This window comes from Schistocerca nitens, chromosome 10 (assembly GCF_023898315.1).
Source record: "Schistocerca nitens isolate TAMUIC-IGC-003100 chromosome 10, iqSchNite1.1, whole genome shotgun sequence".
NCBI lineage: Eukaryota > Metazoa > Arthropoda > Insecta > Orthoptera > Acrididae > Schistocerca > Schistocerca nitens.
This window is the reverse complement of record NC_064623.1, coordinates 25,640,346-25,784,524: the sequence shown is the minus strand read 5'-3', so window position 1 is coordinate 25,784,524 and position 144,179 is coordinate 25,640,346. Positions and strand designations below refer to the sequence as shown.

The following is a 144,179-nucleotide window of genomic DNA, read 5'->3' as shown; positions in this document are numbered from 1 at the left end:
TCACATAATTTGCTATCAAACTTAGAGTTCGGTTTCAGAAGTGATTTAAAATTGAAAATGCTATATTCTGTTTCCTCTGTGAGGTTCTGAATGTACTAAAGAAAAGGTTTCGGACGATAGGCATCTTTTGTAATTTAACTAAAGCGTTCGATTGTGCTGATCACAAAATATTGCTCCAGAAGTTGGATCATTACGGAATTTGTAGAGTAGCTGACAATCGGTTCACTTCTTACTCTAATAACAGACAGCAAAAGGTCATTATGCACAGTGTTGTGAATAGCTACGATGTCGGGTCTAAGTGGGGCACAGATATGTGGGGGAGGGGGGCCTGGGATGTCCTAGGGATCACTTCTGGGGCCATTCCTGTTCCTTATGTATATAAATGATATGCCCTCTAGTGTTACACGTGATTCCAAAATATTTCTGTTCGCTGATGGTAGTAGCTTGGTAGTAAAAGATGTTATGTGAAACTTCAGCATCGTTTCAAATACCGCTGTTCAAGACAAACTTTCATGGCTTGCAGAAAATAAAATAGCTAAAACACAGTAAGACTCAGTTTCTACAGTTTGTAAAACACAATTCAACAAAAGCCATTTCACAGAATGGGCATATGATATGTGAAACTGAACGGTTCAAACTTACAGGTGTTCAGATAGATATAAGAGTAAACTGTCGGGGAAAACCCACGTTCAGGATCTTATTCAAAGACTTAATGCTACCATTCAAACGGTATCTGAAGTAAGAGATATATCGACACGAAAAGTAATCTCCTTTGCTTACTTTCATTCACTTGTAATGTATTATATTTTGGGGTAACTCTTCCCATTCTCAAAGGATATTTTTGGGTCAGAAGCGGGCGTTTCGGGCAGTAAGTGGTGCAAGTTGGTAATCCTGTTGTCGATCCCTGCTCATTAATCTGAGTATTCTGACACTGGCCTCTCGATATGTATATTCTTTACTGTCGCTTCGTGTTAACAATATCAGCTTACTCCCAAGAATTAGCTGTTGTGTCCAGTTCATACCGTCCAGACACAACGAGGTAGCAGATAGGCACGCAAGGCTAACGCAGACGGGCGTGAATTCTGAAACAGGATACTGGATGAAAACTGTAAAGAAAAGAATGGAGCTTCTCATATACTTAACTTAAATGAATCCTTGGAATACATCTCTCTTGAATATTCGTTAGCTATAAGCACTGATACAAATGGCGCCTTGCTAGGTAGTAGCTATGGACTAAGCTGAAGGCTATTCAATCTGTCTCTCGGCAAATGAGAGGAAAGCTTCGTACGTCTGGTCGCAAGCTATGTCGTCCGTACAACTGGGGCGGGGTCGAGTCCGTGTCTTGTGACCTGCCATTTGGTGGCGCTAGGTTTGCGATCACACAGTGGCGACACGCGGGTCCGACATGTACTAAGGACCGCGGCCGATTTAAGTTACCACCTAGCAAGTGTGGTGTCTAGCGGTGACACCACATTAGCAACTGTCATTCAGTTGATACTAGGCAGAAATCCAGTCTGCATTTGGATCGCACTTCCTTGACTCTTGTGCAGAAATGTCTACTGCTGCATCCATTTTCAGTAAAGCTACCACGAGAATTCAAACATCTGACAAGGGAACCTTCCCATCGCACCCCCCTCAGATTTAGTTATAAGTTGGCACAGTGGATAGGCCTTGAAAAACTGAACACAGATCAATCGAGAAAACATGAAGAAGTTGTGTGGAACTATGACAAAAACAAGCGAAATATACAAACCGAGTAGTCGATGCGCATCATAGGCAACATCAAGGAGAGTGTGAGCTCAGGAGCGCCATGGTTCCGTGGTTAGCGTGAGCAGCTGCGGAGCGAGAGGTCCTTGGTTCAAGTATTATCTAGAGTGAAAAGTTTAATTTTTTATTTTCAGACAATTATTATCTGTCCGTCTCCAAAATTCCAGGACATGTTCAGGTTTGCTTTTTGACGGTCTACACACGGAAAAATTTTAAAACGTCAAAAACATATGTTTTGACAGAGCACAGGGAAAACTGTGCGACTGTGAAACTGTTGCATTCATTTGTTGCAGTTTATGTGACAAACTCTTATGTTTTCATCACTTTTTTTGGGAGTGATTATCACATCCACAAGAAAATCTAAATCGGGCAAGGTAGAAGAATCTTTTTACCCATTCGCCAAGTGTACAAATTAGGTGGGTCGACAACATATTCCTGTCATGTGACGCACACGCCGTCACCAGTGTCGTATAGAATATATCAGACGTGTTTTCCTGTGGAGGAATCGGTTGACCTATGACCCTGCGATCAAATGTTTTCGGTTCCCATTGGAGAGGCACGTCCTTTGGTCTGCTAACCGCACGGTTTTGCGGTGCGGTCGCAAAACACGGACACTAAACATATTACAGTGAACAGAGACGTCAATGAACGGACAGATCATAACTTTGCGAAAATAAAGAAAGTAAACTTTTCACCCGAAGGAAGACTTGAACCAAGAACCCCTCGTTCCGCAGCTGCTCACGCTAACCACGGGACCACGGCGCTCTTGTGCTCATGTTATCCTTGATGTTGCCTTTCTTGCGCATGGACTACTCAGTTTGTATATTTTGCTTATTTTTTTCATTGTTCCACACAACTTCTTCCTGTTTTCTCGATTGGTCTGTGTTCAGTGTTTCAAGGCCTATCCACTGTGCCAACTTATAAGTAAAGCTGAGGGGGGTGCGATGGGGAGGTTCCCTTGTGAGCAGCAATCCAAGCGCGTTCAAATCGAAACTGTAGAGCTACCTCATGGGTCACTCTTTCTATTCTATCGAGGAGTTCCTTTAAGGGGCTCCGGAACGCCCTATACTTGCAATGTTAAAATAACGCTTATAAATTACATCTTTCCTCACGAAGTATTTGAGGTAGGAAGTTGAACTTTTTACAGATTATTTATTGGAATATGGGCTACAACTTAACCCAGGGATTTTACAAAATTTTAGTTCAGTTATTAAAGATGATTGTTTTTTCAATTGTAATGAAAATTCACAACATTTTTTTTGCAATTTTTTATTTATATATTCAAAAATATACAGTGCTTTGGAAAAAGGCTGTGTTAAATTATGCAGAAGGTACTGTGTAACATTTACTGAAAGTTTGAATCAAATATGTTTGGAAGATCCTTAGAAAACATGTAATTAGTATGAGAAAATAAAAGTTTTGGGAATCGAGCGACAAAGATTGGATTAACTTTTTAGTGCATTCCAGGTCCATAGGATGGATTATCTTCATCCTCTGCAAACTCCTCCTCCAGCTTCCTCTTGTTTCTCCTCCTGTTTACTCTTGCTTGTATTTCTAGACTCTTTACAGCCCTGTCTGCAGCCCGAAGGCGTTCCTTGTCTAAATCAAGCATCGCTCGTTGTTGTGTTCGTAGATTTTGCTACCATTTTCTTCAGTTGCAGTTACTGCAACACTGTTCCACAAGGTGGTCATGTATGAACACTTATCACATTTCAGTTGTATTTCACTAGCAAGTCCTACGTGCTTTATTATGGAGAGTTCCAGACCAACTTCACTACAATGAATACATCTTACACAGTTTGAAAAAATTCCTTTGAGAACCGACATATCAAATATTTCATTCACATCCGATTCGCCCATAAAACATTCATAGTTTTCACTCATTGAACCAAGCTTCTTCTGTGAAGTATTTTCTTTCCCACTTTGACAGCTATGGGCAGGTGTACTTGAGATGTTAGGTTCACTCACTTGGTTATCGTCTTTATTGTTTACAGTAATAACACATACCTTTGGCTTTCCAACATTTCTCCTTTTCTTAAAAGCCTGCAGAGGATTTCTAATAACTTTACTTTTACTCATTATTATACTTCAACAAAACAGAGACTCAAGAAACAGAATTAATTACGAATATTTTCGAGATAACGACAGAGTAAATAAACATGAAACAATCGACAATCACACCAGCGATATATATTGAACCATCACAGGTTAGCGACAACACATACTTTATCTCACATCACTAAAATGTACCTGATGAACACGGACGTTAATAATAACACCATTTGACAGCAGTTTAACAGCGCCACAGTGGGTCACGCCCATGTAGAACACATTTCAAAAAAAAATTAAAAATAGTTGTAGTCTTCGGAATTGAATAAATTATATATCTATTAAAAGGTAACAGTCTGCAGATTCAGAAAACGCAACAAAGTAAAAATTGAACTTTTCATGATTTTGAGCCTTTCCGGAGCCCCTTAAAATTTAAGTTAATTCCGGTGTTATATTGTTGACCGCGTTAACATAAACTTTGTCCGCAGCTCGTGGTCGTGCGGTAGCGTTCTCGCTTCCCGCGCCCGGGTTCCCGGGGTCGATTTCCGGCGGGGTCAGGGATTTTCTCTGTCTCGTGATGACTGGGTGTTGTGTGCTGTCCTTAGGTTAGTTAGGTTTAAGTAGTTCTAAGTTCTAGGGGACTGATGACCATAGATGTTAAGTCCCATAGTGCTCAGAGCCATTTGAACCATTTGAACATAAACTTACGGCTTGTCTTTTTTTGAGTTCACAGGCGCTTTTATTTTATCTGGTATTACATTTATGTTGTAATTTCATGTACTGACACGTTCCATGACGTTGCAGAATTGCTCCTGAGTTTATTCCTACAGAACTAGACGTGTAAAGAAAAGAAAAGAAAAGAAAAAAAAGGTGCGAGATGCGGGCAGTAGGGCAGGCGAGTAAGAACGGTCCGCTGGAGTTTCGTGAGCTCCTCTCGGATGCGCAATCTTGTGTGAGGCCTTGCGCTGTTGTGGAGATGCAGAAAATTCGTCTGCATTTTTATGGCGACGAACATGCTGAAGCCGTGTCTTCGATTTGTACGAGTCGACAGATTCCAACCGTCACCCGTTAATACCGTAGCCATAGGCGTAGTTGTTTTGGGAAATGCAAAATTTGACATTTATTAACATTTAAAGCAAGTTACCAATCTTCGTACCACTTTGAAATCTTATCAAGATCTGAATGAATGTGCGTGCAACCTTTTTTTATCAGACAGTACTCCATCATAGATAACTGCTGCATCTCTGCTAAGTCTGAGGTTAATATTAGTATTGTCTGCAAGGCGTTAGTGTACAACGTAAACAGCATGGATCTCAACACACTACCCTGCGCACGCCCAAAGTCACTTGTATTCTTGCCGATGACACTCCATGCAAGATAAAATGCTGCGGTCTCTGCAGTCCAGTGGCAAATTTTGTTCGATATTCCACGTAACTATCTTTTTTTTTTTTCATAATAGCTGATGTCGCACGTTGTCAAATGAAACCCTGCAGTCAAGAAATATTGCATACACGTGGTTTCTTTGATCAGTGGCTTTAAATGTGTTGTGTGATGAAGGCGAGTGTTTGGTTTCGTAAGATCGATGTTCTACATCTACATGGTTACTCTGCAATTAACACTTAAGTGCCTGGCACAGGGTTCATCGAACCATTTTCATACTACTTCTCTACCATTCCACTCTCGAATGGCGCGTAGGAAAAAGGAACACCTAAATCTTTCCGTTCGAGCTCTGATTTATTTTGTTATGATGATCATTTCTCCCTTCGTAGGTGGGTGTCAACGAAATATTTTCCGATTAGGAAGAGAAAGTTGGTGATAGGAATTTCGTAAATAGATCTCGCCGCAAAGAAAACCGCCTTCGTTTCAGTGACTGCCACCCCAACTCGCGTATCATATCAGTGACGCTCTCACCCCTATTGCGCGGTAACACGAAACGAGCTGCCCTTCTTTGCACTTTTTCGATGTCCTCTGTCAATCCTACCTGGTAAGGACCCCACACCGCGCAGCAATATTGCAGCAGAGGACGGACAAGTGTAATGTAGGCACCCTCTTTACTGAGTTTGTCGCATCTTCTAAGTGTTCTGCCAACAAAGCGCAGTCTCTCTCACAATATCATCTACGTGGTCTTTCCAATTTAAGCTGCTCGTAATTGTAATTCCTAGGAATTTAGTCGAATTGACAGCCCTCAGATTTGTGTGATTTATCGTATACCCAAAATTTATCGGATTTCTTTTAGTACCCGAGTGGATGACCTCGCACTTTTCTTTGTTTAGTGCCAATTGCCACTTTTCGCACTATATAGAAATTCTCTCTAGATCATTTTGTAATTGGAATAGATCGTTTGATGATTTTACTAGACGGTAAATTACAGCATCATCTGCAAAGAATCTAAGGGGGCTACTCAGATTGTCACGTAGATCATTTATGTAAATCAGGAACAGCAGAGGGCGTATGACATTACCTTGCGGAACGCCAGATATCACTTCTGTTCTAGTCGATGATTTACCGTCTGTCACTACGAACTGTGACCTCTCTGAGAGGATATCACGAATCCAGTCAACGTTTCTATGAGTTTCTTTGCCTGAAGATAATGGGTACGAAACCCATCGAAACACTGCGACAAGACGACACCACCACTCAGCTGATCACTCGAGAAGAACTGCGTTTTCGTTCTGCTAATGTTTATAATTCGGAACTGATTTTACGTTTAGTTGGCCATCGTCAAGAAACAACAGAGGAGTGCCGACAAGAGACAGTAGTGTGTTGAAAAGCAAACTTTACAAATGAAGATGCCTTCAACGCGCACAGAATCTTTGGTCGTGACGTTGGTCAGGTGAGAAACGTCAAGCCCTCGACACTAGTAGCCGCCCCCTCCCCACACAGCGCTTTGTATGCAGTGCGCCACATGTGATGTTGAGACACACGTTGCCTGGCCAAGAAACTGTCACTAAAACACCAGTAGGGTTGGAAACCTGACAGCGCCGCGCTTTAATAGGCGATCTCAACCCGCGCTTTAATAGGCGATCTCAGCGTCTCCCACCTGACTCATTACCGGCGTCCATGAGGAACACGGGCCCCACAACGAACCTGTGACGTCACTCTAGTCACCTTGTCCGCCACACTCCGCAACGCTCAGCTCCGTGCAGAGGCCGTGGGAAATCGGCATTGCGATGAAGCGGTACCCACTAAAGGTATTAGCTCTGATTGGTGCTGTGTAGAAACCAAATGCATTTAAATGCACATTTAAGCATTATTAAACTCGTCTGAAATAGCTGCTCGCTCCCTAGTGGAGACTGCTGCCGGCACTCATAAGACGTGGAGTGTCAAAATGGCTCTGAGCACTATGGGACTCAACTGCTGTGGTCATAAGTCCCCTAGAACTTAGAACTACTTAAACCTAACTAACCTAAGGACATCACACACATCCATGCCCGAGGCAGGATTCGAACCCGCGACCGTAGCGGTCGTGCGGTTCCAGACTGTAGCGCCTTTAACCGCTCGGCCACTCCGGCCGGCCGTGGAGTGTCGAATGCTGAGACGAACATGCTGCGGCTTGTCTTTCTCGTGGGCCTCGCTCGTTACTGCGTGACGTCAGCACGAGAAGTGCCCGCCTCACACAATGGCTGGCGGCCACGCCCCCATCTGCAATGCTGATGCGCTGGGCAATGCTTTACACACAGCCGCTACACATTCCTCTGCCGCTGCGTTCCTGAGCGTGCGCGGACATAAGCTTTAGAAACGTTACCGTTGTTACACGGTAGTGTCGACGTAAGCTCAATTCACTCTGTTGAATTATGAACCGAACACGTACAAGGTTCTGGATTTTTATTTTCACTTTCATAGAGCGCTCCTGCTACAAGCTGTCTGTGGCAGGCTGCATAATTCACCCGAATCATCGTCCTCCTTTCGGGTTCGAAAATGACTGTCAGTGATATTACAATGAAATGAACACCCTTAGCTGCTTAGAGGCGTTGACATACATCAACGGGGTCAGATGAAAATGTGTGCCCCGACCGGGACTCGAACCCGGGATCCCCTGCGTACATGGCAGACACTCTATCCATCTGAGCCACCGAGGACACAGAGGATAGCGCGACTGCAGGGATTTATCTCTGGCACGCCTCCCGCGAAACCCACATTCTCAGCGTATTATCCCGCACTACAGTCGTAGTGCCCCCGCCCATTATGCTCATTACTCGCGGCGCGTTGCCGCTTCCCGTAAGAGTTCGGGCACTGTTTGTCCATTCGCACAGAAGAAGAAGATGGTCAAGTGGCCGGTGAGCCTTAACTATATATATATACTAGGATGGTATCTGTTCTTTCGGACATGTCAGAAAAAACAGATACCATCTTAGTACATATACTGTCAATGTTGTTGTGGTCTTCAGTCTGAAGATTGGTTGATACATCTCTCCAGGCTGCTCTGTCCTGTGCAAGCCTCTTCATATCTCAGTAACTACTGAACGTACATTCCTCTGAATCTGCTTAGTGTATTCATCTCTTGGTCTCCCTGTACCATTTTTACCCTCCACGCTTCCCTCCAGTACTAAATTGGTGATCCCTAGATGCCTCAGAATGTGTCCAATCAACCGATCGCTTCTTTTAAGGTTGTACCATAAAGTTCTCTTCTCCCCAATTCTATTCACTACCACCTCATTAGTTACGTAGTCTACCCATCTAATCTTCAGCATTCTTCTATAGCACCACATTTCGAAAGCTTCTATTCTCTTCCTGTGTAAATTGTTTATCGTCCATGTTTCACTTCCATACCTCGCTACACTTGACACAAATACTTCCAGAAAGGACTTCCTGACACATCTTTTTGAATAACGCGGTGTAATAAACGGCTAACTCTAGAATGTTACCCCTCGTGCATAAGTTTCTGCGGACGGTGAGCGGTATGTGACGCTGGACAGTGGGCAGCGCTAGTATAGAGCTCGCGGCGGGCACAAAGGCGCAACAGGTCCAGGTCCGCTCCGGTTCGCGGTGCGCCGCCGTGGTTCACCATCGGAATAATGCAGGAGGCGCGGTCGGTTTGCGGGCCGAAGGCCTGGGTCTGGTTCGAGCTGTGTAGCGGCGTTCCGCAGCCACGGACCTCATCTGGCTGCAGTACAGCTACACCGCCTGCCACTGAAATCGCAACACTACGGACGCGGTATGAAGCGGGAAGACTTGTCTGGTGACGCGATAGAAGAAGAAACAGGAGTCGGCAGTGAAGAAACAGGGGATCCAGAATTGGAACAGAATTTAAAAGAGCTCTAGAACACTTAAGAACACATAAACTGAAGCACCAAGGAAACTGGTATAGGTATGTGTATTCAAATACAGAGATATGTGAGCAGGCAGAATACGGGGCTGCGGTCGGCAAAGCCTATACAGGGTGTTTCAAAAAGGTACGGCCAAACTTTCAGGAAACATTCCTCACACACAAAGAAAGAAAAGATGTTATGTGGACATGTGTCCGGAAACGCTTAATTTCCACGTTAGAGCTCATTCTAGTTTCGTCAGTATGTACTCTACTTCCTCGATTCACCGCCAGTTGGCACAATTGAAGGAAGGTAATGTTGACTTCGGTGCTTGTGTTGACATGCGACTTATTGCTCTACAGTACTAGCATCAAACACATCAGTACGTAGCATCAACAGGTTAGTATTCATCACGAACGTGGTTTTGCAGTCAGTGCAATGTTTACAAATGCGGAGTTGGCAGATGCCCATTTGATGTATGGATTAGCACGGGGCAATAGCGGTGGCGCGGTACGTTTGTATCGAGGCAGATTTCCAGAACGAAGGTGTCCCGACAGGAGGACGTTCGAAGCAATTGATCGGCGTCTTAGGGAGCACGGAACATTCCAGCCTATGACTCGCGACTAGGAACACCTAGAACGACGAAGACACCTGCAATGGACGAGCCAATTCTTCGTGCAGTTGACGATAACCCTAATGTCAGCGTCAGAGAAGTTGCTGCTGTACAAGGTAACGTTGACCACGTCACTATATGGAGAGTTCTACGGGAGAACCAGTTGTTTCCGTACCGTGTACAGCGTGTGCAGGCACTATCAGCAGCTCATTGGCCTCCACAGGTACTCTTCTGCGAATGGTTCATCCAACAATGCGTCAATCCTCATTTCAGTGCAAATGTTCTCTTTGCGGATGAGGCTTCATTCCAACGTGATCAAATTGTAAATTTTCAGAATCGACATGTGTGGGCAGACGAGAATCCGCACGCAATTGTGCAATCACGTCATCAACACAGATTTTCTGCGAACGTTTGGGCAGGCATTGTTCGTGATGTCTTGATTGGGCCCCATGTTCTTCCACCTACGCTCAATGTAGCACATTATCATGATTTCATACGGGATACTCTACCCGTGCTGCTAGAACATGTGCCTTTACAAGTACAACATGTGGTTCATGCGCGGTGGAGCTCCTGCACATTTCAATCGAAGTGTTGGTACGCTTCTCAACAACAGATTCGGTGACCGATGGATTGGTAGAGGCGGACCAATTCCATGGCCTCCACGCTCTCCTGACCTCAATCCTCTTGACTTTCATTTATGGGGGCATTTGAAAGCTCTTGTCTACGCAACCCCGGTACCAAATGTAGAGACTCTTCGTGCTCGTATTGTGGACGGCCGTGATACAATACGCCATTCTCCAGGGCAGCATCAGCGCATCAGGGATTCCATGCGACGGAGGGTGGATGCATGTATCCTCACTAATGGAGGACATTTTGAACATTTCCTGTAACAAAGTGTTTGAAGTCACGCTGGTACGTTCTGTTGCTGTGTGTTTCCATTCCATGATTAATGTGATTTGAAGAGAAGTAATAAAATGAGCTCTCAACATGGAAAATAAGCGTTTCCGGACTCATGTCCACATAACATATTTTCTTTCCTTGTGTGTGAGGAATGTTTCCTGAAAGTTTGGCCGTACCTTTTTGTAACACCCTGTATAAGAAAACTGTCAGACGCACATGTTAGATCGGTTACTGCTGCTACAATGGCAGGTCATCAAGACTGAAGTGAGTTTGAACGTGGTGTTATAGTCGGTTGACGAGCGATGGAAGACAGCATCTTCGATGATGATTTTACCGTATGACCATTGCACGAGTGTACCGTGAATATCAGGAATCCGGAAAACATCAAACCTCCCACACAACTGAGGCCGGAAAAAGTTCCTCCAAGAACGGGACCAACGACGCCTGAATTGTCCAACGTGTCAGAAATGAAACCCTTCCGCCAATTACTCCAGATTTCAATGCTTAGCCATCAACAAGCGTTTGCGCGGCAACCATTCAACGAAACATCATCGACATGGGCTATCGCAGGTGAGGGCCCACTCGTGTACCCTTGATGACTGCACGACACAAAGCTTTATGCCTCGCCTGGGCCCGTCAACACCAAGCATTGGATTGTATTGAGGTATACAGGTATGGAGACAGCCTCATGAATCTGTTGACTGTGCATGTCAGCCTGCCGCGGTGGCCGTGCGGTTCTAGGCGCTCAGTCCGGAACCACGCGATTGCTACGGTCGCAGGTTCGAATCCTGCCTCGGGCACGGATGTGTGTGATGTCCTTAGGTTAGTTAGGTTCAACTAGTTCTAGGGGACTGATGACCACAGATGTTAAGTCCCATAGTGCTCAGAGCCATTTGAACCATTTTTTGTGCATGTCAGCAGTGGACTGTTCAAGCTGGTAGAGGCTCTGTAATGGGCGGGTGCAGTTGGAGTGATGTTGGTCCATGCATCTAGATACGACTCTGTCAGGTGGCACCTACGTAAGCACCTTTTCTAATCACCATTCTGATTCTCCATTCATGTCCAGTGTGCATTCCGACTTGGGCAATTCCAGCAGGAAAATGCGACACCCCACACCTCCAGAATTGCCACAGAGTGGCTACAGCAACACTGACTTTAAACACTTCTGCTACGCACCAAACTCCCCAGACATGGATATTATTGAGCATATCTATGATGCCTCGCACAGTGATATTCAGATTTATGAACAGACCTGCAGGATTCATGGTGTCAGTTTCCTCCAGCACTATTTCAGACATCAGTCCAGTCAATGCAACGCCGTGTTGCGGCAGTTCCGCGTGCTCAGTGGGGCCCTGGACGATGTTACGCACGTGGACCAATTGCTTTCACTCTTCAGTGTAGAGCCGCAGGCGTTAATAACACTCCATCGGAATTTTTAAAACCATTCAGGGAAATGGCAACAAAACGACTTTTCACATTGGTGTGTGGTATGTATGAGACTGGCGACATGCCATCACGCACACAATTCCGAAGACTGCAAGAGCTGAGAAATGTGTGAGTACTTGCACGATCAGCGTAAGAGCTCATGTATCCTAGTTTCGGCGAGAATAACACGTACAAGGTGGAAAAGGAAAATTGAGGGTCTGTTAGATGACGATCAGTGTGACTTTAGGAAAGGTAGAGGCCCCAGAGAGGCAGCTCTGACGTGGCGGTTGATAATGGAAGCAAGACTAAAAGAAACTCAACACACGTCCATAGGATTTGTCAATCTGGAAAAAGGGCTCAACAATTTCAAAAGGTGCAAGACGTTCGAAATTCTGAATAAAGTAGAAGTTAGCTATAGGGGAGGACGGGTAATTTACACTACTAGCCATTAAAATTGCTACACCGCCAAGATGACGTGCTACAAACGCGAAATTTAACCGACAGGAAGAAGATGCCGTGATATGTAAATGATTACTTGATTACCTTTTCAGAGCATTCACACAAGGTTGGCGCCGGTGGCGACACCTACAACGTGCTGACATAACGAAAGTTTCCGACCGATTTCTCATACAGAAACAGCAGTTGACCGGCGTTGCCTGGTGAAACGTTATTGTGATGCCTCGTGTAAGGAGGAGAAATGCGTACCATCACGTTTCCGACTTTGATGAAGGTCGGATTGTAGCCTATAGCGAATGTGGTTTATCGTATCGCGACATTGCTGCTCGCGTTGGTCGAGATCCAATGACTATTAGCAGAATATGGAATTGGTGGGTTCACGAGGGTAATACGGAACGCCGTGCTGGATCCCAACGGCATCGTATCACTAGCAGACGAGATGACAGGTATCTTATCCGCACGGCTGTAACGGATCGATCCCTGAGTCAACAGATGGGGACGTTTGCAAGACAACAACCATCTGCACGAACAGTTCGACGACGTTTGCAGCAGCATGGACTATCAGCTCGGAGACCATGGCTGCGGTTACCCTTGACGCTGCATCACAGACAGGAGCGCGTGCGATGGTGTACTCGACGACGAAACTGGGTGCACGAATGGCAAAACGTCATTTTTTCGGATGAATCCAGGTTTACAGCATCATGATGGTCGCATCCGTGTTCGGCGACATCGTGGTGAACGCACATTGGAAGCGTGTATTCGTCATCGTCATACTAGCGTATCACCCGACGTAATGGTATGGGGTATCCAATGAATACCCGTTTATCATCTGCATTTCTTCTTGGTGTAGCAATTTTAATGGCCAGCAGTGTACAATTTGTACAAGAACCAACAGGGAACAATAAGACTGGAGGACCAAGAACGGATGCACGGGTTAAAAAGTATGGAAGGCAGGAATGTAGTCTTTCGCCCCTATTGTTCAATAAACAGACAAAAAGTTCAAGAGTGGGAGTAAAATTCAACATGAGAGGATATCAATGATAAGATTCGCTGATGGCACTGCTATCTTCAGTGAAAGGGAAGAAGAGTTACAGGATCCGTTGAATGGAATAATGAGTTGAGACTGATTGAGAGTAAATCGAAGAAAGCGAAAGTATTGAGAATAAGAAAAAATGAGAACAATGGGAACTTAACATGAAAATAGCAGATCACGAAGGAGACGGAGCTAAGTAACTGTGCTACCTAGGCAACCAAATAATGTTGGAAAGTGCAAGGAGGACATAAAAAGCAGACTAGCACTGGCAAAAAGGGCATTTCTGGCCAAGAGAAGTCTACCAGTATCAAATATAGTTTCTTATTTGAGGAAAAAATTCTGGGAATGTGCGTCTGGAGCAAAGCATTGTATGGCATTGAAAACCGGAATAGAAGAGAATCGAAACATTGGAGATGTGGTGCTACAGACGGGTGCTGAAATTCGGGTGGAGTGATAAGACGAGGAATGAACCAACAGACGTCAGCTTGGCAAGAACTGCGCTGCCGGGCGGTTAAAATAAACTGCAAGTGATCACAGACGTCCAGTGTGGACTGTAATTACCATCTGGCAGCGAAAGGTGATAGATATGCTAATCCATTAATGTGATAACCTTTGGAAAAAACTTTACTTCCAATTTCGGCCACCAGGTAAAAATCGGGCGCTATGTGTGCAAGAAAGACGTGTAGATATGTTTCCATCTGTAATGGTTTAGAAACGCGACGTGGGCAGACAAAAATAAATTAAGGATAATTGCAGAATGTGGTGCCACACAACGTGGCACTACACAGAACTGGCGCTAATAGCATAGGCACATAGGGAACACACACGACACAGATCTGTAAGTCCACGGTATTGGTGATAAGTTGAGAAAACCGTCCAGAAACACATGTGCTACTAAACGCCACTGTTTCCTGCGCACGTACCCGGATATCAATACGGGATATGATCACCATGCACACGTACACAGGCCGCACAACGGGTTGGCATACTCTGGATCAGGTGGTCGAGCAGCTGCTGGGGTACAGCCTCCCATTCCTGCACCAGTGCCTGTCGGAGCTCCTGAAGTGCCGTAGGGGTTTGAAGACGTGCAGCGATACGTCGACCGAGAGCATCCCAGGCGGGCTAGATGGGGTTTAGGTCTGGAAAACAGGCAGGCTACTCTATTCGCCTGATATCTTCTGTTTCAAGGTACTCTTCCATGATGGCAGCTCGGTGGGGCCGTGCGTTATCATCCATCAGGAGGAAGGTGGGACCCACTGCACCCTGAAAATGCGGACATGTGCAAAATGGCGTCCCGATGCACCTGACCGGTTACAGTTCCTCTGTCAAAGACATGCAGGGGTGTACGTGCACCAATCATAATCCCACCCCACACCATCAAACCACGACCTCCATACAGGTCCCTTTCAAGGACATTAAGGGGTTGGTATCTGGTTCCTGGTTCACGCCAGATGAAAACACGGCGAGAATCTCTGTTCAGACTATACCTGCACTCGCCCATGAACATAAACTGGGACCACTGCTCCAATGACCATGTGCTGTGTTCTTGACACCAGGCTTTTCGGGCTCTCCTGTCACCAGGGGTCAGTGGAATGCACCTTGCAGGTCTCCGGGCGAATAAGCATGTCTGTTCAGTTGTCTGTACTCTGTGTGTCTGGTGACAACTGTTCCAGTGGCTGCAGTAAGGTCCCGAGCAAGGCTATCTGTAGTGGCCGTCTGCGGGCACTGATGGTAAGATATCGGTCTTCTTGTGGTGTTGTACACTGTGGACGTCCCGTACTGTAGCGCCTGGACACGTTTCCTGTCTCCTGGAATCGTTGCATAATCTTGAGATCACACTTTGTGGCACGTGGAGGGCCCTTGCTACGACTGCTGTGTTTGACCAGCCTCCAGTCGCCCTAGTATTCTACCCCTCACAACGTCATCAATATGTGCTGTTTATGGCATTTTCAACACACAGTCACAATTAGCACTTCTGAAAACGTCTGCACACTTACTCGCTGCACCGTACTCTGACATGCACAAAAACACCTCTGCGTATGTGGACAGCTGCCAGCGCCACCGTGCGAGGACCACAGGTCAAATGCACTGCATGGTCATACCTCGAGGTGATTTAAACCCGCAAACCGCCCACCAGAGCGTTGTTTCACCATGCATCATCATTATCCTTAATTTATGAACATGAGTGTACTATTAACCGCCGCCTACAAAATTTGTTACATATGAGCACCGAAGACGTCGACGAGATATTGCATCCGTAATATGACGTGATCAACAGTTGTTCGCATCAGTTGTGGTGGAGTCTGAACAATGTGTTCCCAGTACACTGGCCTTCAGATAACATAGAGACCGAATGTGTCCCTGGTAAACGCGTTCTTTCACATACCCACAAAGCCAAAGGCACATGGATTCAGATCAGGTGATCTTGCAGGCCAAGCATCTAGAAAAGCTCTGCACGTAACACGTTCGTGGAAGGTTGCATTATCCAGATCTTTCACTTGGCGAACGACGCGAGGTGTTGCCCCATCTCGCACGGAAACAGTGTTTCCACACAGCTGCGTTCTTCCAAAGGAGGAGATCTCATGCTGCACAGGGAGGTGTCGACGTCATGCCACAGCTGACAAGCCCTCTGGATTTATTCTCTTCAAGCAAGAATGGAGGGAGATCAAAGGGGCTTGAGAATGCTCGCGCAATGGCTGTTCGTCCACAACACGCTCTATAAGAGTATCCCAAATTCGGCATTTCTGTGAATCCACTGCAACTCGTGACTCCACAGAATATCATTACCTGGCCAAATGTCATCTAGGGGAACGGCCTTGCCGCAGTGGATACACCGGTTCCCGTGAGATCGCCGAAGTTAAGCGCTGTCGGACGTGGCCGGCACTTGGATGGGTGACCGTCCAGGCCGCCATGCGCTGTTGCCATTTTTCGGGGTGTACTGAGCCTCGTGATGCCAATTGAGGAGCTACTCGACCGAATAGTAGCGGCTCCGGTCCAAGAAAACCACCATAACGACCGGGAGAGCGGTGTGCTGACCACACGCCTCTCCTATCCGCATCGTCGCCTGAGGATGACACGGCGGTCGGATTGTCCCCATGGGCCACTTGTGGCCTGAAGACGGAGTGCTAAATGTCACCAACTACGATCCTAGGCAGAAGCTGAAGATCAAATTCAGAACGTTGTAGCGGAACACGAGCTTTGAGTTGCTGCACCATCTGGATCTTTTACGGATAGCGGTATATAAAATAGACTGTACAACTTTTCCATATTGTTGGCCATGGTATGGACAATACTCGTGCCGCTGCACAAGCGCTAGCACCACCCGGGCCACGTGCTGCAAGGTCAGTTACTGCAACAGCAGGAACAACCTCGTCAAAATATTCTATCGGGATAGGGCACCTTCGTTTTCCAAGTGTCACACAAAGCTCGCCCGTGATTTCGAATTTCATTATCAATCTTCTTTAAACCATTTCGTGACATCGGGCCTCTCCTCAGACATTTCAGTCCGCGATACTCTCCAAATGCACCGGTGTAACTGCTGCCGTTCACATGAAACAGTTACACTAACAGCAGATGGCCTCCCTTGTTGACAGCCATATTGTTCGCTCATGTAAAAGTTTGTCAAATGACAGTGTGGATGTCATACCGCCACACAAACAGTGTACAGAGCCGGAATTGCATGTGGTGATCAGTTGTATCTAATTGTTTTGTCATTGTAAATCTGCTCCGCATTAACTCATCAGCGTATCTACCAAGTTTCGCTGCCATACGATAATGACTGTCCACATTGGACTACCGATCGTAGCTGCCCAAAAATGGCTCTGAACACTATGGGACTTAACATCTGACGTCATCAGTCCCGTAGAACTTAGAACTACTTAAACCTAACTAAGCTAAGGACATCACACACATCCATGCCCGAGGCAGGATTCGAACCTGCGACCGTAGCGGTCGCGCGATTCCAGACTGAAGCGCCTAGAACCGCTCGGCCACACCGGCCGGCCGTAGCTGCCCGTTAATTGTAATCATCCGGTATAGACTTTCACCGCGTAGCCTTTTCACACTATTTATGTCGCACTCTACGTTTGATACGTTTCTCGGAAAGACTCAGTGGAAACAACAGCAACTCCGAAGAGGCCAAACGGCGCTGTTGACATTGCCAGGAACAAAAAAGTTTCATGGATAATGATATATGAGCCTAGGTGGTCCACCAGCAACTACGAAATCAGTCGCAAGATTATCCGTGGGAAGGCAAAATTACTCCGTATTGACTCCAAGAAATCACAGATCACTGCAAAGTCGATTCAAATGACACAAAGACTACCGTAGGTTCTTTCGCGAAATGGACGGTCTTGTAAAGTCACTGCCGGCCGGGTGTGGCCGAGCGGTTCTAGGCGCTTCAGTTTGGAACAGTGGGACCGCTACGGTCGCAGGTTCGAATCCTGCCTCGGGCATGGATGTGTGTGATGTCCTTAGGTTAGTTAGGTTTAAGTAGTACTAAGTTCTAGGGGACTGATGACCTCAGCTGTTAAGTCCCATAGTGCTCAGAGCCATTCTTTTGTAAAGTCACTAATCATCATGAATGATGTACACTATGTGATCAAAAGTATCCGGACACTCCCAAAAACAATCGTTTTTCATATTAGGTGCATTCTGCTGCCACCTACTGCCATCAACGACTTCAGGAGTCATTAGACATCGTGGGAGAGCAGAATGGGGGGCTCCGCGGAACTCACGGACTTCGAACGTGGTCAGGTGATTGGGTGTCACTTGTGCCATACGTCTGTACGCGAGATTTCCACACTCCTAAAACTCCCTACGTCTACTGTTCACGATGTGAGAGTGAAGTGGAAACGTGAAGGGACACGTACAGCACGAAAGCGTACAGGCCGTCCTCGTCTGTTGACTGACAAGAGACTGCGCACAGTTGAAGAGGGTCGTAATGAGTAATAGGCAGACATCTATCCAGACCATCACACAGGAATTCCGAACTGCAATAGGATACACTGGAAGTACTATGACAGTTAGGCAGGAGGTGAGAAAACTTGGATTTCATGGTCGAGCGGCTGCTCGTAAGCCACACATCACGCCGGTAATGCCAAACGATGACTCGCTTGGTGTAAGGAGCGTAAACATTGGACGATTGAACAGTGGAAAAACGTTATGTGGAGTGACTAATTGTGGTACACAATGTGGCGATCCGATGGCAGGGTGTGGGTATGGCAAATTCCCGGTGAACGTCATCTGCCAGCTTGTGTACTGCCAATGTGTAGTGTCAACAGTAAAATTCGGAGGCGGTGGTGTTACGGCGTAGTCGTGTTTTTCATGGATGGGGCTTACCCCCTTTACGTGGCACTATCACAGCACAGGCCTACCTCGATGTTTTAAGCACCTTCTTGCTTTCCACTGTTGAAGAGCAATTCGGGGATGGCGACTGCATCTGTTCATAGTGCACGGCCTGTGGCGGTGTGGTTACACGACAATAACATCCCTGTAATGGACTCTCCTGCACAGTCCTGGCCTGAATCCTGTAGAACACCTTTGAGATGTTTTGGAAAGCCGACTTCGTTCCAGGCGTCACCCACCGACATCGGTACCTCTGCTCAGTGCAGCTCTTCGTGAAGAATGGGCTGCCATTCCCCAAGAAACCTTCCAGCACCTGATTGAACGTATGTCTGCGAGAGTGGGAGCTGTCATCAAGGCTCAGGGTGGGCGAACACCATACTCAATTCCAGCACGAACTTGTAAGTCATTTTCAGCTAGGTGTCCACATACTTTTGATCATATAGTGTAGCGCTGAGGTAGGAGGCTACGATCCTCGCATGTGCCTCCAAATGGTATTTATCTGAGTGTTTTGTGGCTATAGTTCAGTGGAGGTGATCTGTCGTCTGGTTTGATCGCAGATCACTTGTGGTATTTAAAGAGTACGGTCGACATTGTAGGTGTCTCGAGAATTCTTATCTCAGTTATACTTTCTCTGCTCACAGCGTCATGGCATCGGTGCTGGCGACTTCTCTGCAATGTCTTCCCAAAAGAAACGTAAGTACGAATGTGATACTCAGTTTTCTGTTGTTATTTGTCGTCGTTGTTGTTGTTGTAAATTGTTGTTGTTGTGGTCTTCAGCCCAAAGGCTCGTTAGATGCGGCTCTCCATGCTACTGTAGCTTTTGAAAGCCTCTTAATCTCCGAGTAACTGCTGCAACTTACATCCTACGTAATCTGCTTACTGTATTCATCTGTTGGTCTCCCTGTACGATCTTTACCCTCCACGCTTCCCTCCAATACTAAATTGGTGATCCCTTGATGCTCAGAATGTGTCCTACCAACCAACCCCTTCTCCTAATCAAGCTGTGCCACAAATTCCTCTTCTCGCCAATTCTATTTCGTACCTCATTAGTTACGTGATATACTCATCTAATCTTCAGCATTTTTCTGTAGCACCACATCTGAAAAGCTTCTATTCTTTTCTTGACTAAACTGTTTATCGTCCATGTTTCACTTCCTTCCATACATGGCTACACTCCACACCAATGTTTTCAGAAACAACTTCCTGACACTTAAATCTATACTCGATGTTAACAGATTTCTCTTCTTCAGAAACGATTTTTCGCCATTTCCAGTCTACATTTCATGCAATCTCTACTTCGACCATACTCAGTTATTTTCTTGCCGAAATAGTAAAACTCATCTATTACTTTAAGTGTCTCATTTCCTAACCCAATTCCCTCAGCATCACCTGACTTAATGCAACTATACTCCATTATCTTCGTTTTGCTTTTGTGGATTATCATTTTTTATCCTGCTTTCAAGATCCTGGCCATACCGTTAAACTGTTCTTCCAAGTCCTTTGCTCTCTCTGACAGAATTACAATGTCATCGGCAAATCTCAAGCTTTTTATTTCTTCTCGCTGGGTTTTAATACCTACTCCAAATTTTTCTTTTGTTTCCTTTACGGCTTGCTCAATATACAGATTGAATAACGTCGGGAATAGGCTACAAGCCTATCTCACTCCTTTCTCAACCACTTCTTCCCTTGTGCCCCCCTTGACTCTCATTAACTGCCATCTGGTTTCTGTGCAAATTGTAAATAGCCTTTCGCTCCCTGTATTTTATCCCTGGAAACTTCAGAGTTTGAAAGAAAGTATTCCAGTCGAGATTGTCAAAAGCTCTACACAAATGCTATAAACATACGTTTGCCTTTCCTTAACCTATCTTCTGTGAGAAGTCGTAGGATCATTATTGCCTCTCATCCAAACTGATCTTCCCCAATGTTGGCGTCGTGTTTCCATTCGTCTGTAAAGAATTCATGTTACTATTTTGCAACTGTGACTTATTAAACTGATAGTTCGGTAATTTTCACACCTGTCAGCACCTGCTTTTTTCGGAATTGGGATTATTATATTCTTTTTGAAGTCTGATGATATTTCGTCTCATACATCTTGCTCACCAGATGGAAGAGTTTTGTCATGGCTGGCTCTCCCAAGGCTATAAGTAGTTCTAACGGAATGATGTCTACTCCCGGGGTCTTGTTACGACTTATTCTTCACGCAGTACCATATCTCCCATCCCACCTTCATCTGCACCCTGTTCTATTTCCATAATAATGCCGTGAAGCACATAACCCTCTATACAGTCCTTCCCCCTCTCCGGCGTCTGTCTTACCCCTAGTGATATGCAGAGCGATTCACGGAGATATGCAAATATTTTCATATGCTATTCTACAAGTAAAACTAAAGAAAAAAGTTCATAATAAAGACATGTCCGCAAATGTTTAGTTACGGAGTTACGGCTAATAAAAGATTTTGCCTGAAATATAGCAACTTCGCTAATATGAAGCCATCGCAAAACTGTACGAGGTTAAAAGTAAAGCACGATTTCCATTTATGTTGTTGTTATTAGTCTGTTGAATCTAATGAAACACATCCCAGACGTGTATCTACAGTAGTTTTCCAGAAAATACAGAGAAGCAAAAACGTAATTTGGTGAAATTTTTATTAACTACTTGGCCCAATTTGGTTTCAAAATTCCAGACAATTGCATAGAGTTTTCTACAGAAGTTGCAGCGACTTTAATTTTGGAAAAATGGTGCTAATAACATTAACTGAAACTTTATGAATGTGTCAGATAGTCTGCTTTTATTAATACCATAGCACACGTGAATTCGTGTTAAACCAAAAGTCAGTGTTAAGGATGTTGTACAACGTACATACAATTTCACAATACATTCACAATAAATGTTCAAAAATGTCTCCACCAAGTTTAATATATTTAGCTGCACGTGTATGAACTGATTTTGTTGCTCGTTTCAGTTTAACAGAGTTGTTCTTAATTTCGTCTCCTGCATTAATAATGCGAACATTTCTTGTGAATGTATTATGAAATTGTATGTACACTGTACAACTTCCTTAAGACTAAGCTTTTTTTCCCGGTTTATCGTGAATTCACCCGTGTGCTATGGTATTAATAAAGGCACATTATCTGACACATTCATACAGTTTCAGTTAACGTTATTAGCACCATTTTCTTCAAAAGTAAGTTCTCTATGGCTTCTGCTGAAAACTTTATACATTGTCTGGAATTTAAAAAACAAATTGGGCTAAGCAGTTAATAAATTAAAAATTTTACGAAATTGCGTCTTTGCTTCTCTGGATGTTCTGCGAACTACTGCAGATACACGTATGGGACATGTTTTATTAGATTCACCAGACCAATAACAACAAAGTATATGGAAATTGTGCTTCACGTTAACCTCGTACAGTTTTGCGGTGGCTTCATATTAGCGAAGTTGCTAAATTTCAGGCAAAATCTTTTATTAGCCATAACTCCGTAACTAAACATTTGCGGACCTGTGTTTATATGGACTTTTTTCTTTAGTTTTACTTCTAGAATAACATATTAAAATATTTGCGTATCTCCGTGAATCACCCTGTGTGCCTCTACATCCTTAAATTTGTGCTTTGGCCGTTCCCGCTTAGCCATTTTGCACTTTGTGTCTATCTCATTTTTGAGACGTTTGTATTCCTTTTCGCCTGCTTCATTTACTGCATTTTTATATTCTCTCCTTTCATCAATTAAACTCAGTATCTCTTCTGTTACCCAAGCGATTTCTACTAGCCCTAGTCTGTTTACCTACTTCATCGTCTGCTGCCTTCACTATTTCATCCCTCAAAGCTACCCACTCTTCTTCTACTATACTCCTTTCCCCTGTTCTTGTCAATCGTCATCATATGTTTCATCTGAAACACTCTACAGTATCTGTTTTTTTTTTTTTTTCATTTTATCCAGGTTTCATCTCCTTAAATTCCTACCTTTTTGCAGTTTCTTCAGTAATAATCAACAGTTCTTAACCAACAGAATGTGGCCAGAGTCCACATCTGCCCTTGGGAATGTCTTAAAATTTAAAACTTGGTTCCGAAATCTGTCTTACCATTAAATAATCAATCCGAAACCTTCCGCTGTCTCCAGGTCTCTTCCATGTGTACAGCCTTCTTTCATGATTCTTAAACCAAGTGGTAGCTATGATTAAGTTATGCTCCGTGCATAATTCTACAGGGCGGCGGCTTCTTTCATTCCTTACCCACAGTCCATATTCAAGTGCTACTTTTCCTTCTCTTTTTTTCCCTCCCTACTATGGAACTCCAGTCCCCCACGACTATTAAATTTTCATCTCCCTTAACTATTTGAATATTTTTTTTATCTCATCGTACATTTCGTCAATTTCTTCATCATCTGCGGGGCTAGTTGGCAAATAAACTTATGCTACGGCAGTAGTAAATAGATCAACAAATTATGTTACAGTAAACTAATACCATTATTTCTCAATTATTTCCAAGCGTAAAGTATGAAGTCGAGCCAGGTGGACATAGGAAAATCTCTAGCTGGAGTAGTACTAATTGAAAAACTACCAGTGCAACGCTCATTTATAACATCCATATCCCACGCCCTTGTCAAAAAATATATGAAGAAACACAAAAATTTAGCTTTGATCTCAAGAGGATATCTTGGTCGTCTTAGGTTCTTCGCCTGACTCAAAACGGAAAGTGAAGTCCAATAACCACACAAAAACACTGTGGGGTAGAACTCTGTTCTAACATTCTGGGTGTTAGAAAAAGGTATGGCCAACTTTCAGGAAACATTCCTCACACACAAATAAAGAAAAGATACGGACGAAACTAAAATGAGCTCTAACATGGAAATTAAGCGTTTCCTGACACATGTCCACATAACATATTCTTTCTTTGTGCGTGAGGGATGTTTCCTGAAAGTTTGGCCGTACCTTTTTGTAACACCCTGTATATGTGAACAGCAGGTCACTGGTTGTCGACCATTTTTTACAACGGCAGCTTCTGAAGAAAACAGTTTCGTGTTTCGTACACCTGGACTGAAATTTAGCGCAGCTAACACCCCATAATTACGGAAATCTACGCCTGGCCATTGAAGCGACGAAGGGGGCAGGAGCTTGAAGTCTAGAAAAATCGTCGTCGTAAAGTTGAAATGCCTTTATTTAACAGTATATTATACATCTGCGTTCCACAATTCGCAAGCAGTCCTTAGCATCAACTTCTGGCATTACCCGTGTCTGCCGGCAGGTCCACCATAGCTCGCTGTGATCCATCGAGAGAGGTGAGTTTCGCTAAACAGGAGACCATACACGTAACTTACCTTAACTTTTTTTTTTTCTTAGTCTAGCCGTGTTTCCGAGTTAACGTGTTTGCAAAAAACACAGTTGTTTCTTCCTGGAGGTGTCGACTCATAATACCATAACACGTGGCAGCGGCCTCGACGACGCGATCGTAGTTGCGTGTTGAACGCTGAAACGTGCTGCAGTGGTGGTGAGCGTCAATGAGTTACGTTCACAACTGTGCCGCAGGAATATCACCCGATATTTGAAAACAGAGCGAAATGTTGTTCATGTCTGAAACACGAGAAAATACTTTTTAAAATTATACGTTACTTCCTGAGCGTACTGCCATCCCACCTTGAACATGCTTTACGGCCTGAATTTTTGTTTTTTGACGTCAGCAGTTCTGACTTTATGTTACTGCAGTTGATTGCATATAGCTTTAGCACGAAGAAAACCAGATCAAATGTTTTTCCAAAGCATTACTTCATTTTTTTCCAATAAAAAGAACTTCGGTGTTCCATTGGGTCACAATGGTGGATATATCGACAAAATATTACCCCATGAGAAGCAGTATTGACATTTCTCATGGACGCATAAAAACTCTTTACATCGGGAACACTTTGAATGAAGTTCTGATTCTGTTCCGTGAATAGCAGTTTTCGTATCTCCCACATTTAGCAACAAAATCGGCCAATGATATCCAAGATTTTGGGTTCGAATTTCATTTGAAAGTGAAATACTCTTCCTTCTTCTTTTTTCTGGAAAGAGCTGGGAGATGTCTCTTGCTTTGGCCTTCCTCTTCTCTTCAGGACTGTCTTCCGTTTTGTTAGAAGTCCAATATTACAATACAGCCCTGCTCACATACACAGACTGCTGCAGACAATAATCAGGTGCGGTGACAATGCCTCAACTGAAATTACTCCACCCTGTATGATCTGGCTAAACTTCAGAGTCTTGGCGACTGTTTTGCCGGTCAACATGATCGAAAATATTATTTTTAAGAGCAGTTTGGGTACAGTGCAAAAATAGTAAAGGATTCACCTCATAACTAAAGAGCTTTACGGATTTCTTGGTCTCGAAGTTATCTGCACTTACCATCTTTACCACCATTTTTCGTCATTACTGGCGTTGTGATAGTGACCTGAACGATCCACTTGTCATTCAAGCAAGGGTAAGAGACAGAGAGAGAGAGAGAGAGAGAGAGAGAGAGAGAGGGGGGGGGTAGAAACAAACTCTGCCCATAATTCATCTGAACGACAATCTTAATATGCCTGTCAGCAGTGCACATGAACTGCATAAAATACAGCCACTAATTACGGCTTTTAAGGAAAACTTCCAGAAATTAGGGCTAGCAGATCTGATACAGACGACTGTCGATGAGAATATTGTTAGACCCAGTGGACGATCTTCTCTCAAGCAGTACAACCCGATGAAGCCAGTGGACCGTGGATGTAGACTTTAGTTCGGCGCAGGTATGTCAGGATACATGTCTACCAAGGTAGTATGGTAACAGCAAAAGAAAGTTCGGACTTGGCGAAAACTGACATCTCCTCTTCACTACAGCAATTGTGTAAATATGATGAACAATTGTTTCTCTTCTGTGGAACTTACGAATCTAAAAGGTCATGGTGTATATGCCTCTGAAACTACATCCGAATCAATCGACTTGGAGTACCAAAACTAAGGAATGTCAGCTGTTGAGAGGTGAATTCGACAGTCAAATTCGGAAGAAAGATTTACCTTTTTCAAGTGCAAAGACAATAAGAGTCTACATTTCCTACCTGATTTTCCCTTAATTGAAATAGTTAACATGAAACACAAACAAAAGAGTGATAAGAAAATTGATGTCACTGCCACAGTAGTGGTTAGACATTGTAACTCACATTCATGAAACCGATATGCCCCGATCCATTTATGAGAGAGATTGTAAAGGGAAAAAAATTGTCATCGACTGTTTTTCGCTACCATCGATATAAACTCAGAGAGAGAGAGAGAGAGAGAGAGAGAGAGAGAGAGAGAGAGAGAGAGAGAAGCCGAAGCACCACGAAGCAATGATGCAAATGGGAATCGGTAGACTGACGATTCATTACAGACAAACAAATGAAAAAACTATCAGAAAAAGTGGATGATTTACTCAAGTGAAATGCTTCACAAACTGAGCAAGCCAATAACATGTTGGCCACCTCCTAGCCGGCCGGAGTGGCCGAGCGGTTCTAGGCGCTACAGTCTGGAACCGCGCGACCGCTACGGTAGCAGGTTCGAATCCTGCCTCGGGCATGGATGTGTGCGATGTCCTTAGATTAGTTAGGTTTAAGTAGTTCTAAGTTCTAGGGGACTGATGACCTCAGAAGTTAAGTCCCTTAGTGCTCAGAGCCATTTGAACCATTTTTGGTCACCTCCTATGCTTTTGCAACTAGTTATTCGGCTTGGCATTGATTTATAGAGTTTTTGGATTTCCTTGCGAGGGACATCGTGGAAAATCTGCCCAATTGGCACGTCATATTGTCAAAATCCTGAAATGGTTGGAGGGCACTGCCCTTAGTGCTCCAAATGTCGTCCACTGGTGAGAGATCCAGCGACCTTTCTGGCCAAGGTACGGTTTGGCATGCACGAAGGCAGGAAGTAGAAACTCTCGCCTTGTGCGTGCGTGCCAGGAATCTCACTGATTGGAGTAGAATTGTCTCCAGTGACGAGTCCCGCTACGAAATGGCCCCGATGTCTGGTGACGCTCTGGCACTGGTGGGATACCAGTTTGTCTGTGGCCCGCCATACAGCCGACAACCAGGAGCGACAGTCTGGGATTCCACTGCACTTAATAGCAGGACCTCTTTGGTTGTCATCCGCGGAATCCTCACAGCACACTGGTGCGTCGACGATATTCTACGCCCTCTTTTGTTGCCGTTCTTGGAAGTCCATCGTGGGCTTGCGTTTCACTAAGATAATGCCATTCCGCACACGGTGAGAGTTCCTACTGTTTCTCTTCATGCTTGCCAAACCCTAGCGTGGCCATCAAGCGCGTTGGATTTCTCCAAAATTGAGAACGTTGTGAGCATTATTGGCAGGGCCGTCGGACCAGCCGGTATTTTGACGTCCTAACGCGTCAGTCGGACAGAATGTATCACGAAGTCCCTCAGGAGGACATCCAATAACTTTATCACTGAATGTCAAGCCGAATAACTGCTTGCATGAAGGGCAGATGAGGACCAACATATTACTGACTCCCTCAAGTTCTGAAGCTCTTTCTCTTGAATAAATCACCCCATTTTTTTCTGAAACTGTAATAATTTGTTTGTCTGTACATGTACATCACATCTACAGATTTCCGGCCCATTAGGATAATCCCTTTGTTGTGCGCCTTTTATTTTTTTTCTTACACTGTAACGTTTGTGAATTCCTGCGTAATATATTCAGATTTCATTGCACAAATATCTTTTCTTGACTTTGAGGCGTAGCGCCGTATACCGATCCTGCCTTGGACGCGGTTAAGTGGATAGTGACAGATGGTGACGCGAGACTGGACGCGCACGTAGTGTATGTATCAGCCGATAGAGGACAATATTGGATAGGAGGACTGTGATTTTAGTTTCGATTGTGCCCACTAGAGTGCACTAAATTAATAGAATGTTTTTCATAAACTGTTCTAGTATTTTCATAAAGTGTTATTATTTCTTTTTTTTTCTTTTTCTTTCGAATAACCCATTTGAAGGGTACGATGAATCAACTTTGGCTACTCTTCATTGTATTAGATTTCTTCTGTTTCCAAATTTCCTTCATCCTTTTAGAGTGTTGTTCCCTTTCTTCTTGAGTCCACTTTCGTCTAGTTATTTTCTTTCTCTCCTGAAATTCCGCCTTTTGAACTGCCTTTCTGAAATGTGTTCTGTTTTCTATTGTGTCTATTGTAACTCCAGCATTTTCAATGTCCTTTTCAGTCTCTATGAACCATGCTGGCTTGGATTTGTAGCTATTGAGTAATGTGAATATCCGCTTGGTTAGTTTGTTGTTATCCATTCCGAATATATGTCCAAAAAACTGTAGTCTCCTCTTCCTCATTACCTCAGTTAGTTTCTCAGTTTTCAGATATAGCTCTTTGTTTGGTCTTAACCTGTATTCAGCATTATCGTTTCTTTAAGCGCCCAGTATTTTCCTTAAAATTCATCTTTCGACCTTCTCTAGTTTCTCAAGATCTCCATTTCTTATTAGTTTAAGTGTTTCTGCCGCATAGAGAGCTTCAGGTCTGGCCACTGTTTGGTAGTGTCTTAATTTCGCGTTCCAGGACAAGGATTTTTTATTATAAACGTTTTTGATCATATGAAACACTCTTTCCATTTTGTGCACTCTAGTTTCTATAGCTATCTTTTCTTTGGCATTGTATGTAATCCACTCTCCTAGGTATTTAAAGGAATCTGTTTTGTGTATTGTGTTGTTGTCAACTGCAATATTTTGAGGAGCATCACAGATGTTTGTCATAAACTTTGTTTTTTCATAGGATATTTGTAGTCCTACTTTGGCTGCTTGTTTTTGTAGTTCCCTTATTTGCTCTTGGGAATTGTCTAGTGAATCTGTAATCAATGCCATGTCATCTGCGAAGGCTAAACAGTCGACAGTGATCTTGTTTGGATTTCTCCCTAGTTGAATCCCTTTAGTATTGATGGCCTTCCTCCACTCTCGAACTACCTTCTCCAAGACACATCTTTTTGCAGTTTCTTCAGTTTTAATCTACAGTTCATAACCATCACTGGTAAGAGGGAGATTCCCCTATAATTGCTAGGATCTGTTTTCTTCCCTTTTTTATGTAGTGGATGTATTAATGCAGATGTCCAGTCTGGTGGTAATCTGTGTGTTGGCCAGATTTCTTTTAGTATTTCTGATAGACACTGTATCATGTTGTCACTAGAGTACTTCCATAGTGCAGCAACTATATTATCCTCTCCAGGGGCTTTATTATTTTTAAGCTCTTTTATGATTTCTTTTATTTCTTTTGTGGTTGGCGGCTTGGAGTCTGGTGGTGTTGGGTTTACAATATTGAAATTAAATTTTTCTTTCGGTGGATAACAGTTATGTAGTTCTTCAAAATATTCAGCAAGTATTCTACAGTTCTCTATGCTATTGTATGCAGTTTACAGCGTTTTTGGGTCCGTGAAAAATAGACTAGGAGGAGAGTATTTCTTTAAGTTACTTTTGAAGGTTTTGTAAAAGTCCCTAGCATTGTTCTGTTTGAAGTTGGAGTCTATTGATTCTAGTTGGTGTTTTATGTATTGAACCTGGATCTTTTTAAGGCCTTTTGAAGCTTGTTTCTGGGCTTCTTTTAGGGAGTTCCTATTTTTATCATTTTTGTTGGCATTCCAAATGTTCCAAGCTCGTTGTCTTGTTAGGATTAGTTTGTCACACTCATCATTCCACCAGGCATGTTTCCATTTTTTGGTAAGGAGAATGGTTTCTTCTGCTGTCTGTACTATATCTTTTTGAAGTAGTTCCCATGTTTTAGGTGTTTTCTTTTCCAAAAGTGTCCTGAAATTGTGTTCCTTGGTTAATTTCTGAGTGTCAAACTTTTTAGGTTGATATTCGCTCTTTCTTTTATATATTGGTCTAATTTTGAATTTAACGACAGATAGATAGTGATCTGAATCTAAACTTGCACTCTTAGCAACTTTTACATTGAGTATCTCTGATGCAGACAGTCTGCTTATAGCAACATGGTCAAGTTGTTTCTCCCCACAGACTGGATTCGGGTATACCCATGTAGTTTGTTTTCTAGGGAGTTTTTTGAAATATGTAGACTTTAGAACTATGTCATGTTCTCTGCATAAACTAATAAGTCTTTCTCCATTTGCATTGGTTCTTTTATGTGCAGGGAATTTGCCTACTATGGATTGGTGATGACGTTCTTTGCCGATTTGAGCATTAAAGTCTCCCAACAATATTATTGTGTTTTTGGATGAAATCTGGTCTAAGGTGTTTGACAGTTCCTGCCAAAAAATTTCTGTTTGTTCTTTTTGTGTTCTGTTTTTCTCATTTGTTGGTGCATGTGAGTTTACAATGGTATACAGTTCGTTTACTGATTTGAAGGTTAATGTTGAAAGCCTTTCATTGACAGATTTAAATCCTACTATCGAGTTTAATATATTTTGGTTTACAATGAATCCTGTTCCAAATTGGGGTACATTCTTCATAACTCTTTTTCCTGGCTTCCCTTTGAAGATTCTGAATCCCTCTGCATCAAATGAATGTTCATCAGTATACCTTGTTTCTTGGAGTGCAGTTATCATTATATTTTTCTGTTTTATAAAATTTATTAACGTTTTAAGTTTTCCTGTTATTAGAAGTGAGTTTACGTTGAACGTTGCAAGTAGTTTATATTTTTGTGTTTAATTTTATTTGTTGCTTGCTTAAGGGGCTCCGGAAAGGCTCAAAATCATGAAAAGTTCAATTTTTACTTTTTTGCGTTTTCTGAATCTGCAGACTATTACCTTTTAATAGATATATAATTTATTCAATTCCGAAGAATACAAATATTTTTAATTTTTTTTTGAAATGTGTTCTACATGGGCGTGACCCACTGTGGCGCTGTTAAACTGCTGTCAAATGGTGTTATTATTAACGTCCGTGTTCATCAGGTACATTTTAGTGATGTGAGATAAAGTATGTGTAGTGGCTAACCTGTGATGGTTCAATATATATCGCTGGTGTGATTGTCGATTGTTTCATGTTTATTTACTCTGTCGTTATCTCGAAAATATTCGTAATTAATTCTGTTTCTTGAGTCTCTGTTTTGTTGAAGTATAATAATGAGTAAAAGTAAAGTTATTAGAAATCCTCTGAAGGCTTTTAAGAAAAGGAGAAATGTTGGAAAGCGAAAGGAATTTAGAAATATGGGAATGAAGATAGGTTCTAACATGGTACGAGCGATGCTTGCTTTAGACAAGGAACGCCTTCGGGCTGCAGACAGGGCTGTAAAGAGTCTAGAAATACAAGCAAGAGTAAACAGGAGGAGGAACAAGAGGAAGCTGGAGGAGGAGTTTGCAGAGGATGAAGATAATCCATCCTATGGACCTGGAATGCAATAAAAAGTTAATCCAATCTTTGTCGCTCGATTCCCAAAACTTTTATTTTCTCATACTAATTACATGTTTTCTAAGGATCTTCCAAACATATTTGTTTCAAACTTTCAGTAAATGTTACACAGTACCTTCTGCATAATTTAACACAGCCTTTTTCCAAAAAAAACTGTATATTTTTGAATATATAAATAAAAAATTGCAAAAAAATGTTGTGAATTTTCATTACAATTGAAAAAAATCATCTTTAATAACTGAACTAAAATTTTGTAAAATCCCTGTGTCAAGTTGTAGCCCATATTCCAATAAATAATCTGTAAAAAGTTCAACTTCCTACCTCAAATACTTTGTGAGGAAAGATGTAATTTATAAGCGTTATTTTAACATTGCAAGTATAGGGCGTTCCGGAGCCCCTTAAGGCAGGTTTCACGATGCTCCGACTCATCCTTCGCACATTGCTGTAGGCCCCCAGAATCCGAATGCCTACTTTTAATTTCCTTAGAATTTATATATATAAAATGTTATAAATGTGTTTTAGCAGTATGACTGATGTGTGAGTGTGGTTTACGGTTAATACGAAGATAATTGTTTAACGTTTCAGTGCAGTAGTCTGTTAAGTGTATGAAATAATGTAATAGTGTACTATTACAGTGCAGATATTGTGAAGTTTCTCCTGTAACTACCTAGCAGGACCATTACCTACATTTTTATTCTCAGAAAAAGAGACTCATGCGAAAGAAGCTGAAGTGGAGATGTTTATTTAAACATCTTCTTTTTCGTCATAGTATCGTCATTTCAATTTGGGCTGATATGTTGTATGCATATCACACAAATACAATCTCAAATTGTTATACCTGCATTCGCAGTAAAAGTGCACCCAGAAATCATTCCTCTAGTGAGACGCACGCCTGTAAATATTTATTAATTTTTGCTTTCCGGAAGCTTTAGCTTTTATAACATCTACTCATTTTCTCTCTGGCTATCGAAGCCATTATAATGAACACCGTACACACATTTAAGATTTGATGCGAAATAATCTGGAACAGTAATTTCTGGAAGTTGTGTGAAATTGAATCGCATAGCTGATGAATAAACCAGAGTAAATTATTTTTCAAGAACTCGATTGTAAAAATAAATAGGGAAGAAAGGTTGCACCAAAATAAACTATACACTTCTTGTGTATAGAATTTGATCAAACTGTTCGTCATACGGTTGGAGTCACCTAACAATATGTACCTCGTTGAATTTTCGTATACGTCCCTCCTCTCCTTAAATATCTTTACACAGTATACGAGTATTTATAGCAAAAATAAAATTGCCCAATAACACACCTTGTTTTATTTAAGCTTTTTTCTGACACATTTAGCTTACTTTGTTTTAGAGGGTTGGGACCACGGGTTTACAGGCAGTTGCTGGATCTCTCGGATCGTGCGTGAATAGACTATTGTTCATAATTCAGAATACAGTGAGTAATAACAGTGAAATGAAGAGACAATATCTAAATTCCTTCCGTGAAAAATAGTTGCAGGCCGAAAATTATAAGGAGCGGTTACAAAAATTTGATGCTAATGACTGGGCATTCTCTCATTGGCTGTTAAACATGACGGCGTGAAGGCCGTGAGTGAATATTTACAATAAGAAAGACACGTATCAAATAATATTATAAGAAAGAGAAGTCAATCTCTTATTAAATTATTGCCAAAATAATTTTCTGCAGAAGACGACAAAACCAATGAAACGCAATTAACTTCGACTTTACACGGCGTGAAACATCACCATTCATACAGTTCTCAAGATTCTGGTAATAAGTTACATATCCACATGTGTTGAGAGAATCCTCTGTATGAACGTTGAAACCAGGGTCAACGTGTAGAAATAAACTTTCGATTTTGCAAAAGATTGACTGTTTATTATTTCTCCATGAAGATATTACTTCTTTAATTCTACGCTTCTGAATATATCAGAGCGTCGCCTATTATAACCCAACTGTTTCATATGTTCTCACCGACTACTGCTACAAAAATTCAAGAATTTGCAGGTGCTGCTTTGACTTTCTGAAAACTACACAATTGTAGCAACAAAAACTACATAATAATGAAGTTCAATACGTGCAAAGTTAAGTGACTGGTTTTATTAACCGTGTACCATACTAGATGTTAACGTCTCACGTTCTAGCCCATTCATCACTAAAAACAAGTCAGTTTTATTATTCTATGAATTTCTTCATGACGTTTATACAGGGTGTTACAAAAAGGTACGGCCAAACTTTCAGGAAACATTCCTCACACACAAAGAAAGAAAATATGTTATGTGGACATGTGTCCCGAAACGCTTACTTTCCACGTAAGAGCTCATTTTATTACTTCTCTTCAAATCACATTAATCATGGAATGGAAACACACAGCAACAGAACATACCAGCGTAACTTTAAACACTTTGTTACAGGAAATGTTCAAAATGTCCTCCGTTAGTGAGGATACATGCATCCACCCTCCTCGCATGGAATCCCTGACGCGCTGATGCAGCCCTGGAGAATGGCGTATTGTATCACAGCCGTCAACAATACGAGCAGGAAAAGTCTCTACATTTGGTACCGGGGTTGCGTAGACGAGAGCTTTGAAATGCCCCCATAAATGAAAATCAAGAGGGTTGAGGTCAGGAGAGCGTGGAGGCCATGGAATTGGTCCGCCTCTACCAATCCATCGGTCACCGAATCTTTTGTTGAGAAGCGTACGAACACTTCGACTGAAATGTGCAGGAGCTCCATCGTGCATGAACCACATGTTGTGTCGTACTTGTAACGGCACATTTTCTAGCAGCACAGGTAGAGTATCCCGTATGAAATCATGATAACGTGCTCCATTGAGCGTAGGTGGAAGAACATGGGGCCCAATCATCACCAACAATGCCTGCCCAAAGGTTCACAGAAAATCTGTGTTGATGACGTGATTGCACAATTGCGTGCGGATTCTCGTCTGCCCACACATGTCGATTGTGAAAATTTACAATTTGATCACGTTGGAATGAAGCCTCATCCGTAAAGAGAACATTTGCACTGAAATGAGGATTGACACATTGTTGGATGAACCATTCGCAGAAGTGTACCAGTGGAGGCCAATCAGCTGCTGATAGTGCCTGCACACGCTATACAAGGTACGGAAACAACTGGTTCTCTCGTAGTACTCTCTATACAGTGACGTGGTCAACGTTACCTTGTACAGCAGCAACTTCTCTGACGCTGACATTAGGGTTATCGTCAACTGCACGAAGAATTGCCTCGTCCATTGCAGGTGTCCTCTTCGTTCTAGGTCTTCCCCAGTCGCGAATCATAGGCTGGAATGTTCCGTGCTCCCTAAGACGCCGATCAATTGCTTCGAACGTCTTCCTGTCGGGACACCTTTGTTGTGGAAATCTGTCTCGATACAAACGACTCGAAGAGGCCACATCATCTAATGATTGAATTGGCTGATGATGATGATGATGATGATGATGATTATGATGACAAACGTACCGCGCCACGGCTATTGCCCCGTGCTAATTCATACATCAAATGGGCATCTGCCAACTCCGCATTTGTAAACATTGCACTGACTGCAAAACTACGTTCTTGATGAACACTAACCTGTTGATGCTACGTACTGATGTGCTTGATGCTAGTACTGTAGAGCAATGAGTCGCATGTCAATACAAGCACCGAAGTCAACAATAACTTCCTTCAATTGGGCCAACTGGCGGTGAATCGAGGAAGTACATACTGACGAAACTAAAATGAGCTCTAACATGGAAATTAAGCGTTTCCGGACACCTGTCCACATAACATATTTTCTTTATTTGTGTGTGAGGAATATTTCCTGAAAGTTTGGCCGTACCTTTTCGTAACACCATATATAGAGTATCTGGTTACGCCCTATTTGGTATTAGCGTAGTTATGATTTTTCAGTGTACAGCTTTTCCTCTAGTGCTTGTAGTAAGAGAAACCGGTTGATAAATAAAGTTGAACACGTAGAGCTCGAAAGGTGTGTGTGTTCATTTTTGTAGCAACCTTCCTTGTCTTGTATGCCTGCAACTGCGTAAGGTTTGATTTGCGTAGACATGGCGCGCGCAGCATCGACATAGATGCTGCACCGCACAGAGATGAATCAGAGGTGATCTTTGCTCTGCGAAGACGAGCGCCAGATTTTATCTGTTGATAGCGAGGAGAGTTCTGGTTTCGTAGCAGCAAAGGACAAACAATGGAGATTTCTGGAATTACATTATGAATTAGTACAAGACTCATTCCGTAGAGAATAATAATTGATTTTTACATTGGTACGATTATATATGTGAGGAACGGATTACAGGTAATGATTGCATTTGTTTTCCTTGCGGTAGCGGTTTGATAACGCAACATTCTTGGTTCGTCAAACATCCAGATCAGGAGTCTCTTTGCTTTTTTTGATTTTTTTTTTAGTATTTATTCATCATTGAGAGGGAAATGGATTTAAGAATTAGGTTTGGAATTTTGTTTAAGGAGAGATTATACATGTGATGTTCAATTTTTGTAATTCTTGGATTATTGGTACTGATTTCATGGAAATTTTATTAATTTTGAAATTTTAATAAATGTTGTTAAATCATAGGAAACGAAATTGGAACTGAGTTTATTTAAACCACAATTATTGTCCACACCCCAATAGCCAATTACTTTTCAATTTGTTTACGAACCATTATCAGAAAATTGTGAACCAAGAATGATAGCAATGTTTTAAGAATACGCATTGCACCTCTGCCTATCTCTGTATTTAGATTTTGCAGCTCTGTTATCGGGCCGCGGTGTAACCACGAGAGCAGTTTGCACCTAGGTATGATAATCTATGTAGAGAACAGACTCTTCCTTTAACTAACTTTCACAGGGACCAACTTCACTTTCAAAGTAATCAGTTTTCCTTAATCAAATTTCGTAGTCATTTTTTATTACAATAAGTTTGAGTCAGGGTGTGTTTTTCTTAACATTCTCGCAGTTAGATTTCTCTACATATTATCGCAGTTGAATTTTTGTCACCAACAGTTACCGTTACGCTACCTACATTCCAGAGTCACTTTCAGATTCACTTTCACTCACCTAAAGCAAATCGAAAAAGCTAACTTCAGAGTTAAAGGCTTTAATTATGTCACAGCTCTAGGCAGTTAGAGTTAAAAGCTTCTTTGTAATAATAACAGTTTTTTCTAGATGTAAAGTGTCTGATAACGACTTCAAATCACTAGTGTGGATAACCTTATAGATGTGTTTCTGTAGTTAATATCGTTCTTAACATAGCGTTAAGTTAGCAACTTACCTTGCATCATTATTGTTTTAATTTCCAATTTTAGTTTAATTCTGTAATCACTGGTATGACATCACGTATCTTCTCAACTTCTTTCTGTGTTCTCTCCTTTTCGGTGATTCAGTTTCTTTGTCGGGCAGTGACTGTACGTGTTCACATTTGTCCAACTGTTGCTTTCCCTGTATTGTCCCGAGTACGTATTGCGTATCTTCTAGAACGACTCAGTGAGTGGGTCTAAGAAAGTCTTGAACGGTAACAGTACTTGTTCTGCGGGGTTTTGAAGTAGTTATGAGGCTGTGAATCATAATTTAGAGTTGGTGCCGCAAAGAGAGAGTCAAGCAACAGTCCTAGTGAAACCTACAATAAGTACTTCAGTCTCGGTGGTGCGCAAGACAGAATGCGAGGAGGAAAAGGAGAGACGATTACAACTGTTAGTTCAAGAGACATAGAAGGCGTGTGTTATTACCTATTAGCAGGACGACTCCATAAAGGCGGCTTAACAACAAATGAAGGGAACACAGCTAAAATGATGGTTTTTTAAACCAAGAACCAACTGCACGAAATGGGAAGAAAAACTATACGTCGGTTATTGATAATTATTGCTAGTGGTTGTGGAAATGGTGCCAAAATGCCTTTGTCAGAAATGGGTTGCAATGCCTTTATTATATTTCTATAGCTTTGTTCAGTATATTAAGATGATTGAAATCGTCAAAAATAATTGATTGTAGTATCAAAGTAGGGCCTGGAATCCAGACGGCAGTTAAGCGATCTAGGACTGAGTGATATCGCGGAGTCCTCTCAAGCATTTCAGCAGATTTAGTGATTCCACAGCTGGTGAACTTTAGGTGGGGGAACTTCTTCTTCTTCTTCTTCTTCTTCTTCTAACTTTTCATACCGCTGGCTGTTGCGAAAGGTGTGCCCATTATAGTCCTCAGTTCTTTTCGGGAAATTCTCAGTGAGTTTGAAGTAGGGCACGAAGATTCACAATCAGCATTATTGGAGGTGGGTTACTAGTTCCCGAATTTGCCCTAAAATCAAAATAAGATTCTTGGACACCTTGGTCGGAACTGGAAGATTAGATATGTTTTTAATTTGCTTCATGGGCAGTCTGTTCCAGACGAGAATACTGAGAGAGTAGTGGGTGCACGATTACCTGTTAATATGTGTAGTGAACTCGACGATCTGATCGTCATGTGGATTGCCACCTTGAGGTATAATTGAAGCAAAGTCGATTGCGACACCCAGATTTTGTGACTCTAATCCAAACGGATATTACTAAATTATATTTTTTATGCTTAAGACATGTTCATAACAACAGCACAACATTGCTGACTGCTTGCTGGTTCCAAATATACCATGCAATCCTCCTCAAATTGTGTTGTAGGATTACTGTAAGAACTCCTTTCTCGAATGTTGGAACCAGTTAAATTCAACATCTCATGTGTTACTACTATGAACTGAAGATCTGTAACAATGTAACAACTAAACTTGATATTACGGTAATAGGTTTCATGTGGGATCTACTTATATGGCTAATTCCATAACTATATCACGTGTGGACTAATGCTAGAGGACAAAGGATCATATTTACAATTTAAAACTATAGGTGTATTAAAATTCATGAAATTTTAATCACAATATTAAATTCTCCATAATTTTAGGCAAGTTACGAACTCGCTAAATCTGCGACCACTTTTAGAATAAGCACAAAAATTCCCTTCAGATGATACATTTTACAAAATATTGCCCAGTATTCGTAATAATTACATTTATTTTATTTTGCTACGATCTCCAAAGGGTTGTAGTGGAATTTTTGACTCAAGAACAGTTTATACCATATCAATATAGATTCTGAGTATATACGATGGAAAAACTCTTTCGAGTTGGAACTAATATAAATTAAAACATCACTGGACGTCAACAGCATAATTGGACTATGAAGTTCATTTATGTATTCTGTTTCTGTCCTCACATCTCCTAAATTCGTGCACAGAGACATGTCTAAAAATAGATTTTTGAGAGAGACCAAAAAGCAGTTCAGGGTGAGGTGACGCTGAGTTAGGTACTTGAGACGGACAGCTATTTTTTGTGAATACCTTCCAAAAGTTCGTTGGTAACAATGCGAAAACGTGGTCGTTGGGCTGTTGTTACAATGATCTTTTATTGTGAACTGTGTTTACAAAATAAACATCGTGGATTAAATAATGGTCCTTTGTGACTTATTTATATCTACATAGCAGAAGTGAACTCTGGGCCCAAACTCCTGGGATGAGCAACAGCTAGTTTAATTCATCATCTGTTATTAATGAAATCCATGGGTTGGATTTGTGTCATCAGTTCCATGGGAGCTCAGAATTACAATTCTAATTGACCTCAAGTTTGGATAACGCCACAACCCACCCCTTCATCATTATTTTTGCAGCAGCCGAGAAATTCAGCATAGTCCAGCCATTTATTTATTCCATCATCTATTAGTCCGTCGCTTCCTCTCCCCTCCCCATGTCTGTCCATCTCCCCTTCCCCCATCTCTACATCTACATCTACATCCATACTCCGCAAGCCACTTGACGGTGTGTGGCGTAGGGTACCTTGAGTACCTCTATCGGTTCTCCTTTCTATTCCAGTCTTGTATTGTTCGTGGGAAGAAGGATTGTCGGTATGCCTCTGTGTGGGCTCTAATCTCTCTGATTTTATCCTCACGGTCTCTTCGCGATATATACGTAGGAGGGAGCAATATACTGCGTGACTCCTCGGTGAAGGTATGTTCTCGAAACTTCAACAAAAGCCCGTACCGAGCTACTAAGCGTCTCTCCTGCAGAGTCTTGCACTGGAGTTTATCTATCATCTCCGTAACGCTTTCGCGATTACTAAATGATCCTGTAACGAAGCGCGCTGCTCTCCGTTGGATCTTCTCTATCTCTTCTATCAACCCTATCTGGTACGCATCCCACACCGGTGAGCAGTATTCAAGCAATGGGCGAACAAGTGTACTGTAATCCTACTTCCTTTGTTTTCGGACTTCATTTCCTTAGGATTCTTCCAATGAATCTCAGTCTGGCGTCTGTTTTACTGACGATCAACTTTATACGATCATTCCATTTTAAATCACTCCTAATGCGTACTCCCAGATAATTTATGGAATTAGCTGCTTCCAGTTGCTGACCTGCTATATTGTAGCTAAATGATATGGGATCTTTCTGTCTGTGTATTCGCATCACATTACACTTGTCTACATTGAGATTCAGTTCCCATTCCCTGCACCATGCGTCAATTCGCTGCAGATCCTCCTGCATTTCAGTACAATTTTCCATTGTTACAACCTCTCGATATCCCTCAACAGCATCCGCAAAAAGTCTCAGTGAACTTCCGAAGTGATCCACAAGGTCATTTATGTATATTGAGAATAGCAACGGTCCTACGACACTCCCCTGCGGCACACGTGAAATCACTCTTACTTCGGAAGACATCTCTCCATTGAGAATGAGATGCTGCGTTCTGTTATCTAGGAACTCTTCAATCCAATCACAGAATTGGTCTGATAGTCCATATGCTCTTACTTTGTTCATTAAACGACTGTGGGGAACTGTATCGAACGCCTTGCGGAAGTCAAGAAACACGGCATCTACCTGGGAACCCGTGTCTATGTCCCTCTGAGTCTCGTGGACGAATAGCGCGAGCTGGGTTTCACACGATCGTCTTTTTCGAAACCCATGCTGATTCCTACAGAGTAGATTTCTAGTCTCCAGGAAAGTCATTATATTCTCTGTCCATCTCCCCTTCCCTCATCTTTCTGCTCATGCTCATCTCCTCTTCGTCCCCTCTCTCTGTCAATATTCTCTTGCTCTCCCTCAGTCCTTCCTCCTCCTCTTATCTCTATCGAACCCATGACTCTGTGCATCTCCTCCTCCCCTTCCTCTCTCTGTCCGTCTCCACCCCTCCTGCCCTCTGTCTGTCCATCTCCTTATCTCTCTCTATCTATCTATCTCTCTCTCTCTCTCTCTGTCTACCTCCTGCTCCCCCCTCTCTCTTCCCTGTCCAACACCTTGTTATTACCCACAACCCCACCCCAATGGGAGATTGGAGGTTTTTAGCCCCACAGACTTCTCTCCAGACGGCAAATAATATGTGTACCAAGTTCGCTCGAAGTCGATCCAGGAGCTTCGGCGAGATGTAGAACATCCGCTTATGTGACATATTGCACATTTATATAACTGATTCTCTGTTATTTTACACCAAACACTATTGCACTATGCCTCTGTCACATGTCATTTGGTATATATTTGTTTATACGGATGCACACTTGATATAGTCTTTTGTTACTTCATACACCTTTCTGCCCCCTCCCCCACTTTCCTCCCCTATACCAGCAATGCCCAGTGCTAATTTTGCATGCTGAGTAGAGTGTTGTGCTTAGCCAATAGTTTCACCTATTGTAATTGCTACTTACCTTTAGGCTTTGGCGCTTTTGCCCCCACCCCTTCATCACCCCTCCCCAACCACCACCACCATCACTACAGATTTATAAACATTCGATCTTTATATGAATTGTGCATTTAATACCTTACATTTTATGCATTATATCTCTTCTTCAACGTATTGGTTACAACATATAATACTTTAACGGCAGACTTTCGTAATTTTCTATACCATATTTATGTATGACACATAGACCTACTTTATAGTAAGATTCGACATTTGGTTCTGTTCTGTCACGGTTATAATTGTTCTACACAGCACTAATGTATGGGTTTTTCTCATTAAACCAGTACATGAAGTACGATATTTCTTTCGGCATGACGGTCATATTTTCGTGCTGTAAGCATATTATTTACATCTTATATTCACACATAGCACTGTTCTTCCAAAGATGTATTTACAGACGTATTCACATGTAGCGCAGTTCTTCCAAAGACGTATGATTTGATGTACCTGTGATCTTTTCGTAGCAACATAGACTTAGAACCTACGTTTTTCATCTTTCACTGCCAGTCGACCAGTAACTTCCATTGTATTTGTTCAGACCACGCTCACTGCACATGTAACTACTGTACTGATGTTCATTCTGCGTGGCTCAATCGGTTTACGGCTGGAAAACATGTTTCCTACCTGTCTGCAACACACTTTAGTGATTTTATACGTTGTCCTTTTCTCCACACTGAAGCAACCAGTGCATTAGATTGTGACTTCACCTAAAGTCTAATTAAGTAGTATTATTTCGATGATTTTTATTTGACATTGGAATGGCATACTGATGTTAAATTGTGGTCCTTCTCACTTTCTATGCATTTTTACAAAACTTTTTTTCATTGTTGTACTTGATAATGCATTAAGATCGAAATACGATAGAAGTACAAAACAAAAAAGTTGAGAGGAAAGTGGTGGACGTATCATTGAAACATTATTACATGACTGTGGCCCAAAAATATGAAAAGATTATCAACAAATAGGAGACACATTACCCATCATACTTTTAAAAGTCAGGTACTCCAAGTGAGCTGAATACAAAAACTAAATACCAACAGAACGTTTTCTAACATTTTTACGTCACCCATACACATTCATATCCCCTACCCTAATAGTAGTGGGGACTCTTACTGCCACACTTGTATTAGTGAGTCATGTACTTAACAGATTCGGCTGAAATTTCTCCAAGTGTTCCTGAGGTATGCCTCAATGTTACATCCCTTTCATTCCCACCCCTAGGAATGCAGACGGTTCTTAGCCCCGCAGCGCTTTTGTCCAGATGGCAGGTTATATGCGAAATCGATGGAATGATTTAGGAAAAGATGACATACATCCATACACACATACATACATAGATACATTTTTGTAATACATGAATGGTATGATTTTATGACATCGTTGGCTGGGAGACACCATCTGAGTTAGTGCGACCACCTAGTGGAACTCTTTTTTTGACGCCATTTCGGCGATTTACATGTCGGTTATGTAATTCGTGATGTGACGGGTACGAGTGCAAATATTTTTATATGTTGGATCTTAATATGTACCGACATGAGTGTGTTGGCTGTATTCTCTCTGCGATGAAGGGCAAACACGACACATAATTTAGTACCTGATGTTTTCTGCACGTTCGTAACTGCATCACTAAGTGGAATATCACTCTCAATACAGACTAATTATTTTGCTTCTACTCGTCCACTCTTCAAAACTTGATCCACTGCCCAGGGGTAAATAAGCATTAATGGCATGGTCTTGCCACATGTGCGTGCTGGTACTGTTGTTGTTGCGGTCTTCAGTCCTGAGACTGGTTTGATGCAGCTCTCCATGCTACTCTATCCCGTGCAACCTTCTTCATCTTCCAGTACCTACTGCAGCCTACATCCTTCTGAATCTGCTTAGTGTATTCATCTCTTGGTCTCCTTCTACGATTTTTACCCTCCACGCTGCCCTCCAGTACTAAATTGGTGATCCCTTGATGCCTCAGAACACGTCCTACCAACCGACCCCTTCTTCTAGTCAAGTTGTGCTACGAACTCCTCTTCTCCCCAATTCTATTCAATACCTCCTCATTAGTTATGTGATCTACCCATCTAATCTTCAGCATTCTTCTGTACCACCACATTTCGAAAGCTTCTATTCTCTTCTTGTCCAAACTATTTATCGTCCACGTTTCACTTCCATACATGGCTACACTCCATACAAATACTTTCAGAAACGACTTCCTGACACTTAAATCAATGCTCGATGTTAACAAAGTTCTCTTCTTCAGAAACGCTTTCCTTGCCATTGCCTGTCTACATTTTATATCCTCTCTACTTCGACCATCATCAGTTATTTTGCTCCCCAAATAGCAAAACCCATTTACCACTTTAAGCGTCTCATTTCCTAATCTAATTCCGTCAGCATCACCCGACTTAATTCGACTACATTCCATTATCCTCGTTTTGTTTTGTTGATGTTCATCTTATAGTCTCGTTTCAAGACACTGTCCATTCCGTTCAACTGCTCTTCCAACTCCTTTGCTGTCTCTGACAGAATTACAATGTCATCGGCGAACCTCAAAGTTTTAATTTCTTCTCCATGGATTTTAATACCTACTCCGAACTTTTCTTTTGTTTCCTTTACTTCTTGTAATTATTTGTCCGCAAATGACCTAAACACTAATGTAATGTTGCTCAGTACAACGTCAGCACTTGCCAGTATAAATATCTGCTACATTCTGTGTATAGAGCGTTTATTTCTTGCTTTAGAAAGGATTGGGTAGCTGTTATTCCACTGCAGAGCGTGATTCCTTCCAGCAGAATTATTGTGAACTGGAAGTGCGTCACGGGTGTTCCCTATACGGAACACCTGAAATGAGATCTCAACCTCTGGCGTTTTCAAAGAAGGAGGTGCGACGCAATATGTGTGGGACAGTCTAGGGAACACCGTCGATGCCGGGGGAGACTGTGAAGCTACCAATGGCAGATGTGGCTGGCGTCAGAACAGAGACACACATGTGCTTCCTCGATGTACCGTCCACAATAGACACACCACGCAGCTGGTACCTTCTTTCAAAGATCTTTATTACAAATATGTGATCTCCAGATTAACAAACACTCTAATTACAAAACAATGTCAAAAAAACTGAATGTCAGAACTTTTACATAGTTTCTTTACGATACGAAGTGTTCTCTGTTGGACGCCCCAGGCGGTAGTAATACTAGTGTGCATGGCTAGGAGCGCCCACCACCACCGGGGAGAGGAGAGCTGCTACTGGTGGCTCACCTGCTGCGACAGCTTCGTCATGTCGATGGGCTTGATCCTCCTGAGCGCCGACAGCCGCTCGAGGCGCTCTCGCGCCTGCTGCTCCACCGCGATGACGAACGCGTCCTGGACATTGCTGTTCTGCGCCAGGTCCAGCGCTGCAACACACAGGTGCGGGGACACCGTCAGTGCACTGCAGCCAGCAGTCGGCAAGAGTCACGGCGACAGTCGTGGTACGCGCATGCGGTTTCTGACACAAAAATATTCTTTGAGAATGGGAAGAGTTACACCAAAATACACTCCTGGAAATGGAAAAAAGAACACATTGACACCGCTGTGTCAGACCCACCATACTTGCTCCGGACACTGCGAGAGGGCTGTACAAGCAATGATCACACGCACGGCACAGCGGACACACCAGGAACCGCGGTGTTGGCCGTCGAATGGCGCTAGCTGCGCAGCATTTGTGCACCGCCGCCGTCAGTGTCAGCCAGTTTGCCGTGGCATACGGAGCTCCATCGCAGTCTTTAACACTGGTAGCATGCCGCGACAGCGTGGACGTGAACCGTATGTGCAGTTGACGGACTTTGAGCGAGGGCGTATAGTGGGCATGCGGGAGGCCGGGTGGACGTACCGCCGAATTGCTCAACACGTGGGGCGTGAGGTCTCCACAGTACATCGATGTTGTCGCCAGTGGTCGGCGGAAGGTGCACGTGCCCGTCGACCTGGGACCGGACCGCAGCGACGCACGGATGCACGCCAAGACCGTAGGATCCTACGCAGTGCCGTAGGGGACCGCACCGCCACTTCCCAGCAAATTAGGGACACTGTTGCTCCTGGGGTATCGGCGAGGACCATTCGCAACCGTCTCCATGAAGCTGGGCTACGGTCCCCCAACATCGTGCAGCCCGCCTCCAGTGGTGTCGCGACAGGCGTGAATGGAGGGACGAATGGAGACGTGTCGTCTTCAGCGATGAGAGTCGCTTCTGCCTTGGTGCCAATGATGGCCGTATGCGTGTTTGGCGCCGTGCAGGTGAGCGCCACAATCAGGACTGCATACGACCGAGGCACACAGGGCCAACACCCGGCATCGTGGTGTGGGGAGCGATCTCCTACACTGGCCGTACACCACTGGTGATCGTCGAGGGGACACTGAGTAGTGCACAGTACATCCAAACCGTCATCGAACCCATCGTTCTACCATTCCTAGACCGGCAAGGGAACTTGCTGTTCCAACAGGACAATGCACGTCCGCATGTATCCCGTGCCACCCAACGTGCTCTAGAAGAAGTAAGTCAACTACCCTGGCCAGCAAGATCTCCGTATCTGTCACCCATTGAGCATGTTTGGGACTGGATGAAGCGTCGTCTCACGCGGTCTGCACGTCCAGCACGAACGCTGGTCCAACTGAGGCGCCAGGTGGAAATGGCATGGCAAGCCGTTCCACAGGACTACATCCAGCATCTCTACGATCGTCTCCATGGGAGAATAGCAGCCTGCATTGCTGCGAAAGGTGGATATACACTGTACTAGTGCCGACATTGTGCACGCTCTGTTGCCTGTGTCTATGTGCCTGTGGTTCTGTCAGTGTGATCATGTGATGTATCTGACCCCAGGAATGTGTCAATAAAGTTTCCCCTTCCTGGGACAATGAATTCACGGTGTTCTTATTTCAATTTCCAGGAGTGTATAATACCATACGACATAAGCGAATGAAAATAAGCAACGTAAACTACTTTTCGTGTCAAACTATCCCTTACTTCAAATTTCGTCCGAATAGCAAAAATGGCAGCATTTAAGTCTTTCAAGAACATCCTGAATGTGGGCTTTTCACGGCAATTTACTATCTATTTGAACACTAAGAAATTTGAACTGTTCAGCTTCTCTAATCATATGACCATCCTGTGAAATTAAAACGTCCGGTTTTGTTGAATTGTGTGTCAGAAACTGTAAAAACTGAGTCTTACTGTGATTTAGCATTAGTTTATTTTCTGCAAGTCATGAACATATGTTTCGAACTGCACTCTTTGAAACAGTGCAAACGTTGAGCACAACATCCTTTACTACCAAACTAGTGTCATCGGCAAACAGAAATATTTTAGAATTACTTGTAATACTAGAGAACGTATCATATATATAAATAAGGAATGAAAGTGGCCCCAACACTGATTCCTGGGGCACCCCTCATTTGAGAGTGAGTCACTCGGACCCCACATCTCAGCCATTCTCATCACCCTTTAGTCTTAGTCCTAGGAAGACTGTTATGGTCTGAAAATATACTTTTCCTTCCATCTCTTTGTTGGACGTCCAAGAGCTCTTCACCAAGTGGGTACGTACTGTAGTTTGGGACTGTTTTTCGGATTGTTGTACTAGGTATCCAAGTGAAATGTTCTAGTCAATTTTCTTTTTACTGTTCGCTCCCTGCTAGCTCGAGCTAGGTATACACGTGCGAGCTCTTCACTTTTGGAGTGATTATGCGAGTATATGTGTCGTGTAAACAGCACCGAGAATAACCTCGCCGGCAGTGTCAGAGAGCGTGGCAAGATGTCAGACGGTCGCGCTCTGCGAGTCCAGACGTGTCTAGTAGATGGCAGCCTACATGTCGCCGTAGCTCTCAGACGAGGAAAACTATGACGGCTGGAGAGAACCCGGCCGTACCTCGGCCCAGATTCGTGCCGTGCTTTCAGAGTTCGTACGGTACCACATCTTGGTAATATAGTTTGCCGCACTCATGTACCCGCAAATCAGACTTACGAAGCCGCGTGTTTCGAGTTATAATTTGTGGCCGTGCCACGTTTCTGACCGCAGAAATCGCCGTTTTTACCTCCTATACGAACAGCACGAGCGATCAGCCTGTTTCGGAAGTTCCAGACTTAAACAATGCAACGCAGTATAGAACACATAAAAGCACACACACACACACACATATTATATATAATTAACAAAAGACAAAAAATGATTGCCAGCAAATACACTCGATCTCTCGTTAATGCGAAAACATAAACGAAACACCAGAGCATGATCCACTGCGCCATACTGACGGTGCAATAAGTTGGTCATTGTGGATGTACTTTGATTGTCGTGAATACGCGCTGCGATGTGAATGTCACTGATGACTCACTGACACTCTCTCTGACGCTTACAGAAAGTTCTCGAAAGTAACTATCAGACGGTGTGCATCAGTCAAAATTCACATCTAGTGCAAACATTTCTGTGAAGGTGCCAAACTGTCTCAGAGCAAAAGATTCGCACGTGTATCGCACCCTTATAATGACTGTAGCTACGCTGTGGACTTTGCTTCTGGCTGGGTATTTGTAGCATGATTTCCAACGTCATGAACCACGAGAGCCCCCTGTTCGTTCCACCAGTCTCTGCATCTCCGCCAAAGCGAGTGCTCATAAACTGTATTTTACGTATGCCAAGGAGGTGGAAAACAGAAAGGGTATACAAGATACGGCACACTTGCCTGGATCAGCATAGTGCACTACAGTTAACCCATAACTATAGTCGAACACACCACTGTACTTCCCTTAGAGTCAACAGTACGTTTCGCTGCCGGCAGCTGGGAACATGCAGCATGCACCGCGGCTAATTTCACAGTGGTAAGACGCGGACAGAGGAGACTTTCGACACCATGCCAGTGGAGGCACTATGCGTGGTAATCGGGAGATACCTGACAGACATCACTATTAAATCTCGCACGGCAACATATTGGCTGAAAACAGATAGACCAGACACAATGAGAGACCTCTTAGGGGTAGGAAAAGCAGACCTCGGGAGACCTCGAAACCTGTAGAGTTAATTCGTGGCAAAGGGAGACAGACAACTGCGTAAAGACCCGTAGTCTGTACGCATTCTTGACCAACATCAGCTAGCGATTGAGAATGAAACATGTCAATCACAGGTTCGCTTCTTAACCGGCCATGGGCCACACCGCATGCAGTTGCTGCGTGTAGACCTGAGAGAGGGACCCCCGAACACGTCTCTGTACCGCGACGGCTGTCACGTTTACAGGACCAGACCTTGTAGAACGACCTCAACGACTACACACACAGAATGTCTACAGGGCGTCCGGAAATTCCCGTCACAAACTTCTAGGAATTGTAGAGTACAGTGACGACATAACATTTTGAATAGGAACTCATGTCCGAAAGTGTCATCCGATGACACTATAGAGTGTCGAAGCTACAGTCGCTGGTTCCTGTAAACGTATGTAGGTACAGCGTGATTCCGTGATTTCTAGGATGGTAGAGAAAGATGAATCTATCAATCTGAGTCGAAAGGTATAATCGAAAACCTTTCTGACACCTCTGACAATGAAATACGTGTACTGGTACTGTTTCCGCTAAGACTGCACGGTAGGCAACTATCACAGGTGATACTATGACTCAAAACGAGGAAGAAAAGTCGAGTAAATATGGGTTGTAGAATGCATACCTGACGAGCTGGGAGCACTTTTTCAACTTCACTACTGTGAAAACATCTCCGTCTATTGAGCATAGCTATTAAGGTATGCATTTTAGAGCCCATATTTACTGCACTTTTTTCTTGTTTCGGTCCATACTAACACATCTGAAAGTTGCATACCCTACAGTCTTGGTAACATAAGTACCACTGTCAGAGGTATCAGAACGGTTTCGGCTTATAACTTTCGACTCCTTCGTTCCGAAACAGCGATCCGTACCTCAAATTGACGCGTTTATCCTTCTCCATGATCCTAGAAAAACTGTATCATTATCATTCATCACAGAAACACCCTGTATATACATATATTTGCAGGCGCTGGCTCATATATAACTTTCACGGTCTGTGGCGTCACTGGATGAAGTTTTTGGATATGGGTCTATCCAAAATATAATGTACTCACTCCCCTCTAGAAGTCCTGGAAATCTATAACGGAAATTTCCGAAAACCGTGTAGAACGCTGCGTAAAGAGCATAGGAAGTATCGGGCGCAGGCGAGAAATGGTTCCACGGACAATATTAGCGAGAAAGATTACAGTTGTTCAATGGGGCATCAAGAGAATAAGTGTACATCAGACAGTAATGTTATATTGTAAGACAAATGTAGAAACAAGAGGAAAACACACGTTGTTCTGTGGAGTAATGTAACCCAGGTGTACGACCAAACCATCTCAGGTCGAGCGCTGAAAGTATTGGTGAGGTCTTCGCCTTCGGACGAATAGCAGAAGCAGATCGGGGGCAGCTACTCGGGAGCGAGAGGCTCCACGTCTTTCTGAGGTACTCCATCCCGGACAGCGCTGGTTGCGGCCTCTTATAAATGAAAACTCTTCCTTGTCATGCCATTTTCTTATCTTCTTCAAAGATAAATTGTTAATTTTAAAAATCTCCATTTCGTTCGAAAATGGTTCAAATGGCTCTGAGCACTATGGGACTTAACATCTGAGATCATCAGTCCCCTAGACAACTTAAACCTAACTAACCTAAGGACATTCACACACATCCATACCCGAGGCAGGATTCGAAGCTGCGACCGTATCAGCAGCGCGGTTCCGGACTGAAGCGCCTAGAACCGCTCGGCCACACCGGCCCGGTCTCCATTTCGTAATTAGCTTACAAATATTTAAAACTGTAGCATTGTTGGACTTTGTTAATATAACACTAAATCAGATGAGCTATATGTTATGTATACGTACAACTTAATATTCGGAATACTCGACCTTTCTTAGTAACTAAATGGTAGGTCATTCGCAAATTAAATAAAAAATTAAAAAAGTAAGTAAACAATACGACGAGACCGCGCCTAGTAAAGTAGTGCAGTCATAAAACCAACTCTCGAGGACAGCATAGACTTGCTTTCTTGTAACACGGATTACGGTTCGCTGTGAAGTGGTGATCGCCCTCTCGGATGTTGCGGTGACAGGAACAAGCGGCATCGCAGTTTGCCATTTGGTGGTGACGCACTGTGTTTGGGGGGGGGGGGGGGGGAGGCAGCGGGCAGAGGGCCCTGTACGCCTCCCCCTGGGGCCGGTGAACACGTGCAGACGTGAACAGCGCACTCAGAGACACGTGTCGGCGAGCGGCAGCCGTAAAGGGCAGAGGTGGCACAGCGTGCTGGTCCGGCGGCTGGCGCACACTGCGGCACAACCACGCGGGTTCCGACACAGGCAGGCAGCGGAGCCCGCCAACTGGGCAACCATCCACCACGTGTTGTATCGACAGAACACAGGGACATGGTTACTTAGTGACATGTTCCACACATCATTCGGACAACCCTTTTTCTACCGAAGTAATGTGGAACGAATAAATTTACGGCGATGTACACGCGATTGATAGCCCTGGGAGAGCCAGCCCTGACAAAACTCAATCATGTGATGAGCAAGATGTATGAGACAGGCGAAATACCTTCAGACTTCAACAAGAATATACACTAATGGCCATTACAATTGCCACACCAAGAACAACTGCGGCACACACATGTTGTCTTATATAGGCGTTGCCGACCCCAGCGTCGTATTCTGCCTGTGTGCGCGCGCGCGCGTTTGTGTGTGTGTGTGTGTGTGTGTGTGTGTGTGTGTGTGTGTGTGTGTGTGTGTGTGAGTGAGTGCCTACCTAGAGAGAGAGAGAGAGAGAGAGAGAGAGAGACAGAGAGAGAGATCAGTGATCTTTATATTTTTAAAATAGTCTGTTCGGCATTCGACCGTTATTTATATGTCGTGACGTTATAGAGCAACTGCTCGAAGACTCGAATACATAGACAGTTACGTGGCGGCTTCTACGAAGGACGTACACCGTGAACCTTCACAACCCGAAGGCGCTGCAGTTTGGAGCGGTGCCACCCATTATTCTTGAAATGCTGCCTGGCGGCAAGGCTCTTATTCTAGTCTTCGCACAACGGCGTCTGAGGACTCTGCCATAATCAGAAAGCAATATCGAAGATAGAGAAATGCAGGAACGGAAACGAGAGAGAAAAACGGTTGTGCACTAACACAGCAGACCCACGGCCATACCGTCTGTAAGCTCTGTCACGCTTCCCTAACTTCACATTCCATGTCAATAGTGCACAGCTATGGATACGAACCTCGGCAACGTCATGTACTACACTACTGGCCATTAAAATTGCTACACCAAGAAGGAATGCAGATGATAAACGGGTATTAGAACTGACATGTGATTATATTTTCACTCTTGGGTGCATAGATCCTGAGAAATCAGTACCCAGAGCAACCACCTCTGGCCGTAATAACGGCCTTGATACGCCTGGGCATTGAGTCAAACAGAGCTTGGACGGTGTGTACAGGTACAGCTGCCCATGCAGCTTCAACACGATACCACAGTTCAACAAGAGTAGTGACTGGCGTATTGTGACGAGCCAGTTGCTCGGCCACCATTGACCAGACGTTTTCAGTTTGAGAGAGATCTGGAGAATGTGCTGGCCAGGGCAGCAGTAGAACATTTTCTGTATCCAGAAAGGCTCGTACAGGACATGCAACATGCGGTCGGCCATTATCCTGCTGCAATGTAGGGTTTCGCAGGGATCGAATGAAGGGTAGAGCCACGGGTCGTAACACATCTGGAATGTAACATCCACTGTTCAAAGTGCCGTCAATGCGAACAATAGGTGACCGAGACGTGTAACCAATGGCACCCCATACCATCACGCCGGGTGATACGCCAGTATGGCGATGACGAATACACGCTTCCAATGTGCGTTCACCGCGATGTTGCCAAACACGGATGCGATCATCATGATGCTGTAAACAGAACCTGGATTCATCCGAAAAAATGACGTTTTGCCATTCGTGCACCCAAGTTCGTCGTTGAGTACAACGTCGCAGGCGCTCCTGTCTGTGATGGAGCGTCGAGGGTAACCGTAGCCACGGTCTCCGAGCTGGTAGTCCATGCTGCTGAAAACGTCGTCGAACTGTTCGTGCAGATGGTTGTTGTCTTGAAAACGTCCCCATCTGTTGACTCAGGGATCGAGACGTTGCTGCACGATCCGTTACAGCCGTGCCGATAAGTTGCCTGTCATCTCGACTGCTAGTGATACGAGGCCGTTGGGATCCAGCACGGCGTTCCGTATTACCCTCCTGAAACCACCGATTCCATATTCTGCTAACAGTCATTGGATCTCGACCAACGCGAGCAGCAATGTCGCGATACGATAAACCGCAGTCGCGATAGGCTACATTCCGACCTTTATCAAAGTCGGAAACGTGATGGTACGCATTTCTCCTCCTTACACGAGGCATCACAACAACGTTTCACTAGGCAACGCCGGTCAACTGCTGTTTGTGTATGAGACATCGGTTGGAAACTTTCCTCATGTCAGCATGTTGTAGGTGTCGCCACCGGCGCCAACCTTATGTGAATGCTCTGAAAAGCTAATCATTTGCATATCACAGCATCTTCTTCCTGTCGGTTATATTTCGCGTCTGTGGCACGTCATCTTCGTGGTGTAGCAATTTTAATGGCCAGTAGTGTAATAATTCCAATCCCAAAGAAAGCAGGTGTTGACAGATGTGAAAATTACCGAACTATCAGTTTAGTAAGCCACGGCTGCAGAATACTAACACGAATTATTTACAGACGAATGGAAAAACTGGTAGAAGCCGACCTCGGGGAGCATCAGTTTGGATTCCGTAGAAATGTTGGAACACGTGAGGCAATATTGACCCTACGACTTATCTTAGAAAATAGATTAAGAAAAGGAAAACCTAAGTTTCTAGCATTTGTAGACTTATAGAAGGCTTTTGACAATGTTGATTAGAATACTGTCTTTCAAATTCTGAAGGTTACAGGGATGAAATATAGGGAGCGAAATGCTATTTACAATTTGTGCAAATGGTTCAAATCGCTCTGAGCACTATTGGACATAACATCTTAGGTCATCAATCCCCTAGACTTAGAAGTACTTAAACCTTACTAACCTAAGGACATCACACACAGCCATGCCCGAAGCAGGATTCGAACCTGCGACCGTAGCAGCAGCGCGGTTCCGCACTGAAGCGCGTATAGCCACTCGGGCACAACGGCCGGCTACAATTTGTACAGAAATCACATGACAGTTATAAGAGTCGAGGGGCATGAAAGTGAAGGAGTGGTAAGGAAGGGAGTGAGACAGGGTTGTAGCCTATACCCGATATTATTCAATCTGTATATTGAGCAAGCATTTACGGAAACACAAGAAAAATTTGGAATGTGAATTAAAATCCATGAAGAAGAAATAAAAACGTTGAGGTTTGCCGATGACACTGTAATTCTATCAGATACAGCAAAGGTCCTAAAAGAGCAGTTGAACGGAATGGACAGTGTCTTGAAAGGAGGATATAAGATGAATCTCAAAAAAAGCAAAACGAGGATAATGGAATGTTCTCTGATAAAATCGGGTGATGCGAGGGAATTAGATTAGGAAATGAGACACTTAAAGTAGTAAATGACTTGTGCTATATGGGGAGCAAAATAACTGATGATGGTCGAAATAGAGAGGATATAAAATGTAGACTCGCAATGGCAAGGAAAGTGTTTTTGAAGAAGAGAAATTTGTTAACATCGAGTATAGATTTAAGTGTAAGGAAGTCTTTTATGAAAGTATTTGTATTGAGTGTAGCCATGTATTTAAGTGATACATGGGTGATAACTAGTTTAGACAAGAAGAGAATAGAAGCTCCGAAATGTGGCGCTACAGAAGAATGCTGAAGATTAGATGGGTAGATCACATAACTAATGAGGAGGTACGGAGTAGAATTAGGGAGAACAGGAATTTGTGGCACAACTTGACTAGAAGGGTACTCGGTTGGTAGGACATGTTCTGGGGCATGAAGGGATCACCAATTTAGTATCGGAGGGCAGCGTGGAGGGCAAAAATCGTAGAGGGAGACCAAGAGATGAATACATTAGGCAGATTCAGAATGAAGTAGGTTGCAATATTTACTCGGAGATGAAGAATCTTGCGCTGGATAGAGTAGCATGGAGGGCTGCATCAAACTAGTCTCGGGACTGAAGACCAGAACACATGTTATTTTTCAGTCTTACTCATGCAACTGCACCTAACACTAGATTTTTTAAGACTTTCTCGGTCATTCCTAGTTTGATGCAACCCGTCACGTATATCAGAGTAGCGCTTGTAATCTGCTACTCATTGTTAAATATCTTTTTTGCCAGTTTACTCTCGTTCCCCATTCTGCACCCATTAGAGTGTTCATTCTATTCAACAGATCTTGTAATTCCTCTTCACTTTCACTCAGGACATCAATCTCATCAGCGAATCTTGCCATTGGTATCCTTCCACCTAGAATTTTAATCCCACTCCTGAACCTTTCTTTTACTTCCGTCATTGCTTCTTCGATGTGTAGATTGAACAATAGAGGCGAAAGACTGCATCCGTTCCTTACATCCTTTTTAATTCCATCAGTTTATTTTTTTGGCCTTCCATTCTTATTCTCCCTTCTCGATTTTTATACATGTTGTATGTTACCCGTCTCCCCCTATTTTTACCCTCTTTTCTGAGACTTTCGAACATTTTGCAGTATTTAACATTTTGCGGCTGTTTTTTCGGCATCTTGTGTTGTCTAACTCTTTTTCAAGTTCGACACGCTCTACGAATATGTTTTGATTATTCAGAATTCTTGCTTCCATTATCAAGCGCCATGTCGGAACTACTTCCCTGACGTCTTTACCTTTTCTATAGCCAAAGTTATCGTCATCTAACTCATCCTCCGTTTTCTTTCCCATTCTTCTGTATATTATTTTTGTCAGCAGGTTGTATGCAAGGCTGTTAGGCTGTTTGTGCGATTACTCTAGCACTTGTCGGCTCTAGCTATCTTCAGAATTGTGTGGATGATATTTTTCCGAAAGTCTGATGGTACCTCGTCAGGGTCATACAGCCTACACACCAACATGAATTGTCGGTTGGCTGCCATTTCCCGTAGTGGTTTTAGAATTTCCGATGAAATGGTATCCATCCCTTCCGCCTTATTTGACCTCAGGTCTTCCAAAGGTCTTTTAAATTGTATCTCTAACACTGTATCTCCTGTCTCTTCCACAACGAGTCTTCTACCGAGTCATCAGAAAATTCTCCACTTTGGAAGACGTCCGTATTGGCCAATGTGTAAGGTGTCAGGCAAATCCAACACCTTCCATGAAAACCCTGACATGATAGCAAATCCGGCAGTATATCACATAGCTCCGAATAAATTCTGACATTAAATTAACCAAAGTAATACGATCAACGAGTGAGCAAATGGAATACCAGAGAGTAACACAAGAACGCCTACATACATGTCATACCTTCCCACAGTGAAACGAGGGGAGAAACGAGCACAGAAGCCGAGAGCAGAGTCGTGTAGGCTAGGAGGCCCTGCGATAAGGGACGGACACCCACATCGCCGGCCGACCGCCAAGACCACCCCCCAGCCCATGTTAAAAGATAGAGCCCTCCAGAAGAACAGTATAGATCTTACGATAACACTAAAAGGGCCACACCATCTGCAAGTTTTAGCGTGAGATTATACGCGTCTCTATTACGTTGCAAACGTTAAAAACATTGCCCCACCACGAAAAGTATAACGTTTCTCATTGGATAGACAGAATTTTTGTAGGTGGAGCTTAAGATTAACATAGAGACCCTGATTGGTCAGTTGAAAACACAGCCAGATATCTTTTCTTAAACCAACTGCGGTAAATTGTAGTAAGGAGAAGTTAGAGAAGAGTTGCTTCCGAGACGGCGAGGTGCGTGGAACTGCGTCGCCCGCCGCCCCCTGACACTGCCTAAACACGAACAAGGTAATGAACGCACGCGATGCCGCATAAGCGCGCGTAAGGCTTCACTCAGAACTGCAGAAGTCTCATCTGTTAGATCCCCTTTTTACGTAATACTAGTGTCTATCGTCAATTAAACTTCGTGGGATTCACATTTGCTATTAGAAGTTAAAAATCTGAAACGCGATGATTTTTCTGTCATATAAGTATTGAGAAGCCACATCAGCCACTGTAATTTACAACAAGTTAAATAAGTAATTAAAGATAATTGAGGGTCACTGTAGACCATTTTTGATAGTTTTCTCCTTTATGAAACTTAATTTAAACCTAGATTATAGATGAGATATGGCATAGGTTATCCTTCGACCCATTGTAGAACTTGGAAACCCATTCAGGGAATATTCGTTCACATTTTTGTTATCCTGTATTAAAACATTTCCTTTTATCAATAGTGCAATTTATAAACAATGTTTTGTGAGTAGAATAAAATTTCCAATGGTAAATTTAACTGCTTTTTCGACGTTATTTTACCAGCTAACTAAAAATAGGAAAGCCTTGAACCCCTTCCACTAAATTTAGTTAGTATTAAGATTCTTCTACAGGGAGTGCAGTGGAGCTGACGCTGAAATCATGAAATATTTGATTATATCATCGCTAGTCTCACTGAACTCTTCTGAACTCTACATGTCACGTGTGGTCTGGCGTCTCCTTAGCAGCAACAGGTCCCAGGTTCAAACTAATCAATTCCCTAAAAAAACACGCTCAGAGCGTTGTTGCGCGAAAGTGGTAGGGAGACACGAGTTAGAACAAAGAGCCACCACGCAGAATGTTAGAAATGAAATGACTGATGGAGGGGACAGTGTCTTTAGACTGTGCACCGACCGTGAGCATAAGGGGGAGGTGGGGGAGGAGGAGGGGCGGGGGTGTGTGGTGCCTGGCCACGGTTCAGCAGCACTGGAGCACGTCTCTGGCTGGCGGCTCGGCGGCGGCAACTTGGCAGCCCGCCACGCGAGTGGGGGCGGCGCAGGAAGCCGCGGTTAAAATTAGTGTCACCAGGGCCAGGCGGGCAATTATCTGGCGCTGGACTGCGTACCCCGTGTGTGTGTGTGTGTGTGTGTGTGTGTGTGTGTGTGCGTGGCGTCCGGTGGCAGAGACGCACCGTCACACCGCGTTTGTCTCACACTGCCAGGCGCGTGACTCTCCAGCGGACAGCTCTAGTCCTGTTAGTCGCTTTCCTACCCGAACGTCAAGCAGAGGTTGTCTCTATAGTCCGATTAAAATTACTTGACAGTTGGCGTCCGTCACTTGCCACTTCATTGTTGCCCCATCGCCTGCCGCTTCGGAACAATGCTGGAAGCGGCTGCCGTCGGGCGCGAGATGTTCTGTCGACAGCTGGTTGTAAGCGACCAACCAGCAGCAGACGATGCGATTTGTAGCCCTGAATGTACACTCGTGTCCCAGCCTAACCACAAGCTCGTGATGTGCAATGTGTCCGAGAAAGCGGCGGCCGGCAACCTGCAGCACTAGTATTAACCACACTCGCTACGTTCACGGCGATTAAAGCTGGATCTCTACGTGTAAACTCAAGACGCAAAAAAAACTTCAGTTTCAGCACCAAAAAAGGAACTTCAAATTCTCGCTATCGTCGGTTACCTGAAACTATCCTCACACGAGCTGACGCGATACCAACCGATGAGCCGTCATGGTTGCCACTGGACTGCAGGTTATGGGCGAGCATGGCAGATTCCAAACGAGTAAAGAATGATAGCAGGAAAAAAATAAAAGCAATTAAAAAAATCAATACGACGGTGAAAATGATGCGACAAAAGATTAAAAATAAAAATTATGTTTAAGGGGAGTTAGAACGGGATTTTTTTTCATATTTTCGGATGTTTTTCTCATTACAAAATTTGCAATTTTCCGAATAAAATGATATATATTACTTATAAAGTCACATGGGAATTATTTTATTTTATTTTTTTTAAATATAATATACACCGGTTGAAGTTGTTAAAATTTTTACGTGCATTACTTCAGGATCTAATAAAATCGGTAATATATATATATAAGGCTGTGGATTGCTGTGTTATGGTTAGCAGTGCTGGTCATGTCCAGAAGAGGATGGGCACCAGGCTGAGGAAGTTGAAACAAAGTTTGAGAGACAACAAACTTTCTGATGGTAAAATCTTAAGAGCCAGGCTGAAGACAAAATGACTGATGAACTATAGCAGTAATATGGGATGGCCATTAGAAATAATACAGAGGATATGTTGAAAATGAAGTAGGCAGTATGAGCTACATTCTTCCACAGACTGTCAGCTGATGAAAAACCAGTACACCACCTTTGCCCTCCTGAACCTGATTCAAACTACCGCAGTGCCCAGTACTCAAACAGTTCATACAGCCATAAACATTCCATCCCGGCAGCAGTCATGGATATCATAAAACCTATTTAAAGAGACCTGGCCAACCTGAATTACTGAAGAAATGTCTGCATGGTCAGACTCAAAATCCCAATGAGTCTTTCAATAATCTCATATGGACTCGCTTACAAAAAATGTTTTTGTTGGAATGAAAACACTAAAGTGGGGGCTCAGTGATGATGTTATTGCTTTTAATGACGGCAACATTGATAGGATGAAAGCGCTACAGCATTTGGGAATTAATCCTGGAGCAAACTGCATCAGAGAACTTGAACGGATGGACAAGGTTCGCACTGATAAAGCAGAGTATGCAGCACAGTTGGCCACTAAGGAGTCCAGAAAGAAGAGAAGGAGAAAAAACTTGGAAAAGAGATCAAAAGGATGATACACAGTATGGTGCAGGGTGCTTCTGAGTGACTAAAAATAAAAAATTTAGCATATATTAAGTGAGTTACACTCTTTTGAAACTTTAGAAGCCGTTCCTGAAAATTTGCATTTTCTGTTGCATTTTTCCCTAAATCTCAGAAACCACTTCGAGTAGAGTATTCAAATTTTCAGGTAGTGATAAATACATATCCTGTGTCTACTGAACTAAAAGAAGAACATAATGCTATGTATAATTAAAATTAGCTAGGATAACGTACAAAAAGTACACAAAATTTTAAAAATGTGATTAAAAAGTTGTATTTCGGAAAGCAGTGGCTGAAATGCAATTATTGTAGTTCAGTAGACTCAGAAGATACCATGTAATGTCCTGTAAAAGTTTCATGTCAATGGCTACATCGGTTCCTGAAATACAGGGAAAGCAAGTCACTGAATTTAACACTGTCGGGATAGGGCGTTCCAATTCCCCTTAAACCAATTAAGTGAAAATAATAATTAGTCATTTTGATAAAGATTTAAAAAATAATATCTGGCGAGATTCGTTCCCACGAACTTCAGTCAGTCATGAGAGTTAACGTAACCATCGCGCTACGGCTACGGCTCCGCTTCACGTTATCGTCTTATATTCATTCCTCTATAGAACGAAAAAAGAAGTTCGGCATTATACAACATCGTATGAAGCTGGTCTACTGTAGGCCTATCTGTAATGATGTAATAACTGAGTACGTGACGCCGAACCGCCTCTTGTGCGAAAGGATGGATGGCTCTGAGCACTATGGGACGTAACATCTGAGGTCATCAGTCCCCTAGAACTTAGAACTACTTAAACCTAACTAACCTAAGGACATCACACACATCGATACCCGAGGCAGGATTCGAACCTGCGACCGCAGCAGTCCCGCGGTTCCGGACTGAGCGCCTAGAACCGCACGGCCACGGATGCCGGCGCGACATACCTCAAAAATGATTGGGTACAGCAGCTCTAAGCATATAAGGTTCGCCACATTTCTCACTTGAACAAATTATTTATTTGAGGTTATAATCTATGCCTACAATTTCCAATAAAGATTCTGCCTATTTGAGGTTTCGAATAAACCAGCGATTTCAGTCGATAGATTCCGAACTATATTCCTTTTGCGATATTTTCATCTTCAGGATGCCACAAACTCACTCTCACTTGGACTAAACTTACCAGTTTCTCACCCTCCATACTCTCCTGTGCGAGAACGTCGGTCGATTTGACCGAAGAAAACAAACTGATTTGAGTTTCACCGATTGTCGTCCAAAGTCCGTACGTTCTGGAGATAAGATCGGCTGTACTGTGATTGCGCACGTTATCGCGTATTGATTTGAATAGATCGGCCGTCTCCACTGTGACCGCAGCCTAAACCGAAACCAAACGTACCTCGTGTACTCACAGACAGGCACCGTCGAGCATTGCGGAGGGACGTTGAAACAAAACGACAAGAAAGGAGTGGAAGGAATCACTCCCGATTTCCAAAGTGCTACCAGCAGGCCGGGCAGCCAGCACAGTGTGCGTAGGCAGCTGAGAAGTAAGGGGCGCAGTGGCCGAGCAGCAGCTCACGTGTCTGTGAGTCACTGAGGAGAGGCGGTTGAGGCGGTGTGAGGAGTGACGGCCACTGGACAGTCTGACTCGAAACGAGTGATACAGACTGATCAATCACATTACTGCCTGTGGCAATACCATGGCAGGGTTTGCGTTAGGCGGACGCCTGGAGAACGTCGCATGCCATCATGTCTACTGTAAACAGTGAGGTACGAACCAGGTGGCGTTACGGTACGGCTGTGTTTTTCGTGGTTATGGCGTAATCAACTTATTGTCCTTAAGAAAACCCTAAAGGTGGAAGGATATGGACACATTTTGTGTACTGTGTACACTAAGGGAACAATTCGGAGACGATGACCACTTCTGTACCACCGAGGAAGTGCACTCTGTAATGAAGCACCATCTGTGAGACAGTGGTTTGTGGACAACAACATTCTTCCAATGAACTGGCCTGTCCCGGGAGACGACCTGAGTTCAAATGGCTCTGAGCACTGTGGGACTTAACATCTAAGGTCATCAGTCCCCTAGAACTTAGAACTACTTAAACCTAACTAACCTAAGGACATCATCCGACTGCTACGGTCGCAGGTTCGAATACTGCCTCGGGCATGGATGTGTGTGATGTCCTTAGGTTAGTTAGGTTTAAGTAGTTCTAAGTTCTCGGGGACTGATGACCTCAGATGTTAAGTCCCATAGTGCTCACAGCCATTTGAACGTAAGGACATCATACACATCCATGCCCGGGGCAGGATTGGAACCTGCGAGCACAGCAGCAGCGCGATTCCGGACTGAAGTGCCTATAACCGATCTGCCACTACGGCCGGCTCGACCTGAGTTCAATGGAACATCTTTGCCATGAGTTAGAACATTAACTTCGCTCCAGACCCCAACGTTTGGTCTTGAGGAAAGATTAGAAATGATAGAAGCTCTCCTAATGCGAAGTTTGGAAACAACCCATATTAACGCCCACTAATAGATTGGGGATACTTTCGATCACTATAAACACTCAAGAACCAAAGATCTGTTACACCTGCCCAATATCGTGTAGGAAGCCAACGAGCAGGCGGCAGTGCCGCAACACGACGTGGCATGGACTCGACTAATGCCTAAAGTAGTGCTGGAGGGAGCTGACACCATGAATACTGCAGGGCTGTCCATAAATCCGCAAGAGTACGAGGGGCTGGAGATCTCTTCTGAACAGCACATTGCAAGGCATCCCACATACGCTCAGTAATGTGCATGTCTGGGGAGTTTGATGGCCAGCGGAAGTGTTTAAACTCAGAAGACTGTTCCTCGGGCCGCTCTGTTGCAATTCTGGACGTGTGAGCTGTCGCATCGTCCTGCTGGAATTGCCCAAATCCGTCGGAATGCAGAATTGACATGAATAGATGCAGGTGATCAGACAGGATGCATACGTACGTGTCACCTATCAGACTCGTATCTAGATGTATCACGGGTCCCATATCACTCCAACTGCACACGCCCCACACCATTACAAAGCCTCCACCAGCTTGAACAGTCCCCTGCTGACATGCAGGTTGCATGGATTTTGAGGCTGTCCCCATATCCGTACACGTCCATCCCCTCAATACGATGCGAAACAAGACTCGTCCGACCAGCAACATGTTTCCAGTCATCAACAATCCAATGTCGTAAAGCTTTGTGTCGTGCAGTCATCATGGGTACACGAGTGGGCCTTCGGCTCCGGAAACCCATATCGATAATGTTTCCTTGAACGGTTCGCACGTTGACACTTGTTGATGGCCCACTATTGACATCTACAGCAATTTGCGGAAGAGTTCCACATCTGTCACGTTGAACGATTCTCTTCAGTCGTCGTTGGTCTCGTCCTTGCAGGATCTTTTTCCGTATTCCCGATATTGACGGTATAGTCGTAAAATGGTCGTATGGGAAAATCCGCACTTCATCACTTCCTCGGAGATGCTGTGTCGCAACGTTTGTGCGCCGACTATAACATTTAAACTCACTTAAATCTTGATAATTTCCCATTTTAGCAGCAGTAAACGATCTAACAACTGCGGCACACACTTGTTGTCTTATATAGGCGTTGCCGACCCCAGCGTCGTATTCTGCCTGTTTGTGTGTGTGTGTGTGTGTGTGTGTGTGTGTGTGTGAGTGCCTACCTAGAGAGAGAGAGAGAGAGAGAGAGAGAGAGAGAGAGATCAGTGATCTTTATATTTTTAAAATAGTCTGTTCGGCATTCGACCGTTATTTATATGTCGTGACGTTATAGCGCAACTGCTCGAAGACTCGAATACATAGACAGTTACGTGGCGGCTTCTACGAAGGACGTACACCGTGAACCTTCACAACCCGAAGGCGCTGCAGTTTGGAGCGGTGCCACCCATTATTCTTGAAATGCTGCCTGGCGGCAAGGCTTTTATTCTAGTCTTCGCACAACGGCGTCTGAGGACTCTGCCATAATCAGAAAGCAATATCGGAGATAGAGAAATGCAGGAACGGAAACGAGAGAGAAAAACGGTTGTGCACTAACACAGCAGACCCACGGCCATACGGTCTGTAAGCTCTGTCACGCTTCCCTAACTTAACATTCCATGTCAATAGTGCACAGCTATGGATACGAACCTCGGCAACGTCATGTACTACACTACTGGCCATTAAAATTGCTACACCAAGAAGAAATGCAGATCATAAACGGGTATTCATTGGACAAATATATAATACTAGAACTGACATGTGATTATATTTTCACTCAATTTGGGTGCATAGATACTGAGAAATCAGTACCCAGAACAACCACCTCTGGCCGTAATAACGGCCTTGATACGCCTGGGCATTGAGTCAAACACAGCTTGGATGGCGTGTACAGGTACAGCTGCCCATGCAGCTCCGATACGATACCACAGTTCATCAAGAGTAGTGATTGCCGTATTGTGACGAGCCAGTTGCTCGACCACCATTGACCAGACGTTTTCAGTTGGTGAGAGATCTCGACGATGTGCTGGCCAGGGCAGCAGTTGAACATTTTCTGTATCCAGAGAGGCCCGTACAGGACCTGCAACATGCGCTCGTGCATTATCCTGCTGAAATGTAGGGTTTCGCAGGGATCGAATCAAGGGTAGAGCCACGGGTCGTAACACATCTGAAATGTAAAGTCCACTGTTCAAAGTGGAGTCAATGTGAACGAGAGGTGACCGAGACGTGTAACCAATGGCACCCCATACCATCACGCCAGGTGATACGCCAGTATGGCGATGACGAATACACGCTTCCAACGTGCGTTCACCGCGATGTCGCCAAACACGGATGCGACCATCATGATGCTGTAAACAGAACCTGGATTCATCCGAAAAAATGACGTTTTGCCATTCGTGCACCCAGGTTCGTCGTCGAGTACACCATTGCAGGCGCTCCTGTCTGTGATGCAGCGTCAAGGGTAACCGCAGCCACGGTCTCCGAGCTGATAGTCCATGCTGCTGAAAACGTCGTCGAACTGTTCGTGCAGATGGTTGTTGTCTTGCAAACGTCCCCATCTGTTGAGTCAGGGATCGAGACGTGGCTGCACGATCCGTTACAGCCATGCGGACAAGATGGCTGTCATCTCGCCTACTAGTGATAAGAGGCCGTTGGGATCCAGCACGGCGTTCCGTATTACCCTCCTGAACCCACCGATTCCATATTCTGCTAACAGTCATTGGATCTCGACCAACGCGAGCAGCAATGTCGCGATACGATAAACCGCAATCGCGATAGGCTACAAGCCGTCCTTTATCAAAGTCGGAAACGTTATGGTACGCATTTCTCCTCCTTACACGAGGCATCACAACAACGTTTCACCAGGCAACGCCGGACAACTGCTGTTTGTGTATGAGAAACCGCTTGGAAACTTTCCTCATGTCAGCACATTGTAGGTGTCGCCATCGGCGCCAACCTTGTGTGAATGTTCTGAAAAGCTAATCATTTTCATATCAGAGCTTCTTCTTCCTGTCGGTTAAATTTTGCGTCTGCAGCCCGTCATTTCGTGGCGTAACAATTTTAATGGGCAATAGTGTAGCTATCGAAATGTACACTGGGCCTTTTTTGGCAGCTCTATACAGGACAGATGACTAAGAAAGGTGTAGTGAAATATGTAGGGAAAGGGAAGTCGTCGGAAGATAATGATTTTTCATTGGGAGAAGTTAAAGCTGGAATGAATGTAATGCAAAAGGTATTTGCTAAACCGTTCACAGGAGGATGATAGTAAGGTAAAACTGTGATGTCGTCAGTCATACGACCACACCGTCGCCTGAGAGATCCATCCGCCAGATGCGATTCTCTCGATAAACTGAATAGGTTGGGTTGGGTTGTTTCGGGAAGGAGACCAGACAGCGAGGTCATCGGTCTCATCGGATTAGGGAAGGATGGGGAAGGAAATCGGCCGTGCCCTTTCAGAGGAACCATCCCGGCATTTGCCTGGAGTGATTTAGGGAAATCACGGAAAACCTAAATCAGGATTGCAGGACGCGGGATTGGACCGTCGTCCTCCCGAATGCGAGTCCAGTGTCTAACCACTGCGCCACCTCGCTCGGTAAACGGAACAGAAGAACGGCTGTGTTAGCCAAAGAGTACACAGCCAGTCGCAATACTTCTGTTCGCCGCGAGGTGCCGCTAGGCCACTTCGTGTGGTGCAGTTGTGCCAGTCTACAGTTCGTAGCCGCGCTCAGTGGTCAGGCAACGCCGATGTTAGTCTGTCACCGTCTGCACCTCAGTCATTGCTGCCATGACGTCTTTGTAGCCCAGTTGTAAAGTTCCGTAATAGTACTACAGTAATGTCAACAGTACTAAGTTGGCAGTTATAAACAATTCTACGTTCTGTCATGTCGACAGCTAAGTTAGTCTTCAGATTCACCGCATTCGACATTCAAGATTACGAGGGAGTAATTCGTCACTGAAAGATTTGTGACTTGGACATTATGTCATTCTACAGACGCTTAGTCTAGACGCGTCTTCTATAATTGTCAACCAACACATCGTGGACCACAACAAAGTTAAGTATTAAATACTTTCTTATTTCGTACTCCTGCTGATTAATTCTGTTTTCCTGTCGTAGCTACCAAGCAGTCTTGGCTTAGCAGAACCCACGTTTCCACCTCCTTGGCTACCTCGCATTTGCTACCTCATGTTGATGGACGCGGTTATGGTGGAAGATCGAGAGCCATCAAAAACAGTGCTGAAATTATTGTACTTGAGATGGGAGGAGAGACAATTACACACTGTCCTAACAGCCTCTTCTCCATAATGTACAAGAAATGCATCCTCTAAAATCATCACAAATTGCATATGAAAAACATTTGATTTTAGTCAACGCAAGGAAAGAGCAGGACGTAGAAGTGAATATTGGAGAATGGTCCACTGGCAAACACTATAATGGAGGGAGCAGTAGGTAGGGATTCCTGCTGACAAGAATTGCCGATTAAGATTCGTTGAGACGTCTGCTTCACGCGAGCTGGTAGTTTTAATCCCATAGGGGGGGATGTGTACACCCCGTCATCCACTCCACCAGCTGCCGCGTCTCACTGTTCAGCGGCTACTCGTTATGTGCTTACATTGCTCCTATAAAGTGAAAAAAATCATTTTCGGCCATTGGTTTCTTTTCTCGAAGGACACAGATTAAGAAAAGTTTGACCTTTCGTCTGTACAACTGGGCCTCGATGCTAAGCTAGGCAGCTGTGAGAGGCGTCATTCCATTCTGCTGTGTGTTCACTCCAAGCAGACTCCGGGCGCGGTTTCTGACGGGCGCAAATACGCTCCTGGAAATGGAAAAAAGAACACATTGACACCGGTGTGTCAGACCCACCATACTTGCTCCGGACACTGCGAGAGGGCTGTACAAGCAATGATCACACGCACGGCACAGCGGACACACCAGGAACCGCGGTGTTGGCCGTCGAATGGCGCTAGCTGCGCAGCATTTGTGCACCGCCGCCGTCAGTGTCAGCCAGTTTGCCGTGGCATACGGAGCTCCATCGCAGTCTTTAACACTGGTAGCATGCCGCGACAGCGTGGACGTGAACCGTATGTGCCGTTGACGGACTTTGAGCGAGGGCGTATAGTGGGCATGCGGGAGGCCGGGTGGACGTACCGCCGAATTGCTCAACACGTGGGGCGTGAGGTCTCCACAGTACATCGATGTTGTCGCCAGTGGTCGGCGGAAGGTGCACGTGCCCGTCGACCTGGGACCGGACCGCAGCGACGCACGGATGCACGCCAAGACCGTAGGATCCTACGCAGTGCCGTAGGGGACCGCACCGCCACTTCCCAGCAAATTAGGGACACTGTTGCTCCTGGGGTATCGGCGAGGACCATTCGCAACCGTCTCCATGAAGCTGGGCTACGGTCCCGCACACCGTTAGGCCGTCTTCCGCTCACGCCCCAACATCGTGCAGCCCGCCTCCAGTGGTGTCGCGACAGGCGTGAATGGAGGGACGAATGGAGACGTGTCGTCTTCAGCGATGAGAGTCGCTTCTGCCTTGGTGCCAATGATGGTCGTATGCGTGTTTGGCGCCGTGCAGGTGAGCGCCACAATCAGGACTGCATACGACCGAGGCACACAGGGCCAACACCCGGCATCATGGTGTGGGGAGCGATCTCCTACACTGGCCGAACACCACTGGTGATCGTCGAGGGGACACTGAATAGTGCACGGTACATCCAAACCGTCATCGAACCCATCGTTCTACCATTCCTAGACCGGCAAGGGAACTTGCTGTTCCAACAGGACAATGCACGTCCGCATGTATCCCGTGCCACCCAACGTGCTCTAGAAGGTGTAAGTCAACTACTCTGGCCAGCAAGATCTCCAGATCTGTCCCGCATTGAGCATGTTTGGGACTGGATGAAGCGTCGTCTCACGCGGTCCGCACGTCCAGCACGAACGCTGGTCCAACTGAGGCGCCAGGTGGAAATGGCATAGCAAGCCGTTCCACAGGACTACATCCAGCGTCTCTACGATCGTCTCCATGGGAGAATAGCAGCCTGCATTGCTGCGAAAGGTGGATATACACTGTACTAGTGCCGACATTGTGCATGCTCTGTTGCCTGTGTCTATGTGCCCGTGGTTCTGTCAGTGTGATCATGTGATGTATCTGACCCCAGGAATGTGTCAATAAAGTTTCCCCTTCCTGGGACAATGAATTCACGGTGTTCTTATTTCAATTTCCAGGAGTGTATACCGACAGAAGACGAACGGCTTCGGTTGGCGAAGGTAGCTTTCTCGGGGTAGCCAACCTTAGCTATGCCTGGGTCAGAATAACAAAGTGATTGACAGACATTTGTTTATAGCAGCAAGCAATGAGAGTTCAATTTTTCGAATGTTACGAAGCGATTGCAACAATTATCAGTAGACTAATAAGTATTTGCATTCTGCAATATGAGCAGTACCTTACACACTTCAACGACGTGTGTGGAGTGCAAGATTTCCCGTCATCAGGTTGCTGACACTCAGTATGTCGTAATCTCCTTCTCCTCCCTCTCTATCTCCTTTCCCTCCCTCTCTTTGTACATCTCCTCTTTCTTCCCCCTCTCTCTGCGCATCACCTCCTCCCCTCATCCTCTCTGCCCATCTTCTCGTTCGTCCTCTCTGTATCCATTTCCTCCCCCCTTCTCCTCTTCCATCCTCTGTCTGACCCTGAGCGTTGTTTATTGTTGTTGCTAACGAGTCGTTGACAGGGAATTGAAGTCACTTGAAATGAGTGGATAAATCGGTTGAGATCATTGGTGCACGAGATCTGAGAGACCTCTTGTGCTGCTAGACATGTGAGGATAGTGGGTTCATTGGCAATTGGCAGTATTTCGCATGTTTTTAATCTGTAGACGGGTAGCACTACATAGTTTTAGACGATTCGTATTACTTAATACTGTTCTAATCACAAGCCGATAATCCGTAAATATAACTTGCCTGTTGCCTGAGAAAACAAAGTACGAGGAAGCCTCTCGTTTCGTGGGAATTGGTGGACGCAGCGTTTACTCTCACTGGCAGACTGTTGAACTCAGTGTCAAGAACAGGAATAGTAGCGTGCGGATGGCGTGCGAGTACGTGTGTGTGTGTGTGTGTGTGTGTGTGTGTGTGTGTGTGTGTGTGTGTATGTGTGTGTCCGCACCAGCGGGCCGCGGATATGGAGGCGCAACCACCGTGACGTCATACAGCGTCAACGTGACGCAAGCTCCGCTAGGGCCAACCTGCATTTGCTTCTCTGACGTAGCTTGCAGCCGTTGTTGTCGAGTCGGACGACTTTCGAAAAGGACCCTAACCCGATCAGAAGGGAGGAGACCGTCTCCGCATTCGAGCTGTTTTATTGCCCAAAACATAATTATTGTATTGGCAGTACTGAAAAACAAAGTTGAAAAAACGTGTGCTCTATGCTCAATGTTTTTAGTGCTATTCGTTTATTAAACGCCGATTGACTATTAAAAATAAAGAAATGATTGTAGTGAGCTGTGCGTGGCTCACGTTCCCGCCATTATGTTACACCCTGTTTTCATCGTACTTACACCACACTACGTCAATTTGAATTACTGCTACCACTGAGTTGCTGTTTTGCCTGACCGTGAGCGGCGCTAGCAGCGCGTATCGATACATCCCCTCTCATAGTATCTTTGCTCGACTGCTATTACTTCCCAGTCGTTGTCTGCCGTAGGGCAGTTCGGATTGCCAGTTCGGGTCGGGACTTCGGGCTGCCAGTCATTTGGAACGCGTGTGGAGCACAGTTCCGACCTACGAGTCAGGGAGTTGCAATGCGGCACTAGTACAGTCGGCTTGGAGCAGCAGTGAGGTCTGCCCCCACAAGGCTCGCGCGACCATTGCCGCCACGCATCACTTGATCCCTTGCCACGGTCTTGGTGTATCGTCGGTCGGTCGTCCTACCGGACGACGCGTTTTGGCTCACCGGTCGTTCATGTGTCGGCTGTGTGTGGGTGCGCACCGACTCCCGATTTGTCTCCGTGCGTGCTTAGTTACTGTTGGGTATCGTTCAGGTCTTCGTACAAGTGTTTGTCAGGTTGTGTGTCTAGTTGGCGTTATTTCCACTGACAACTATTTTAGATGATGTCGGCATTCTGAGAGGAGTCGGTCGGTTGGTGCGGACCAGGGGGGACATCTCCGTGCGGCGCAGTCGGCTGAGTCCGCTGGCGGGCCCTGCGCAGTGTCGGAGCGTGTGTGCGGCTGTCCGATCGCTACGAGCTTCGTAGCTCACCGACCCAGAACGTCAAGGTTGAGTGGTGTCTTAAGTACCCAAGCCACCTACATTCATGTTGTGTGGTTCGTTTTGGTGGTTAGCTGTTGGGAAGGTTTTCCTTTGAGCAACATAGAGTGTTTCTATTGCTGAAAGCCGCCCGAAGTGGCCGTGCGGTTAAAGGCGCTGCAGTCTGGAACCGCAAGACCGCTACGGTCGCAGGTTCGAATCCTGCCTCGGGCATGGATGTTTGTGATGTCCTTAGGTTAGTTAGGTTTAACTAGTTCTAAGTTCTAGGGGACTAATGACCTCAGCAGTTGAGTCCCATAGCCCTCAGAGCCATTTGAACCATTTATTGCTGAAATTTAGCCGCCATGCGGTGGAATTAACTATATTGGTTGACTACAATTCAAGTGCACCAGCGGAATTTTCTGCCTTGTGGCCGTTAGTGTTCCGGTTACCTGCCCTGGCCACTAACGTAATTTCAGGCAGCGCCCTTTCCTCACCTGTTGTCGCTGTCCAACATGGCGTGTAGTTTTGAAAGTTTAATACATATTTCATTGTGGATAATTACGTCCGTAAGGGCTTGGTCTTGGAGTTTTTATGTACCGATTGGTGGCGAGTAAGTCGTTTGGTCGGTCGGTCTGTGACTGTCTCTTGGTTGGGTTACCGACGGATCAAGTGTAGTTAGGCCCACTACTTGTTGTCTCACCTAGGTGAACGTTAATGTTTAGAAAGTAGGCCGACAACTCCCCCCCCCCCCACCCCCCTGGAGGCGTCAGAGTGCCGTTGTCTGTACTGTCCTTTTCATGGGTGTTTAATGGTCTGTTGGTAATCTGTTATAGCCAATCTTTTAAAAGAAAAATTTTATTGTGTTTTATGTAAATCAATTGTGGGCCTTCAGCCGCTTAAAACCTTATTCTTAAATTTAGTTATTGTCGTTGCGTTGCTTTTCATTCAGTGTGCTTTCGGCCATTGAAAATTTAAAGGTTAAGGTATTTTTGAATTTTTGGAAAATCAGCTGTGGGCCTTCAGCCGCTTAAAGCCTTATTCTCAAAATTTCCCTTAAGCGAAAACACTGCGGCCTTCTGCCTTAAAAGATAATGGTAATATATTTTAAAATTTAATTGTGGTCTTTAGCCGGTTGTATTGCACCTTGCATATGTTTGTTGTGTCTACTCTTGCCTTGAGGCTTTCCACCTACCTATTTTACCTGTAGTTTTAACTTGCTGATTTTTAAGGTTTCTTGTTTGGAGGCCTTCAGCCGTGAAAGATTTACATTTTGAAACTCGTAGTTGTAAAGGTTCGGCTATGCGCCGTTTTGGTTTAAAGTTGTTATTAAATTACAATAAATTACAATTTTGAGTGAAACTGACCGACAACTTACTTGGCCTTTTCCACAATCCTAATCACCCGTTCTGTCCGGCGGGCGTTTCATGTAGCTTCGTCGCGCTTGTTACTGCGTGTCCCACCAGTCGCAAGGTATGTTCTGTCATTCGCTTCCTAGAAGCAGACGGAGTCCATTGCATCGGATGAGGGGGACGGCCTTATGAGTGATTGTACTGTGAGGGAGTGGTGCAGAAAAATCGAGGCTCCTAGCACAGATGTGCGAGATGAAAGAGGTCAGGGAAGACATTCGGATGTGACTGATGAACTTGTAGAATCTGTTGTCAGAACTGTGTGTGTGAGACGTCGATTCACAGTTTCCGAACACTCTGAAGATATGCCTCTTTTTGATATTATCACAGAGCGACTAGATTACCACCAGCAAACCACCGAGTCCTTAAAGAATGGAACTCCTGTATATAAAACATCTTCAGACATTTGATTACGAATGAGTTAATGTGGCAAACAGACTATAGGTCACAAGTTTCCGATTATCCAAAAAAACACCATATACTTTATTTCAGTGCTCGAACACATCGTACAAACTAAATAGACCGATAAATATTTTTCTCTCTATATCATTAAGTACATCACATACTGGTGTAGATTTTAGGCTCTTCAAAGTATCCACTCTTTGCCCTCAGAAGAGCTGCACAAACTCTTGGCATTCTGGAGATAAGATTCTGTAGTGTTTCTTGCGAATAATGCAGTTAACACGTCTATATTATTCTATAGATGTCCAGCATTAGATGACCTATGTTTTCTGACGTCCCTGCCAAGTTCACCCCGTAGGCGTTCAATGGGATTTGAGTCAGCTGAGTGAATTGGCCAAATGATATTCTTCAGTTCCCCACATCTCCCTTACCCTACTAACATACGCTTTGCACAATTTAGAAGCACGTTAGGGAACATTGTCCTACTGTAGAACGAACCTACATGTATTAAGTCTCTCGCCAGACTGGGCGGGATTGTTGATCAGTATCCTGTGGTATCCTTACTTCTTTAGTGTTTCATAAATTCTCACTACATCACCGACTTCATTACCCGCAAAACATTCTCACACCATGACAGACTCTCCACCACGCTTCACCATTGTCGTCACACACTGACTCTCCGTACGTTCTCCACGGAGAGTCGGGGAAGAAACATTAGACGATACATTCTTAATACTTCAAACCAGGACTCGTCCGCGAATAACACCGTGGAACACTGCTGCGCACTCCAGTTTTTGTGTTGTTATGCCTCTTGCAGTCGTTTCACCTTATTCTGTTTGGGTAATAAAAGTTTTTTTTGTCGCACTGCACCCCTTTAAACCTTGTTCACAGAGATGGCGTTGCACTGTTGAGACTGAGATGGGATCTGCTCGCATGCTTTTTACTTCCTCGCGAATTCTATACACCACTGTAGATTGGCCTACACCTGCTTCTCTTGCTATTGCCTGATTAGAACAAATAAAGTTACAGCACTTTTTTCAGTTCCAGTCTCCTGCTTCCGCCGTGCTACGAGGCAACCTGATCAGTATAGGAACACACTGCTACAAACTAATGCACCCGACTGCTGTGCAGACAGCACAAGGAATCACGCCTATCCGAATGGAGGTGTCTTAGGTAAAGCGACGTCAGTGTTGTTGTGGACACTCGTCAGCGACCCTCTACGTGAACAACCAGTACCACTAGCATTTACATGTCTACACTTCTTTTATTATCAGAATGCGGATATGACAGAATATTCAAAACGAAATCCCTGCTTTAATCACAAATTCAAAGTTCTGCTAGGTAAATAAAAAATTTTGATCGGCCCTGTATTTGCTCCAAGCAAGTAAGTGAGAAAAAGTTGAAAGGAGATCTGATATTAATGTTTGTTGGAAGTCGCTAACTGGCTCAATAAAATTCGGGAATTTGCGCGCCGCCAGTTGCGTTGTCTCGAGACAAACACACAGTTTGTAACTGTAACACTTGTCTTACTGTGTTACACTTTTAATATAAGGTTATGATGCCTTATGAGTATTTTACGACAGCACTTTAAAATTTTAACTTCGGTCGATAATAACGCGTAATTTCAAAATCAACTTTTGTTGTCCCTGGAAGCCGTTAGGTAGCTAACCAGTAAATGGGTTTGGGTACCGCGCCCCGGGTTTCGTGATACTCATTCAGTAATAAAGGTAAGTCTTGCTCACGGTGGGTATCGAAGTGAATAATCAACGTTCACAAAACTGAAAAAAATATGTCCCGGCTCCATACTCCTTGAGCGCTACCATGAAGAGGGGGACATCCATTTTAAAAATTGCATACTGCGAAGACGGAAAAATGTTTTTAAGCTTTCAGTTACTGACGCTGCCATTCAATACACGAAAAAAAATTAGTTATTTGCTACATCTTGTCTCTTGTTATCAGCTTGTACTAAAAGGTGCTTTCGTTGTGTGTTTCACTATATGAATCTTATCAAGCCTCTAAAACTACTGACGCTGTCAGCAATATACCAGTAGGGAGATGTGGGTGGAGATGGCCTGACTTTAAAGTTGCCACTTTTTTGAATAAATGAGTTAGTTATTTTCGAGACATGCCATGTCAAGAGAACTAATCTTTATAGATGACACTAAAAACTTACTCTATCCCAGAGAACTGAAGTTTATCCATCACCTATTATATCAGTACAGACTCTGTACTCCTGATTAGAGGATGGTGGTTTAGGGTGTGGGGGTAGCAAGTGGCTGCTTCTCTCTTCCCCACCCCTTCCCCACCCCCACTCTGGCGGACGCTAGCGACCAGTGTCAGCCACAAAGCATTGTGCCTACCAGTTCTCAAAGCAGCCAATATCTGCGAACGTAGCTCCGACCCTATTTAAAATTAAGACCTTGCGTTTTACGTCCTTGGAGACATTATACAGGGTGGTTCAAAAGTCCGGAAACACCCTGATAAATTCCAAATGGAGTAGCAAACACGGAAACAGAGTCCCTACACACGAGGAACGGGAAGGGGGAAACTTTATAGGCTATGACATCAACATGGGGGCCATCTTGAAAGCCGCCATCTTGGATTCAACTCCAGAATTTCAAATGGGAATGTGGTCATGTGACATATCAGACAGATAGAGAATTTCACCAGAAAAACAATGTCGTTGTTATTTTAAACATAGCTTTATTCATTCTCGGGTTATAGCCAATTGTTTGCGGCAGCAGTGGGACGCTCGGCAGCGTGAGTATTGCGCACTGAGAAGTCATAAAATGGAGTCTGAAACGGTGCAAAGTGACTATCCCATGCCTGATATGTTACATGTGTTTAACTGTTAGGTATCATTTACTCATGCTAACGTTTTAATCATTGTTTCCTTATTTACAGTGTAAGTAGGCTGTTTATGTTTTCTTATTGGCAACGTTACGTAGCGCTCTGTATGAAAATCACTGGCTGTGCTGTGTGCAGTCTGTGGCTAGTTTGCATTGTTGTCTGCCATTGTAGTGTTGGGCAGCGGCAGCTGGATGTTAACAGCGCGTAGCGTTGCGCAGTTGGAGGTGAGCCGCCAGCAGTGATGGATGTGGGGAGAGAGATGGCGGAGTTTTGAAATTTGTAAGACTGTCATGAACTGCTATATATAGTATGACTATTAAGGTAAATACAGTGTTTGTTCTCTATTAAAATCTTTCATTTGCCAACTATGCCTATCAGTAGTTAGTGCCTTCCTTAGTTTGAATCTTTTATTTAGCTGGCAGTAGTGGCGCTCGCTGTATTGCAGTAGTTCGAGTAACGAATATTTTTGTGAGGTAAGTGATTTGTGAAACGTATAGGTTAATATTAGACAGGGCCATTCTTTTGTAGGGATTATTGAAAGTCAGATTGCGTTGCGCTAAAAAATATTGTGTGTCAGTTAAAGCACAGTCTTGTATAATTCTTCAAAAAGGGGACGTTTCATATGTCGACCCTTAGCCGAGGATACCTCACTGGAATCTTCTGATTTTTTTTCCTTGTAGTTTGTGTAATTAGCGTAGATTTTGTTTATTGCTAGCGCATAATTGTAGAGAGAATTTCCTTTGTAGTTGCAGTCTTTCATTGTTGTACAGTAAAACAGTTGTGACATGCATGTAGATTTGCCCCAAGTATTTAAGTAGACATTATTTCCATTTCTGTGTTAATGTGTTATCTTATTTTGCTCTTCAAATTGTGCTTTTCTGTGTTATCGTGTGAAATATTGTGACAATGGCGTGTGAAAAACGTAACACTAGGCTCCAAAGTAAACTGAGAAATAATAGTGACGACGAGCGTAGCTTATCAGCGCCGCCGAGTAATGAATTTACTAATGTTCAAAGTAGTAATTTGGTAACTGTGCATAGGGAAATGGAGCGGGCGTCAAATAATGGTGTAGACAGTGAAACAGATAGTGAACAGGGAAGCATTATCGATCGATCGGTCGGCAACAGCTCGCCTCAGGAATGACATAACACAATATTGCAAATACTGTAGACTCAGGTTTTGGGTTCTCACCGTTTTCTCAAATGAGTCAAGACACATTTTCCGCTTGTAAAAATGTGAATGTTGCCGGTGCAAATTCACTGCCGAAAAGTACTGAGGAACATGTTTCAGACACCAATGCATTGTTATTACAATTAATACAACAAATGGGACAAACACAGCAAAAGCTTCAAAAGTTAGACACGATGGAACAAAATCAGAGACAAACACAGCAACAGCTTCAAAAGTTAGACTCATTGGAACAAACTCTTGAACAAACACGTGAAGATTTAACTACTGAGTTACATAACATTGAATCGAAATGTCAAAAAGTCTGTAATGACGTAAAAACACAAATTTGTGAGCATTTTCAACCTATTTTTTCGCGGCATGAAAATGCATTACAGAATCACGAAGCAGCCATAAAAGAACTGCAAACTATTGTTCATGAATATCATGACACCTTGCAAGCTAAATTTGACTCAGTTGCATCTACCGATTCGCTTACGCAACCTGCAAAAACTCAGGAAAACTTAAAGGACACAGTAGATACTCTGAAACTTGGTTCAGAAAAACACACTGAGGAAATAAGTACACTATCGGAGAAAGCAGCCGAACTTTCGGATCAGTTCACTAATTTATCTACGAAGGTAGATGATAATCTGAATGACACAAAACCGGTAGTCTTTAATGACACAGAAGAGTGCGAACAAACTAGGAAATTCAATCAAAATCAAATCAATATACAGTACAAAAGAGAAATCCGGGAAGTACAAGATCAGTTGGCACAAGTAATACAAAAATTACAAATTTCAGAGGACACTCGCGCTCCAACACGGGAAGAGGGACTTAGAAATACGGAAAAGCCGCAAAATAATAACACAGGGCATTTCGGAAGTTATGAAAGAAATTGGCAATGTGCACCGAATTTTGAGATGGAACGGCCGACACGACCTAACAATGACCGATATGCGACTCGCCGACATGATGATTTTGACTATAAGCTCTTCATTACTACACGTAAATTCAAAACATTTAAGAATTCTGGCAACGACATTCATCCACAAGCATGGCTCCATCAATTCTCTCATTGTTTTCCTCCCAACTGGTCGTTAGAACACAGATTAGAATTTATGTGTGGCTACTTAGAGAATGAACCAGCTGTAAGAATGCGATCGGTCATTCACGATTGTCACAGTGAAGGAGAATTTTACCATGCCTTCCTCTCAGCATATTGGTCTCAAGCTACACAAGACCGAGTAAAACATAGCATCATGATGATGAAACACTTTGAACAATCTGAATTTTCCAGTCTTGTCAAATATTTTGAAGACATGTTGCATAAGAATCAGTATCTTTCAAACCCATACAGCCCCTCAGAATTCATCCGCATTTGCTTAATCAAATTACCTGAACATTTACGACATATTATTTTAGCAGGACGTTGCAAAGACGACATTGAAGCTTTTCAGGGACTGTTACAAGAATTAGAAATTGACACAGACAGTCGCGGGATGCGAAAACAGGAACACAACAATTACAGGTCACATCCGTCGCAATTCCGTGATGAAAGAAATAATAACTGGACAGGACGAGGCTATTCTCACAACACAAATCGTGACCAAAACAGACGCCACCCGTATGACAACCACTGGCAGGGTAATAGTTACAGAGAAAGTTCGCATTTCCGTAGTAATGAATATGACAGAGACAATCATAGAAACAGACAATATGGTAACCAGAACTATTATTATCAAGGGAGACAGAATAACTTCAGACGCAACGGTCCACCACGCAGTTACGATTTCGGGAGAAATTCTCCACCACATGACCGACAAACAAGAAACTATGTAAACTACCGACAAAACGACAGACCTGAATTCCATCAGAACTGGCGAGCTTCAAACAGGGCAGGGCCTTCTCGTCAAGGTGAATTTGTAGAAGTTAGGTCTCCTAATCCCAATAACGACGCGCGCCAACAAAGAGATAGCAGACAATGACTCGCACCACAGGCAGCCGCGTGCGCCGGCTGGCTCAGAGAAAAATAACATAGACGCTAACCTTGAGAAAAATTCCAGTATTCTTTATCGATGTATACTGCATGATAATTGCGTTCAGGTTGAAACTCTGCGTACTAGGAAGAGTAAAGGTTTACCCAACATTTCACATGTAAAACCGTTAATTGAAAGATAATGTGTGCTTTTTAACTTTGTCTTTGCCATAAAACTTTCCACTTCACATTTCTAGTATGCTTAAACTGTTAACATGCAACAATGTTTGAAGTTAAATATCCAGTCAAGAACCAAGAGAACTTATTTCAACAGAAATTACGAATGCATTGTTATAGTGAACAGACGACACAGTGTTGTTATTTGTACATTCTTGCTTGTTAGTTGCACGATTACGTAACAACTATAAGGCTCACGTACTTAGAACATTTACCAGTACTGCTAATGAGATTTTAATGCACCATTTTGGTTTACTTGAAAAGACATTCCTTATTTGAAGTAGTTTGTGTGAGATTAAGGATGACTTAGTATTTGGTTTCTGTGACAGCTACACGATTATATCACGACGCTACTAATGTGTGACACAATTTACATTGTTGCTTTTGTGCTGTATCTGTTTTATATCTGCACAGTTTTTCTGAATTCTTCTGGAAAGTAAAACATGTTTTAGTAGTAACTTTTGAGACAGCCTTTTTCGTGGCACAACAATACGTTACAGCACAGTACTTTCCTCATCACGGCAATAAGCGTAATAACTAAGATATCTATACGCAAAGCAATTCACTTCGTTTATTACGAGGTAAGTACATTGACTTTAGCAGAACTTTGGTTACAGAGGACAATAAATACGACACTTTCACAGAATTATCTTACAACAAGACGCACATTTAGCGCTACAGGACACGCATTTGAGTGATTAATTTTGTACTTGAACCATTTATTTTTCAAGTTTTTTGAATTACAAAGTTTTTCCATGATACATTTCATTCCATTGCTGTAATCTGTAACACCTGAGGGTATAATTACATTAATCCTCAGGGGGGTACACGCTTACTTTGTGTACCGTGTGTTTGGCAAGCACAAGGAGCCCTAGCTAATATGGTATTTGCTTATACAACTTTACACATCGGTACCATATTCCTCCAACACAGAATTACACAGCTATCTGATTATTTAACTGAGAGAGACAAACATTTATTTTACTACATCAGTGACAGATGTTTACGTAATTACACCGTTGGATAACTTCACACTTATGAAATTGTATTTTGTATGTACTTTGTGAACTCTTCATATTTTTTCAGAATCATTGTAATACTATGAGAGCTTTGAATGATGTATTTGGTATGGGTCATGATATTTAAAGTACGTTTGAGGTAGATGACACTATTGAAATGAGCAGAGAACTTTTTTTTAGGTTTATAAATTATTGCAGAAAGCTACGACGTTTTTGAGATTTGACTGAGGTGTTATGATGTTATTTTTATGACGACGATGTGTATTATGCTGCTGAGGTATGTTTATGATCAATAAGCTGATGCTATATGAGGAATTTGATTATGCTACGTATTTGTTATGATGAAATATTGAAGAAGTGTCGACGAATATGTATATGTATAATAAGGTAAGGAATAATGAGTAGTGGTTAGGGACTCTGGTTTGTGAAAAAGGTTGTTGGAAACCAAGAATCGTACTTTAAGAGTTATGAAATGTATGTATATGCGTGAATGTATCACAATGCTGGCGAAAATTTTTTGGACGCTGTTATATTTATAGGATTTTGTTTCTACAGATGTGTAACCCAAATTCTTGACCTGTGAAATATTTTTATATGAGACTGTCACTGTGGCGGAAACTGCCGTAGTAAATATTTCAGCAAGAAAGGTAAGTGACCTTGACGTAATGCGTTTTGGGCGCCCAGCTGAGAGGTAGACGTCTGACAAAAGAAAGCCATTAGGTGCAAAAAAAAAAGGGAGGCCATTATCCTCGCTATTGACATTCCTTTGTAGAAAGCATCGCAAATACGACATGCTCGAACTTCAAGACATATGATTACACTGTGGAGCTCTTAATTTATGATATTTACTAAAATGCCTAATGAAATGATGAGAAACATTTTACATCCATTGTCTTTCTAGTTGAGAGATTGCTCATTTTGTTTAATATCTAGTTTCTAGCAGCACTGCAGCATTGGTTAAAATAAAATTTTATAGATGTACTAATATAAATATTTTCTGTCTACAGATCGAGTAAATAATAATTTTTTCAAAAAAATGAGGGAGCACAAAAAGAGATTTACCTTCACAGGAACTGCATTCATAATTTTCTTTTCAAGTACTTGGTAACTTTTTTGGTAGAATAACTTCTTGTGGTGCACCACTTTAATTACTTAGACATTAAGATGTGATTATACATTTCCCTTATCTGCATTGTTATCTTTAGTTTACTATTTTTTCTGCTTGAGCTATGTCATGTTTAGGTATAAGTTATTTCATTTTCTGCTGCTGTTTGCCAGGCATAGTGCTACTGAATTTTAATTTGTGTTACTCTGCTAAGCCAGATTTATTTTTCTTGTTTGCTGCACATTGCCTTATATTAGTTGTAATATTGCAATTGCTTTGCTAATTTCTGTAATGCTGCTTCCTTTGCAAATCTGCATTTTTTTGTCATTGCTGTTTGTGTTAATTGTTTTGTGCTGCTGCATTGCCTCGCCCCTTAGTTTAGCATCTGAGCTCAGTAGATTTAAGTTAACTTAAGAGGGGGTAGACTATATAAGAGAATGAGTTGCGATGAATTGGAAGAAACGCATTGAGAAGTTATACAAAAAAAGTACAGAAAGCAGGTATAGATAGGACCTTTTGGGAATAATGAAGAACGAAGGGATATCTCCGAGAAGTAAAGAAAGTGTTTGTGGACCCTTGTGTATTTATGTTCTTCCTGTCTTAACATGTTTATCTGATAAGACTTATGTTGTAGAATGTTTCTAATACTCAGCTACATGAACTATGATGAGGAATACTGTTATCCTCAAATATAATTTGCATTAATAATATGTTATTTACTTCGTATAGATGTTTAGACATTATTTATTCTGTTCTGTTTTAATGCTCATGTGTGAAGTCGATGTTTCAATAATTATTCTGATCTTTTATGTATGTACTTATGTCATAATTCTTGTAACACTGATGCATATGTTTATTTCTATTCTTTTGTAAAGCCCCTATTACTACAAATGTTATCCGTATTGTTATGTTCTTTAATGATGTGTTTTGTACCTTTGTAATTGTATTCTTATGTTGTAAATTTATAATGATATAGACACCAGTTCTTCAAATTAAGTTACATTTCACTGCACACGTTTCTGTTGGTCATAGAATGCACAATATGTGAGAAGTTGGGACTGTTAGTGTTTGCACGTGTGTTAATAATTCAGCAAGGGACTGGATAACAGCATTGCTGGTTCTAAGGACAATTCCAAAAACTTTGTGAGTGCACAAGTGGTGGTTTATGGACTTGCTATATTGTCTGCAAGACTCTTCAATGGTGATTGTGCACCTGCACAGTCGCAACACATGGCTGCTAGCCATCTCCACAAGGACTACAGTGGGTCTTCACCTTTGATGACTCACCAACACCATTATTTCTACAAGGACTGCAGTGGGTCTGAACCTCAGGTGGCCCACCAATACCGTAATCTCTACCAGGACTGCAGTGGGTCTGCTCTGTGATGACCTACCTACCAATATTCTTCAAAACGTCGAATGGCTCTGCTGTGGGTTTGCTCTGTTGTGACCCATTACCTGTCTGCATGACAAGAGTCAGCACTGTCTTTCCGTTGGAAGGACAACACTACTTCTTCAAGACAGAATGGAAATCCACTACTTCCGTGTGCATTTTCTTTTACTGCTCAGATTTTGAGAAAAAAAAACTGCAATTTTACTATGATGAATGATCAGGACTGTCTTTATGGACCGTGAGAAAATTTTACATTTTGACCAACAGTGTATCAATAAGTGTGTGCATTTGATATCTTTGTTATTGTAATTATGAAAAATTTTATCAAATCATTATTGGCCACTGCCCAAAACAATTTGTAAAATTTTTTGTGGGGAGCATGGGGACTATGTAAGTAGGCTGTTTATGTTTTCTTATTGGCAACGTTACGTAGCGCTCTGTATGAAAATCACTGGCTGTGCTGTGTGCAGTCTGTGGCTAGTTTGCATTGTTGTCTGCCATTGTAGTGTTGGGCAGCGGCAGCTGGATGTTAACAGCGCGTAGCGTTGCGCAGTTGGAGGTGAGCCGCCAGCAGTGATGGATGTGGGGAGAGAGATGGCGGAGTTTTGAAATTTGTAAGACTGTCATGAACTGCTATATATAATATGACTATTAAGGTAAATACAGTGTTTGTTCTCTATTAAAATCTTTCATTTGCTAACTATGCCTATCAGTAGTTAGTGCCTTCCTTAGTTTGAATCTTTTATTTAGCTGGCAGTAGTGGCGCTCGCTGTATTGCAGTAGTTCGAGTAACGAATATTTTTGTGAGGTAAGTGATTTGTGAAACGTATAGGTTAATATTAGACAGGGCCATTCTTTTGTAGGGATTATTGAAAGTCAGATTGCGTTGCGCTAAAAAATATTGTGTGTCAGTTAAAGCACAGTCTTGTATAATTCTTCAAAAAGGGGACGTTTCAACAGGTTACAAAATATCTTTAACGCATGAAGAACGCATTGAAATCATCTTGATATCGGAGAAAGAAGCACAGTCGTCACCCAACCAGACAGCCCATCACTCGCAGCGCATTTGCCAAGCTTTTGGCCAAATTCCGAGCAAGATTCTGTCGCAGATAAACCTAAATCAGGAAGACCAAAATCCGCCACCGATGAAGCAACAACAGTGAGCGTGTTGGCATTATTTAGCAAGGGTACGAGTACTCGTCGCCTGTCACAAGAATGTGGGGTTAGCCATACCTCCATACTGCGAATTTTACCGCAGCACAAATGGCACCCGTACAAGATTCATCTGCTCCAACAACTGAACGAGGATGACCCAGACCGTCGGATACAGTACGCAGAATGGGTGACACAGCAGCTGCAGATAAACCCACGTTTCCCCTATCAGGTGCTGTTCAGTGATGAAGCCAATTTCTTGGCTAAAATGGCTCTGAGCATTATGGGACTCAACTGCTGTGGTCATCAGTCCCCTAGAACTTAGAACTACTTAAACGTAACTAACCTAAGGACATCACACACATCCATGCCCGAGGCAGGATTCGAACCTGCGACCGTAGCAGTCGCACGGTTCCTAGAACCACGAGACCACCGCGGCCGGCGCCAATTTCTTCATCAATGGTGAAGTGAACAAGCAGAATCACAGATACTGGCCCGACACATATCCGCACTGGATTGATCCTTCCAAAACGGTCGACTCACAAAAAGTGATGGTCTGGTGCGGTGTGGTGTGTGTTGGACTTTTTTTTATTGATGGTACGTTAACAGCCAACGGTTATCTGAGGTTATTGGATGAAGAAGTGTTTCCCTCGTTGTTATCGGAGGACGGAACATTTACGGAATTCTTCCAGCATGATGGTGCCCCACCACATTATGGGCACAATGTGCGAGCATACCTGGATGTGCAGTTCCCTCAAAAGTGGATTGGTCGTAAGGGTGCTGTGGAGTGGCCACCACGTTCACCAGATTTGACTCCTTTGGATTTTTATCTTTGGGGTCATGTCAAAGCACTGGTTTATTCTGTGAAAATACGGGATTTGCATCATCTAAAGCCGCGCATTGTTGATGGGTGTGGTCAAATTCAGCCAGATGTGTTGGTCAAAGTTCATCAGGACGGGCTGTGGATGATAGCATTAACAATCCAACGTAATGGAAAACATATCGAGCCATTCCTATGACTGTTGGTGGTCTCTCCGGACTGTGTAACATCGACGCTGCCGAGCGTCCCACCGCTGCCACATGTAACTAGCTATAACCTGAGAATGAATAAAGCTATGTTTAAAATAACAAAGGCAATGTTTTTCTGGTGAAATTCTCTATCTGTTTGATATGTCAAATGACCACATTCCCATTTGAAATTTTGGAGTGGAATCCAAGATGGCCGCCATGATGGTGACATAACCTATAAAGTTTCCCCCTTCCCGTTCCTCATGTGTACGGACTCTTTTTCCTTGTTTGCTACTCATTTGAATTTAATGAGGGTGTTTCCGGACTTTTGGACCACCCTGTAGAGACTGTATCATATATAGTAACCCAACGTGGGTCGCGACATACTTTTTAGAAGCTCAGTCTCAGATCAGTGGAGACGCGGGATTTTTGCTCATCCCTTTCTTGTTACGTGCGTGACAGTGTACAGCAGTGAAACAGCGACGGGGCCAGGCTGACGTTTTTCAGGTCTCCGTGGTTCGACGCAGTACAATTGGATTTCAAGCTAAAGGCGGTAAGCACGAGGGTAAGTCAATTATTATCAGCAATTTAGTTATATTTTTGTAAATTTTGGTATTACTGTGGTTTTACATTGATGACGCATGCTTTATTTATTTGTCATTATATCTTTGCAATTTTCAAGCTGCTAGGTTAGTTTCGTTATCACTGTCGTGCTGTTGATCATGGCTGCTCCGCTGTCTATTTGCACCAAAGAAGAGCAACATTCAGTGATCCGTTTTTTGTGGTCGGAAGGCGTATCAGGGGCCGAAATTAATCGAGGACTTTCGGTATAGTACGGGAACAGTGTTTTGTCACAACGGAGTGTCTACGAATGGACTGAAAAATTCCGAAATGGTCGCACAAGTGTTACACATAATAAAGGAGCCGGACGACCGTTTACCGACACGAATGAAGAAACCACTGAGCGTTAGTGTGAAATGATTCTCTTAGACAGACGATTAACTATTGACGAAGTGGCACAACGTCTGTAAATTAGTCACGGTTCTGCCTATGAAATCATCCACAACAACTTGGGTTTCATAAAGTTTGTGCAAGATGGGTCCCAAAACAACCCACACAGTTGAATAAACAAACGCGCTCGGACATCTGCAAAAAACATTTGGATCGCTACGATAACGAAGGGGACAACTTCTTAGACAGGATCATTACTGGTGACGAAACATGGATCCATCATTACGAGCCGAAGAGTAAACAGCAGAGTATGGAAGGGAAACATCCAAATTCGCCGTGCAAGAAAAAGTTCAGGACCCAACTGTCAGCAGGAAAAATGATGCTTACGGTTTTTTGGGACGCACAATGTCCAGTACTGGAACATTATGGGGAAAGGGGCACAAGTATAAACAGAGTACGTTTCAGTGAGATGCTTACTGCCACGCTAAAGCCTGCAATTCGAAGAGAACGCCGAGGATTGCTGTCAAAAGGTGTTGTGTTGTTGCACGACAAAGCCCGTCCGCATACTGCTGCCCACACTGCTGAAACGCTCCAGAAACTCAAATTTGAAGTGCTGGATCATCCTCCATATAGTCCCGATCTTGCCCCTTCTGAGCCGGCCGGGGTGGCCGAGCAGTTCTAGGCGCTTCAGTCTGGAACCGCTCTGCTGCTACGGTCGCAGGTTCGAATCCTGCCTCAGCCATGGCTGTCTGTGATGTCCTTAAGTTGGTTAGGTTTAAGTACACTCCTGGAAATGGAAAACAGAACATATTGACACCGGTGTGTCAGACCCACCATACTTGCTCCGGACACTGCGAGAGGGCTGTACAAGCAATGATCACACGCACGGCACAGTGGACACACCAGGAACCGCGGTGTTGGCCGTCGAATGGCGCTAGCTGCGCAGCATTTGTGCACCGCCGCCGTCAGTGTCAGCCAGTTTGCCGTGGCATACGGAGCTCCATCGCAGTCTTTAACACTGGTAGCATGCCGTGACAGCGTGGACGTGAACCGTATGTGCAGTTGACGGACTTTGAGCGAGGGCGTATACTGGGCATGCGGGAGGCCGGGTGGACGTACCGCCGAATTGCTCAACACGTGGGGCGTGAGGTCTCCACAGTACATCTATGTTGTCGCCAGTGGTCGGCGGAAGGTGCACGTGCCCGTCGACCTGGGACCGGACCGCAGCGACGCACGGATGCACGCCAAGACCGTAGGATCCTACGCAGTGCCGTAGGGGACTGCACCGCCACTTCCCAGCAAATTAGGGACACTGTTGCTCCTGGGGTATCGGCGAGGACCATTCGCAACCGTCTCCATGAAGCTGGGCTACGGTCCCGCACACCGTTAGGCCGTCTTCCGCTCACGCCCCAACATCGTGCAGCCCGCCTCCAGTGGTGTCGCGACAGGCGTGAATGGAGGGACGAATGGAGACGTGTCGTCTTCAGCGATGAGAGTCGCTTCTGCCTTGGTGCCAATGATGGTCGTATGCGTGTTTGGCGCCGTGCAGGTGAGCGCCACAATCAGGACTGCATACGACCGAGGCACACAGGGCCAACACCTGGCATCATGGTGTGGGGAGCGATCTCCTACACTGGCCGTACACCACTGGTGATCGTCGAGGGGACACTGAATAGTGCACGGTACATCCAAACCGTCATCGAACCCATCGTTCTACCATTCCTAGACCGGCAAGGGAACTTGCTGTTCCAACAGGACAATGCACGTCCGCATGTATCCCGTGCCACCCAACGTGCTCTAGAAGGTGTAAGTCAACTACCCTGGCCAGCAAGATCTCCGGATCTGTCCCCCATTGAGCATGTTTGCGACTGGATGAAGCGTCGTCTCACGCGGTCTGCACGTCCAGCACGAACGCTGGTCCAACTGAGGCGCCAGGTGGAAATGGCATGGCAAGCCGTTCCACAGGACTACATCCAGCATCTCTACGATCGTCTCCATGGGAGAATAGCAGCCTGCATTGCTGCGAAAGGTGGATATACACTGTACTAGTGCCGACATTGTGCATGCTCTGTTGCCTGTGTCTATGTGCCTGTGGTTCTGTCAGTGTGATCATGTGATGTATCTGACCCCAGGAATGTGTCAATAAAGTTTCCCCTTCCTGGGACAATGAATTCACGGTGTTCTTATTTCAATTTCCAGGAGTGTAGTTCTACGTCTAGGGGACTCATGACCTCAGATGTTGTCCCATAGTGCTCAGAGCCATTTGAACCATCTGGCATCCAGTCGATCTTGCAGATGCCGAATACTGCCATCGAACACGTTATGCCACGCCTGTTCCAAGTCCTTTGCTGTCTCTGACAGAATTACGTCATCGGCGAACCTCAAAGTATTTATTTTTTCCCCATGGATTTTAATACCTACTCCGAACTTTTCTTTTGTTTCCTTTACTGCTTGCTCACTGAGCAAGCAGTAATGGAAATAAAAGAAATGTTCGGAGTTGGTATTAAAATCCATGGGGAAAAAATAAATACTTTGAGGTTTGCCGATGACATTGTAATTCTGTCAGAGATAGCAAAGGACTTGGAACAGCAGTTGAACGGAGTGGACAGTGTCTTGAAAGGAGGGTATAAGAAAAGCAAAACAAGGATAATGGAATGTAGTCGAATTAAGTCCGGTGATGCTGAGGGAATTAGATTAGGAAATGATACACTTAAAGTAGTAAAGGAGTTTTGCTGTTTGGGAAGCAAAATAATTGATGATGGTCGAAGTAGAGAGGATATAAAATGTAGACTGTCAATGGCAAGGAGAGCGTTTCTGAAGAGAAATTTGTTAACATCGACTAGATTTAAGGGTCAGGAAGTCGTTTCTGAAAGTATTTGTATGGAGTGTAGCCATGTATGGAAGTGAAACGTCGACGATAAATAGTTTTGACAAGAAGAGAATAGAAGCTTTCGAAATGTGGTGCTACATAAGAATGCTGAAGCTTAGATGGGTAGATCACGTAACTAATGAGGAGGTATTGAATAGAATTGGGGAGAAGAGGAGTTTGTGGCACAACTTGACTAGAAGAAGGGATCGGTTGGTAGGACATGTTCTAAGGCATCAAGGGATCACCAATTTAGTACTGGAGGGCAGCGTGGAGGATAAAAATCATAGAGGGAGAATGGCTCTGCGCACTAAGGGACTTAACATCTGAGATCAATAGTCCCCTAGAACTTAGAACTAATTAAACCTAATTAACCTAAGGACATCACGCACATCCATGCTCTAGGCAGGATTCTAACCTGCGACCGTAGCGGTCGCGCGGTTCCAGACTGAAGCGCCTAGAACCGCTCGGCCATACTGGCCGGCCCATAGAGGGAGACCAAGAGATGAATACACTAAGCAGATTCAAAAGGATGTAGGCTGCAGTAGGTACTGGGAGATGAAGAAGCTTGCACAGGATAGAGTAGCATGGATAGCTGCATCAAACCAGTCTCAGGACTGAAGACCACAACAACATCCTCTTCAGTTCGTGGGTACTCATTTGTGGCCTTGGATGTTCCGCTTCGTAAAATTAATAAACGGTTTTTACCAACTCACTTGACGTCATCAAGAGGGAAAAACAGAAACTACGCAACGTACACAAAGGTGCACTAAATGTCTTGAACTGGTGAAAGCCGTTCATTAATTTTATGCAGTGAAGCCTCGAAGTCCACATATGTGCGCTTACGGTACTGAGTGTGTGTGTGTGTGAGAGAGAGAGAGAGAGACTTGAAAACGGCTTCTTGGAGTGGTCCACCGTGGCGACTGCATGCTGACAATAGTACTTGGCAGAACATTCCTTTTTCGTACCTCAAACGACGGCTGACGATTGATGTAAATCGGACTGGCGTACGACGTTAGAGCTTGATTAATGTGTGTCGTACACGTTCTGCCTCCCTGACGTGAGCTCATTATCTTCTAACAAGAGCGACACCAGCCGCTTGCACAGTTACGCTAGTGTGTTACGACAGCGGGTGTTAGTGTGGGTGCAGACACAACACAGAAGACACACGGCTGACCTCGCAGGGGAGCAGCGGCGGGCTCGGCGGGCTGGCGGGCAGCAGGCGGCGGTCCGGCGCCCACTCCCTCTCCTCTCCCCGCCGCTACTGCTGCTGCCGCTGCCGCCCCTGACGATGGCTACACGGGCGGCTGCCGAAACGCCGGCGCCGGCGCACGGCCTGCGAACACAGCCAGCCGCCCAGTACGGACCTGTCTTGCAGGCTGCAAATCCTCCTAGCTCTTTCATTACCTTGTGGCATCATCCTGCCCCGTAAGGCGCTCGTACACAGGACGTTTCAAAATCGTAACGGAGAACCGCGAAGCGTCGAACGAGATACCGGGAGGAAGAAATTCAGCATAGGAGTTTACACTGCACGGGGTCTCATAAATTAAGGGGCAAAATTATACGTATGGAAGAGTACGTACTTTGAAGTAACGAATCACTGATCGGAAATGAAGATTTATGTTTATTCATTAAACAATGACCTGGAATCTCTTGAATTCCACGGAACTGAGCTCCGATTATCGGCAGAGACGTGTCTCGATACGCGCCGGATTGGTTTGGGACACCAACCTGACTCTCGCCCGCCATGCTGCCCGACAAGCAAGAATGATGGTGAAACTTCCTGGCAGATTAAAACTGTGTGCCGGACCGAGACTCGAACTCGGGACCTTTGCCTTTCGCGGGCAAGTGCTCTACCAACTGAGTTACCCAAGCACGACTCACGCCCCGTTCTCACAGCATTTTTTCTGCCAGTATCTCGTCTCCTACCTTCCAACTTTACAGAAGCTCTCCTGCGAAACTTGGAGAACTTGCACCCCTGAAAGAAAGGATATTGCGGAGACATGGCTTAGCCACAGCCTGCGGGATGTTTCCAGAATGAGATTTTCACTCTGCAGCGGAGTGTGCGCTGATATGAAACTTCCTGGCAGATTACGAGATGCATTCAAGTTCTAAGGCCTCCGATTTTTTTTTTTTCTAATTAACTACTCACCCGAAATCGATGAAACTGGCGTTACTTCTCGATGTAATCGCCCTGCAGACGTACACATTTTTCACAACGCTGACGCCATGATTCCATGGCAGCGGCGAAGGCTTCTTTAGGAGTCTGTTTTGACCACTGGAAAATCGCTGAGGCAATAGCAGCACGGCTGGTGAATGTGCGGCCACGGAGAGTGTCTTTCATTGTTGGAAAAAGCCAAAAGTGACTAGGAGCCAGGTCAGGTGAGTAGGGAGCATGAGGAATCACTTCAAAGTTGTTATCACGAAGAAAATGTTGCGTAACGTTAGCTCGATGTGCGGGTGCGTTGTCTTGGTGAAACAGCACACGCGCAGCCCTTCCCGGACGTTTTTGTTGCAGTGCAGGAAGGAATTTGTTCTTCAAAATATTTTCGTAGGATGCACCTGTTACCGTAGTGCCCTTTGGAACGCAATGGGTAAGGATTACACCATCGCTGTCCCAGAACATGGACACCATCATTTTTTCAGCACTGGCGGTTACCCGAAATTTTTTTGGTGGCGGTGAATCTGTGTGCTTCCATTGAGCTGACTGGCGCTTTGTTTCTGGAATGAAAAATGGCATCCACGTCTGATCCATTGTCACAACCGACGAAAAGAAAGTCCCATTCATGCTGTCGTTGCGCGTCAACATTGCTTGGCAACATGCCACACGGGCAGCCATGTGGTCGTCCGTCAGCATTTGTGGCACCCACCTGGATGACACTTTCCGCATTTTCAGGTCGTCATGCAGGATTGTGTGCACAGAACCCACAGAAATGCCAACTCTGGAGGCGATCTGTTCAACAGTCATTCGGCGATCCCCCAAAACAATTATCTCCACTTTTTCGATAATGTCGTCAGACTGGCTTGTGCGAGCCCCAGGTTGTTTCGGTTTGTTGTCACACGATGTTCTGCCTTCATTAAACTGCCGCACCCACGAACGCACTTTCGACACATCCATAACTCCATCACCACATGTCTCCTTCAACTGTCGATGAATTTCAATTGGTTTCACACCACGCAAATTCAGAAAACGAATGATTGCACGCTGTTCAATTAAGGAAAACGCGCCATTTTAAGTATTTAAAACAATTCTCATTCTCGCCGTTGGTGGTAAAATTCCATTTGCCGTACGGTGCTGCCATCTCTGGGACGTATTGACAATGAACGTGGCGTCATTTTAAAACAATGCGCATGTTTCTATCTCTTTCCAGTCCGGAGAAAAAAAATTGGAGGCCTTAGAACTTGAATGCACCTTGTAAAACTGTGTGCCGGACCGAGACTCGAACTCGGAAGGTAGGAGAGTGCTAGTTCTGCAAGGTTCACAGGAGAGATTCTGTAAAGTTTGGAAGGTAGGAGACGAGATACTGGCAGAAGTAATGCTGTGAGGACAGAGCGTGAGTCGTGCTTGAGTAGCTCGGTTGGTAGAGCACTTGCCCGCCAAAGGCAAAGGTCCCGAGTTCGAGTCTCGGTCCGGCACACAGTTTTAATCTGCCAGGAAGTTTCATATCAGCGCACACTCCGCTGCAGAGTGAAAATCTCATTCAAGAATGATGGTATTTGTTTGCCACAGCAGGACCCCTTTGGTTGTGGTCTGCAGCACCCTTATAGCACAATGCTACGTCGACGATATTGTGCCCCCTTTTTGTTGCCCTTCACGGCAAGCCATCCTGCGCTTACATTTCAGCAAGATAATGGCCGCCCGCACACGCCTTACCTTGGCCAGCGAGGTGTCGGGATCTCTCCCCAGCTGAGAACGCTTGGAGCATTATGGGGAGGACTCTGCAACCCGCTCGGCATCTGACGATCTGACGCCCCAGCTGGACAGAAACTGGCACGGTATCCGTAAGGAGGACATCTAGTAACGCTGTCAGTCGCTGTGGAGCGGCATAACTGTTTCAAAAAGGGCGACAGTTGGACCAATGGACTATTCACGTGCTCAATTTCTGTAGCTCGTTCTTCTAAGTAGATCACGCAATTTTCCTCAAATTGTACTAATGCGTTCGTCTGAACATCGCGTCTATCGATTTCCGCCCCATTCGAATAATTCCTTCGTTATGCATCTTTTTTTTCTTAGAGTGTACATCGAACTTTTTGGGCCTCGTTATCAGGTTCTCATTTTGAAGCTCACTCTTTTCTCTTTGTTTGTTTTCGAACGAATGTTTCGAAAAACAGTTCTGCCTTGAGCAATCACATTTATTTTTCCATTTTCGCCCATACGTGTTTCGGTGTAGTCCTTGAGCCGTGCTGACTCCCAACCATGCGTTTTCGTGAACTTGGCTGTCTATGTGTGTTTGGTTTCCCGCCCTTGTTGCGGTTGCGTCGTGGTTCTTCTTCCTTGCGTCGTGTACCATCTTTGGTTTGGTGCATATCGTTTCCGGCTAGGGTGTGTGGAGGCGGTAGGTCGGTTGTTGCGGACGAGGGAGGATATCTCCGCGCGGTGCAGTCGGCTGGGGCCGCTGGCAGTCCCTGCGCAGTGTCGGAGCGGGCGTGGAGCTGTCCGATCGCTACGACCTTCGTGGTTCACCGACCCTGGACGTCAAAGTCGAGTAGAGGTTTCAACTACCCAAGCCACGTGTATTCATGTTGTGGTGGTTCGCTTCGGTGGTTCGCTGTTGGGGAGGTTTTCCGGTGAGCAACACCGAGTGTTTCTACTGCTGAAATTCAGCCGCCATGCAGTGCAATTAACTCTGTTGGTCGACTGCAATGTGGGTGCACCAGTGGAATTTTCTGTCTTGTGGCCGTTAGTGTTCCGGTTTCCTGCCCTGGGCACTGACGTAATTTCAGGCAGCGTCCTTCCCTCACATGTTGTCGCTGTCTCACATGGTGAGTAATTTTGACACCTAATACGTACTCCATTGTGGATTATCGCGTTTATAACATTTCCGGTTTGAGTTCTCATGTGCTGATTGACGGGAAAGAAGTCGTTGTGTCGGTCGGTCCGTGGCCGTTCCCTGGTTGGGTTCCGACTGATCAAGTATAGTTGGGCTCATCACCTGTCTCGCCTAAGTGAACGAGGGCAGACCGACCTCCCTGGAGGCTTCTCAGTGAACACCGGTGTTTAAGTATCTGTTGTCAGCTACTTTAAATTCAAGGCTTATGGGTATTTTTTAATTTTTTTAAAATTTTGCAAAATTAATTTTTAAATTTATCTTTCAAGCTTAAACATTGCGGCCTTCTCCCTTTAAAAGATTATGGTAACATATTTTAAAATTTTGAAACTTAATTGTGGCCTTCAGCCTTTGGTAGTGCACTTTGCATGTGTATGTTCTATCTGCTTAGCCTTAAGGCTTCCCACGTAGCCGTGATACCTTTTTTTAAATTTATTTTATTTGTCTCTTTAATTGCCTTTTAATCTTGTTGATTTTTAAGATTGATTGTTGTTAAACATTCTGGCCTTCTGCCTTTAAAAGTCTATGGTAATATATTCTAAAATTCGGAAATTTAATTGTGGCCCTCAGCCATTTGTATTGCACTTTGCATATTTTTGCTGGTTTTCTTTTTAAATTATTTCATTGCTATCTTAATTGGATTTTTATCTTGTTGATTTGTTAAGATTTCTTGTTTGGAGCCCTTCAGCCGTGAAAAGAGTTGCATTCGGTAAAGGTCCGGCTATGTGCCGCTTTGGTTGTAAAGATTATTAAATTGCAATAAATGACAATTAGAAGGAGAAACTGACCTCAATCTTTGGCCCTTTCCACAATCCTATTACAAGTTCTGTCCAGCGGGTTTAACGGGCGTCTCAGTCCTACCACCATCATATTTGCTGTTATTCGACAGAAAATAAAGCTGACCCACTAATGATGGTGAAACTTTTCCGAAGCATACACTACCTGAAAAAAAAAGACCATGGTCGGACAGAGATGTTCTTCGGATATGTACACATGGTGAGCATGGTGGCGACCTGGAGGGATGTCCCATTCTGTCAATGTTGTTCCTGATGCCACGGTGTGGGCAGCCATCGGGTCTGACTCGAGGTTACGGCTAGCAGTGTTTGAGGGAACTCCTGACAGCACGGACATGGCGTGTCCTCTTGTGCCACCTCCCACGCGACAGCACCGTGGTAGCATTTTTCAACGCGACGGTGCTGCTCCACACGCGGCACGTGTCTCTGTGACCTGGCTGCGTGATTCCGAGGTACTCCCTGGCCACCACGGTGGCCGTATCTGTCCCCGACAGAACACACCTGGGACCAGCTCGCACGTCTACTCTCCGTTCGGGCGCCATCATCCGGTCGACCAGCTTGGCTCAGGACAGGAGACAACGGCTTCACGACGCTCTGCCAAACTGAATGAGAGCACCTGTCATCCAGGCAAGAGGCGGTGCAACGCCGTACTGGTGAGCGAGAGCATGGTGCCAAGCTCTTTCCAAACTGCACTCGAGTCTGTGATCTCTGAAATAACATCACATACAGTCCTCCCCCTCCCCCCTTCGCTTTTTTTGTCGTGCAGTGTAGACTAAGCGGCACTGTGTCCTGATAGTGTTGTCTGAACTCGTCGTCTTTTGCCAGTGCACACCCTGACGCGTACAACTTGCGTATCGGCAAACGCTTTGCTGCCGGCCGCCACCATAGATCTGTGTGTCCCTGCCAAGCGCTTCCATCATCAGCTTAAATATATCTTGACTGTCAGCCAGCGCGAGTGGCCTTAACTGATTTCCCAAACATTCCGCGCCGGGCCACACTTCACTGCCAACACTATTTTGCACTCTCTGAAGATTCGCGCAAATTTCTGAGAAATGGCGCAATCTCCCAGTCTTATGTAACGGGCTTCTGCAAGAGTCTTCGCTGTTCCAACTCTTAGTCGCCCCGAACAGCTCTAACCCTTAGAAAAGGGCGTACGTTTAAGCGACGTATTCTGTTCGAAATTGTCCACACTTTAACCACGTCATGCACGGAGCATCTTTTCCCCCTAAAGCACGTAGCTTACTGCAGAAAATACCAATCCCATCCTACCATCCGATACTCTACCATGCTTCCGTTCCTGCTAACGGAAACATTTCTCTGCACGTGACTTGGCAGTGCGCGCAACGAACCTACCCGATGAATATGCCGGAAGGACCAACGCTCCCCTTTCTTTTTTCAAATCAAGTACGATAGGAATTCTTTAACTTCCTAAAACAATGACAGAAACACGTCGACCATTTTAAAAGTAAAGAACGTGTGTTCCTCCAAGCGTTTCTACATCTACATCCACACTCCGCAAGCCACCTGACGGTATGTGGCGGAGGGTACCTTGAGTACCTCTATCGGTTCTCCCTTCTATTCCAGTCTCGTATTGTTCGTGGAAAGAAGGATTGTCGGTATGCCTCTGTGTGGGCTCTAATCTCTCTGATTTTATCCTCACGGTCTCTTCGCGAGATACACGTGGGAGGGAGCAATATACTGCTTGACTCTTCGGTGAAGGTATGTTCTCGAAACTTCAACAAAAGCCCGTACCGAGCTACTGAGCGTCTCTACTGCAGAGTCTTCCACTTGAGTTTATCTATCATCTAGATAACGCTTTCGCGATTACTAAATGATCCTGTAACGAAGCGCGCTGCTCTCCGTTGGATCTTTTCTATCTCTTCTATCAACCCTATTTGGTACGGATCCCACACTGGTGAGCAGTATTCAAGCAGTGGGCGAGCAATCGTACTGTAACCTACTTCCTTTGTTTTCGGATTGCCTTCTTCAAATGAATCTCAGTCTGGCATCTGCTTTACCGTCGATCAACTTTATATGATCATTCCATTTTAAATCGCTCCTAATGCGTACTCCCCAGATAATTTGTGGAATTCACTGCTTCCAGTTGCTGACCTGCTATATTGTAGCTAAATGATAAGGGTATCTGTCTTTCTATGTATTCGCAGCACATTACACTTGTCTACATTGAGATTCAATCACCATTCCCTGCACCATGCGTCAATTCGCTGCAGATCCTCCTGCATTTCAGTACAATTTTCCATTGTTACAACCTCTCGATATACCACAGCATCATCAGCAAAAAGCCTCAGTGAACTTCCGATGTCATCCACAAGGTCATTTATGTATATTGTGAATAGCAACGGTCCTACGACACTCCCCTGCGGCACACCTAAAATCACTCTTACTTCGGAAGACTTCTCTCCATTGAGAATGACATGCTGCGTTCTGTTATCTAGGAACTCTTCAATCCAATCACACAATTGGTCTGATAGTCCATATGCTCTTACTTTGTTCATTAAATGACTGTGGGGAAAGATAATGAAAGAAAAGAGTTTTTACAAAAATTCTGATTTCTATGTAGTCGCTTTTTAAAGCTAAATACCTGTCGTAGAGCTCCACAAGCTTTCGTAGCCCCTCTGCTCGAAAGTTTTCGAGACTGCATTAATACGAAAACGTTTTCTAAACAGACTAAAAAGCACGAAATAATGATTTTCTCCTAGCCCCATACAACCAACCCTGAAAATTTCACCTTGTGATTGTTTAATAGCTATAACAATACTTGTAAAATACAAAACGAAAAACGTGGGGGCGCATGTAGTAGATAACTGATACACGAATAGTACATCTAAGGTACTAACAATTTTATTGCACTGCAAGTGATAGGAACTACAGTGCGATTGCTCGCACAGGCGGTTCCTCTCTACACTGCTTACTAGTATCGGTTGCATGTGCCCCCCGTTTTACGTTTTAAATTTTACAAGTATTATCATAGCTGTTACAAATTCGCAAACACTAATTTTCAGGACTATCTGTATCAGTTTAGGAATCTGTAAGGAGCTGTGTAAAATCATTTCATAGTTTTCAGTCCGTTTCGAGAAGTGTTTTTTTAGAAAGTTTTTATTTAAATAATTACTTTTTGTTATTTTACTTTGGTGTGTGTGAAATTTTTCAATCGATTTCAAACATTCTGGTGAGATTACAACAGAGATAAGTGGTAAATTTCAAGTTTATTTCAGTTTCACTTTAGATGAGTAAACCAATATATTGCTTCCCCCTAAGCACATCTGGCGAAAAGACGGCGAATGTAAAAAATTAAGAGTCGAACTCACATAGACGCTCGCTAGCGTTCGCGAATGGAACAGGAAAGGGGAGAAATAGTGGTGGCACACGAAGTACCCTCCGCCACACAACGGACGAGAAAGTGAGTTCGTTTTGCGCTCTGGACTATCTCAAAGTTTGAAGTTTCTAGCTCATCCGGACGTTAGTTTCAAATCGGTTGCAAAATTTGTACCGAACAGATGAACAACAAGAAAGCGACCTAATAAAAACGTGTTAAAAAAAAAGCAAAGGAAATTAAGGTGGTGGTTTTAAATGCTTCAGGTGTTCTACATAGTTTCTGGTCACTTGGCATAGAACGCACAGAAGGTTCACACAACCACGTGGAACTGTCAGAGAAGCCCTCCTTTTGGATGTTGTTCAACTCACGCATCCCATTTGCACCTTCTTCAGTCCCAGCGAACCATCAGAGGCCCATTCTGCATCTTTCCGTCTTATGGTGGGTTAGTAATGGCGACGCCAAGTGCCACTAACACCGATTATATTTTTTGCAGAAAAAGATTAGCTTGCATTTTGCATTTTAATAATGCGGCTCTTCAGATCGAAACGTTCTTTACTTTTAGAATGACCCTAGAATTACTTACGTATATTGTTTCTTGCGTAAAGTATTGACCATAGGGATCGCAGCTGAAGTCAGATTCAGATGTACGGTATGGACTGTTATATTACTTAACCAGCTGTCTTTTAATCAACGGCTCTTCTATTATGACCTATCAAAAACTTCGGCGGGGTTTGACGATTTACCGGGGCTGATACCTGAGAGTTTTTATTGATTTATTTATTTATTGTTCAGCTAATTCAATCTATACAAGATGTAGCCTCTTTAAGTTATTAAATACATTTTAAGAGGTTTTTCCATGCATCTCTGTCTGCTGCTCTCTTCTGCCAGTTGAGCCCGCAACTTTCCTGAGTTCCTTATCCCAGCGATCAGGTGGTCTTCGTTTTTCTCTGGGACTCCACTCTAAAACTGATTTTGTCCATCTTCCATCCTTCGTTCGTGCAATATGTCCTGCCCACTGCCATTTTAGAGTCTTAACCCGTACTATAATATCTTGTACTCCTGTTATTGCACAAATGTCTTCACTTTTCTGTCGATCTTTTTTAGTGAGACCTAACATTGACCTTTCCATAGCTCTCTGAGCAGTTCTGAGTTTCGTGTTGAAAAATTCATTTAAAGCCCAAGTTTCACACCCGTACGTTAAATCCGGTAATACACACTGATCAAAAACTGTCTTCTTTAAGTAGACTGGCGTGTTAGATTTGAAAACTGTTGCATTCCTTCCGTAAGCCCTCCAATCCAGTTTAATTCGACGAAAAATTTCAGGTTTCAAATCCCCTTTTGTGTCAATTAATTGCCCCAGATAAACGTATTCTGTAACATAGTTAAGGATATTGCCGTTCAGTGTTTCTTGTCCTGCAGCTGCCCACTTATTATGCATAACCTTAGTTTTAGAGTGATTTATTTTAAGTCCAACTTCCTGACAGCGATCTGTTAAGTCTTTTATTGAGGACTGCATTTCCATCTTACTGTTAGCTAGGACCAGTATATCGTCAGCAAATCTCAGGTTGGTGAGCCTTTATCCCTATTCCCTGTTGTTCCAAATAATTTTGCACATAGCCATCTCAAGAACTGCTATAAATAACTTGGGAGATATAGGATCGCCCTGCTTTATTCCTTTTCCAATGGGAAATTCGCACTTGTTTTTTCCTATGTTGATAGATGCTACAAACGTGTCATAAATGTTGCACAATATGTTTATATAGTTTGTTTCCACTCCTTGCTCGGCCACTGCTTGTATGACTGCAGTGTGGTTGACAGAATCAATGGCTTTTTCGAAGTCAACGAAGGCTACGCATAGTGGCATTTCATACTCATTGGCTCGACTGATTACCTCACGCAGTGTTTTTATATGGTCAATTGTACTGAAACCACTGCGGAATCCAGCTTGTTCTATGGGGTGTGCAGTCTCCACCACCATTTTAATGCGGCTTACCAGTACTTTAGTGAACACTTTATATATAACAGAAAGTAAGCTAATGGGGCGGTAGTTCTTCAGATCGTGAATACTTCCCTTCTTAAGTTTGTAAGATTATGATTGCCTTGTTCCAGCAGGTTGGGATGCTGCCATTGTGTATACACGAAGTAAAAACTTTAGCCTGAGAGTTACTCAACATTATACACGACGGGTTCAACTTCGGGTCTATTTCTATTCGTTATATATCTGAACAAGCACTTAACATTCAAGTACAGCTGGTGATTTCTGCAGACGATACTCGTCTTACAATGCATACCATTAGGAAGAAAGCGACAGAATAAATTGTTAATGATGTTTTCCAAAGAAATTTTTAGTGTTCCTCTGAAAGCAGACTCTCCCTACATTTTCATAAAACGTAATATATTCGTTTTTGTACAATAGAGTCACATGAACAATTGATACAGGACATGAAAGTGAGTCAGTCAACACAGCAGAATACTCCAAATTTGTAGTTGTACATACTGATGAGAATTTGTACTGGAAGGAGCACATCTTAGAGCTACTCAAACAATTCATTCCACCGTGACTACGAAGGCTTTCCCGGCGTAATAATTGATAAAATTCTTCTCGGGTATGCAGCCGGATCATGACGTCTTCAAGACACAATATTTCTGCGGTCCAACTGTCCGCCATCATCAGGTGAGAGCGCTGGTGCACGATCTCGCCGGAACTGACTTCCCAGCGCAAGCGGCAGCCCCTATATAGGCCGCAGAAGACCCACAACGCGTGCGCGAGAAGGTGCCGTAGCTGCCCTCTAGTGCAGTAAACATGCCGCGCCGCCGGTGGTGGAAAGAGGCGAAATCGAGATATCGCTGTCAAAAATAAAAGAAAATTTAAAAAAATTCTATTCCGACGATTGAGACGCAGACCGTTGTTTTTTAATGTCGGATAACACCGGGTCCCAAGTCTTACATAAAAGATAGCCCTTGTCTCTATTAATAAGATTGTCAGATAAACGAATCTCTATTGATTCTTTTAAAATACAGTCCCAATATCGAGATGCAGGGGCAACCATTTGTGTCGCATCATATTGCATTCTGTGTCCCTGGGTGAGTCTTGAAGACGTCATGATCCGGCTGCATACCCGAGAAGAATTTTACAAATTCATTCCACCTTCTAATAATGTCTTACGGAATTATTTTTTAGCGTAAGCAATCACTTAGAAACAAAGTACTGATCGCACAAAACCAAGCACTAAGGATAATAGTTATGTGGTTTCCACCTTCAGTCGCCAGTACGCCTTCAAGGCCTTAGGGATCCTAACTGCATCTCCGTAGTACGTACTTCATATAAGTGGCGGTCAAAAAGTTTCCGCTCGCGGGCGGCGCGGTCCATAATAGGTATGCCAAACAGCCAAAATCACCCTGGACATTGAGGCAATAACCGTATCGACACACCAGGTTGAACATCTCCGTTTGGTTAGGCCACCGCGTTCTGCTGCGTGAAGAAGTCTGCAACTGCCTGCTGCAGGGCCTTCCTTAAGGGGCCTTCCTTAAGTCGTCGTAATCGCATGGCGAGAGGTGTCTCAGAGTAGAGTTGGCGTAACTTCTGCGATATTATGAAGCAGTAGCATCCCTTGTCGCAGTTTTCCGGGTTTTCGACAGACATGCTGCATTCCTCATTCTCCGTTGGATCTCTGCCGGTGTTTGTCCTTCGGCGGCCAAGGAAAGGGTAACATCACGTTGCTCCTCTTTGGAAGCATATGGTTCAAATGGCTCTGAGCACTATGGGACTTAACTGCTGAGGTCATCAGTCCCCTAGGACTTAGAACTACTTAAACCTAACTAACCTAAGGACATGACACACATCCATGCCCGAGGCAGGATTCGAACCTGCGACCGTAGCGATCGCACGGTTCCAGACTGTAGCGCCTAGAACCGCTCGGTCACACCGGCCGGCAAGCATATGGTAATAACGCCGCCATTGTTCATGTTTCCACATTTACGGCACAAATTCCGCACTAATTCTTTGCCCACAACTCGGTGCTTATATACCTGCATCAGAGTCGCGCTGTGGTGCATATACGCTACATCAAAGGCCACAAACGAAACTTTTTGATCACCCCCTTATACAGGGTGGTTCATTGACAGTGACCGGGCCAAATATCTCACGAAATAAGCATCAAACGAAAAAAGTACAAAGAACGAAACTCGTCTAGCTTGAGGGGGGAAACCAGATGGCGCTATGTTTGGCCCGCTAGACGGCGCTGCCATAGGTCCAACGGTTATCAACTGCGTTTTTTTTTTTTAATAGGAACCCCCATTTTTATTACATATTCATGTAGTACGTAAAGAAATATGAGTGTTTTAGTTGGACTACTTTTTTCGTTTTGTGATAGATGGCGCTGTAATAGTCACAAACGTATAACTACGTGGTATCACGTAACATTCCGCCAGTGCGGACGATATTTGTTTCGTCTGGAACCGGGCGACCGCTACGGTCGCAGGTTCGAATCCTGCCTCGGGCATGGATTTGTGTGATGTCCTTAGGTTAGTTAGGTTTAAGTAGTTCTAAGTTCTAGGGGACTGATGACCTCAGAAGTTAAGCCCCATAGTGCTCAGAGCCATTTGAACCATGTGAACACAGTCTCGTCGTTTAAATATCTGAGCCTAACGTTGGAACGAGCATCTGAGGACTGTGGTACAGAAAGCGAGTGGTCGACTTCGGTTCACTGGGAGAATTTTAGGAAACTGTGGTTCTGCTGTGAAGGAGAGCGCATATGGGACACTGGTGCGACCCGTTCTTGTGTTTTGCTCGAGTTTTTGGAATCCGTACCAGGTCGGATTGAAGGAAGACATCGAAGGAGTTCGGAGGCGGGCTGCTGGATATTTTGCCGATGGGCTGAACATCACGCAAGTATTACGGAAATGCTTCGGAAACTCAAATGGAATCCCTGAAAGTCCGCATCTCGTGGTCGTGCGGTAGCGTTCTCGCTTCCCACGCCCGGGTTCCCGGGTTCGATTCCCGGCGGGGTCAGGGATTTTCTCTGCCTCGTGATGACTGGGTGTTGTGTGATGTCCTTATGTTAGTTAGGTTTAAGTAGTTCTAAGTTCTAGGGGACTGATGACCGTAGATGTTAAGTCCCATAGTGCTCAGAGCCATTTGAATCCCTGAAGGGAAGGCGCCGTTCTTTTAGACTAACACTACTGAGAAAATTTGGAGCACCGGCATTTGAGGATAACTGCCGATCAATTGTACTGCCGCCAACACAGATTTGACGTAAGGACCGAGAAGATAAGAGAAATTAGGGGTTGTGCGAAGGTGTATAGACAGCCGTTTTCCCCTCTCTTTATTTGCGAGTGAAACAGGAAAGGAAATGACCAGTAGTGGTACAGGGTACCCTCCGCCACGCACCGTACGATGGCTTGCGGAGAACGTGTGTAGATGTAGAAGGCAAGTGGTGAACTGAGATCCTGTGGCACGGTTCTGCGAAACTGAAGTTTACCACAGGTACTGCTTGCACCCATACAATATATACAGGAAAACTACTCACGGGCGGGGGATCCACTTGTAGAAAAACTTACGTTGGACGTGACAGATGTGAAGCGAAAAGCGCAGTGCGACTGATACCGTAACAGAAACGCTGAAACGCTGCAGCTGACATGACGCGTGAACAAAGACACCGCACATGTTGAGACGAATCTCTTGTTGCCATTTCAGCTGTCTCTTCTAAACAAAACGAAACCGTCTAATTGGTAATGTTTTCGCTATTAGATTATTATTTTATTTCATCCTGAATACATTACTGTACTTTCGGCTTTGTAGCTATTCTTCCAGTACTGTGCAATTCACAGTTACGTATGAGCATTAGTACATTGTCAAGAAATTACAATTAACACCAGAGCCTCTAAGTGGCACATTGGTCGGCGTGGTAGCCTTCCCTACAGAGTGACCGGGGTTCGGTTACCAGTACCTCCTCTGATTTGTCTTAAGTTAAATGAGGAGCTGTCTGAATAAAAAAAAAATAGCGGTATTCACCTACTGTCGGTAGCAGCTGCAGGGATGGCGACATGCCAGTCGCAATAGGTCTCAGGTCTGATCAGTGCAGTTTACACCACGCGCAGGAGACACTTAACAGGTAACATACCATTATTGCCCTTTAGAAAGAACGATAACGGTTTCTTACACATTAACAGTACGCCAGGAACACCTTCAACTGTTCCAATGTCAGCCATCTTGTTTTTACACATTCAACTGTTCCACTGCCCGCCATGTTTGTTTTTACAGCTGGTAAGCGTTGAAACAGTGGCAGTGACAACTCTATGTATATAGTGTTTGACTTCAGGCACAGAAATAACAATTTTCAAATCGTAATTTTGGCTTACACAATTTATCTACTTTAAGGTGTAAGGAGGTGCAGATGACAAACTGTGGAACAAAACAGTCACTGTAGAAACGCAACACATCAGAAAAACCACACCATGTGGTAAACAGGTATGAATTCACTATATATGTGTTTTTTCAAATATCTGTAATTACGATTTTAAAACTAATAGTTACATGTATGCAAACAGTAAAGAACATTCTTTATTTTTAACAGATGAAAAATAAAAGCCCACTGAAGATGCTGCAACTGCAGTGAAACATGTTTGGGTTAAAAAACAAAATTGTGTTTAGCTAAAGGTGGACCCTATCCAAAAACATACGTAATGTACTAAAGCTAAAATGTCAGGAGACTTCTAATAATAGGAGTATCATCTAAATGTGCGATGTTTAGAGAGGCAATGTCTTCTGCAGTCCTTTTTCTTTTTTGTCTTTGATCACCTACACATATCACAACAAATGTGAGTAATCTTCTGGAGTCTCCGTTTTATTTGTCTAAAAATGTGATTCAAAACTTTCATAGTATTTTTACTGTAGGCCTAAAACTACAACACGTGCATATATTCTGTTTGCACTGTTCACGTGACGGTATAACACTTAAATCTTGTCTCTTGCAGACTGGTGTACTGTTACGCCCTTCGCACTTGACAACGTGTTCATCTGCAAAGTAATGTCTTTCCTTGGGAAGCAACTGGTTTTGTGTGAATGCCGTACCACAGCACAGTACAGTTAGCTTGGCGTCGTAAGTCTTCCTAAACTCATCTTGTTATTCAAAAAGCGAGATACAGCGTAACAGTGGAGAGGTAAAAGGAGCCAACAAACAGGATGCAGAATTTCATGCAACAAAGTACACCAAGGACGCAGACTATGACAAAGCCTCCAGTAATGTTAGTACTGCAAACATGATACAAAAACATTTACTCTTGAACAAAGAAATATACTTTTGGATTAAACTGAATGCATGTCAGGTCAAAAAATGCTGTCCAGTAAAACCCAAGCACATACAAGTGAGCAATCCCAACAAAACAGATGCACATGTTAAAGCTTTGCGCTTACGATAAAAATCGAATCAGAATTTGTTATGGTATTTTACAGAATTGAAAATATGATCCATAGGTGGTGGGTGACTCATAGGTGTCGAAACAGGTTGTGGGTAAAAAAGAGCAAGGCAACATCTCACATGTACTTACAAACAGTTTGGCTGGCTGAGCTTGTTTGCATTGCTAAAGTAACTCACGAAGTCTTTACATCTTCTGAAAATGTCTGGAGCACAGGGAAATGAAACATCAAACACACGTCTTAGGTCAGGGTCCAATGCCAATACAACTAAAATCACCAATAAAACGTTCTTTTTTGCAGAATGTGTTTTTCAAAACCCACAGTTTCTTACAATGGGAGCGCGCCTACTCGTCATCACCGATTTCGTCCAAATTTGTGTAGATTAAACTCCAAATGGCCAAGAGTTTGGAAAAAAACAGCCCATGTTGTATCAAAAAGAATCATCTGATTTGGCGCGTCTATATTTCTGAAACTAATTAACATATACAATGAATTTTGTTTTTTCATGAACGGAAAACTCAAAAAGTTGTTTTTCATACCTTTTCATAGGTGTTCAATATGTCCCCTTTGAGATGCACGGCATATGACAATGCGGCATTTAAATTGTACCCACATTGCAGCGAGCATGTCTTGAGTTACAGCTTCCACAGCTGCTGTTATGCTACGTCTCATGTTATTCATTGTTGTTGATAACAGAGGCACATAGTGTTTTATAAACCCCCACAAGAAATAATCAGGCACAGTCAGGTCCCGTGACCTTGGAGGCCAATAATGTAGGGCTGAATCATTTGGTCCAGTGCGACAGTTCCATCGTTCAGCATTCCTTCCAGAAGCCAGTGTGACGGTGCCCCATCGTGTTGGTAAACGAAGTTGTTCGGATCAGTCTCCAGCTATGGGAAAAGAAAGTTCTCAAGCATATCGAGATACGTGCTTCCTGTAACAGTGTTCTCTGCAAAGAGAAATGAACCACAAACCTTGTCTCAAATAACATAATAGTTATGATTTTTTTAAAAATCGGTAATTCTTTTTGATACACCCTGTATCTTTGGTGCGCGTTATTGCGAGGCATTAGCCACCGATGTTGGGCTAAGTTCCAGGAAGCGGTCGGTGAAGCGGGAAGAGTACGGAAAGCTACTCGGAAGGTCGTAGCGTAGAATCCCTCTGCGGAAGCTATTTTTGTTTTCTATTTTTACCTCACCTACACTGCAAATAAACCGAAATAATACTTAATGTTTTTTAATTATTTATGGTCATTAATTTTCATAAAAAGGTTTGGGAAGGAAACGCAAAGGAAAATTAAGGCTTTCAGATAAATTTCCGACGAAGGGTTGTGCTTACCGCGTCCAGAAGGACACTACAAATAAATTTTTAAAAGGATATTGTAATTAACTGTACAGGTAAAACTGTGGCGCTTATAGCGAGTGCAAATGCCAAGAAAATTACATTTTTCCTGTTTTTATAATGAATGTCACATCAGCACGTGTAAATCATCAATTAAAAAATAATAACAGTATCTACTTTTATGTAGGAAGTTCTCGCGTAAGCCGTAGTTATAATGCCTTCCTGAAAATTTATTTGCAGTCCCAACTTTTCCTTTTCCTTTCGTTTTCAAGTCTTTTATCAAAAGGCCGGCCGGTGTGGCCGTGCAGTTCTAGGCGCTTCAGCCTGGAACCGCGTGACCGCTACGGTCGCAGGTTCGAATCCTGCCTCGGGCATGGATGTGTGTAATTGTGTAATGTCCTTTGGTTAGGGCTAAGTAGTTCTAAGTTCTAGGGCACTGATGACCACAGATGTTAAGTCCCATAGTGCTCAGAGCCATTTTTAGCCTTTTATCAAAATGATAAGAAACGTTTGGCATCTGGACCCCTCACATCTGTCACTAATTTCTGGCCAAGCCCTGCATGTACCGTAAAAGTGGACGAAATCCGTCATGAAAAGTTGGCGCGGAACGTCTTCCAGTGAGAATTTACGAATCTTTTTCAGTTTTCTCTCCACCCACCCCGCAGAGACTGTGAAATTAAAGTAGAGTAACTGCCTATTGGCTTCTGTCTCGGGTTCTTCGGCCGACGTTCATCTAATGATTTTTCTGACGTTTCGCCAGCACGAGTGGCTGGCATTGTCAAAGCTTCACCCTCCATTGCCGGTGGTGAAGCTTTGACAATGCCAGCCACTCGTGCTGGCGAAACGTCAGAAAAATCATTAGATGAACGTCGGCCGAAGAACCCGAGACAGAAGCCAATAGGCAGTTTGTCAACAAGTGGCCACGAAAGCCTCAACAATTTTATAAAGTAGAGTAATCACAACTCACAAACAGTCATACAGACAATCTTTTCCCTCTACGAACACAACAGGAACGGAAGGAAACCTTCAAACACGGTACCGTAAAAAAGTCCCACTGCAGAACACTTTGGTGCAGATGTGTTGTGTGTTGATGCAAATACAGAACATGTTAAACGGATTTTAATTTGAGTGTCAGCGGCGAGGCAACATGCAGAGGCACACGGCTTTCTAACTACGTAGGGTACATGTTAGTAGGAAATATTTTCATTTCTTTTGGCACTCCATGCCGTGTGGGACACACAACACACCGTATACAGTTCAAGCACAAACCTCCATCGTCCTGCTGGCTTCCGTCGTTCGACGTTTCGTTCGTTGTTCCCTCTCGCAGTACTTGTTGCTGTGTCGACGTCCCGTCCGGGTCCAGTGGTAATAATGGTTTACCACCACCACCACCACCACCACCACCACCACCACCACCACCACCACCTTGACTGCCGCCCTCGGCCACAGCACTACACACGGTACCTACTAAGTCCGGCAACTCGGTAACCACACTTTCTGTTGGGTCCTTCGGCAGTCGACACTGGAAATTCTCTTTCGCACTATTATCAACGCTAGTACACGGTTTGTAATCAGCTGGAAAAACACAACTGTGACTTTCTAAAGTACTTCCCACTTGTTGAAGACTCGGGTCTTGCACAGCCAAAGACACAGAGAACCTGGAAGGAGCCTGCAATCCTGTTTCAGTTCGAACACTTAAGCCGCTCACTCTAACGGCTAACTTGCTAGGATCGACGTCAACTGGCGCACGAACCTGACGGGGCAAACCACTCGCAATCTGACGTTTCTCTAGATCTGATGAAGGTTCTTTCTGGAAACCTCTGTAATCCGTGGTTGGATTTATATCGACCTCTTTGGATACTACATCTGGGAGATTCATACTCCTCACGTCCTGAATCCCTGCTCCTCTAGCAGATTCCTCAGTTCTACCTTTCATTACTCCTCCTGCTTCTCTGGAAGACCTCCCACTGTCCACATCTCTCTCTATTGATTCAGTTTCTTTGTGGGCTGAAACGTCCTCGAGAGTTAGCGTCCTAGTATCAGGGCTCCTGTCTGGCAACAGCATCTCCTGTGTCGGTACTGGGAGCACAGGGAGAGGGTCTTGAACCAACGTCCCGTCACTGCTGTCACTGGAGCTGCTGTCTGGAGAGCAGGATCTGTCACCAGCGACTCCAGAGCTGGCCTCAGAAACGGTGCCTCCAGGCGGAGACAGTGGGAAAATCTCCTCCTCGCTGGAGAACCCAGCCCTCCTCAGCTGTTCCCTAATTTCTGCCTCTGTGTATAGGAATGGGTTGGGCAAATCAATAGATAATGCTGACTGTGACAGTAGTCCCTTCTCGTAGATTGTCTGGAGGAATGGATTACTGCTGCTGTTCTTGTCCTGGTTGCCAGAATCTGAACTAGCTTCTGGTATACTGCTGGCTGATGATAGCACAGACCCAGATGAGGGTATATAGCGGTCAGCTACATCGGAAAATGGATCGGCATCAAGATCTTCTTTTCCATCCAAATTTTGTCTCGTGCAGACTCGTTGGAGTCGACCGGACTTCTTTCCGGTATTCAGGTACGTCTCTTCGAGGAAGCGTCGATCCTCTTCGACAGTGCTCCCGCAGCCCTCTACAGTCGGCTCCTCTGGCAGTTCCGCAAATCCTTCCTGTGGCACTCCAGACTGCATGCACAGCCACTCGTCCTCACTCATGTCGAATGGGTTGGTCCCACTCGTACCACTATCGGTTTCACGAAATGTTGGGTCAGATTCCTGAAGAGCATCGATTCTTTTCAGGACGCTATCGATCCGCTTCTCGATGTCATAGTAATCTGGCCCGTCATAGGATGCACAAGATCTGCCACCGGGGGACACTTCGCCGCTAAGTGGTTTAAGGTCTACATGTTGTACTTCCAGAAAACCTTGTTTGTGAGTATTTACAGGTACTTGTAGATGTGACGCATGGAGAATGTCGTCTTCCCCCTTCGTATCATTCTCTTTAGCACAGGTCCCTTGTTGAGTAGTATCCGTGGTATCCAGCTTCCTGAGGTCTATTCTGGAACTGGCATTAGATGGGGGACCGTAGCTGATAGCCAGACCCCCATCTACAGACCGACTGGTGCTGAAGTACCAGTCGTCTGAGGATGACGTAGCAGGGCGGGAACTGTCTCCGCACTCGACATCCGCAAAGTCACTTCCGTCTTCTTCGTACATAAATGGATTTGGTGTCTGGCTTCCATACTCCAGAGACTGCTGAGGGATGTCTTCAAAGAAGATATCGTGGTCAGAACCCACTGGACTGCTAGAAGAATCTGTAGTCCAGTGACTATCTGCTTCTGTGTTTTTGGGGTGGCCTGTTAGGCAGGATGGTGACTCATTTTTGGGAGAGACTGGCGTCCCTACGTTGGAATCAGGTGCTTGCAATCTCTTGGGCGATCTGACTCCAGTTTTCGAATGACAACTGGAATGTTCCGAGTCAGTGCTTGATTTCACCAGAATTGTGAACTCTTGGCCTAACAACGGATCTCTGTCTACTACAATTGTTTCATACTCAAAGTCTTCCATTTCAATGATAGTATCTCCCTCAGGAGTTAGAGGAAATGTTTCCATGGTAGCTCTGTTCTCCTTTAACATATTACCAACAGAACATTCTTTGAGATTATTATCTAGAGCTACACCTTTTTCTTCTGGAGCGGAAGTTGCTTGCAGTTTGTCTTCTGTTTTGGCAGCTCTGTTCCATGCTAACATATTACCAACACAGACTTCTTTGAGATTATTATCTACAACTACATTTATTTCTTCTGGAGGGGAAGTTGCTTGCAGTGTGTCATCTATTTTGAGAGCTGGTCCTGCATACACAGTCCTCACAATTTCATTCTCAACGCCTGAAGACGATGGCTGAGGAAGATTTACTTTCTCATCTTGATTCCCAGCAACTTTGTTTTTGGTTTCTGATCCAGAAGTACCTGGAGATGGTGGTTGGAATAATTCCACTTTCTCGTCTTGTTGCTTAATAATCTTGTTTTCCAGTTCATGAACAGTAGTAGTAGTGCTTTTTACTCTCTCTGTTTCTAACGTATCTGATGCCGTTGGTCCAGTTTGCTTATTTTCAACGACATCTTCCTCTTCAACAATAACTTTTTCTGTTTCTTTTCCCGGTGGCTTCTCGGCGGGAGCTATCCACGACTGAACCTTTTCCAGTAGCTTCCTCTCAGTGCTATAAACACTGTCCTTGCCATGCTGAATACCTTCGGATATGTGGTGTTTAAGTGCCGTTATCTTCTCCAGAACGACTGACTCTCTACGTTCAGCTGATGGAGGTTTCACTTCTGCATCTGCTTTGCGTGCACTTTGAGGCTTCTCCCTCAACTCATCCTCTCTGAACACCTGTCCACCACTTGTAGTTGCCACAAGCATCACTTCTGTGTTTTCTGGCGTGACAGCCAATGGACCAACGGCTATAGTTGGACTCAGAGGAGGTTCCGATGTCACCGATGATGAACGCCTTATCAATTGCCTTGTTATGGGGTGCAATATGAAGCCTGCTCTTCCCAGAACGTCTCCACCTTCCTCATCATCCAAAAAGACGCTATCTTCAGAGTAACTATCAGTCTCTAGTGGAGAGTCTCCTGATTGCAATGATTTTTCTGAAGTTCTGATGATGGTCCCATCGTTCTCGGTTGATGAAGCACTTGACGCCTTTGCACTTGTGGAAGCTGCTTTTGCGGGATGCACAAGTTTACTGTTTATACCCTGTTCACTATTACTAGGACAGCTGGTATCTGCACCTACTTCAGCTGGATTGAGGTCACAGGAAACAGGGGGTCCTGCTGATTTGATGTGTGATGTAGCTGCTATCTGTTCAGCAGAGACTGGTGCTGTAGAGACTTGTGGTGCACGGTGATCAGAATGTTGGTGCTTCTCGACTACTGTACCAGGAACTTCAGCCAGGCTTGAGTTGTCTGCAGTGTCCAGTGGCGAAACGTCTACCAGAGGAGGAGGAGAGTCCGAATGAGAACTAACAGAAATCTCCTCTGCTGACACCTTGACCTCTGCCACTGATCCAAGAGTCTGAAAATCATCAGCTTCTCTCTGTTCCACTTCATGAACACTTTTGGAAGATGGGGAGGCTGCAGTAGTGTCACCTGTCACATGGAGGTGTTTTGGAGGATTAATTTCCAGAGGAACTGCAGTCACGTGCATTTCTTGTTTCTTTGTGAATGAGGGTCTGTAATTGTCCACTGGATCTCCATTTGTAGCTTCGTTTTTGGTACATGTTGTGGTATCGCTTTTTAAAACTGCTGCTTTGTGTCCTATGTTATTTACTGATCCAGCACACTCATCAGACAGTGACTGCTCAGTCACAGAAATAGACTGCGATTTCTGCTGTTCCACATACTGTGATTCTTCTGGAGACTGTGAGGTAGCTGTTGAAGGTAATGCTGTCTTCGGCACACCAAATTCGGAATAACCTGCTTGGGTAGATGATTTTGTGTTCTTTTCATCTAACAGCTCATCACGTTGTTTCTGCTGAAGTTCCTTGTTTTCTGCTGTGTTGACTGAGGCACTTCCCTTAGAGGCAATTGCGAATGGATCTGGATCTTTACCATAGTCTTCTTTTGCGTTGTCGGCAGAAAAAGTCTTAGAAATGTCAGTTGGAGTGGAAGAGGAAGAATTCGAGGGCTGGAATTCACCAGTCCAGATATATGAGTCCCATTGCTGTGGTGCTTCTGATTTAATTTCTCCAGTGAACGAGAAACCTTGCTCTCTGAATGGACTCAGTGAATCAAATCCTTTCTCAGACCACCAATCTGTTGCCTGTTGTGAGCCACTGATTTTATCAGGAGGCAGCATTGTATCTTTGGGCGTGTCACTGTCACATCTCATATCTGTAGATGATTGTTCTGTAAAAAACGCATCTTCTGATGGGAACCAAGCTGAGTCTAAAGTATTCAGGACGTCCCTTCCATCTGACCCATAGAACATATCGTTAGATTTTTCCATAGTGGTCTCATATTTCTGGGGCATGCTATATGATGGCATGAAAGGATCTTCTATCTTGTTCTTCTTTGTGTCAGAACGCTTGGAGTCATCACTATCTAAACAATCCAGCAGCTGCATATCTGGTAATGGATCAACACTTGGCAATAGAGCAGATGTTGATGACAGACCAGGAGGGAATGATACAGCCGGTGCTTTGAGGTCTTCCAGACTTCTGTCCAAAGATAACCATACTGATTCTGTGGAAATATCTCGAGAGGTTGTTTTCTTATTTGTGTCTACAGTCTTACCCATTTTGATTCTGAGCGTATTGGACTGATCCTTTTCATTAACAGGCCATCCTTCTGAATCCTGTCTTACGATACCCCCAAAATCGTTAGATTTATCTTTAGAGTTCTGTAGATGACCTGCTACGTCATTAAAATCGTCAGAATGTTCTTTCAAACTATTTAGATGGCTTTTGGTATCTTCGGAAGAATGAGATTGTTCTTTTAGAGACAGTAGCTGATCTGCAATATCTCTAAGATCATGAGATTGTTCTCTCAGATTATAGATCTGGTTAGATGCTGATACTTGGACAAATTCTTCCAACACATCATATGGTGACCCAGATTTTGTAGAAGACTCAGCTTTCTCACAGTGCTGGCGAGGTAAAGCAATGGGATCCAACAAAAATTCTGCTTCATTCGATTGGTATATTAATGATGGTGAAACTGCAGATGGTGTGTCCATGATATTTGCAGCTTCTTCTTCACTTTGTGCTGCTTGCCAAGTGGCATCAAACAGTTGGCTAACCATACTTCTATCTGCAGTACCTACATCAGCAATTTTACTGTCCACATCTTGTCGACTCTGCTCATACAGCATGCTGGGTACTGATGCACTCAAAAGTCCATATTCTCCAGCAATGTTGCAAACTGTGTCTGATGAAGTATCTGCCAGTTTGCTAATCAAATTATCTGATTGGTCAGGCATTAAATTCTCTGCAAAAGCTGTTTTCTCTGCTCTAACTGGAATACTGATTTCCTCCTCCTTTACAAGATCTCCGCTAAGGAAAGTACCAATGGCTTTGGAAGTGTAAGTTTCATCTAAGGCGCCAGCAGACTCCAGTAGGGGCTTCTTCCATTGCAACACTTCTGAATCCTGTGTTATGTGAGGACCAAACCAATCCTGCTCCTCTTTATCTATCAATGAGAAGTGCTCTCTTCCTATCTGTTGACATCTCTCTAGCGACGTGCTATCAGCTTTGTCTCTGTCATCATTTTCTTTTGACTCTGAAGAAATTAACGACTTCTGCAAATTCGAGTCTTGAGGTATCACACTTGTTAGTCCTGAGCAGTCAGAATCTCGAGCAAATGTAGGAACTGTTTCTGTAAGTGTGAGGACATCGGAACAAACCTCAGTCTCCTTGTGAGGCTCAGCTGTGCAGTCAACGGTAAACACTCCAGGAATGAATTTCTGCTGCGAACTAGACGCTGTATTTTGGGCATCCAATGTCTTACGAGGAGCCATATTAATGGTTATATCTTTTATTGTGTCTGTCTGAGTGACAGCTCTTCCTTGAGCAACAGGCAAGTCTTCCAATAAATCTACTGAGGGAGTCTCTGACACCTTCATCTTATCTTCAAACAACTCCTCACTTGGTGCTATGAGTTCTAGGGCGGTACTTTTCTTCACGTTCTGAGATGCAGATCGTAAATTATTTAAGGTTTCATCAGAAAGAGTGAAAACGTTTACTGAAGAAACTGACTGCAGATTGTCTGGAGACGGTTTAGCTTCTCCTTGTCTGATGCACCTTACATCTACGACAAATTCTTCTGATGGCTGCACAGGTAGCTCTGATCTGTCCAATGTTTCATCAAAAAAGGCTTTAACATTCTCTGAGCCTACTGGATCTTTCATTACTGGAGATACAACAGAAGATCCTGTGACAGGGGGCACTTCCTGAAACTGTGGCTGCAACGCTAGTTGAGTTCCAGCCTTTGGCTCTTCCTTTCTCTTGACGAAATTCGAATCACAGAAAGGGTCTTTTGGAGCTGTTACACCTTCTCTGCGTAGGCTCTGATTATCCTTCGACTGAACCTGTTCACTACTTTCGACTGGGTGAATCATAGGGAAGACATTGACCGTAGCTGTTGATTTTGTAGCGTCAGTAGACACTAAATCGCTGATTTTAGTAACATCAGTTTGTGGGATGTCATTATCCTTTGATTGCACCTGTTGCACGCTTAACACCTGATGAGGAGTTGGGGAGTTGGTGACTGCAGACATTACTCCAGTTTCCAGAGGCGATACGTCTTCTCTTATAGTAAGATCTGTTTCCTCTGAGAGAGGTCCCAGGAGTGTTTCATCTTCAGGTGTCTTCTTGAGCTCTTGGATCAGAGCAGAGTCCTGGCTATCTACCAGCTCTTGCAGCGCCCTCTGGATGTCTGCCCAGGATTCATTTCTAGCAGCACCCTCCACTTCGCCTTGCCTCACGTCCACCAGCTTCTTCCCAGATGGTAAGATGCTCGTGTAGCAAGCAGAATCTGCTGGGACTGCAAATCCATGTTCGCGTGACCATGCAGCTGGATCAAAGCCTGCCCATTCATCTGCTTCCATCTCAGTGGTGGTTGAAGTTTTCAGGATGTCATCCAGACCATCATCTGTGAAACCGCACAGGTCGCGATCGTTGTCTTCTGCTTCTTCAGACACAACTAGGGCAGGCACTGCAGGTTGTTGTAAGATTTTGGGACAACTGCTCTCCATCGAGATAAATGCAGCACTTGCTTCACCTACGGAAGCTTGCTCAGCTGAGGCCAAACAATGCTCGATATCCTGTCTAATTGCACGAACACCGGCTTCAAAGCCAGTAGTTATCTTCATAAGTTTATCCTCCACAGCCGCAGATCCTTGATCTGGTACGGCTGTGCTGCTGACATCATCTGTACCACTAATTGCTTCAGGCTGTCCAGCCACTTTGCCTTCTAACGACTGATCAGAATGCCCAAACCACTGCTCATCGTTGCTCTGCTGGAGGAAACGTCCTACTTTAAACCTTGCACATTCTGCATTGCTGAAATTCGGTTCACTCAGCCTCATGTAACCAGCCTGTGACGGCTTCACTTTGGGCGGGTGTGGAGGAGTACCCAGAGCCAAAAATTCGTCATCGGTTGTCAGTTCTGATTCAGAACGAGAATGGCTGTAATAGCTGGACGGCGATGACGATCCCACACTGATTTTTTTTTCATGGTACTTGTGCGAACTGTTGCCCTCTGGCAACAGTACTGTTGTCTCTCCTGCTCTGCACAAAGAGAGGTGGCTTGAGGACTTGTCATCGCCATCAGCTTCCCTGCTACTTTCTCTGGAATCTCTTTGGTATTTGTGGCCTGCATTAACCTCCAGGCGCTGCATACTGATAGACCTTCCGTATGCAATATTACGCTCATACGCGGCCTGTAAGACCTCATCAATGTCATCTAGTCTCTTGGCAATTACTGGATTGATAACAGTGTCATCTAGATCTTCTTTATTAGCAGCGTCTGGAAGCACCCCACCGGCACAAGCATCCTCATACACATCACCACGACCACCATCATCGTCAATCAATCTGAAGTCACTTCCAGTGAGAACAGCGCGAGCAGCTTCTCCCAGTATCTTTTTCTCTTTCTGGTCAGTCTTTTTCTCACTCTGCAAAACACTGGTTTCATTTGTAGCATTAGCTTCTTTTTGAGTTTTGCTGCCGCTTGGGTCAGTTTCATCCTTTGCATCCTTCCGTTTGCTCCTGAATAGCGTCCACAGCCAGTTGAGGAAAGAGCTTCTGTCTTCCTTTGCTCCTGGCTTGAGTTTCACTGCACTGCTGCGATCTATAGTTAAACTCTTTCCTTTGGTCCCTTGAGAGCTGGGTCCAGGGCCATCTGCAACAGAATGCAAGCCATCAGCTGATAGTCTCTCATTCACAACCGGCTTAATTTCTTGTTCTTGTGTGTCAACAGGCTTCATGTCCAACGACGAAGTCTTGGCTCTGACCCATATGTCGTCGTCTCCTCGACCCGTGAAATCTTCTGTCGACCAGGCAGTGCCACTGTCGTGCAGGCGCCTCCTCGCTCCGGCCTTCGACCACACTTGATCGACAGACGTAGCTGGGGATCTTCCCGAAATTTTCCGTCGCGGGAGCACTGCCGAGGACGGATCCATCTTGACCCACACCTCGCCACTGTCTTTGCAGCAGGGATCGTCTACCGCACTCGCGCTTCCACGCGGAGTCTTCCTCAGAGAATCGCAGCTGGCCCGCGTCGGACTGGAGCTCGCCAACGGCACGGCGGACTGTGCCGCGTCGGGGTCGACAGGCAGCGTCTCTCTAGAACGTGCCAGTCTCTCTCTAGAGGCCATGGGTAACGAGCCCTCGTCCGATGTGGAGGAGCGCAGGGAGTTCAGCTCCATCTCCGTGGGCGCGCTGGGTTCCGTTTTTGCAGGTGGCTGTGGGCTGCATTCCCGAGCTTCTGGAGGGATACCCAAAGGAGAGGGAGGACTTTGGGGGCGAGTCAGTTGCGAAGGTTGGCTCGTGTCGGATGGCCCCACCTGGCCAGCGACGACGTCAGGGAACGGGTGGACGACCCGGGGCGACAGCTGCGGGTCCCGCTTGGACTCCGGTGCCCAGTGGCCACCCGCCGGAGGAACTCTGAGGACGTCGTCGCGGGGGAAGTTGCGGCGCCGCTGGGCGCGCGGCGTCGGTGTCGGCGTCCTCGACGACGAGGGGGAGCCGCGTCTGCGGCGGCGGCGGCCCGCGCACGAGCACAGCAGCTTGCTCATCGACCGGGGCTGGCTGCTGGCGACCGGCGCACGGGGGCGCTCACCGTGCCACCAGCTCCACCCTCCTGCTCCTCTGTCTGTACCTACAGCGGTCGCTTCAGTCGACCGTACACGAGTCTAGATCCACAAAGATGCACTGCAAATTACCAAACTTGGTGTTGACTGGTAGACTGGTAGATCGAAATATACAGCAGTGTCACTCCAAAGTTTCCTGTGCACTATCCTTACAAAGTACTACTACAATGCTTTTTGAATAGATACTGTTTCTGTAAGCGTAATGCACTACAGTGGACCATTAACAGCCCTACGTCACTCACATGACGCACATCTTTTAAGTTCGCCGTCGTGTAACTGCTGGTAACTAACTGCATTCCTAATTCGTCGCTGTCTCTCGCTGGTAATACAATCAGCACAGTAATAGCGTTCTTGTGAAAGACCTCCAATTTGGAAACTGCCAACGAAAGGTCTGTGCCTTGTATAAGGGTTGCCGGAAATAGAGCTAAGGTATATCTTCAACTTTCCAACTTGGCAAATATTGGCGGCGCTAACCTAGAAGAAATGATTGTTGTTAATTAATTATAATTAAATTTCTTTACAAAATATTGTGTGTGAGTGTTTGGGGGGGGGTTGTGGGTGTGAAAGGGGGAGGGAGGGAGGGAGGGAGGGAGGGAGAGGGAGAGGGAGAGGGAGAGGGAGAGAGAGAGAGAGAGAGAGAGAGAGAGAGAGAGCGAGAGAGATAGAGAGAGGAAAGTAGAGTATTAGTACGATGAGGTACCGTGGCAAGAGTAACAACAAGAGAGGGCGGAAGCTATAAAGGATGAATGTAGATAATTGATCATAAACAGATGATAATCAGTACAGGAAATGTCAGTCAATTTGTCATTCTCCTGGCCAAAATATACTCGTCAGTAGCAACAAGTCATACTTCTGTAGAGCGTTTGGTCCAACAAAATGGTTCAAATGGCTCTGAGCTCTATGGAACTTCTGAGGTCATCAGTCCCCTAGAACTTACAATTACTTAAACCTAACTAACCTAAGGACATCACACACATCCATGCCCGAGGCAGGATTCGAACCTGCAACCGTGGCGGTCGCGCAGTTCCAGACTGTAGCGCCTAGAACCGCTCGGCCACTGTGGCAGGCTTGGTTCAACAACCTGAGTACTGACTTCGAGTTATCGATGCTGTTGTTATGATCTTCAGACCGAGATTGACGCAGCTGTGCATGCTAGTCTAATCTTGTGCGTGCCTCTTCATCTCTAGAGAAGTACCGCAGCCTACATACATTTGAATCTGCTTGCTGTAGTCAAAACTTGCTCTCCTCCTGCAATTATGACTCCCCATCTCGCAACACACACACACACACACACACACACACACACACACATCCTTCCATTACCAAACCGGCAAGTCCTTGTCTCCCCAGGATTTGCCCCATCAACCGATCGCTTCTTTTAATCAAATTGTGTCTAAATTTTTCTCTTCTCCCCAATTCGATACAGCAACTCCTCATTTGTTATTCGATCTACCCATCCAATGTTCAGCATTCTTCTACAGCAAATTTAATTTTGTGGGCATCATGATGAGAGAGATCACTTCAACTGTATAGTAAATATTTATTTATGATCGAATTAGTGCGTTAGAGCCACGTCTTCAGGGACACTAATTTATTTCGTGACTTACTTGAAATAATAACCACACAACTGAGAGAATGCTGCGTCATCTACTGGTATCACTTGAACTAAATCATGAAATAAATATATATCCCTGAAGATGTGGTTTTGACTCCTTGAAACCACTTGGATCATAAGTAAACATTTATCATAAAGCTAAAGCGGTATTTTTTATCACGATTCTTCTACAGTACCACATTTCAAAATCTTATAGCCTCTTTCTGTTTGAACTGCCTTTTTTTATGACCCACGTTTTGCTTCCTTACAAGACTACAGTGCAGACAAATAATTTCAGAAAAGACTTCCTAAGAGTCCTAAATTACATGTTAACAAACTCCTCTTTTTCATAAATGCAGTTTTTTTCAAGTGTCTGTCTCTAATTTATATCCTCTCCACTTCAGCAATCATCAGTTATTTTACTGTCCAAACTCATCTCCTACTTTCAGTGAACCATTTTCTAACCTAATTCTCTCATTGTCAGATTTAATTGTATTACCCTTGTTTTATGAATGGTGTCCATCCCAACATTAAATTTGCTGTCGAGATGGAGAAGCACGGCAAGCTCCCATTCTTGGATGTTTTGACTGAGCGGAAGGCAGGAGGCCAGCTTGGTCATTCAGTGTACCGGAAACCAACACACACTGATCGGTACTTGAACGCCAATAGTTTCCACCATTGTGTACACAAGAAAGCTGTCCTGAACACGTTGGTTCATAGAGCCAAGATTATCTCTGACGACGACCACCTGCCTGCCGGGGTGACCGAGCGGTTCTAGGCGCTACAGTTTGGAACCGCGCGACCGCTACGGTCGCAGGATCGAATCCTGCCTCGGGCATGGATGTGTGTGATGTCCTTACGTTCGTTAGGTTTAAGTAGTTGTAAGTTCTAGGGGACTGATGACCTCAGATGTTAAGTCCCATAGTGCTCAGAGCCATTTGAATCATTTGAACGACGACCGCCTACAGTCTTAATTTCAGAATTTAAAACGTGTTTTCGGGAAAAATGGCTACAGAAAAAGAGACATCGCAAACGCTTTCAAGGGCTGCCGGTGAAAGACACCTGGTGAATCAGTAGAAGAGGCCAAACAGACTGTATTCCTGCGATTCTGTGGAGCAGCTAGCACTAAGTTAGGACGTCTGCTGCAGAAACATGGGGTAAGACCAGTGTTCCGGCCCGCCCCCAAGATACGAGATATGGTGCGCCCTGTTAAACACAACATTTTGCTCTTCGAGTGTCCGGTGTGTATGGTGTACACTGTGAATGTGGTAGCATGGTTGCTCTGAGCACTGTGGGACTCAACTGCTGAGGTCATCAGTCCCCTAGAACTTAGAACTACTTAAACCTATCTAACCTAAGGACATCACACACATCCGAGGCAGGATTCGAACCTGCGACCGCAGCAGCAGCGCGGATCCGGACTGAAGCGCCTAGAACCGCACGGCCACCGCGGCCGGCGGTGGTAGCATGTACTGTATATCGGAGAAACAATTCGCACGGTTGCGGAGCATTGTATTGAGCACAAGCGTCATATAAAACAAAGGGAGCTTGACAAGTCGGTCATAGCGGAGCATTGCCTAGAAAATGGACATGAAGTACAGTTCAAGTGTTGGCTAATGCGTCTACATATTGAGACTCCTTTATAAAGGAAGCAGCCGATATTCGATTAAGCAACAACAATTTCAACAGAGACCAGGGATACACACTAAGCAGGGCATGGGGGCGGGCGTTGGACATCGTATGAAAGCAGAGACAGATGCGCGACGCGGGAGCGGCAGCTTCAAAGGTGGCGCCTGCCCCTGGCGCCTCCTGACGTCACCGGTGCTGCCACGGGCAACAGCTCCGCTAGCTGCCCGGGTCGACTTATGCGCGCCACATCGGGTCTATCTGACTAGCTGCTGATGATGTCATGATGCCTACATAAGTGAGACACCGTAGCACCCCGGCAGCCCACCCTGCCTGGATCTCCGCCCCCCCCCCTACCTTTTACAAATCCCTTCAAGTCCTCGAACGCCATGCTCTTCGCCTCGCCTATCGTATCCACCTCCCCTCCCCACGCGGATCCTGTACGACCTTATCCCGTTCCCCCACCTCCTCCTTTTCCTCGAACGGATACGGATCTTCTACAACTCCCGTAAACTCGATCCACCTCAGCCGCTCGTCTCTCACATCCTCTCCCACACCCGTCCGCTGCCGCGCCTGTATTTCCGTGTCCCACCTGCTCTCCATCTCCCCATTCTCCATACCCTCTCCCAAGGTGGCTTCCGAAAGCTCCCCCTCCCTGATGATGCTCTCCTCCCCTTCATCTACCCCTGCTACCAACTTTGATACTCCCCTCCCACATCCTGGGCACCCTCTCTCCCTTCCCTCCTTCCTCCCTTTCTCCCCCCTCCTCCCCTGGGCCTCCCCTACCCCCATACCTTCATTCCTCCCACCAACTCCTCTGCCATTGGCATCTCTGCTCTCCCCTCTCCCTCCCCCACTCCCTTCTTCCCCTCCTGGCAGGTCCCCGGACTCGCACACGTTAAGTGGACATTCGCGCGCCGGAGGTCATCGCCATTAGTTTTTCGTGTGTGTGCCGTCGTGTTTGTGATTTCGTGTTTTTCGCCACACGCTCCTTCGTTCACATGTACCGTCTAAATCATGTGTTTGTGCACAGTGCCGACAGCTTTTCTTGTTTTTTCGTCGAGTGTGAACGGCTTCATGTTTTTAATTACTGTATCTACTGTTTTCTTAACCACCAGTCTGTTACTTTTCTGTCTTCATTTTCTCTTTTATTGTACTGTTTGTGGCTGAAGAGCGGAGTAAACTTTTCCCCTGTCAGCCCACCTTGCATGAGGTGCAAAATAACAATAAAAAAAAAAGCAGCAGCCCCGGCAGTCAGTGAACTCCTGACGACTACGGCGGAGAGGATCATCGAAAGCTCGAGGATTTTATTCGAATTTACGCGGCTGGAAAACCGAGAACGTTTTATTCGTGCATGCCGTCGCGGAAGATTCCGAGGACACATACCCTTGTTTTAGTTCTGTTGATGTTCACCTTATAATCTCTTTTCAGAGCACTCTTCAGACCGTTCGACTGTTCTTTCAAATCCTCTCCTCTTGACATCCTCCTGAGTAATCCCAGCTCGGAGATCCGATTGGGTGAGTATTTTACCACCGTAATATTTTACCCGAGAGTATGCCGTCATCATTAAGCCGTACAGTAGAGCTATACGACCTCGAAAAAAAAGAAAAGACAACAACAAGAGCGGCTGTAGTTTCCCCTTCGTTTCAGCTATTGGCACCATCATCGGGCTATCAGAAAGAGAAATAAATCTCAAACACTCGGTAACTCAGAAATTATGAACAGACGACTGTGTTACACTGGACACGCACCAGCAGCTGTAGCTGTTAGGAGACAGGTGGAGGGACGGTCTCGTAGCCGCTAGGCTGAGTACGCACTCGGCCCGCTGGACGTGTTTATTTTGGTTTGCGCTGGCGCGCTGCCCGCTGCCGGCGGAAACTGCACAGCACTGGACGCCGGGGCAGGTGGACCGCCCGTCGTCGCCGTAAAGCATAGCGGCTATTCCTGACGATGCCGCGGCCGTCGAGGTGGAAACGCCGGGGCGGGGTCTCGTAAACGTCGGCAGCTGACAACTCGAGGCCAAAAGATGGTCCGTGTCTCTTAGAGCTCACAATGAGCTCCGTATACTCGAATTAAACCTTCTAGAGGGTCCTATGCCATCATCCCCAAACTCGCCATGTCTGCACACTCGATTCGCCAGTCTTCGCCGCCGCTCATTTAAATGAAATCGCCTGGGTCTGTTCTCGAGTACAAGTGACCTACTCCGGCCTATAGAGGAGAAAGAGTACACCAGTTCACTAGTATAATCGCGGAGTCTCGGCATTGACGCTATATACACAGCCTTTGGTGATAATAATTAATTAATGTGTACCAATGCAATATTTGGGCCAGTGTGTGTGTGTGTGTGTGTGTGTGTGTGTGTGTGTGTGTGTGTGTGTGTGTGTGTGTGTGTGTGTGTGCAGGGTGATTTTGCAACCCCTACACTTGGCTTTTCCACAACCTGCAGTGCCTTCAAAATCACAAGAAAGATTTTCACATTCTCTCCCACGGTACAGCAAACTATAAGCTCTACTGTGAAAATGAACTGCAGCTTTTTGTAGGAGTTTCAATGCAGTTAAACTTTGTAGTGGGTTAACTTTTCACTCTCACCGCCATACCCTGTGCCATCTCCGTACACTCGGTTTCTCACATTTAGTCTTCGTGCTGTGAACTAAGCACTCTGCACAGTCGATCCTGACATCCGGTGTTTCTGCTGTGAACCACCAGCTGGTACACCCGACCAGTACCATGTAGGGCCCCCGTGAGGGGAACTGAAACCATGAATCCGTAAGACTACGAGGGGGTGGGGATCTCTTCTGAACAGACCATTGCAAGGCATCCCAGATATGCTCAATAATGTTCATGTGCGAGGAGTATCGTGGCTAGCGGAAGTGTTTACACTCAAGAGAGTGTTCCTGGAGCCACTCTGTAACAATTCTGGACGTGTGGGGTGTCGCATTGTCCTACTGGAATTGCCCAAGTCTGTCGGAATGCACAATGAACATGAATGGATGCAGGTGATTAGACAGCATGCTTACGTACGTGTCACCTGTCAGAGTCGTATCTAGTCGTATCAACAAAGGAGGTGGCTTACAAAACACTCGTTCGACCTATACTTGAGTATTGCTCATCAGTGTGGGATCCGTACTAGTTCGGGTTGACGGAGGAGATAGAGAAGATCCAAAGAAGAGCGGCGCGTTTCGTCACAGGGTTATTTGGTAACCGTGATAGCGTTACGGAGATGTTTAGCAAACTCAAGTGGCAGACTCTGCAAGAGAGGCGCTCTGCATCGCGATGTAACTTGCTCGCCAGGTTTCGAGAGGGTGCGTTTCTGGATGAGGTATCGAGTATATTGCTTCCCCCTACTTATACCTCCCGAGGAGATCACGAATGTAAAATTAGAGAGATTATAGCGCGCACGGAGGCTTTCAGACAGTCGTTCTTCCCGCGAACCATACGCGACTGGAACAGGAAAGGGAGGTAATGACAGTGGCACGTAAAGTGACCTCCGCCACACACCGTTGGGTGGCTTGCGGAGTATGAATGTAGATGTAGATGTAGATGTAGATCAGGGGTCCCATATCACTCCAACTGCACACGTCCCACACCATTGCAGAGCCTCCACCAGCTTGGACACTCCCCTGCTGACATGCAGGGTCCATGGATTCATGAGGTTGTCTCCATACCCGTACACCTCCATCCGCTCAATACAATTTGAAACGAGACTCGTCCGACCAGGCAACATGCGTCCAGTCATGAACAGTCCAATGTCGGTGTTGAAGGGCCCAGGTAACACAAAGCTTTGGTCGGGCAGCCATCAAGTGTACACGAGTGGGCCTTCGGCTCCGAAAGCCCATATCGATTATGTTTCGTTGAATGGTTCGCACGCTCACACTTGTTGATGGCCCATCATTAAAATCTGCAGCAAATTGCAGAAGGATTGCAGTTCTGTCATCTCGAACGATTCTCTTCCGTCGTCGTTGGTTTCGTTCATGAGGGATCTTTGTCCGGCCACAGTGATGTCGGGGTTTGATGTTTTACTGGATTCCTGATATTCACCATACACTCGTGGAATGGTCGTAAGGGAAAATCCCCACTTCTTCGTTACCTCGGAGATGCCATGTCCCATCGCTGGTGCGCCAACTGTAACACCACGTTCAAACTCACTTAAATCTTGATAACGTGGCACTGTAACCGATCTAACGACTGCGCCAGGCAATTGCTGTCTTACATAGGCTTTGCCAACCATAGCGCCGTATTCTACGTCTCTCTATATTTGAATACGCATACCTATACCAGTTTCAGTGGCGCTTCGGTGTATAATGTCTGCCGCATTCGCAATGGCTGTCATGTTGACTACTAATGTGCTGTGACGCAAACTTCTGACTGTCTTACACGTGTACGTAGCGGTAACCACCAATAAATTTTTGTAGTTTCTTGTATATAGTCGTTTACTTTTCTGACATCTCAAATGGATCAGCCTATACTTGCCTACCTTACAGTATTCACAGGCGTTCTCCTGCCTATCTTGCGGGACCTGCACTCCTGGGAGAAAGGATACTGCTGAGATTTGGCCTAGCCACAGCCTGGTGTATGTTTCCGGAATCTGTGACTCTGCAGCGGAGTGTGATTGGTCTGAAACTTCCTGACTGATTAAAGCTTGTGCGAAGTTTTGAAGGTAGGAGATGAGGTTTTGGCGGAAGTAAAGCTGCGAAGGCGGGTCGAGCTTAGGGAGAAAGGCAAACGTCTCAGGTTCGAGTCCCCGTCCGTCACAGACTTTTAATCTGCCAGGTAGTTATGTCAGTGCACACTCTACAGCAGAGTGTAGAATCATTCACTACGACTACAGGTTAAATCTGCGGGTGGACAGCTGAGTGTACGAGTGTTGAAATCTGTCTGCGTATTACTGTTCCAACGTGCAGATGCGTTTTCGTAAACTCTCCCTGTTTGCGCAAAGCGCCTCTCAGACGGAAACGTGTACGCAGCCCAGCAGGGCCCCGATGAGTGGCAGTGACCGCTTCAGAGCAACTTGGGTTTGAACCGACATCTTAACACTCCTCACACGTTATTAAGCAACACCCTCAGTAGGTCAACAGTTTTCTTATTAATAAAGGAGAAAAAAGAAGGGATCGAAAACAGCTACTTCCCTGTTCAAACAGCGGTTTTTCCTTGCTGCGTGGATTGGCGTAAAAAAAGTATGATGGGAAGTTTCAGTGCCTTGGCTACTACATTGAAGCAGCAAAGGAACTGGTACAGGCATGCGTATTTAAATAGAGAGAGCTGTGTAAACAGGCAGAATACGGCGCTGCGGTAGGCAACCCATATATAAGACAACAAGTGTCTGGCGCAGTTCTTCAACACACGGCTACAACATGAACAAAGCCACAGGGGCCGTGTTCCTAGACATCGAAAAGGCTTTCGATCGTCTCTGGCACAACGGACTCATACGCAAACTAAGCGAAGCTGGTTTCCCGGACGGAATCGTACGTCTCATACACTCATATCTCACGAACAGATGTTTCAACACTAACGTGCAGGATAAACAATCAACACAACACGGTATTCAAGCTGGAGTACCCCAAGGAAGCATCCTAGGGCCCATCTTGTTTAACCTGTACATTAATGACTTCCCAGCGACACGAAACACGACGTTACCCGTCTACGCGGATGACACAGCCATCCTCGCGCAAGACTGGAAACCGTCGAACATCAACTCACGAATACAGACAGCACTCAGAACACCTGAGCCTTGGCTGGAGCGATGGCGTATTAAAGTAAACGTCGACAAGTGCGAAGCAGTTCTGTTCACACGCAGACCGAAACTACTGCGCAAACAGCAACACTGCAGACCGATAACACTACATACACGCCCAATACGTTTCCGAGAGAAAGTCAGATACCTTGGTGTCTGGTTGGACCGGAAACTTACATGGGGGGACCACATCGAATACGTTGCCAACCGAGCGCGCGCGAGGCTCAGACAGCTCTACCCAATGCTCAACAGGGAAAGCACACTGAATAGGAGGGTGTCGAGGTTCTTATACATGACACTGATTAGACCTCTGATGACGTACGCAGCTCCCGTCTGGGGATATGCAGCTCCCACACGACTGCGCCGCCTGCAGATCATACAGAACAAGGTGCTACGAATCATTAGCAATGCTCCACGCTACACACGCACCGTGGATCTTCACCACGAATACCGCCTTGATACCCTCAAGGAAGTATTCAAGAAACACGCCACACGACTATACAGGAACTCGAGACACTCGAACAATCCTTTCATCCTCACTCTGGGAAACTACGATCACAACCACAGGTGGAAAGACAAGCGGCCAAAGACACTGCTAGCTAGGGCATAACCACCTATGGTAAACTAACATACGCAAACAGCGACAAACGTCGGTAAGCCCCTGCATATCAGCAACACTGACTGGCAACTACCAGCTGCTATTACTGCCGACCAACAGGCCACAGCAGGGACACCGACGAGCTCGCCCACAGACGCACGAACAATCTGCCAACACTCCCTCACACTGTGCCTCCGGTATATGACCTATCGGACACAAGATCGATAACAAACCTAACTGTTGCAGGTTGCAGGACGCTGAACGAGGACTCTGTACCAGCACCCAGCGCCAGCCGCCGAGCAGCACAAACGCACAACGTCAAGGTATCGACATGCATGATACCCACTACTAACAAAGCCTATCCTTGCACGACCTATCGCAGGCAGCAAGACAACCGCTACTGCTCTTGCCGCCCGACCTAACTTTCGCAGAGGTTTTTTTCCCTTGGCTCTTGCTTTGGCACTTTTTTTCCTCTGCCCTTCAAACCGCTACCCTTCGTCAGATTTCGACCAATCTATCTCCAGATGAGCGCGTATTAATGGTTAATCCTAACCAGACGTACGCAAACATCGCAGTACCCACATCCTGCGACACCTCACTTTAGTGAATACTAACCCTTATGCAGAGATGGCAGTAGACCTTTTGTGTTGGCCATCATGCCGGTGTGGGCGTGGAGGGGCTCCACCTCTATTTAACACAAAAAAAAAAAAAAAAAGGCGCAGTTCTTGGGTCGGTTACTACTGCTACAATGGCAGATTATCAGCATATCACGAGTGTACCGTGAATATCAGGAATCCGGTAAAACATCTAATCGCCGAGATCGCTGCGGCCAGAAAAAGATCCTGCAAGAACGATACCTACGACGATTGAAGAGAATCGTTCAACGTTACAGAAGTGCAACCCTTCCGTAAATTGCTGAAGATTTCAATGATGGACCATCAACAAGTGTCACTGCGCGAACCATTGAACGAAATATCGTCGATATGGGCTTTCGGAGCCGAAGGCCCACTCGTGTGCCCTTCATGACTGCGCGACAGCCGGCCGGAGTGGCCGTGCGGCTCTAGGCGCTACAGTCTGAAACCGGGCGACCGCTACGGTCGCAGGTTCGAATCCTGCCTCGGGCATGGATGTGTGTGATGTCCTTAGGTTAGTTAGGTTTAAGTAGTTCTAAGTTCTAGGCGACTGGTGACCTCAGAAGTTAAGTCGCATAGTGCTCACAGCCAGTTGAACCATTTTTTTTATCGCATTTTGTTGGCTTTTGTTCGTTCTATCTGATCAGGGCGGACGTTTAAGTTCGTTGTTGATCCATTCACTCAGTTTTTTTTTATTACGGAGTGCAGCTAACCCTCTGACCGAACACGCTGAGCTACCGTGCCGGCGACCATTTGAACCATGTGACTGCACGACACAAAGCCTTACGCAACGCCTGGGCCCGTCAACACCGACATTGGGCTGTTGATGACTGGAAACATGTCGCCTGGTCGGACGAGTCTCGTTTCAGATTGTATCGAGTGGATGGACGTCTACGGGTATGGAGACAATCTCGTGAATCCATGGACTCTGCATGTCAGCAGGGGACTGTCCAATCTGCTGGAGGCTCTGTAATGGTGTCGGGCGTGTGGAGTTGGAGTGATATGGGGCCCCTGATACCTCTCTTGGTCTCCCTCTACGATTTTTACCCTCCACGCTGCCCTCCAATACTAAATTGGTGATCCCTTGATGACTCAGAACATGTCCTACCAACCGATCCCTTCTTCTGGTCAAGTTGTGCCACAAACTTCTCCCCAATCCTATTCAATACTTCCTCATTAGTTATGTGGTCTACCCATCTAATCTACAGCATTCTTCTGTAGCACCACATTTCAAAAGCTTCTATTCTCTTCTTGTCCAAACTATTTATCGTCCATGTTTCACTTCCATACATGGCTACACTCCATACAAATACTTTCAGAAATGACTTCCTGACACTTAAATCTATACTCGATGTTAACAAATTTCTCTTCTTCAGAAACGCTTTCCTTGCCATTGCCAGTCTACATTTTATATCCTCTCTACTTCGACCATCATCGGTTATTTTGCTCCCCAAATGGCAAAACTCCTTTACTACTTTAAGTGTCTCATTTCCTAATCTAATACCCTCAACATCACACGACTTAATTCGACTACATTCCATTATCCTCGTTTTGCTTTTGTTGATGTTCATCTTATATCCTCCCTTCAAGACACCATCCATTCCGTTCAACTGCTCTTCCAAGTCCTTTGCTGTCTCTGACAGAATTACAATGTCATTGGCAAACCTCAAAGTTTTTATTTCTTCTCCGTGGATTTTAATGCCTACTCCGAACTTTTCTTTTGTTTCCTTTACTGCATGCTCAACATACAGATTGAATAACATCGGGGAGAGGCTACAACCCTGTCTCACTCCCTTCCCAACCACTGCTTCCCTTTCATGCCCCTCGACTCTTACAACTGCCATCTGGTTTCTGTACAAATTGTAAATAGCCTTTCGCTCCCTGTATTTTACCCCTGCCACCCTCAGTATTTGAAAGAGAGTATGCCAGACAACATTGTCAAAAGATTTCTCTAAGTCTACAAATGCTAGAAACGTAGGTTTGCCTTTCCTTAATCTAGCTTCTAAGATAAGTCGTAGGGTTAGTATTGCCTCGCGTGTTCCAATTTTTCTACGGAATCCAAACTGATCTTCCCCGACGTCGGCTTCTACCAGTTTTTCCATTCGTCTGTAAAGAATTCGCGTTAGTATTTTGCAGTATAATCCTTATCAGTATTTTGCAGTACAATCGAATTATTAGCAATAATTCATGCCAGTCAGAGAGAGAGAGAGAGAGACAGAGATGGAGAGACAGAGACAGAGAGAGAGAGAGAGACCTGTTGATCCTGCCACAGGTTGATTCGAATATTCACTCGTCTGTTGTCGTCCAAGTGTGTCACATTTCATCCGCAAGCAAGAGTTACGTTACGAGACTGTACCTAAATGGCAGCGGCAGTATCACTGACGTACGCTCTCAGAGTAACACCAACTGTGAATAGGGCGGCACTCGACTTATGGGGGAGCAATTCCTGAGGGGCAGCATCTGTGTCATCGTGAGGTGTCTGCAGAAAGTAGTGCGATGGCGAAGTAATTCCTGTGTCCCAGTGTCAACCTGAGCGTGCGAGGTTAGCAGTAAGCCAGCAGCTAAACCTCGGTTATAAGCTACTGGAAACCTGCATCGCCAAGAAAGAGTCGCGAAGCGAAACATTGATAATACAAGTCACTAAGGGCACCAGCTTTAAAAAATCCGTTTGGCGAATTTCGGATCTTGACTACACTGGCCGCATGTACGCTGCAGATAAAAAGTGTGTTAACGGAAAACGTTACAAAAATCGGCTCTTGGTGAAAATGGAAGTCAGTTTCTGAATGCCGGTAGTCGGCATTGAGTACGTGGCGTAAAACGGCCATATTGTCAAAGCACAATCAAATGTTGATCGCATTAGGGTTCAAGTGCTCACCACCTTATCAGTAAGCCATCCTTTGACAGCCACGCCACTGATGACACGACTTTCATAGTGATCAATAGCAGTGTTGTTCTCCACAAACTTAGCTAACACCATTCAGGGCTGGAATGAATCTCTGTTAAGTGCTGTACTCAATTTTCTCCACCCCTGACTAGAGTTTACCACTGGTCTCTCATCAAGTGCGAAAAAGGTATCGCAGTCACCCTGAATAAAGGAAATTCATCTGATCCACAAACCGACCATCTGAATCACTCGTATTTGCCCTTGCCAGAATTCTAGAACACATTGTTAGTTGAAACATTATGAAATATCGGGAATAAAGTAACTATCTCCTTGATTCTATTCTTCTAGACTTTTAAAACGCTTCTGACTCGTTACCAGATTGCCACTTATTCCAGGAAATACCCTACTACGAGATACCTAACCAAGTTTGCGACTAGAGCGAAAATATCTGAACAGACAGAACATAGTGTGCTATCCCAATTGGAGAGTCGCCTAAAAATACTGGTGCCATTTCGCGCTCCCCGGGGTGGGGGGACGGGGGGGGGGGGGGACGACGACAGGAATGTTGACCACTTAGCCGTTATCTCAGGTTTTTAATGAATAGTGCAGTTATCTATGAGGAAATTTCATCCCGTACTTTCCTGGTAGTATCCAGCTAGATCTAGATCCATCAACCTGGTAAGTCTTTCAACAGAGAAATGCAAAGCCGTGCACTTGACGGAACGAAGATAGTACGGTATCCTTTGTGTACCGGTTTAGTGGTGGCTCACAGTTACAGTCGGACATGTTATACAACTTATTCCATTTATCTTGATCACCGCAAATAATTTGCTCTCCACGAGAATAAAAATAAGTAATCAGCAATATTGCCTGTCTCGTCGGTTTGTTTGTTACGAAGATATGAGCAGCAGTACTATTTTTTTTTGTATAGAATGTTATAGCTTTTATTCGATAATCTACTTCTCTCTTCAGGGCCTGTTCAAAAACATATCACAGCATACCATTGACGTAAACATGACTTTATTAAAAAGATAACACAATATTGAGTTTGACTCTCTTGTTCTAGCTTACGTTGCGGTTAACACTCATCCCAGAAGACTTTCCGCAAACGGGGCGTCATTTTGACTTCACACGCAACTACAGGAATTTCGACAAGGAAGGTTATGGGTGTTACTGCTCCTCGTTTCGTTCGCAGCAATTTAAGCTGTCCCTTTAGGTTCCCGCCTAACCACGCACACGAAAATGACTACATATTCGGAAATAGAGAGCCAAATATTTGAGACGAGGAAGAATATGAAGTTTATCGCTGCTATTTCAATCGCAGTAATTTAAGTTTTCCTCTTAGCTTCCTGCCTGAGAATACACTCTGAAATCGCCAAATATTTATTTCGTCCTTCGTCCACTAATCAGTCGGAAATGTAAATAACACTGAAAACTGCAGAAGATATTTGTTTAAAATTCATAAGAAAGTCTCCGAAGGTTTAACAACGCTAAGATAAAAAGAAAAAAAAATCAGCATGTAGTGAGATGCGAACCTACCGTAATCCAGAACATTATCCATTACACTAACATATTGGTATGTGATTTTGGTCTCATATCTTGATTACTATAGTACCTCTTGAAAGTTTATATCGTTGATGCATTATTCAAATGGTTCAAATGGTTCTGAGCACTATGGAACTTAACATCGGAGGTCATCAGTCTCCTAGACTTTAGAACTACTTAAACCTAACTAGCCTAAGGACATCACACACATCCATGCCCGAAGCAGGATTGAGCCTGCGACCGTAGCAGCAGCGTGGTTCCGGACTGAAGCGCCTAGAACCGCTCGGCCACCAGCGGCCGGCGTCAAAATGAAGTCACGTTTGCAGGAAGTCTTGTGCTACTCTAAAGTTACAGCTACCAGAGATAACGTAACTCGTCCAATTGCTAGAGTTGACAGTAAACAAATGGAAACACGAGGCACAAGGTAAAAGCAGCTACACAGAGCTGAACGACTGGACGACTGTTGTGTATTTCACCTGTTTTCCATTTGTTTACCGCCGATACCAACGAGTGAATGACCTGAGATGCCCAGGGCACTGGCTCTGTCTGCCAGTACAGGAGAGTCAAACTCAAATTTTTGATGTGAAAACTATTTGCTCGTCAGTCTAACTTTCCCGTGTAACAAAATACCGCAGAGCTGAATCGTTAATAACTACGTGAAATGCGTAAAAAATGATTTAGCCCAGACTATGTCCGTCCGTGCCGGCCGTGGTGGCCAAGCGGTTAAAGGCGCTGCAGTCTGGAACCGCGCGGCCGCTACGGTCGCAGGTTCGAATCCTCCCTCGGGCATGGATGTGTGTGATGTCCTTAGGTTACTTAGGTTTAAGTAGTTCTAAGTTCTAGGGGACTGATGACCTTAGAAGTTAAGTCCCATAGTGCTCAGAGCCATTTGAACCAAGCCATATGTCCGTCCGTATTTGTCGCGTAGGATTTGTTTTGACTGTGTTGTCGTGTCATTATAAGCGCATGCGCGTGATTGTTCGGAGTTAAATTTGTGTGAAGCTTATAGACTGGTGCAGCGAGGAAACACGTTTAGATGGAACGTGATCCGGCTGTCCTCGTGTAGAGTTGTGGAGCGGTACTAGGACCCCAAGTGAGACAGTAAAAAGTATTGGCTGGAATATAAATGAAAATCGGTATTAAATCTATCATGACTTGTAAATACGCTCGGAAATACAGAACATGCAAGTCTTAGGAAAACTCGAGTTGAAAGGAACCCAAAAAAATCTAAAATGTTCAGTGCCGAGAGCTACAGCAGCGTCGAAAAGGAATGAGAAAAACTGTGCAAAACGATTAAGTAGCTGGCATATCGGGCGTACAGTGAGCGCCGACAGTCCGTACTCGTTATTTATCTACACTCCTGGAAATGGAAAAAAGAACACATTGACACCGGTGTGTCAGACCCACCATACTTTCTCCGGACACTGCGAGAGGGCTGTACAAGCAATGATCACACGCACGGCACAGCGGACACACCAGGAACCGCGGTGTTGGCCGTCGAATGGCGCTAGCTGCGCAGCATTTGTGCACCGCCGCCGTCAGTGTCAGCCAGTTTGCCGTGGCATACGGAGCTCCATCGCAGTCTTTAACACTGGTAGCATGCCGCGACAGCGTGGACGTGAACCGTATGTGCAGTTGACGGACTTTGAGCGAGGGCGTATAGTGGGCATGCGGGAGGCCGGGTGGACGTACCGCCGAATTGCTCAACACGTGGGGCGTGAGGTCTCCACAGTACATCGATGTTGTCGCCAGTGGTCGGCGGAAGGTGCACGTGCCCGTCGACCTGGGACCGGACCGCAGCGACGCACGGATGCACGCCAAGACCGTAGGATCCTACGCAGTGCCGTAGGGGACCGCACCGCCACTTCCCAGCAAATTAGGGACACTGTTGCTCCTGGGGTATCGGCGAGGACCATTCGCAACCGTCTCCATGAAGCTGGGCTACGGTCCCGCACACCGTTAGGCCGTCTTCCGCTCACGCCCCAACATCGTGCAGCCCGCCTCCAGTGGTGTCGCGACAGGCGTGAATGGAGGGACGAATGGAGACGTGTCGTCTTCAGCGATGAGAGTCGCTTCTGCCTTGGTGCCAATGATGGTCGTATGCGTGTTTGGCGCCGTGCAGGTGTGCGCCACAATCAGGACTGCATACGACCGAGGCACACAGGGCCAACACCCGGCATCATGGTGTGGGGAGCGATCTCCTACACTGGCCGTACACCACTGGTGATCGTCGAGGGGACACTGAATAGTGCACGGTACATCCAAACCGTCATCGAACCCATCGTTCTACCATTCCTAGACCGGCAAGGGAACTTGCTGTTCCAACAGGACAATGCACGTCCGCATGTATCCCGTGCCACCCAACGTGCTCTAGAAGGTGTAAGTCAACTACCCTGGCCAGCAAGATCTCCGGATCTGTCCCCCATTGAGCATGTTTGGGACTGGATGAAGCGTCGTCTCACGCGGTCTGCACGTCCAGCACGAACGCTGGTCCAACTGAGGCGCCAGGTGGAAATGGCATGGCAAGCCGTTCCACAGGACTACATCCAGCATCTCTACGATCGTCTCCATGGGAGAATAGCAGCCTGCATTGCTGCGAAAGGTGGATATACACTGTACTAGTGCCGACGTTGTGCATGCTCTGTTGCCTGTGTCTATGTGCCTGTGGTTCTGTCAGTGTGATCATGTGATGTATCTGACCCCAGGAATGTGTCAATAAAGTTTCCCCTTCCTGGGACAATGAATTCACGGTGTTCTTATTTCAATTTCCAGGAGTGTATTTTGGGACCATTATACCACACTGTGAAACGAAAGTATTGAAGACGTTGATAACATATTACATACTAATACGAAACGCTTGGTATCAATCACTGGACGCTTTTACGAAAAATTTACGGTGTGGACCTGAACTGCACGCACAAGAAGATTTTACTACATATTTGTCATGTTTACGTCACTGGTTCATTATGATACGTTTAGGTCAGCTCTTTAGGAGAGGAAGTACCTTACCAAATAAAAAATACAGGGTGAAATTTACAAAAATACCTCCCCCCCTCGTTGCTAAACAACATCTTTCTGATACACTTTGTACTTTGCTTCTGGACAAAAAGCTTTTTTGGGTGTTCAAGATAAATGATACAGCCTGTGTAAATTTCTCGTTCCATGGTGGATGGACCGGACAAATAAATCACTTACGGTATGCATGATATCGACGGTACAGATAAGTAGGGCGTCTGAAAACCGGTTTCTGTAGTTTTGTAAGCATGTCCCACCGAGCTTTCCAGCATCTTTCATCGCGTCTCTGAGCTAACATTTTCCGACATTTCCACCGGCTCTGCCTTCACTTGAGCAATAATCAAGTACGAGCAGTCTCTTTTGCAAACAAAGTGCAGTTTCTGACCAATCTACCAATTAATATTGTAGGCTGCCGTCCGCTTTGCCAACGCCCTACCCTGTATGGTGTGATGTTTGTGCACACTATGAACTCCCCGATACCGTTGGGTGTCGATAATTTCATTTGTAAGAGAACAACGCCATCCGACACTGTTTGAAGGTAAATGTCACAGTTTCTAGATTACTGGTTACATTTGATGTCAGCAGAAACGTAACTGTAAACTTCATAAAGTTACTTACAACATTTCAAGTAAATTTTGTTAATCTACACACAGAAAAAAATATGTCTAACTTAAGTTAAATAGTGACTTTACCAGAAATGTAAACAATTGGATTCTTTGCCTACAAATGTAATTGCGGTTCTCTCTCACTTGCAGGGGTAGAAGTTGTAAGAGTCAGTCTTCTGTAACAAGAAGAAACACTTTATATTTGGTTGAATGTTGTAGCTCATGGGAGCAGATGGAAGTTATTTTCGTCAACCGGTTGTCTGAATTGTTTAAGACTGCAGAAGTTAAGGTGCGATCATTTATCATTTCGTATTTAGTGATCCATTGAACTTTTACAAACTTGGAAAATCCGGAGACAAGAATGATACAGCGATGGCAACAAATAAAACCAACTAAGTGACGGACACAAGAACTATTTAACATGAATATGAACATGTTTAAAGGCGCTGCAGTCTGGACCCGCAAGACCGCTACGGTCGCAGGTTCGAATCCTGCCTCGGGCATGGATGTTTGTGATGTCCTTAGGTTAGTTACGTTTAACTAGTTCTAAGTTCTAGGGGACTAATGACCTCAGCAGTTGAGTCCCATAGTACTCAGAGCCATTTGAACCATTTTTGAACATGTTTAAAATTCAGAAAGCTGACATACATCAAGGGTGGTTTGACCCTCTACTGAAAATGGTGAGTGACGATGGTCGTTGCACTTGATATCTCTGCACCTTACGACTGCCGTATATTTGTATGACACGACCCATTAATACTCTAGCAGAAGAATAACACGATTTTCTTCGTTTCGTGAAGTGCACAACTTTCTCAGAGTTAACTGCACATTTCAGGCATATATGAGACTCCAAACAGTACTGCCTGCCAAGTTGTTAATATACAGGAGAACAGTAAGTAGGTGTGGCTCAACCGGTCGAGAGGACGTCAATTGGACGCCACTTGGTTACTTGCGTATACTTAACCAATCCTAGCTATCAAACCGGGGATCGAAGACCTGCAGTTTAGTGTGGAATCCGAACCACGTGTAGTTGCTGACGGCTGCTCACATCGTTGAGCGGTGAAGGCTACACTGCAGGCGGACTGAAGCACGCCGCGGTGAGGCCGGCATTCGATCCCGCGACCCCCCTGTTTCCGAGCACGCACTAGGCCACTAGACCGCCAGCGTATACGACGAAACCGCTACTGTCCTATTAAACTGATCCTGGAGCCCACCAGACCTTACTTCAGCGTTTTCTGGCTGCCTGTTCAGTGCAACGATAAGGCAAAGCACCGAGTTGAATCAGTGGGAATAGTCCACGCCACTGATCGATTACAGAGATTTTCGTGGTTATTCATGACACTACGGAAGCTCCCAGCTCGGACGCAGATGGGTTCGAATTGCGACACTTAAAGGCTTTTTATCGTCGGTAATTTTAAGACAGGGACAGACGGAACGTGCTAGTTTCACACTGTTGTTGTTGTTGATGATGATGATGATGATGATGATGATGACGACGACGATGATGATGATTCGTCAATCATATGGTGGCGTTCAGCTCAGAGAAGGCTATTTGTCAACAACGGATTACATCCCAAACCCTTCTACCATTCCACCCTCACTTGTGTAGTATAAACACAACACAACACAGCACTCCGCATTTTCCACAAGAAACTGACTCTGATCTAGACTTGGCAAGTTATCTAGGGCTCGCTGCTACTGACGAGGCAATGGAAATATCGTTGCCTAAGCGAATCGCGAATCTGGTCGATGTGAACGTCGCTTCGAGGTCGTTCAGAGGGCAACACCACAGCCGGAGGCGTAAACAAACTCGCTTATCCAGCTCGCGGCGTGTACGCATCCGCTGAGGATTTTCACTACAGTAGTCCAAGGCCGTCAGTGTGTCGGTCGCCGTCTGGAGTGTCTGGGAGGAGCTGCGGTGACGTCGGGAGAAGAGGCGAGGTGCGCGCAGCACAGCGGCGTCGACGTCAGCGCGGCGTGGCCACCCACCGGTCGTGGTGCGCCGTCACAGCAGCCGCCAGTCGTGGGTTCGAAGCCCTCGCACTGTCTGGAGCGGACTGCCGGTCCTGTCTGCGCTGTGTCCGGCGGACAGGGCTGGCAGTTGGAGGGGATCCCGGGGGAGGGGCGGGTTTATTCCGGGCGGGCGTCCACCTCCGCCCCCCCCCTTACCCTTCAGCCGACGGCCAGCCTGGCAAAAGGCCTGAGGCACCAGGGGGACCAGTGTGACACTGCGGCCGGCAGTGTGACGTCACGCGAGCTTCCAGAAAGACTCCGTGATTCATCCACAGGGGGCGGACTTCTGGTTAGCGATTTGCTAAGTAAAGGGCGTTTCACAATGTTCTGACAATTTCAGCTTTGAATAACACACAAACTAATCGCAGAACCTAACAACATTTTACACAAGGTACTAGGTACAAAATTATACATCGGACAAATGACGACCATTTGCTACTACACAATACTCCAGCCGTTTCGCCCAGTTTCTGAACGTATCTTCCGTGTGAGACATTCTCTGGTATTGCTGCTTAAAGGGATATCACATGAAACTGACACTGGAAGTGACTGAGAACTTCCTGAATTCGAAGACAGTGGTCAGGTGCTGTTTGATGATCATGTACTTTTGGGTCTTCCTTACAAAGCTTTTAAGACAACCAGTATAATAACTACTCATAAATTTATGGACAGTCTCCGTGTTGTAAAGGCCAGCCAAGATTATTTCCCTTCTTTAGTTGGGAAAGTCTCCAGTAAGGCAGATTTTGTTCAAACAAAGCAGGAGGCATTCTTCCTTTTTGTACTGTAGCTGTTACAACATACTGTAACACATATGGTTGTTTCCAGAGTCAGTTTCACAAACTTGAGGCAATACTCAATCCTGACTGCACATGAAGCATTCTTCACTGCTGATAATTTAGCAATAGAAAGATTATTGCTGGCTCACGAGAGTTTTGGCTGTGCCAACTGCTACTCTCCATCAACATTAACTGGGTACAAAAGCTAGACTAGACTGTGTGTAATTCATTGGTGTGGGAATGATACACCCTGAAGTGAGGATGTAGCAACAATACAGATAAGGCTATCCAGCAGAAGAACTATTTTTAATTACACGTACACAAATATCTGAAGACATACCTATCTACACAGATTATAATATTAACGGTCATGAAATAATGTTGATAGTCATCAAGACTCCGTAAACTTCAAAGGTGCATACAAGTCACTCACAAAATTTATCAATATTCTAAAACATCTGAAGTAGCATGTGGAGAGATATGGAGGTTGCATCTAGTAATGTGTATGGCTGGTTCTAGTGATCACAGACCACTTTAACAGGTACAAAATTCGGTGTATATTTATGACAAATACATCTGAAGCAGAGAGAGTCATATATAAAACGCAGAATAAAATCAAATTTCCTCCACTATTTTAAAAAGATGCAAACATTCAATCAGTCATGTTCTGGACGAACTATAGAAATTTCACCGAGACTTCGTTCTTTTAACTGTTGCAAGCTTCTCGGCCGTCTTCACATAACCCAGTAAGCAAAAGTCCGGCGTGGTTAAATCAGGCGAGTGAGGCGGCCATTCGACACAAGGGCATCTGGAAATTATGCGGTTACCGAACGCTTCACGGAGAAGTTGGCATATGTGGGAAGGGAGCAGCTCAGGTATCAGTAGTGTGATCCCTGTGTTGTCAGGGGCTCAGCCAGGTGGGTACACAACACCCTCTAATGGTACTTGAATTACGGCACCTCACCTCAACTTCTCGATACCAGCAATATTCTACTGTGTTTCTGTAAAATAGTTAACATTTTTCTGTGACAACATGCAGATTTGATTTCATTAATGTAGAGGTACTTCGATACGTCGATATGTATATATTGCAATGACATTATTCTTATGTGTATTCTTTCTTTTGTCACTATGATCTTTGACGTAATTGTAACTCTGATTTTTGGCCGCGAAAGCGGTTATTAGAGAGTCGAGCTTTGGTCGTCACGTTAAAAAGACGCAAATTGTAGTCAGTTTATGAAATGTGAAAAGTGAGGAATATATTTTCAAGTGTGTTTTATGTTGTGAAGTGATGTTTTGGAACGAGTTACGTGATATTGCAACAAAAGTAATAAAAAAAGAAGTGTAACTTAAATTCGGAGTGCTGATTACATTTTTACATCACCATTGTCCTAAATTGCAAAAGTTTAATCTGCAAGAATGGTTTATGAAACACATGTATAAAACTTTTGAATATCGTAGAATAACACCTAGGCCTCTTTGCATCCGAACTCGGAATCATCACTACCTAGATTTTCGACGATTGAGCCACGAGTTCACAACGAGACCAGCGTGGGAAACACGAAAAGATGACTGCCTAGTTTATCCATTGTTTCAAGAAATGACTTTATTAACTGTGCTCTAATGACACCTGGCACATAATATAACTGTGTTGTTGCCCGAAAATGCAATATTTAGCAGCGTTAGCAACACTACAATCATAATTAATTTTTGACCTTTGTTGTGATAAGGTTGTTAGAAGCCCCACCACACGGACTGGCTACACGTACTGGTGACCTACAGCACGGAACGAAGGGGGAGAGGAATCCAAACCGTAAACGCTAGGGAGGGAGTTCTTCCGCAAATGGCTCACACTAAAAGCAGAAAATTTAGAAATGTAGGTCAAACCTCAAGCGGAGACCTAAACGCCAAAGTGGATGACAGGGAACGGGCAGGAGGATAAAACTTCGAGCAATACAGGGAACCAGGTGGATAGCCAGGTCGACATCAATCAGAACACAGAGAGAGGGGAGGGAGGGCGCAATTGGGAAGGAGGGAGGATGGGGTGGGAGGGCAGGGTGAAGGAAGAATTGGCAGCGAAGGAAGAACTGGCTACAATAGCTCGCGCGCACGAACGCATGAAAGAACCGTGAGCCCCTAGAGAGGGGGAATCCGACCGATTCTTGACTGGAAACGGAGCTTCCAATGGCTCTGAGCTCTATGGGACTTAACATCTGGGGTCATCAGTCCCCTAGAACTTAGAACCACTTAAACCTAACTAACCTGAGGACATTACACATGCCCGAGGCAGGATTCGAACCTGCGACCGTAGCGGTCGCGCGGTTCCAGACTGAAGCGCCTAGAACCGCTCGGCCACTCTGGCCGGCGGAAACGGAGGAAAAATGGTCGTATCAAGATGCGTCCGAAAATGCACCATTGCCACAAGTAGATGGCGCTGACGAATGAAAGTTCCTCTGAGCACGTGCCGTGTGTTCCTTGTATGTTAACCCGCAGCTCGTGGTCGTGTGGTAGCGTTCTCGCTTCCCGCGCCCGGGTTCCCGGGTTCGATTCCCGGCGGGGTCAGGGATTTTCTCTGCCTCGTGATGGCTGGGTGTTGTGTGATGTCCTTAGGTTAGTTAGGTTTAAGTAGTTCTAAGTTCTAGGGGACTGATGACCATCGATGTTAAGTCCCATAGTGCTCAGAGCCATTTGAACCATTTGAACCTTGTATGTTGCAGGCTGTGTGGTTGACGCAGAGTACTGTAAGCAGCAGGATGATCCTCTATTCAAGTCGGGAGCAACCCGAGATGGTGTTTGGGTACGGCCAAGCACGTGGAAACCGTTGAGACAGAGCACGGATATACGGAAACATGTACCCTCATAGACACCAGCCACGTCACACATTTCGAGCCGTTTTTGGGCGTTTCTGTGCTCATGGGTTCTTCCAGACAGACGAACGTGCTGGGAGGCGGTGGACTGTGCGTGCACCACATTTGGAGGACCAGGTTCTACAAGATACGGAAATGAACTCTAGTAGTAGCTCCATGCAAGTAGCCCGCCAACACGGTGTAAGTCAAATTTGGTTATGTGTAGCCTGCATGTCAACCGCTACCTGCAATCCTATGAAGGCCACTTTGAACGTCTGTTGTTGCGTGGGTGCGATGCAGCTCTGTACTCTGTCCCGAGAGGGTTTGTTGTCGTTGCACTCACGCCGTCCATTTCTGGACACACGTTCATAGGACTGTTTTCCTCCATTTCCACTCAGGAATACGCTCCTGCAGTTTGTCCGTTTTGTCAACGCTATCGGTATGTGTTGTGTATAGTGAAGTCGCAAAGTCGGAAAACTGGCGAATCGCAGGAAGACGTGTAGCGGATTGACGTACGTGCAGGAACAGCCTGTTGCCCCAGAGCAGAAATAAAAGTATCTTACTGCGCAAGAGAAGCGGAAATACCGACTCTGCTGTTCGATTACACTTCTTCTTTCTCCTTTTTCTTTATCGTCGCCTTTTCCCACGTCACGTAGGGTCGGCGTTGCCCCGGATATCTTATCCTTCCGGCTCATCTTCGGTCTTCCTCTCCTTCTCGCTCCTTCAATCTTTATATCTTCGACTCTGTTTCCAATATACTCTTCCCCTTTTCTCTATAAGTGTCCGTACCACCTCAGCCTGCTCTCTTGTATCTTTTTCCACATGTGTCCCACTTTCGCCGCTCCTGTAACAAATTCATTTCTAAGCCTGTCCTTCCTTGTTACCCCACACATCCACCTCAGCATGCTCATTTCCGCCACTTCCATCTTCCTTTCCTGGGCTACTGTGACTGGCCATGTCTCTGCCCCGTACATCATAGCAGGCCTTACCACCGACTTGTACACTTCCATTTCAACCCAATGCTCACCTTCTTGTCACACAACACTCCACTTATTTTCCTCCAGTTGTTCCAACCGCAATTTACTCGGTGTTGTACCTCGCTTTCCAGTCCTCTGTCCCTCTGTATGTACGACCCCAGGTATTTAAATTTGCGGACCGATTTCAGCTCATCATCCTGGATCTTGCAAGACCTTCACTGCTAAATATTCTGACTTTGTCCTGCTAATTTTCATCCCTCTTTCCTCGAGTGCCTTCCTCCAATCCTCCAGATTTCCCTCAAGTCTGTCGATGCTCTGCTCGCAAAGAATCAAACTGGTTCAAATGGATCTGAGCACTATGGGACTTAACATCTGTGGTCATCGGTGCCCTAGAACTTAGAACCACTTAAACCTAACTAACATAAGGACATCACACACATCCATGCCCGAGGCAGGATTCGAACCTGCGACCGTAGCGGTCACGCAAAGAAACATCATATTCCACGGCGCTTCCTGCTTCACATCTTTCACCACCACGTCCATAATCAGGTCAAATTAGTATGCGCAGGCATGGATTGGTTTAGCGATCAAGCCCACTTTCATTTGGACGGCGTCGTCAGTAAGCAATATTGGCGCATTTGGGGGACTCGGAATCCGCATTTCGCGAAGTCTCTTCACCCTCACCGTGTAAGTGTGTGGTGTGCAATGTGCAGTCACGGAATAATCGGTGCGATATTACTTGAGGGCACGGTGACTATCGAACGGTACGTGAAGGTTTTGGAAGATGATTTCATCCCCATTATCCAAAGTGACCCTGATTTCGAAAAGATGTGATTCGTTCAAGACGGAGTTCGACCCCTTCGAAGCAGGAGAGTGTTTAATGCCCTGGAGTAGCAGTTTGGGGACCGCATTCTGCTAGCTGTCGGATACCCAGAGGCCACTGGCATTGGCCTCGATTGGCCGCCATATTCTCCGGACACATGGGACTCCTTTTTGTCATAGCGGGTCATGCAGAATTCCGCTATTCGTCTGCGCCACATCATCTTTGGAGATGGCAGGATATGCGACACGTCGTAACCTAACTCCGATTATCTTTAGTGATGTTTACACGTTGAGTAGGGTGTGTGCACGCCCTAGTTTGTAACTAATTTACATTTATTTCATGTAGTTCAATAACAGTCACCCTGTATATTGATGACTCCCAAGGATTGTGCCTTTTAATTCTTTGTTTCTCCCGCTGATATTGACGATGGTGGATTTCTTCCCTTTTATATTCTACCGACTCCGCGAGCGGTGTTTTAATTTACATTACGTTCATTCTGCAATGTTTTGTGGTCATAGTATTTATCCTATCATACGCCGACTATCGTGTGCTCTCCAGGCTCGTGTTTTGACTGTGTTTTGGAGATGTATTACTGGTCATACATGCACCGGATCGAATTCCCATACGCCGAGTCACCCAAGGTTTTACCCTGAAGTGAGGTGTTTTTACGCGCACTTGTACCTTGGGATTCGTGGCACATGAAGTATTAGTTTTGTGAATACATCGCTTTATTCTCTATTTCGTTCAGCAGGTTATGTTGAAAAAATGGCTCTGAGCACTATGGGACTTAACATCTGTGGTCATCAGTCCCCTAGAACTTAGAACTACTTAAACCTAACTAACCTAAGGACATGAGAAACAACCATGCCCGAGGCAGGATTCGAACCTGCGACCGTAGCGGTCGCGCGGTTCCATACGGAAACGCCTGGTACCGCTTGGCCACACCGGCCGGCTTTCTTCAATAGTTGTTGAAATTGTTATACTATGGTGAAGGTTAAGGATAATAGACAGTTCGAGGACATTTAATTCATAGCTACATACGGTATGGGAATATATCAACTTGTGATCTGAAACGTCATCTTTTGTTTGCAGATATTCTCCTGAGTATAAAAACATAGCCCAAATGGGCCATGTGTGTGAATTGAGAGTGCATTAGCTGTTATCTAACAATTTCACGTGATACAGTCTAAAAATTTGTTTATTTTCTCCACTGTGTGCTGATTACAGATGGCTGGTTGGTTGACCTGGGGGAGGATACCACACAGCGAGGTGATCCGTCCCATCGGATTAAAGAAGGATGGGGAAGGATGTCGGCCGTGCCCTTTCAAAGGAACCATCCCGGTATTTGCCTGAAGCGATTTAGGAAAAACAGGATGGCTGGCTGTGGGTTTGAACCGTCGTCCACTCGCATGCGAGTCCAGTGTTCTAACCACTGCGCCACCTCGCTCACTCATTACAGATGGATCTCGTAGCACAGGAATAGGGATTGAAATTAAACCTGTCCTCTTTATAGGAACTATCACGACATTCGTCTTAATGGATTCCGCGAAGCCACAGAACACCTAAATCTGGATGGCCAGACATGGGTAAGAAGCCCATTCTTTCACAGTGCAAGTGCAGGGCCTTAACCGCTAAATTACTTTTCTTGGTTGCCTAAAATGTTCTGGATAGGAGTTATATCAGAACTTTCAACAGATAGGCCTTAACATACATTAAAACAAAGGAAAAATATTGCTTCTGGAAGTACAACTTTGGATCAAGTACGGGAAAACAAACTAATATGTTTGATCCTCTATTATAGCACAGTAAAAGCTGCTCTGAAAATAGAGCTATTTTAGGGCCTGTAACATCATTTTCACTGCAATAATAGGAAACAGATATAGCTGCCCAGGCCCCAAGGGACGCTTGGAAAATTATTTGGTGAAATGCTTTTGGCTATCACATATAATTGAAACTCTGTAACAGCAATTAGTGCAAACTACTCTCCGAGGACACAGTTGTAACCGACGTTTCGATATGCCACAATTACGGCAGCACAATGAACAATTTGAAGAATTTTCATGCCCCTCGAAGTGTAGCATCTGCGGCCAGAGATAACATTTGCTTAACGAGCGGACGCGAAGCAGTGACACGGCGCGCAGTGTTTTGTTTACTGCCCCAGCGGCGCCATCATGGCGGCGGTCGGAATTAGACTGGCCAGCCGGAAAGGCGCTATTTCTGGCGGCGCGTTCACCACGCGGCCATCACGAGATGACGTCTGAAAACTGCCGCAGCGCACAAAACACAGCACCGTGTGTTGGGCGAGGACAAACAAGTGTGTGTGCTTTATGAGCCGAAAACAATTCATTACATCAGTCGTGATCTATGGATCACTTGGAGGGTGGTAAATGGGGTTGTAGAAAGAAGTCAGAGATGTACACCTAATTCAATGCAATACAATGAAATTACTGAACGTTTTACTGTTGTTGTTGGGGTCTTCACTGTTGTGGTCTGATGCAGCTTTCCACGCTACTAGGCTATATCCTATGCAGTACCTCTTCTTCCATGAATAACTACCTCAATCCATATCCATTTGAACCTGCTTACTGCATTCAACCACTGGTCTTCTTGTACAATTGTTGCACACTACTCTTCCCTGTATTTCTAAACTGACGATTCCTTAATCTCTCAGGATATCAACATACCCCTTCTGTTAGCCAAACTGTACCGCA

The 144,179-nt window shown here is 44.8% G+C and overlaps 1 protein-coding gene and 1 pseudogene across 2 annotated transcripts; one reads left to right on the top strand and one right to left on the bottom strand.

Moving 5' to 3' along the window:
• Positions 1 to 16,295: 16,295 nt before the first annotated feature.
• LOC126211045 (5S ribosomal RNA) lies at positions 16,296 to 16,413 on the top strand (annotated as a pseudogene).
• A 27,565-nt stretch (positions 16,414 to 43,978) lies between these two features.
• Positions 43,979 to 115,374, bottom strand: LOC126210576 (uncharacterized). Of its 2 annotated transcripts, XR_007540707.1 has the most exons (3): positions 106,221 to 115,374; positions 88,192 to 88,350; positions 44,202 to 44,338 (listed from the first exon to the last, which is right to left on the bottom strand). XR_007540707.1 is itself a non-coding variant. In XM_049939839.1 (2 exons), the coding sequence occupies exons 1-2, from the start codon at positions 115,357 to 115,359 to the stop codon at positions 44,187 to 44,189; spliced, it is 9,291 nt and encodes a 3,096-aa protein (XP_049795796.1). In that variant the 5' UTR covers positions 115,360 to 115,374; the 3' UTR covers positions 43,979 to 44,186. The 2 variants fall into 2 exon arrangements, 1 of the variants encoding a protein (XP_049795796.1); XM_049939839.1 differs by lacking the exon at positions 88,192 to 88,350 and having other exon boundaries at positions 43,979 to 44,338.
• Positions 115,375 to 144,179: the final 28,805 nt, after the last annotated feature.

Excerpts from the sequence above, each read along its gene's own strand:
- LOC126210576 (XM_049939839.1), bottom strand. The coding sequence starts at position 115,359 with ATGGAGCTGAACTCCCTGCGCTCCTCCACATCGGACGAGGGCTCGTTA. Across the intron at positions 44,339-106,220 it reads AAGCCAGCAGGACGATGGAG|CGCTGGACCTGGCGCAGAAC; the intron begins GTTTGTGCTTGA and ends TGTGTGTTGCAG.